We start from the raw sequence: 121,896 nt of genomic DNA on the forward strand, positions 1-121,896 counted from the left end.
TTTGTTTGAGGGCTTGAGTGGTGTACTGAACAAGTCAAAACATATTTTAAAGCAATTGTTCATAGCCAGTGCTTGTATTAGAAATTTCCAGGGAAAAATAAAGCATTTTAGGGAGGCGGAAAGAATTAAAAGCATAGGCATGACTTTAAATCTCTGTCAAGAAAATAAAGTGAACTTCTAAAGAGTGTCATACCTGACATAATTCCATCCTTTCATGAAAACTAACTCCTAAATAATTTTGGTTACCCCAGTCTCCAGAAATGGACAAGAAAGAAAGAAAGAACTTTAATTCTCAAAATAAAATTATGCTTTCTAATCAGCCTACAAAGATTGCAGACCCAAATGTTTTTATACTTTCACTTTAGTGTTTCTAAAACACCTCATAATTTGACTTGATTGTCCTGAAAGACTATTTCTTCAGACAGCTTCAACAAACAAGGGCCTTCTAAAACTATTCCTATTCTTCTGTTGACTCTGGCAAGGTATTCCTGAAACTGCTGCCATCTCCACTGAGTTTGTCCAGTTGTCACTGTGGGGCCCTGTCCAGTGAATGGCAAAGGAATAGAAGCCCCCACACATCCTATGTCTACAGGCACAGCTGTGGATGGAGCACACAGCAGGGAGAGGCAGGCTCTCACTTGATTTCATACATTTTTATGGGCAGAAAAATATTCTCATGTAAAAATGCCTTTGGCAGAACCTCACCCTGCAATGCCAGTCCTTTTTTCCATCCCCTCGCATCTCAAACAGCTGTGGTACTTGCTCTAGTGTTACCCTAATGCCAAAAATGTTTGTTCATATCAGAGAGATTTTAGGGATACAAGCAAGTGTGCATGTGTTCATAAATGATTTTGAAATATCTTTCCACTGTCCGTGAAAAGGGACCCAAAGAAAAGATCCAGAATGTCTGCAACAACTGGGGAACTACTCAACTTTAAGGAAAAATTAAGTGCCAGGAATTTTCTTCAACACTCCACAGACCTCTCCTTCCCATCCCGTGTCCCCAAAATATGCTTAAAGGATCACACTAAAATTTTACAGGATAGTAGGTGCTCTTTTTACAGATTTAATAAAGAAAAAGGCAGATCCAATGGACTGTGGGTCTGCTGTCAGATGCGAATTTCTCCAAATGCACATGATAGATCTGGGCTGTTCTGTGATCATTGCTTTCCCAGAACACAGGCCGAGAACTCAAGTTAAATGGCCAACCATGGCAGTAGTAAAACAGGAGTTTGTCAAAATCAGTAGAGATTGAGCTGAGCTCAATAAAATACATTTTATGGCTTCAAGCAATAGCCCAGGTTAGGAAAAAAAAAAAAAAAGGTCTGCATTTATTCAACAAAGGACTTGTAGTTGTATTACTGCTAGTGGATTTGGAGAAAATAAGCAACACAGAACTGCCTGAGTCTCTGGTTGCCCACTGTTGAACTGGGTTCTTAGTCGTATAAGTCAAGGTGAAGTATTAATGACCTTGATCTAAGGCAGCACTCAATCACATTCCTAACTTTTGGTTTTATAACTAGCCACATTGGAATCTATTGTACCAATCCAATACTTAAAGGCAGACATAAGTCTAAGTATTTTCCCACCTAAATCTTTCAAATGAGGAGCTAATATTTATAAACAGGAGACAATATTAATAAGAGCATAAAGTGATTCAGACCAGGCAAACTGGAGACCAATAAGTGCAATAGCAAAATGTTTCTAATTATGAGAGGAAGTACAGAGGCACTAAAGTAATGCAACTCAAAATTCTAGATACAGACATTAGATATTGTACATGAACTGCAATACTGACTAACAATGTAGCCAAAGGACAACTTTCCCCAAAAGCTTGGACACAATATTGCCACTGAGGAAATTAATTTAACTAGATTTATAAGAATATGAAAGTCCCCTTGCAAACATGGCTGCTCACATATACACAAATGCAATTATTTTGTGTTTAACTGACAGGGGAAATTTGTGTGTGAAACTAGCAAGGAGAAGAACTATTGCAAAACAAACAACATGGGAAAGAGCTAACTGCACAGTCAATGCAGCAAAGATCCTGTGTTCTGTATATGACTCAAGGAATTAAATAGAAAAGTTAAGAGCTCACACCATGAGCTTCCAGCAGTGTGACTGTTTATGTGCAACAAAAGGACTAAATAAATACAAGGAAATGGGGAGAAAAAAGTTCCATCAGCAATTTTCAACCATACGTTTTTTAAAGAAATAAACTCTCATGGAGCTTTAGCTCCACTTACTGGCTGTAAATTAAAAAGTCCTCATATATACTCAAATGACAGCCCCCCAAAAAACTGCCTTCAGTGTGATCTCCTTTTTCTTCCATCTGAGCTCCCCTGACTGGCCTTGGTGCAGCTTAAATCTGAGACACAGCAGTCAGAAGAAGTCGGTGAATTCTGCATTCATCACATTCCAGGTGCTCTGAACTCCCCTAGGCTGCCCAGCTGCTTCCGAGTGGGTCTGCTCCTGGCAAGGCTAAAAGGGATACCAGGATCTGGAACATGGCAGAGTCATGGCAGAGTGAATGTAATTGTGATTCTGGAAGGAGAGAGATCAGGTACAAGCCTTTGTAGAGTTGCAAGATATGACTATTTATCTGCATGAAGCTGTGGCCCTACCACCTCACTGCCAATGTATTTTTAAACCTACTACAAAGGGTGTCTGCTTCATATCACAGAGCCATTGAGACTGCTATGCTTATCTGCCTTGGCTCTTCCTCAGCATCACAACTGGATTTGCAGATTGAGTTACTTTAATCCTCCTCAGTCTTATCACAGAGTGCCTGTGGAGCGTGTGAGCACATACACTTAGGAAGAACAAGAAATGCCAAACATAAGATGAGCTGCAGTGTCCAAATGTGGGTATGGAAATAGCTGGAATTCACAGAGTTACCCATGCATTAAGGCAAATGGTGGACTCTGTAGGAACAGGTACAACAGTACCTATAGATGGCTGATCAGAGAAGAGTAGGGCAGCCTGAACTTATATCAGCACTATTCAGGGGATCTCAGCAGTTTCCCATTCAGGCATGGGGAAGCGCACATGATCCACAGAGTTACAGAGGACCTCACTAGCAGAAGGAAGAAAAATTCCTTCCAGACTAGGGAAACATGGCATGCTGTGAGTAGTCCATTTAAGGGCATTGCATTACCCTAATTAAATCCAAACAGCAAATGTCAAAAATTCCTTAGAGAGACAGAAAGCAATCAAAGGTAGATTCAAAAAGCCATGAGAAAACTCTCTGCCAAAAATATATTCATGTTACCAGTAATATCAGATCATCATCAAGAAGGGAAACAATGTTCTCAGCCAGTCTCCTGTTCTTCAGTACTGTAGATTTTGGACATATGAATAGCTTCACAGCTGCCAATGTACACAAACTTTTTGACCATCAGCAGGGTAAAACAGACTAGGGGGTTTCCCTACGTATTTTCTAGCCATGCCCCAATTCTTCTGGGAAGAATCTCAGGAGTGTGTATTAACCACCTGCTGTTGTTCTTGCTCACAGTCATGTATTTCACCCAAATGCCTGATGCCTGTCACAATGGACAGATTGCAGTGGTATGTGCAGGCAGTGGGTAAGGCAGAAGCACAGGTGGTAGAAAATGCTGTTTCTGTGATCACTCTGAGTCTGCAAGGAGTCAAGGCTACCCCTTGACCTGCTCATTTGAGACATAAAATATTGCAGCTCAACTATACTAGCAAAGCAGTCATCTTTAGGTCAGAGTTAACTGAACCCTATGTGACCTTACTTCAGCTTATTTTTCTAGTGTAGAAAAGCCCAAAGGCATAATGCAAAGTAACACACATTAACTTAGAAAGGTTACCTCTTCATTTAATCATACATTTCATTTATTGCTCAATTAACATACCTCAGGCATTTTCATCCCTTTATTACAGCTGCAGAATCTTAGACCTGGACCTGTACAGCTCAGCTCTCTGCGAGGCATTTACTGTTATCTACTCAGATAGGTAAATCATTTTCTTTAGTACGGGCTGTCAGCTTCTATCCTTTCAAAAGAGAGGATAACGTATATAATATTTTATGTATGCCACTTATGTACCACAGCAAAAGCACCCTTTTTTGTCTCTCAGCTCCCTACCTGCACTAGAATTGAAGATCTGCCAGGCTGTGTGCAGATTCAGGACCCAAGATGACAGCACAGATCCTCATCTCTACAGTCTCCTGCTCATCAGGCTCTTTGGTCTCTATACAATACATAGTACCTAACTTATCATGTCCATGAGTAAGAAATGCAATATAGCAGTTTAGAAATTCAAAAGGAATGATCAGGAACATCATAAGCAGACTGTGTCTCTAATAGATCAAATTTTCTCTGAGCACAGGGTGAAAACTTTGTTCATTCCTACAAGAGCTTTCCATCATGATTGTATTACACCATAAATCAGAGACACTCATGCAAAGAGCTCCCCAGGCACTTCAGTCCAGCACAGATACAGAGACAATTACCTACCTTGTACAGTGCTTCTTGCTAAGCTGATCACACTGCTCTCAGGACAAAAATACAGTATCACCAGGCAGAGTTACTGCCCTACCTATGTGTAACAGCCTACTTAGTGGGCATGCAGAGACCTCAGTTCCATGCTCCAGTGTCACGTAGGTGAGATTTCTGTTGCTCAGGACCTCCATGAAAAGCATTTGTAAGGCAAGTGAGTCACAGCTTTTGTGCAAGGCGAACTCTGTAACTTAGACTGGCTTTAGTGCAGCTCTCTTTTGCCTCTCCAAATGATGCCCACCCAACACTTCACATTCTTTACTAGTTCATACACAGAACAATTGGTGCCATCACATTTTGTCACTGTAAGTGACTGAATCTTAAAAGCAGTGCTGCAGAAAAGATGAACTGGTTTCAAAACACAAATACTGTGTTTCCATCCTTTTGGGACATGACTTTCCATATCTACATATCTTCCACAACTGTCTTGTGTTGTAACTAGGCATCCCCAAAAGGGTAATAATTAGCACTGACTTTATGCTTTTCAGAAGGCTTATCAATCACTTATCAATACTATACTTATTAAGAAACTTATTGCTCTTATAGATAGTCACCATACAGGTGAACTTAATTGGTTCTTGAATCTAAACACTACCACCATTGGCTAATTAAGAAACTACCCTTTCGTAAAGAAATCTCTATAACACATTCCACATGTTCACAACAACAGGTGTAGCAATGAAGATAAGAACTGTTTATCATTCTTTTCTCTACTCTTCTCACAGCCTTCCCCAGGACAATGCCTGGGAAAGGTGTGCATTGTTCTCTGTGGCCAGAGAGCTGCTGCCAGTCTTCCATATCTAAGAAACCACATATTAGGCAATGAATGTACACTGGTGTAAAGCTATTTTGCACAAGTAACTGCAATGTTCAGTTGACTCAGTTGATAAAGTTGAGATGTTCCTGGTTTTGTGAACGGCAGAGCAAGTTTAAGATCCCTCTACCTCCGTACATGGAGTTCAAGTTCTTATGTTCTTTTCCAGTATGGGGCAGAGAGGATTTGTGCTGTTACCTCCATAGGGAAAATCATTCATAACAAAAGACAAAAGAAAAAAAAACAGAATCATAAGTACTCTTTTAATTGAAACACATTGCCATAAAGAACAGGGAGAAAAAACTTTGGAACTGGAGAAGAGTTTGCTTGCCCAGAAATATTTATCCATTTAATATACAGCCTGAAGAAGGAAATACAATAATCTACAATATCATCAAAAACTGCTGAATTATCTAAAATATACATTAAAAAGTCACCCTGCCACATGAAAAAATATCAGTATTTTCCTGAACTTTAGACCAGCCAATTTCTTCAAGGGACATGTAATATTTAAGCATACCATACTTTCTTACAGCTAAAATGACTCTGTACAAAATTTGAAAAATGAAAAAAAAACCAAACCAAAACCAACCCACAAAAAACCCACCAAGGTCTTTTATTAATCATGAAAGCTGAACACTACAACTGATTTTTTTTCTGTTTCCAAACTCCTGAAATGGAATAATTACACAGTAAGAGAACAACGTCATCAAGAAATTGACTGAAATCTGTCAGTTTTAAGATGGAATGGGATTTTTGGTTTTGCTTTTCTCCTCTTCTATGTACATCCTTCCTTATAAATCCATTCAAATAAAGTTAATGAAAGAGAACTAAACAGAGAACCCTCAAAAGTAAATGGATACCCATATCCATTTATCACTAGGTGAAAATGAGTAGAATAGATTGAAGGATAGTTCCCAACCTCTGTGTAATTATTTATAGTGGGTTTCTTCCTGTTCAGAAATTGAACTCAATGTCTCTTTATTGCTTAAGTCCTACAAAGAGTATCCAAATGGTGGAGCTGTATTAAAAGAGTATTAAAAGAGGCCTTGAGCTGACCAAGTGTACAGTTGTTCATTCCAAGTAGTGAGCCTTGTCTAAGACCAAATGATCCATTCAACCTATGGCAAATTCAGATGAGATTGGTAAAGACTAGAGGATTAAAAATCAATTTAATCCTTAATTGTAGATTTGAAAATAATTCTTACTGGGTCCTGACTTTGACATGTTTGAAAGACAGTGGGAGCATAGGAGATAGACTGTCAAGGATCACAATCCATTTCTACTTGCTGAGCATAGAAAGAAAAATGCATCTGTCAATGCCTAGTGGCAGCAGTATTGGAATATCTCTTCAAGAAGAGGTGAAGATCAAAAGATCATGGAAAAACACCTAAATTTCATCTTTTGTCCAAAAGATGCATTCTCCTGCAGTGAAGGGGATAGATTTTTGATTCTACTTTCTTTCCATGGGATATATTGCCTTTTCCCCTACATCACAGACAGCACCCCTACTTTTCCAGCACACCCACTTCTTCCATGAAGATTGATCAAAGCCATGATGATTGGAAAGGATGCTGGATTTTTTTTTATTATTGCTAATGTAGAAAAGAAAGTGGGATGTAGAGAAAATATCCAAGAATAGGGAAAGAAAGCTGGGCATTCATCTACACTATTCCTTTAAAAAAGGTCTTTAAAAACTCCAAGTGTATAGATAAATTAAACTTCTGAAAAATTAAATGCCAGTATAAGGTGCAGTTTTACACTGGCCCATTTTAAGCTCTAAGTACCCTTAAATATCTCTTTGTTTAGCAAGTTTAACTAACAAAATATTTAGACACCTAAGAAGTCTATAAATCACAAGTGCATTAAATAATCCCATAGCATGAATGCCAGACGGCCCATGTTAGGAATTGACTGAAACTTTAGATCTAATTTGCAAGTATACTGTTTTCTTGAAGTTTTCCTCCCCAGCATGACATTAGGTGATATTCATTAAAATTGGTGATGCAGTTGAAGTAAAGGGAATAATGCAGAGGTGGTTCAAAAGGAGGTTTCAGATAGCTCAGAAGTTGGCAGCAAGCATGAAGGGACCATCCTCATATCCCACTTGACATTGCAGGCAGCAGTCTTGTCACAGCCATGCAGCAGCACCAGGAGTGCTGTCAACTACATGTGAAAGCTCTTTTCTTTCTCACTTCTTAGTCATACTTAGGAGTTACTGTAGCTCTCCCTCCTCCAGGCTGAGATCTGACAGCCAAAGTAGGGCTATTGAATGAATCTCACTTTTTTTCTCTGCTTAAGTCTCAGTGAATTCTTCTGCCATGACAATGGGACTTGAGTGGTACCTAAAGCTTGGGGTGGCTCTCTGATAGAGAAAAAATTCACGTTGGTATAAACGACATGTGAATGGAAATGAGGGTATATGAAAGCACCAGAAAAATAATGTCAGAGCAAGTGCCAAAGAACTGGTGAGCATTAACTGCCCCAGAATGCTATATCTGTGATTTCATGCAAATGACCAAAGAAAGGAAGAAAAAACTTAAACATAAGGTGATGGTGGAGAACAGTGCTGGAGCCATAAAATACTCAGATAAGAAAAAAGTGAAATTCACGAGTGTCATCTAAAACATATATGAGGGCAAGAAAAATATAAGGCAACGGGTACAAATACCTGGAACTCTTCATAGAGGCATGTGTATTTCTCACAATCCTTATTTTTAACTGCAATAAGATACTACTGCAGAAATATTCCAGAATGAGTCTGTAAATCTTTTCTCCCTCTTTTATAATAAGTCATTTTCTTCATCTCTTTATTATCTGATCTCATTCTAGCTTACTGGCATCGTTTCTTTCTGGTACATCAAACAGAAAGAGCAATATTTCCAGAGATCCTTTTGTGCACATTCTCTTCAAAAACGACCTTCTGATCCACTTGCATAGTTGCTTTTTGTTGCGTGACTCTTATAACAAGTACATAAGCAGTTTGCAGCATACAGAGCAGACTTTGCTGGTTGTAGCAGGACACTCTGCCCTGGAATGGGGTCCAAAATCTCAGACAATACCCCACTTGCAAGGCTATCAGTGGTGTACTGAAAGGAGGTGTCAGGCTGGGTTTGGTGTTGAATTCTACTAAAACCAATCTGATGCATCAGCTCCCAATAACAAATAGTTTATTGTTTATTGTATAGTGAAACAAAGATTTGGCAGATAAACAGCCAGGCTGACTTGGAGACAAACTGTCACCACAACTGCGGGATAAACAAAATCCATATGACTGGCAGTCATAAAAGTCCAGTCCGCTTTTATATGATAGGTTATTCTGACATACTCCTTCCTGGAAAGGGTGTATGAAGTTTTCTCTCTTAAAGTGAGGCCAGCCCTTCAAGGATACTCCTCGAGGCTGAGTGAAAGAGATCTGCACAAAAGCATTGTTATAGTGATATATACATCAGTCTTTGCTTAATAATTGTTTCTTCTTGATAGCTTTAATATTATTGCTTTGATATAGTGCATTATACTATACTAAACACTACAAGTAGTTCTAGCTTTTACACTGTGCAGTAATTAATTTGGATCAATATTTTGGTCTAATAATTTGTCATAATAAATAATTAATTTTATATAAATATATCTGATTTACCATCTTTAATCCTGCATGACAAGGTTGACACGCTGGGGCTAAGACTGGGTTCAGCTATCAAAAGACTTCTCTCTGAGAAGAACTTTACAATGCAGGGGGTCCTCTCTGCACCTCATGGCTCAGCAACAGAGCTTCTCTAATAAGCTTTGTCTGAAGCCCCCACTATCACCCATAAGACAGGTCTGACATTTCTTTCCTAAAACAGTGTCAAAAGAGTGAATAGGTCCTTGAAGTTGCTTAAAGCATATTGTATGGCCTCTGGAATGATGGGCATTTCTTCATTAGGAATACTTCAACACCTGAGACAGATCTAGTGCCACTACAGCTCTTTGCAGCATTGCTGGAACAGCAGGAGACTTTTCCTCCTGTTCTGGGAGCATTTATGGATCCATCCCCAGCCCTGCCACAACTCATTGTGAGCTTTTAGGGGAGATGTTGACACAATCATAGCATGGAGTAGACACCTGTCCTGAGAATTGACTCTGATAACCAGACTGCACTGCCTGCAATAACCTTGCCAGAATAAATGTGCAATGTACAACTTCTACCTGAGGCAAGTTTGGAATAACTACTGTTGGTCCAAGAGTGAGTCTTTCTTTCATACGCACAGCAGAACATACTGCCCATATTCAAGTTACAGCTGAGTGAAAGACAAAGAACTACACACAATAGGTGAGTGATGCTGAGCAGCTAGCAGGAACAGTTTGTTATCATGCCTCTTGTGGTATAACAACAAGATAACAACCGTTAATGAACATCAACTCCAAACATCAGTCCAGCATGGAAACACCTGGAAAATATAGATAAGAGAATGAAGAATGAGAACCTAATCTACTTCAAAGGTGAAGGAGTCAACTATTAATAGGAAACCAAGTTCCAAGACCTGTGTAACTTGAGACCAATGAACATGGAACCACTTAATTTCTCTTGGTTTTGACTGAATAAGTATGTGAAAAATCTAGTAAAGACCATGTGTGATGGAATTACTTTCTCTGCACAACCCAGGCAATGTGTAGATTAAGTGATTTCTATTGCATGTTCTGGTCAAAACATCCTATCCAGAATAAAGTAATGTCTTAATTCTCTAACACTAAAAAAATGTTGTTGGAGAGTTTTTGTTTTTCTGCAGTTTTGGTGGCAATGTCTCCAACAGACAAAGCTGCCAGCAGCCAAGAATACGGAGGCAGGAGAAGCTCTGTACTCTACTTTGTGTGGCAAGTGGCTGAGCTGCAGGAGGCAGTGAGAGAGCTGCTTAGCATCAGGAAAGCTGAGAAGGAACTGGACAGCTGGTTCCAAGCACAGACTGCAGTGGACTCACAGCCCACAACCAAAGACTCCTTCACAGGCGTACACAGAAGGAAGGGCAGCCAGTAATGCCCAAGAATGGAAGCTTGCAACAGCAAGGACCTGCAGGAGGAAAAGACTTCCCCTGAAGCCTGAGGTGCCTTTGCAGCATCATTTGATGGCTCTGCAGATGGAGAAGGAAAGACCCATGACGCCAGAAGAGACTGGAGCTTGAGTAAGGCAGCACGATCTTCTCCTCATGTAACAACCAGCACAACTAAGAAAAGACAATGGGTGGAAGAAGTAGGCCACTTCCTCTGAGATCTATGTAGGCACCCATTTGCTCTAGAAACGTGTGATGCAGAGACTCCTGTCATGGTTGTCACTGAGAAACTACTGAGCCTTGTACAGTCCAGACTATTACCCACTGCTTTTGCTTCTTGTGGGTGCCAGTGATACAGCCAGGAGCAGTCTGAGGTGTGTAGAGCTCTGAGAGTGATGGTAAGGGACTCTAAAGCACAAGCAGTTTTTTCATCAATCCTGCCAATCAAAGGTTTGAAAGGGTCAGTCAGGTCTGGAAATTCAACATAGGGTTACAGGACTGATGCAACAGCCAACTGAGATGTTTGCTTACTGACACCATGGGAATTGCTCTGGGAAACCTGGTCCACTGAGGGGACTGATGTGGTCCACCCGTTACCACATCAGAAAGGGAAGAGCATCTTGCCAAGATGGTGAAGAGGGCTTTTAAAGAGTTGATGTGAGACAGGAATCTCAATTAATCTCTCTCCTACCAGCCTGGGGAGGGTAGACAGGTCAGTGGTAGAGCACCTGAAGAGCAGCACTGGGCAATTTCACTATCTGCATCTACTGCAGTTTATCATGTTTGAGCACATGGTGTTTTTTCCTTTTTGTTCTGCCCCAGACTAAACCAATACAGAGACTGGATGTTCCTGGATAGCAGCAGGGGCCATAGAAGCAGATGGGGACAGGCCTGTTCCCCACTAATCCTCACAACTCTATTTCCTGTGCTTTGCCTCCCTGTGCTCCCCCTCCCCTGCAGGCAAGGGGGAAAGGATTGCTTGTAACATAAGCACAGCATGTGAGTTGTGACTTCTGTCTTTATTTCTAGTCCAGGTCTTTGATTCATAGAATATATGTTGATTCCCAAGGCAAGAAGATATTCCTCAACTGCTTCAACAGTCACACTTTTAAAAAATTATTCTTCTCTTTCCCCTGCCAGCTCACAAAACCATTCTTTCTTTAGATTGTTATATATTATTCTTATTATTGTTAAAATCAAGCCAGCAGATTTACTGGCACCATAAACTGGAAGACTGACAGAGAGACTCACACAGTGTATTCATTTCTTATGTCCTGCCATGCCTGGGCTAGACTGACTGCATCCTCCCAGAAGTAAGAGCTGTTTTCCTTGCTTTTGTCAGGACTTTTTCAATATAAGGTTATACAGAGTTATACACTTCACCCCAGTGAAGCAGCTCTCATGAGGAAAGTCCATACTGAGCACCATGGTATGCTTTCTGCAGGATTGTCCAGCCAATGCTCTTTCCACATTTCTGCAGATTTTTATTGACCATAACAGAATGGTAAATCTATCAGAACTCCTCTCATTTCTTATGCATTAGGAGCATGGTCATTGTGCAGCCTAAGCTCCTTCTGTTTTGTACACTTGAAGACAGCCCCTTCAATTTTATTCCAAGAAATGCAACAGAAGGGAGAACACCAGATGAATTGCCAAATGGAGAGGAATTCAACTCTGCCAAATGCTAACTGGAGTTTACTCACAGCCACATACACCCATTTCACAAACTGTCTTGCTGCATTATTTTTCTTCTAGAGTTAAAAGTGGTGCAAGGGGCATTATTAGGCATCTCTTCATGGATCACAAGTTTCCTATCTACCCCAATGTGCCCAGCTGTTTCTGAAGCACCTTGGTACATCCCAGCCTGTCTGCTCTGTCAGCAGTGCAAGTGTTAATGCATCAGACACAATAACATTTCATAAAAAAAGTATCCCACCAACCGAGATTTATTCCTTGGGAGGCAGGTAACACTTTTCTTACTGCTTTGACCAAACTCCTCTGAGTTCTCTTGAAGTGCTGCTGGTTTTTTACACCACACCCCAGCCCCACCATGTAGTGGACATCCCTGTGTCCTGCAAATGAAAAGCATTTGCAGGTCTGTAAGTGTATTAGAAATAGCTGGGATTTCAAAGCTGGCCTTGTTCGAATACATAGTCCATCTTGTAATTGACTGTCAGCTTGATTTACAATGGCAGTTGTGATGTGCTTGGAGATTTCAATCCAAAAGGCTCTCCGAAATAAATGAGGACAAAAGTCAATCCAGTGAGGCAGCTCGATTTGTTAATATCATCAAAGAACAAGAATGGTTTAGGCAACACAGCAAGCCAGAACAAAATGCACTCAAGACAGAAGCAGCCCAGACAAAGGCAGTTCATAAAACAAATCACAACTCCTCTAAAAATTATAGAAGCAGATAGAGGAATGAAGGTCAGCAAGGGTAAATTTAAAAAATCATTCTATTCAGAAGAGTTGCAAGGAACAAGCAAGAATATTTAAGTTCTGAAGATTTTGACCCACCAGATGCTTTATATAATTTGTTGAAAAAAGCTTAATAAGAATCTAAATTATATATTTTGGGCCTGAGTTTGTGGCATTATGAATCTTTCAGTCAGTTTGCTTCAGAAATATCATGCTTGATTATTAATTTTTTTTTAAAGCCTGAACCTCTGGGTAAACATTAGGAAGACAGGTAAAGGGAAGAAAATACTGAAAGAGCAATCCATGTTCCTGGGTTGCTCTCTGGAACAACAGACCTTAGCTTCAATCCCCAGGCTCTGAACACCTTGGATTTTGCAGATATTGCCTCTCCATTTTTAAAGTGAATAGAGACACTCCAGACAAACTGAGGTTAATCAGGACTGAGGGGACTGAGGGAAAATCTATTTTTCACCTATGGCAAGAGCTTGTCAGCAGGTGGACAGTGTTAACGCCTTGTTTTCCAGCCACAATTTTATTAAGTTTTACTCCTGTGTTAGGCTAAAATTCTTTGTTTAGGCTGACACACCTGAGATTTTCACTGAACTAGAAACAGAAATATCTTGTTCAGATATAATAAATGGCAATGAAAAGCAAAGCAAAGCTGACTTCAAAATGTATCATGTATTTCATACAGAAACTTATATATTAAAATAGAGCCATTTTTGAAGGAGACACAACAAGTTAAAATATTATTTATGATCTTGACTCTTCACGTAGACTCAACTGACTGATTTGGATAAATTATTACTTTGCCACTGGGATCCTTCCATCTCTTCTGATTTCTATGCTTTGCTGTTGGCAAACAATTTGTTAGTCAGACAATTAGCCACATCAGCAAGCAGCTGCCTGGTAATAATACTTTATGCATGCCAGTATTAAACTTGACATTGCAAACCACAAGTGCTGTGGTCTGTCCTTAGGTGAATCAATCCACTGGTCAGGCAGATTAACCCCTTTGTAATTGAAGAATGCTCAGACAGGCTTTTGGTTCAAAACCAAAACTTCTCCCAAGTGAACCATAGATAAGTCTCCAGTAATTAGGAAGGCAACAAAGTCACCTCTGTCCTCTTGCTGCAGAAGAAAAAAGACTTTTGAATGCTTGGTTGCAGTCAGCAAGTGAACCATATACCTACAGCCAACATCCAGACCAAGGTCCTACTCCTAGTGCTCAATTTATTTCTTCCCTTTTATAGCTAAGGCACTCTTCTTCACTCCCTGAGAAGGTTTAATTGTTTCTGGATTTCAAAACAATTTTTTTCTGTTGGGAAATTATATTCATACTGTTTTCAGTGACAATATTTACAGAAACTTTCTCCTTTTTTCAGATAAAAAAGGAGTATATTTTAAAAAATATATAATTCTGTTCCAATTTCTGTTGAAAAATATTTTACCTTGGAAAAGCTGAGGAAAACATAAACCAGTATATAAGTGAAAATACGTGTTTCAAATAAACTAACATACAAAAGGACAGATGGTACTTTTCATCAACCTTAATTCTCCTTCCAATACTTCACATCTTCTTGATCTCACCACTGGCAACTCCCTTACCTTTCCATTCACATGCACCTCCTAAATTCAGCTTGATACCTCTTTCCTGTTTCCCTACTACTGTCTGAGTGGCTTTCAATCCTGTACAAAGCAGTGTTCTATCTTTAAGTCTCTTTTACAGTTTCTTCACATATAACATATGGCTTCCCTATTACACTAAATCAGATCGATTAACCAGACATTTTCTTATGATTCCCTTGACTTAATCTGGTGAATTTTCCCTCTGGATATTATCACTTACCTGGAAAAGAACCTACGGGAGCTCACTAAAATTGTGCTTTTTTGCCCTTCTATCAGAAGAGAAAGTAGGACAACGATACTAATTAAAATACAGATATATCTCAAAATCTCAAAAACATTCCCTACAAGTATTTTGCTCACAAAATTCCATCCATTCACATTCCCCAGAATGTGGATTTATATTTTGGCTGTCAGAGGGCTGGAGTTGGGATTGTTGGCTTAAGACTCTGTCTGGAGAAAAAGAGGAAGTGCTGCAGCTGTATAATTCTCCTGAGATAAATCATTTAGCACATTTTAATATGTAGATGGCTTTATTAAAGTCATTTAATTAGGGCCAGAAAGGTTGAAGTTCAAAATCTCCAGAGAGTTTAAAAATAAACTGAAAATGAATATGGGATTTGACAACAGCAGTTGTCAGGGCACTATTAGAGAAAGGGACAATGCAAGAGATTTAAATATGGCATTTTTGTATGCTGGAGAACTAATGGAAATAAGCTATGAAGAAAAAGAATAGGAAAGAAGATATGGCTGAAACAGAAGATTCACAAAATATTGGAAGTCTTTGAAAACAACTGGCAATGAGCATACACTAAATATTGTATCATTGGTATGTTGTGATCAAGGAATTGACTTAAACTAGATCAAAACATAAAGAAACAAGTGCTTCCTCCAAAGTAGCTGTTCATTGAAATGACAAAAAATCAATTGAGAAAGGATAAAACATGGAATAGTTGGAGTTCCCTGGAAGATGAGATGCAGCAAGAGAAAGTCTCTCTGGGAAAGCTTTCTTTCCAGATTTCTGAAGAGTCACTGCTTTTCAACACATAACTCTGCTCCACAGGAAACTTCACTGCTCAGGACTGTCAAACCCACAGTCTGGGTAGCAAATGCAGTTGCTTGGAAAGTAAGTTTCACTTTGGTACCAAAAGAAGAAGCAGCAGCTGTTTCTACTTTGTCCTCTATTCAAAGATGCAAAGACAATGTCTTAGACTGAGAAAAGCTCCTGTGAAACAGTGAAGTATTTCAAAGGATCACAATTGAATACAGTGTAAGAAGGAAGGGATGACCAAAGCCAGCTTTCCTCAGAGTACTGGAAGCCTTTGAAATAAACTTGGAAAAAATATTCTCCAGGTTCACTAACACTTATATCCTGAGATCTGTATCGACAAAATCATCCTTTGAGTTCTACATCTTCTTTGGATCCATCTCTTTCTTGACTACTACTTCCAAATTCTACTTTGAGTCTGGGATTTTACATGCTGAAAGAAAGATGAAAAGAGAGGTACAAACTAATGCATACTCCCAGTAGAAAGTTCCTGTGAACATAAAGGAGGGAAGACTGAGGGCTGGAGATTTGCTCAGTGTTCAGGAAAAAATCCAAAATTATGTCACTGGCATCAGAACTCCTATTCCGTTTTTGCTGCTGTAACTGAGAGCAAAATCCAACTTTGTTTAGCTCTGGCCAAAATTCCTTCATTATAAATGTGTGTGCCTGTTTTGTGTGGTCTAGCAACTTCAGAGAGAGACTCTACCTGCACTATGGGGTTCCTGTCCATGAGATGGAAAATTAAAAATAATCTGAGGTTCTGTGGCATCAACATTCATATGCTATCCTGCTACAGGAGTCATTGTTCTCCAGCTGAGGTCAGACTCCTTCTTTTCACGAATAAGTGTGAGCCAGCATCCTGTTTTCTCACCTTCTGCTCAATCTTCCCTCTGTTAATCTGTGTAAAGTACAGTAGAAAATCCAAAATGAGAGGGCAATGCTAGAAACATACTAACAAAGCAAAGTTCTCCTGTGGAGGCTTTGAAAGTGAGCACCAGGAAACTGAGCAAGTAATAAATGTTACAATGTTCTGTCTCTAACATCAGAAGAAACACAGCCACAATGGATTCCTCGCTGCAGAACATAATTGTCTCTTAAATGCCTGTGAGAATTTGCAGTTGCACAGCAGCCAAATGTCCTGTAGCACAGCCCTTCTTTGGTCAGTGTGTGCATGCTGTTTTGCCTACCGAGGCAGCATTCCTGTAATATTTGGGAGTTGCACAGCTTGAGCATCCTTGGGATGAAGCTGGTGGAGACAGCAGGGGAAAGACACTTGTATCTGTCACTCAGAAACAACATACCACATGTGAGCTTGATTTCAGACCTATCATATATTTTTTTTCCTAGCTGCTGAAAACATTCTTACTCTTCTTACAAAAGAGAGTGGAATTTATTCAGCTCTTGTGAAAATCCATTTACTCATGTTAGAGATAAATTTGCCCCTCAGGACTCTAAAGAAAGCAGTCAGAGTATTCTGGAATGCAAAGAATCACTCCTGCTCCCAAAATCCATCCTGAGGCATAATGTATTCTCACCCACGCAATGAGCAAACTCTACTGGCTGGTACTGAGTAGGAAGCAGAACAAGATCTCTGCAGCTTCTCCCTTTCACTTTGCTTTTTTCCAGTCACCATCCCACCTGACTGTATGGGAGCTGCCTATCAAGTGCTGCTCAGCCCTTACCAGACATGGAATGGAGGAAGACAATCTCCTGGTTTTTCCCACCATGCTTCTCTTGCCTGAACAACACCAGACTCAAGCTTACCACCAGACTGTAAAACTGCAAAGGTTCTCTCAGCTGGCAGAGTCAGTGGAAACATAACATCAATCTTAATGGCCTCCTATTGGCAGTGCCTGGGATCATCCCTGCTTGCCTGCAAGCATTTATTGAGGTCAGTAAAACCACTCTGACATTTATGTGTTGTTTGCAAAAGGAAAGGAGTGGCTAAAGACTTACATTGGAGGCTGAGTCTTCATTTTATCAGGAGCTATTTGAAGAATGCTATTTGAAGAGTCAAACTAGATTTAGTGAGACAGTTCAGGAGGGATCAATGGAGCTTTATTTCATATAGTCCTAACCTGAGAGCCAGGATTCCTTTGCCTGAAATTGCTGTCAAGCTGCTTCTCAGTAGAAATGTGAGGTTTATGCAGCTTGCCACCATCTTCTCTCCTTAAAATGCTTTATCTGACATATCAGAATTTCAGCCTTTGAGGACGCAGTATTTGATTTTTACATAGCAACCACTTTGATTCATCAGGATGCAGAGGGAAGCCTGATAGTTACACAAAAGCCCAAATCAACAGTACAAAGTAAACTCAAAAGACGGGGTTTTCTTTGACATATCAATAAATTCTACAAAATTTCCAGGGAGAAATTCCCATCTTTATTTACCTCCCAAGCAATGACAGCCTTTATCAAGATGTCAATACCAAGAATAGTACTCTGTCATTTTGGGCTATCACTGCAGAGTATCACAATCAGGCCAGCAGACAAGAACATCTGGTTTCATCACCATATGCTGAGCTTCTCTGCAGCTCACTGAGGCCAAAGCACTTTGCAGAGTAAGCCCCCTTCAGACTTTTTTGTTTGTCCTTTTGAACACCTCAGAGTGGCTATGCCAGGCCAGCTCAGCCTTCTCACTGCATTGGTGAGGTTAGTAGTTTTTCTTTGCCCAAAACAAGGAATAGGAGACAAACCGGGTCATCACAGATCAATAAAATTTTCTTCATCCTTCCTCCCCAGAGTCTCAGAGTGCAGAAACTGGGATCTAAGAGCTCTCTTCTGGCTCACTATTTCAGAAAATAACAGCTGGGTTTTTATCAAGGAGCTGTAAAATTCTTTAACTAACATAAGGCTTGAAATATTAATTCATTGCTGAGACCAGACTGGGATTCTCCTGATTCAGCAGTACTCACTCAATCTGTCTGAAAATGAGTATAGATTTTATCACTAAGAGCCTGTGTGGATGACAGATGGAGATAGACAAAGTGGTGATGACAGGGGTGGAGGGTTGAGTATTTCCTTTCCCTATTTGTTGCTTAGTCAAATAAATAGCAGCCAAATAACACTCTCCAAACTCCCCCATCTCTGTAAGGTAAGGGCAGCTACAGGATGTAACAATGGTATGTAACTCAAGGCTCAGCTGGTACTTTTCATGTGGAATGAGGAACAAAAATATAATTGGAAAGCTTGATGGCTGCATGATGCCTATTTCTTATTTCCCTGATTGCACCTGAGAGTTAATTGTGAAATTTTGCACTTTAAAAACATGTATATATGTATATAAAAAAAAAAAAAAACCTGACTATAGAACTTTTGAATCGAAAGCAATGAACCTTTAGTACTCACCTGCAGGAGTATTTCAGGTAGTCCTTTCATCTATCTATTATTCTTGGCAATTTTTTCCTATAATTTTATTTTTGCACCAGAACAAGAACCTTGGAATTCAAAGTCCTCTAAACAAAGAATAACTGTAGCACATGAAGCAGTAACACAGTCTCTCTATGTTTCAATAATATTGCCAGCCTTTTCTCTTGTAGCCAAAGAAGAAGCAAAGCAGCCTATCTTTTTTTGGGCTATATATATATTCATCCAGGTCTTTTGGTGTGGAACTAGAAATGACAAGTTTGTTCTTGGGTTAGCATTCTTTAAAGCACTGGTTTTACTCCATGGTCCAGCTTTGCTGGTCTGTTGTCTATCCTCTTTATTCTCTTTGTCCAAAACACTTACTATAGGGGCCCAAAAAAGCTCCATATGCTTCTTGCTATTCTTTGTTGTTACATTCTTCCAGCTAGATTTATTGTTATTGACCCTGTCATCTTCTACACTTCATTCACTGCAAACACATCCATCATACAGTTATGGCAATTTTGTCTCTTCATAACCAACAGCTGCATCTCACCCCAACAATGTCTGCATTTTGCAATCTGTGTCTATGAAAATTCAGTAGTAATGGACTATAGTAAAAATTCTGTGGCTGCCCATAGTCATCCTAATTTTCTGTCCTTCAACTGGTTTTCTTCTCCTAAAGAAATTATTTCTTTGCCAAGTTGGAAGCTAAAACTTTGCTGGTTTTTACAGTGTTTTTTTGCTTAGCTCAGGAATGGCGTGTTGTTATTGTCCAGACGGGAGCCCCAGGTGGGATCCAGGCCTGAGACATCAGCTGTTTAAACAAGTGGAAAGGCTGTCATTAATCTCTGCTTCTGGAGCTCATAACAGGAAAATGGAGCAAGCAGGGAATTGGTTCTCAATAAAAGAAGTGTCCTTCAGCCTTGCACAGTTTCATGTCCAGCCACCAGTCAATATATATTGTTCCCATAGATCACAGCAGCGGCAGGTGAGAAATTGCTTGGACTAGAGGCTTGTGCAGAGTGGACATGTGAGGATTTCCCAGGCACACTACAGACAAATCAATCTTCTAGAATAAGACTTGAAAGAAGGATCAAGAAAAGGCACGAAATGATACCAAGGATGTTTGGGAACAGATCCTTTGTGGGGAATATTTAAGACAGGAAAAAAGCCTGGTACTTGTCAAAAGGGTTTTCTTGTACTTCAAAGATCAATACTAACATTTTAGAGGTATGTCTTTGCAAAAATACTGATAGCTGAGAGCTAACCTGCCTACACACCAGGCTTTAACTTGCTTTTCAGTACCAAAAAGGAAGCCTAAAGAAAGCCAGAGGCACTTTTTGAGTGCCACTATAAGGTCATGTAGTGATAGGGCAAGGGGAGATGGCTTTGAACTAAAAGAGAGCATGTTTAGATTGGTTCTAAGGAAGAAGTTCTTTACTGTGAGGCTGATGAGACATTGGAGCAGGTTGCCCAGAGCAGCTGCAAATGCCCCATTCCTCAAAGTGTTCAAGGGCAGGCTGGATAGGGCCTGATCTAGTAGAAGGTGTCCCTTACAATGTCCAGGAGGTTGGAACTAGGTAATCTTTAAGATCCCATCCCAATTTAAACCTTTCTGTAGTTCTATGTTTCTAATGCCTCATTCTCAATATCTACATCAAAAATCTCCAGCTTCAGAATGATGTTTCTTATTAAAGTCTTTAGCTACAAGAAAATCAGTTTTTCTTCAGAAACAGAGAAAAACATCAGCAATATTTAAGTGCTGTGGTGTTCAAACCCTGTGTAAAGGCTACTATTTCTTGGTCTATCACAATCTTCTCTTTTCACTGCTGGACAGTAGGGTATGCACTTGACTGGGCATCTCTGAAGGAATGCTTTATTGAGCTCAACAGCTGTCTCTTCTGTTCAGAGCAGAGGGTACCTGAAAGTGGGCCACAATGGAGAATAGAAAGGTTTTAATGGCTTGGACTTTGCTCTAGGTAATAGAGCCCCAATGTTTTCAGATGCCAGGCAGGTTAGAGCAAGAGGCATTTCAATTCCCACAGGGAAGAAAACACTTCTGGTTATATTACAAAGATAAATAGTGCAGTGAAATCAGTTTTGAGATTCAAAAATGGGCCCCAAAAGATTGACTGAGTAAGATTTCAGTACAATTCAATTCATATGCTCCTTTGATACTTTCTACTTTTTCCTCATAAGCAGGTGGTAGGCAGTGCAGAATGTGGCAACCTCTTTTATATGATTGATGGTTTAAACTTTTCAATTAAAAGAATGTTTGCAGGTTTGAGGAAATCTTTGGGATTAAGGAGAAGGGAGAGCTCTGTGTGAAGAAGAAAACCTTATTTTGTCTGCCTATTAGCATCTCCATTCCTGTTTAAATTCACTCATTTTTTGACCAAGGGGACAAGACACCACAGCACATTGTTGTTGGGTAGAGGTGTGACACCCAGTTCCTCTCCAGAACAGTGTCCACAGCACCCTGCCAAGGACATGGGGAAATGGAGCGTGAACTGGAAGTATTGCCATTGTTGAGTTGTTCTTGGTCCTTTCTGTCACCCATCTCATCATTCTCTAAGGGTCTGCCTAGGGAGGAATAAACTCAGGGAAGCTGTGTGTCACTACAGGTCTAAGCATTTTCAAAAAGTATAAAAAAAGTATTTCTGCTCTAGAGTATTATTATCCAGTTCCCTTTTCCTCTTTGAGAACACTGGAAATGCCACCACTGGTGTACCTCCTCTTTCAAGCTGAGGAATGCCCTGCTTTGGTTTGGCAGTTCAGGGATCATAACCCCCCCACTGTGTCCCTGCTGACTGCCAGGGCTGGGCATGGACAGAGTAGATGCTGATGTGCTGCTTCTGTGTGCTCCCACACACTGGCTTATTTTACAGACTTTCTAATAAACACTGAGACCAGACACCTTGGATTGCTCTGCTGCCTGGCTCCTGACAGTTGTTTCAAAAAAGACATTTTCACCTTTTTTTTGCTGAATTGAAATGATTCAGTGAGGATGGTATGCAATGAATATTCAGATTCCCCATGATTCTTGAGATAATTAAACTTTCTTATTCTTGTAAGTGGTAGTCTGTAACGTGTCCTTAGCACATGTTTTTTTTTGGTGGGATTTAGTATCCTTGATACTCAGACATTTATTTTGCCATCTAAGAAACAAGATTTTGATTGACTTGTCTTATAAAAGACATTTTATTATGGTCACGATTGCTGAGAGTCATAAAAAACAAGTTTTTTCTTTTGTTTTCACTAATTTATTGCAAATTACATGACAGAGCAGCCCATCAAATGGTTGATAACTTCACTGCCTAAACAGTCATGGGATGAAAAATGCCTGTTGTTGGCTAGCAGAGAGAAAAGCAGACTTTTGTAGCCATGTTGCCGTTAGCTGTATTTTGAGCTGGGAGTTCGCTGACAGTTATTTTTAAGGTACTGAAAAAACATTGTAAACTGGCTTGGCTCCAGCTGTACTTTGGAAGAAGTACATGAACATTATACATCATTCAAACCCACCACATTTCAGAGATGTGCTTTTGTTGTAAATTTGGGATGCAGAGCAACTATACAGCAACTATAAGGTTTCCAGACTACAGGTGTTACTTCAGTTAGTTGTCATGTTCTGTTAATCTAAGGGATGTTGCTACAAAACAACCTCTCACAAGCTATACCTGAGTAATCATCTAGAGGTGCATCACTTTCTTTTCCTTGATTACAGATATCTTTATACCTTGATCCCCTGTGAAGGGCTTGACTTAAACATCCCAGACTAAATGGAATTAAACCAGTCTGTGCATCCCCACTGAAAGTCATAAAAAATTATCTAATCCTGACATAAATATAAAGACTGTGAGATTTTTAGCACGATTGTTAAAGCAGGCAGCATGCATAAGGATGGATCCACAATTTGTGATGCTGAAAATATTCCCATTGGAATAAGCATTGTAGTCAGGTAGAAGTGGCATGGCCTGCCTATGTTAACTGTAAATATCTTTAAAGAGCAAATTGGGTGAGAAAGTCCTTTGCATGGACTTTCTGTGGTACTTGGAGCAGGAAGGTGTTTTAATTAACAGAAGCTATCAGGGAGTATAAGACACATTATTCTACCATGTCCACCAACTCCCAGTCCCTTGCAGCTTGACATTCTTCTCAGAAAGGTTTCTTTTGACCACAGACTGTGTTGTGGGATAACAAGCCTGGCGTTCCCCCCTTCTACTGTCTGCACTGACTTAGGTCTGAAATATATATGCACAAGCCTTACCTGAGTTTCCCTCTATGGCAGCAAAGATAAACCCTAAGAAGTGCAGCAAAGACGTAGCATTAAATAATTTTGACAGAGCTAGGATCATGTTCCCAGAGAGAGTCAGAAGAAAGCAAGAAGACAGCATGAGATGTACACTGATAAGGCAGCCAAGACTGGAGTCCAGAGAAGGGTCTTTTGAGGTGAAAAGTCAGTAGACTGGGCTTAGAGCATTATAGAAGAGGCAGACCTGGTAGAGCTGCAACACTATGCTTTGCATCCTGCAAGACTCGGAAAGCCCCTGTCATTTGAATGTCTATGGCTGTTGAAGATAAGCCAGGCATGAGCAATGGTAATTAGCATCTGCCTATCTTTTGTGTGCAGTAACTCGGTTCCCAGTGCCATGGTACAAACACCTGAAAATATTGCTGTTTAAGAATGACTAAATCAACTTTTATCTGAATTTCCATATGTTTCTTATAAATATTCATGTATTTATTTTTACAACGAACTTATTGCTCCTTCAAAGCAAGGATTTAAGCAACTGAACAACATAAACTGCCAGCAAAAAGGGGACAGGCTGTGACCCTCTGAAGGTATAGGCTAATGCCCCAAAAACTTACTCTATGTGAAGGTCTACATCAACTCAGAAATGTGCAGTATGGAAAAGGGGCTTTCATGATCTTCACTATTTGTAATGGTTTTTAGCCAGAAACCCATTACACAGAAAGCATTCCTTCCTGTGTATTGTCCTAGTGTAAACTGTGAGAGTGTATCTTACTTTGTTTAAATGAAAACAAGTCTTAGACGAGTGTAGTAAAGCAGAAAGTGTAAAAGTTCTACCTATGCATGTCTTGAGCTCTACCTGCATAAATTCATTAAATCTTCTCCAGAAAAGGGGATGTGGGACAGATATTTGGGGATTTATTCAATTAACCTCACTAAGGAGATAATCTTAACTGCAGCCAGTGAAATTATTAGCTGCTTACAAAACTCATCATAACTTCAAGCACAGCATCTTAGCCATGACTTTGACTGTTCACTTGTAAAATCTATGTTAAGCCTTCAGTGCCTTGATAATCCAGTTTCTTTGTCCTCTGGATGGATGAGGGTGTGAAACTAAGGGACTACGAATATTTTTCACCTATTCCTAAAGTTAGAATTCCAGTTCATAGCACTGCCACTAGAATAATTACTTATTAGATTTGTCATTAATTCAAGTTATTTTTAATGCAATAGCATAGAGGCTGTAAGAACCAAGGGAAGAGAAACATTGGAAGCTACTTCTCACACATCAGTAAAATAATAAAACACTATGAACTCAAAGTGGAACATGATCTTAAAAGAACAAAATTGCATTTGGAAAATTTATTTATGTATCAAAACTAATTATTGCAAGTTCCACCTCAGTAGTACTTGAGGATTTCATTACAAGATCTAATTGGACTTATATGTGCTGTAAAATTTTTTTATCTTTTAATTGGTAGCAGAGATCAAAGTAAAGAGAATGAAAGACAAACTTGGTATTTGTTTCATAAACTCATCTTCTAACTTCATTTGTATTTGCATGGTTGCTTGGAGCTGCTCATAGCAGAGGTTTGTATTAGCATGCCAAAAGAGAATCTGCTCCTGTTTTTTCAGTTCAGTGCTTTAGAGATTCGTCAAAGTCATTCAGCCAGTCAGATCTTAATTACCAAAGGATGCTACTTCAAGTCAGTCCTGTGTATACAGCCTCTCCTTATGCCTTTCTACAACAGGTTTGGAAGAAAAGACAAGTAGGAGCTCTTGTGCCATTTTAGGCAACTTTCCATGGTGTAGCCGCAAGCCTGTTTTCCAAAGGGTGAGCGATTCCCTGCAATAACTCATCTGAATTAAATTTCTGGGGCTGGACCATAGCCCTTTTAAACTTCACCCAACCAGGTAACATGAACATTTTTGTCTTAAATGCAGCCAAACTGAATCAACTCCTAAAGAGCTCATGGATGTAAGAATGAGAATGACTGAATTCTGTCTGAACTGCCCAATGCTCTCATGTGCATTGACCTCCACTAATGCCAACCTGGCACCAAATCCAGAAGCAGTATAGCTGTTCTGTCGTAATGGCATAAGTTTAAAATGAAACATATACAAAAATTAAATACCACTTTTTGCAGTACCATCCAACAGTTACTGGAGCTGAACCACTGTGAATGATGGTAAGCAAAATACCTCTTGAACCAAGGGGGATACCTTCTGGAGTCAGGGATGAAGAAGGGACCTTAACACACTTGAGAGGTGGGCTGAGCCAAATGTCATGAAGTTCAACAAAGCAAAGTGCAAGGAACTACACCTGGATAGCAGTAACCCTAGAAACATCTACAGGCTGAGTGGAAAAGTGCTTGAGAGCAGCCCTGCAAAGCACTGGGAGGCAATGGTTGATGAAAAACCCACCATGAGCCAGTCACAGCTCAGAAAGCCAAACCAATTGTGGGCTGCATCCAAAGGAGCATGATTAGAAGGTTGAAGGAGTGTCCCTCTACCATGCTCTTGTGAGACTCCACCTGGAGTGCTGCATCCAGTTCTAATGTCCCTAGCATAATAAGGAAATGGAACTGTTGGAGCAATTCCAGAAAACACCATGAAGTTGGTAAGAGGACTAGAGCACCTCCCCTATGAAGACAGGCTGAGAAAGTCAGAGCTATTCAGCCTGGAAAAGAAAAGGTGATGTGGAGACCTCATAGCAACCTTCCTCTATCTGAAGGGAGCCTACAGGGAAGCTGAGGAGGGACTATTCATCAGGAAGTCTAATGCTAGGACAAGGAGTAATGGGTACAAACTGAAAGAGGGGAAATTAGGTTAAATGTTGGGATGAAATTCTTACTGTGAGACTGGTGAGACACTGGAACTGGTTACCAAGGGAGGTTGTGGATGCCTCAACCCTGGCAGTGTTCAAAGCCACATTGGATAAGGCCTTGAGCAATCTGGTCTGGCAGGAGATGTCCCTGCCCATGGGATCAGGGGTGGAAATTGATAATCATTAAGGTCCTTTCCAGCCTTTAACATTCTATGATTCTAAATGGATTCTTCCAGTCCAGTGAAAAAATGGGTCTCTTAAATGTTAAATATTTAAGCTAGTTTCAGTTTGCAAGTTAGGAGGCAGAATGAGCAAAAGCTGCCAAAGAGACTGTAGAGTTCATTTTCTACATACCACTCACATGTTCTTGACATTCTTTCAAGAATACAACATGATTTGTTGTATTTTGCCAAATACTAGTTTTGTTCTGTCTTTTGTTACACTTTTATTTTAAATGCAAATTCACTATTTATGAGAGATGTCAAAGCTTCTACTTTCTACAAAGTTTATTGCCTGTCAAAGTTTCTACTGGGAGGTATTTAATCTTCCCAATTTTTTGTGTGTTTGAGCTGTGTGGGTTACATCTGTAACACATTCCAGTCCTGGCCACCAAGACTGGGAGAACAGCTTTAAGTGTCAGAAGCGTACTCCCTCCCAGTGTCTTCACTTGAAACTCTGAAAGTTGCCAGTCCAACCTTCTGGTTGTCCAGCAAGAAAATGGCAGGCTTTTTTCCTAAATTTGAAAATACAAATAACAGGCAAAACTGCACACACACCACAGACAGAAGGGGAGAGGGTAGAGGATTGCTGCTTTCAAAGGCTCTTGACCTCCTTACTGTGTACCTTGCTCTGTCATTTTCCAGTGCTGCACTTTGCCAGGGAGAAAAAGGAAACTACAACCTTTACACATAGATTTCCAGAGGGCAGAAGGCCAAACTGTCATTGCTCAGTTGTTTTCGGAACCTTCAGAGAAAGTGACTCAGAAAAGATAAAATGTGATGCTGACCCAAATGACACCATGATTTACTCTCTGTGATGGTCCTGGAATGTCTCCTCCACTAAAAAAATTCCTGTTTCCCATGATATTTGGACATAAAGTGAGTATCAAGGAGGATTCTTTTCAGAAAGCTGCTTTATTTCTTTTTCTCCAGCTAATTCTAACTCTTGCCCTCTCCTTGAGCTGGCCCAAGGGCTTCAGTAGTAGATCCTTCCCTTTCTTTTCCAGATATTAATTAAAGAGCTCAATCCTCAATGCATTTATTATAATAAAAGAGCTATGCAGTGCAAAGCAATCTAATTTTCCCTACCTCACAGAGGCCAACAAAATGCCCACTTTGGGGCCTTAATAAAATAAAAGAGCTGCAGAGTTATTTAGAGCCAAGTTGAAGATTCACGTATTTGAGTGGGTCATGGGTGGTTTATTATATGCTTGTCATTACAAAAAATGCTTATTCTGTAATGAGTTCCAGGGTGACAGAAAGCAGGCAGAGGCTCTTGTAGGAGCAGCCAACATCTCACAGAAAGTACGTGCAGCCCTGCCTCTGAATTATTAGGTTCTCACAGCTAAACAGCTGCAGAACTGGATGTGGCCCATGACACAGATGGGCTGCAGAGCAGCACATTTCTTCCTGAATCTACCACTAGTGCGCTGTACCAGGTCATATAAATGGACAGATGGGAGGAAAAGCTCCGGCTTCTTTGGCTAGTATGCCTTTATGATAAAAAATATCAGGTAAGTGTCTTGCACTTACCTGATATTTTTTATGCCTGAGATAATGAAGATTTTTGAGATATGATCATCTTGACTCAGCATTAGAGTTCTGATAAAGAAACTTGTCTGAAATGCCTCACCTGCAGTGTGTACATTACAGGATACTGGGAAATCCAACCACAATATACAAACTCATGGGAAATCAGGACTCATTTGGTCTCAGAACTACATGTTTATATATGATAGTAATTCTCTTGCAAAGAAACCTTTCATTGCATGAAAGTTCTCCTGCATTCATAACCCTCTGCCTGGAACATCCTAATCCTTTGTTTGCACAGGCATGTCTGTACTTTGAAGTGTTAAATCATTGAAAAAGTTCACAGACCAACAGTACAAGAATGACTTTGGAGTTTTGGTATATCAAAATATACATGGGGGGGTGATCTCCCCCAGCCTAGGTAATCATTTTACATCTGCGTAAAATGAACTTCAAGCCTTTCCAGTCTGATTCAGACAAGTTCTGACATCCTTTATGGGTTAGTTTAAATGACAGCATAAGCATCTAGACAACAGAAAATCAAGCACTGTGATTTGAATATACTAGCTCAAAATGGATAAAGCAATAATAAAAAAGATTAGCATTGTGGCTCTCATGCCAGCAGCCCTAATATCATTTACGTCGTCTACAGGAAAATAGGGACATAGGATTGGCAGATTCTGCCTGGGTCATTGAGTCTGGTCCTCTGCTATCACAGCCAACAATATCATCTAATCCCTTTCATAACTCCTGTGACTTGTCAATAAAACACAGGAAACACATGGGAGAACACTGCAGTTGTTCAGAAGAGCACAGAAAAACCCACAGCTTGTTTACAATTAAAAATGCAATTGAAGTTATATAGGCTTTTAAAAGCCTATATAACTTCAATGAAGTTGAAGTTGATGAATCAAAAAGTTTGGGTTAGTTCAGCTCTACTCCAACATTTTCTGGTGTGCAAGTGGGAAAGGGTCATATGTGAATATCTCGTTCAAGAGATTCACATACCTCTTTCATATTTAAAGAGGTACTTTGAGATCTGAGTTTTGATTTGAGCACCAGCATCATCAGAAAGTGCCTATGGATCTTGAATAATCAAGACTGGTTCAAAATTCCAGTTTATCTATCACTTGACATATATTCAAGATGACATTTGAGTGGGTTGCCTGTTGACTCCAGGAACGGAGAAATAAATCCAGAAGAGAGAACAGCCCAACCTAATTACCCTTTTGCATGGGGTATCAGAGTCACCCATCTATGACATGGAGGGTTCTGAGAAAACAATTGGTGTTTCCAAGAAACTTGTCTCTGTTCCATTTGTGATTCAGACATTTAATTTTGTCCTGCTCCTTGGTAAGTTTCATATAAATAATCAATTGCTAGTTCACTTAGCTGCCCAAAGAGACAAATTCAACAGCAAGAGAAAGAGAGTAGTTGGAATGCCTCACTGGGACCAATAGAGCTAATGAGGAAACAGTTCATATTGTAAACTTCTAAAGAGTGCATGTCCCGAAGGTTAACCTTTTGCTGTTTCCTTGACAGTGGCTGATATTTCTGTCTGTATCTTAATAGGAGAATCATAGGTCTCTCTTTCAGAGCTCTTCATGCTGCAGACTGTATTATTAGCCAAACTATAAGGACTAAATAATCTAGGAATTTAAACCCATGCCAGAAGAAAAGGTCCAGATTGTCTCTTAAGCTAAAGAGAAACAGGCTGTTCTCTACTTGTCCCCTACAGGAGACAGTTCCCAGTACTGTATCAAACAAAGCAGGAAGGAATATATATTTGCAGAGGACCTTCTTACAAAGTTTGTTCAGTTTGGACTGAAAAATAGATGGTTTGGGCAATACTAAGTCAAAGTTGAGACAGTGTTTCAGCGGTCTCCTGTTGTCAAAATTCAGAATGGAAAGAGAAGTGAGTTGGTAAGGGAGAAAGTTTAGCCAGTCCACAAACTGCCGCAAACTCTGCTGACCCTCACATGTCTTCACTAGTCAGTTTCACACCATTTTAGAAAATACAAATTGAGGCCAAGCCTATGCCTCTTCCAAACTGTCATGAGATTATATGATGTCTGCAACATCATTCTAGAGTGAATTTGTTTTTCACTCTTACTATATATTATACTCAGCTTTCCATAGTGTGTGTAAGATTGTATTACAACTGCAGATTTCCATCATGAAAGGATATAGTTATACCAGATAACCCTTTGCTTGGGATTGAACGATGCAGAGATAAAAGAGGCACTGAATCAAGGCGTTGGTCCTCATTCAGAATATATTACAGATGAGATGTTGGGAGAGAGGAAAATGGCCAATTTATAGAGTTGAGGGACAATTTGTCAGAGAATAACAAGAAGATGTACATAATAAACATGTCTGGCTTCAGAGCCTGTGAAAAGAGATGAGAGAAACAAAGAATTCTGTGGTTTAACCACAGAGAGAATTTCTGTAGTTTAACCACAGCTAGCAACCAAGCCCCACACACCTGCTCGCTCACTGCCCACCATGGGGTAGGGGACAAAATCGGAAGGGTAAAAGTGAGGAAACCCTTTATGGGTTGAGATAAAGACAGCTTAAAAGGTAAAGCAAGACCCATGCACATAAGCCAGAAACAGCAAGGAATTCATTCACTGCTTCCCATGGGCAGGTAGGTGTTCAGCCATCCCCAGGAGAGCAGGACACCATCATACCCTGGTTACTTGGGTAAAAAAAACACCATAACTCTTAACATCCCTCTCCTTCTTTCATCTTCTTCCCCCAGGTTTATAAGCTGAGCATGTTGCCATAAGGTATGGAATGTCCCTTTGGTCCCTTGGGGCCAGGTGTGCTGGCTAAATCCCTGCCCAACTCCTTGTGCACCCCCAGCTTCCCCACTGGTAGGGAGGAGGAAAGGCCTTGAGCACTGCTCAACAGAGCACTGTTGATAACTCCCCATTATCAACACTCTTCCCAACACAAACCCAAAACACAACCACATGCTAGCTTTAGTTCTAAAATGTTAAAAGTACTTTCTTAGAAGTTGTTTTATTATAAGGTTCTTTTGTTCTCACTGCTACTATTAGAAATTAAGACATCCCCTTGTCTTCACTGAAGTCTATTCATCACATACCCCCAAAAAATACTTTCACTCCCTGACAAACATGATATGCATATTCTATGTCACTTGCTTAGGTGCATGTTTTAATTTTTTCTTTGTCTTTGAAAAAGCAGGGAAACTCAGCTAGGTACAGTATTCATAACAGTGTGACAAAATCTTCACACTTTCAGCACAGCAGGTGCAACTAGTGAAATGAGTGTCCCAGAACTTCCATGTCTTGACAGAAAACCCCTGAAAATAACAGATGCTACTGGCCTTCACTTTGATAAAGGAATTTTTAGACTCTTCTTTCCAGTAGGTGCTGTACTGATTCTTCTGACCATTACAAATACCATCAGTCTCTGCCACCAAAACAGAAAATGAAGGTGAAAAAGTAAGTGCTATGGACCTGAGGCAGCACTGCTCATCCAGGGTCTGTTCTGAGCAGGTGATGAGCTGGGAGGCACTGGTCTGAGGAGTTCCTGTGGTCCCAGGGATATGCAGACAGATGTGAAAGAACATCTCTATCATAGGGCTTGAAATGCTAGAGAGAGGCAGGTAATCTACACAGCACATACAAAGGAGCACAGGGATGGGCCACTCTATACATTGGGCAAAATAACATGGCATAGCCATGCCAAGACATGGCAGGGCTGATATTTCCTGAGATCAGAGGAAGAAAATTCTATTTCCTAACAAGAGCAAAAACAAGAAACAAAAAAAAGTGAGAATGAACAGAAAAAATTAGATAAGGCAAGGAGGTCATCTAAAGAAGGTCCAAGCCAATGTAAGCAAACCAAAGCAGGAAGGACCAGGTACACTCACCCTTATGCAAAAAACAAGGAAAAATGGTCGATGCTGCCATGTTTTGGAGGGTAGGGAGAATAAATTAATAAATTAATAAAGGGCAAAAGAAATAGTAGCTAATTATGGTTTATTTCATGCCTCTTTTATAGTAGTTAGCAGCAAAAAACTTTCTATTCTTCCTCTGTTAGGAGAGAGAAATACTGTCAAAATGCACTCAGGTATTGAAGGGTCCCCAGTGCATTTCCTGCAGACTAGCACTCTCTATCCATGTAAAAACACCTCCCACATCAGTGCTACCAAAGACACATTGAGTTGCTTCTGAGGGAGTGAGATGTCACTTTGGCCTCTGGCCATTCAGTTATCCACTTCCCTGTTCAGTGCTCTCCTATATGAACTGGGAGATAGTAATAGGTAGGGACTGAGGAAAGAAAATACTTGTTCCTTCCCCAACTTTGAGCCTGTGCAGCAACACTCAGCTCTCCACAAAATGCATAAACACAGCAGACTGGTGGTTGTCTCAAGTCTACCTCCTGCTGGGCAGAGTTCATTTCTATCTGAAGTACAAGAGCAGAGAGACTATGGAAATGTCACCAAATTACAGCAAGGTATTCACAAGGGAAAAAAAGACATGCTAGCCAGCAAGTGTTTTCAAGGCACATTAACAAATCCAGTTTATCTCACATGCCAGCTCTCCCCCACCTCATTCCCATTCCCACTGAATAGATACTAATTGAAAATTATGTTTTCAATGTAAAGGCTCTTTCTAATTTGGTCTTGTTCAAAAGCATTTAGGGATCTTATTGTTTGTTGTATTTCAAAGTGATTTGCATGAACTCCCCAGGGAAGCCAGCAAAGGGCACTACCAACATTGTGCTGGCAGACAGCAAGGGTTTCTACTCAGCACAGAATATTCATGTGCTCCAAGAAACACAGATTCTTGAGGTAGAGGAGACAGCTGAAGAGCTCCAGAGCAAAATATCTAGGAAATTGTTGTAATATCTATTCCTCTTCAGCATTTTTAGCAATCATGGTAGACACAGAGCTCAATTGAAAATATAAATAATTTTAAAATATTTTTCATGGAAAAGGTAGAATTGCTTATGCAATACAAACATGCTCAAAAAGGTGCTTTCCAGGCTTAAAGTCTCATGTATGCATCACACTGCACACTCTAAAATCTCTTCATTGAATTCTATAGACTCCCACACATTTATGACAAATGAGTATACAAAGTGTAAAACAGTTTGTATTTACCCAGTAAAACATGTAATCATGCACTCAGGCATGCACTACACACACGCCTATATATTTGACACATGCATGATGCCAGACATTGTGCATATGCACATATTTGTGCATATGAGTGTCTTTCCAGCTCCTACAGAGCACAGGAACAGCCTGCACCTTACAACACACCTGCAGGACCTGCACACAGCCAGACATGCCAGTAAAGTTCAGATTACTTATATCTGTGCGCATTAACAAAACCTGTGTTTATGACATCTTCCAATTTGTATGTATGCAATACACGTCCATCCATTCATTTCCTTAATGAAGTATGGTATTGAGGAGAAGAAAAAACCATTAAGGAATACTGTAAAGTCTTCAGAAGAGACTTTGTTATATAGAAAGCCCAGTTCCTATTATTACGAGTTTTCAGATTGGTGTAAGACCTGGTCTGCATGCAAAAGCTTAGTTGGCACAGCTAGGTTAAGAACATAAAAAACAGCCCCATTAATTGACATCCCCATGACAACAGAAGTCTTAGAGCTATGCCAGAAAAAAACCTCTTTGGCAATCTAATTTCTCTAGTGCAAGAAATGGGAGAAGGAAAAAGAATATTTTGCTTTTTTTTTTTCAGAGTAATTAGAGATTCAACTTGCCATCAATTTCTTTCCATTATAACAAAGGCCTGCATCTATTTAGGATGATTTTTCACATTAGAGTGGTTTAAAGTGCCAGAGGAATACTATTTCATTCTAATCTAGTCAAGTTCCAAGTTGAAAACAATCATCTGTTTAGAGATCCTATTTCAACTATGACTTGGACTACAGCAAGTGCTGCAGACTGTGATTTCCATAGCCATGTTTACACAGCTTGCTACAGCCCACAGTGTGTCATCCAGGTGGCACGGACCATAATTAAGTGCTACTTGAGCATATATTCCAGGTATTCCAAGTATTTCATCCACACTGCTGGGATTTTTCTGAAGTATGTCTGGATAACATTGCCAGAACCAAAAATCTCAGTCCTCAAAATTCTTCTGTCTCTTTTGTCACCATCTAGCTCCTTCTGTGTAGCCACTGTCATTTTCATACTCATATCAGCCAGCACAGATGAAAACAGTGCTCCATGCCATTGCAAATGCCACTGCAAATACACAGAAGCTGTGGAAAAGTTTTCACAGCTTGCTGCCATGTGGCTTTAGCACTTCCAATCTGTCACTGTGCTGCAGAGCAGCTCTCACGTGTTTTCAGAAGCAATGGCAACAGCTGTCTCACCAGCAGCAGCCTCAGGAGCAGTGGAAGGTACAGGATGTCAAGCTGCTCAGTGTGGGAGCTGGGTCAGCATCCGTGGCTGAATTCATCAAGCAGGAGGCAAGTGGTGGGGAATTTCATAGAGTCATAGAATGGGTTGGGTGACCTTGAAGATCATCCAGTTCCAACCCCCCTGCCATGGCAGGGACAGAAGAGCCCCATCCAACCTGCCTTGAACACCTCCAGGGATGGGGATCAACATCCCTGAGCAACCTGTTCCAGTACCTGACCACCCTCACAGTTAAGGATTTTTTTCCTAATATCTAATCTAAACTTACACTCTTTCAATTTGAACTCTGTTCACCCTTGTCTTGTCATTACACACTCTTGTGAACTCTTGCCCCATCTTTCCTGTAAGTTCCCTTCAAGTACTCTAAGGTTGCAATTATCTCACCCCAAAGCCTTTTCTTTTCCATGCTAAACGATCACAGTTCTCTCAGTCTTCCTTCACAAGAGACAAAATTCTGATCAACTTGGTAATTCCCCTCTGGACTCACTCCAATAGGTCAATGTCATTTCTGTGTTGAGGACCCCAAAGCTCCAGGTAAGGTCTCACCAGAGCAGAGGAGCAGAATCCCCTCCCTCTCCCTGTTGACCACACTGCTTTGGATGCAGCCCAGCACACGTTTGACTTTCTGGGCTGCAAGTGCACATGAGTGGGTCGTGTCCATCTTCCTATCCCCCAACACCCCCAAGGCCTTCTCAGCAGGGCTGCCCTCGATCTGTTCATCCCCAGCCTGTGTTGATACTGTGGATTGCCCCAGCCTAGGTGCAGCACCATGATATTCCTCATGATAGACCTCATGATATTCCCCTGAGCCCATCTCAAGTTTGTCCGGCTCCCTTTGGATGGCATCCTGCCCTTCATGTGTGTCAACTACACCACTCAGCTTGATGTTATCTGCTGAGGGTGCTCTTGATCCCATCTTCTATGTCATTAATGAAGATAATAAATAACACTCATCCTCATACAGACCCCTAAGGAACACCACTCATCACTGATGCCCATTGGGACTGAGCCATTGACCACTATCCTCTGGAGGCAATCATCTAAGCAACTCCTAATCCTTCTAACAGTCCACCCATCAAATCCATCACTCTCCAGTTTGAAGAGAAGGATGTTGTGGGGGACCGTCAACCGGCAGTGTGAAAATGCAAAAGCTTGGAGGCAAAATTCAGAGATGAAACTTGTTCTGAGCGAGCCCAGAGAAGCAACAGACTCACACTGAAATGTCCCAGGAGGTAGGAATCATGGCATGGCAAGTCAATTATGACCGTCATAGCAGATGGGCACAATGTATCCAAACTTCAGCCTTTATAAAAGTAACATCCCAATCATTTTATGTCTTTTCAATGAAGGATGGAGTACCCATTATCTGTCTCATTAATTTGTCCGAGCCAGCATTGTACACATTGTGGATCTTTTCAACAAAAGTAGCATAAACTCAGTACAAACCATTTATCTGTCCCTCTTTCACAGATGCTCTTTGAGTTAAACAATTTGTGGATGCTATGTCTGCTTTTAAGTCTTCTTGCCAAATATCATATTTGACAGTCCCATTTTCTTACTCTTCAAGATATTTTGTCTCTAATATTGCTGAATGAATGTTCCACACAAACAAGACAATCAAAGACTCTGAGGAGGGCTGTGTTTTCAATATTTAGCCAGCCTTGTTCGTGTGCAAAGACATGCATTTTGGTCTGCAAATGAGAGCGCTGATTGAGCGCAGTCAACGAGCACCGCACACACTTTGTGGGGCTTGTGGGAGCTTCTGGATTGTAGAAGAGAGGAGCATTACTAACACATTCACAAACCATTTAAAAGGATGTTCTGCATTTCCTACACACTGCCGAAGGGTAAGCAGTAAGAGGGGTACAAGCAGACTGTGGTACAAAGGCAGCAACCTGGAAAAAAAAATACAGGGAGAAAGAAAAAGCCGGCTCTATTTCTCTAATCCCTTTTTTCGGCTGAATTTGGAGATGTGACTCGGAACAGACTAGGCGTTTTTCCAGAGCGGTTCCGAGCGCTGCAGGGAAGTACTGCCACAGGGGCCGGCGCCGTCCTGCGGCCGTGAGCGGCTCCCGCCGGGACGCGCACCGGCTCCTCCGCGGGGGCCGAGCGCCGCCTGCTGGCACCGCCTGGGAGCGCGTCTGTGCAGCAGGCGCAGCGATTGCCGCTCCTATGGCGAAAATTTCTCGCCTTGCCAGGGAGAAATTTTGCAAGAAAACCCGATGACACTCGAAGGAATTCGTGGAAAAATCTGCGCTTGTCTGAAGACAGCAGCTAGGTGCTTATAGCTACGCAGGATACCTTTAGTGTGTGCCAATAAAAGGCATTACATCTGCAAACATAATTATGCACTCATTGGATTTCCCTGTGATATCTGGACACCCTTTTCTGAAAAACTCTCCACAGTTTTTCAAGATGGATGGAGGGTAATTGCTGTACCTCTTCACATGTAAAACCTCTGTTAGTGACTCAAGCCCAATTCAAAAAAGTGAGATTAGAAGAATTCAGGAGCAATTGTTCATGCAGCATAAGCCAACAAATGGACTCTCTATTCCTGTCACTTTATTATTCACAGAAACCTTCCAGGTTTGGTTCATGGGATTAGACCACTGTTCCAGTGTGAAGTTTTCATTAAGCATGTCTTCTCCTTATGTCACAATAGAAGCCTTTTCATGCCCCATCTATGGTTTTGTCTGAGGCTGGTCCTCCACCAAAAACCAGACAACTTGTGGGATAGGAATAATAATTTTTTTCCTCTGAGAAAAACAAAAAACTTAATTAATTTCACAAGTAAATTATTTTCCTCTGGAGAACCTGCAGTGATTCCAGAGTACTTGTTTATGGGCAGTGCACAGGAATGGGAGTCAAATGTATAATGACACCACTTCATTATCAAATTGGGTTTCCAGAGATTGAGAAGAAAAAAAAATAGAGAAAAATCCTGACTGATGGCCAGACTGACCCTGTTTTGTGAACTGCAAAGTCTAAAAAAGCTGTATGTGGTTCTCAAATGTGCATTTCAAACTTCTGAGTTCCTAAAAATGCATTTTCAAAAATATCACAACTTTAATAAAGAGATCCATTACTAACTTTGAAAAATAATTTCAAACAATTTCTTCAAAATGTGTAACACCATCAGCTCTTCATTTATTTTCCTTTCATATAAAAGCTAAAGACTAAAGGTGACTAATTTTAAAGAGGTTAATTATAAAAAATTATACATATATTTCATAAATAGGTAAAAACTAAAGACTAGAAAATGGAAATTGTTGTCAGGAGAGAAAAAATGAAATGAATGATGTAAAGAAACATGGAAGTAATTGAGGGAATAAAATTCAAGGATTGAAGGATGGAAACAGAACAAACAGCAGAGAAAACAATTTTTTAATGTGGCTCTGAATATCCCTTTTTATATTGTGTGTTCTCTGTTAGAAAGACAATGAGAACAGCTGATTGTATCACTGCTACAGAAGGCAGAAAAGTATAATTCCAAGGCCTATAATAGATGTTATAAAAATGTGATTAAAATGGTTAGTTCTAACAAAATACATAGTGCTATCATAGTATTTTGAAGTTGCTTACCATCCCACCCTAGCAGTTAATCTCCCTGCCACGCAGCCAAAGTCCATTGGAGCTCATCTCCCATCACTCTCCAGTTCTGAAGCACCCCTTCTGCTCTGCTACAGAATGCAGGTACACAGCTCCTCTCACAACCATTTTCATTCACGCTTACTTCTTTTTTTCTCCACAACTGTCATACATACAACAATGCATAAATGCTACATATTTATTCATGCTTGCTATAGAATGTAATCACAGTTTGATGGAGCGTTCTTGACAAAAAAAAAGCAAGAAAATGAGGTAACAAGGCAGCTCCATCTATATAAACACTTCAGCAGGGGAGAGTAAAAGGCAGTTTAATGAGATGTTCATCTTTCCTCCCTCATGGCCAAGTTTTAAAAGTTTGCCATTGTAGTGCTGATAAAGATGATTATAGTGAATTTTAAAATCTGCATTCAGATGCAATGCTGCCTGCTGGAAGACAAGAGATTGACATCTCTTAATATCCGCCAGGCTGCCCAAGGAAGCTCTCCCTTCCTAGAAAATGAGAGGTTCTTCTAAGCATGCAGCTCTTTTGTTATATTAAAAATATTTCTTCTCTCGTATTACATTTTGTTCCCACTACTAAGATTACCCAGCATATTCTTTTTAGATTACTTAGGGTAAATGTGATGGCCACAAGCACACCGAGGGACAGGATGTGGTTAGAGCTCTCAGGGATCTGACAGCAGCCACAAGCTTCTACACTCTCAGACCCCAATAGAGTGTGCAGGAATGACAGGAATCCACTGGTGGAGGAATGCCCAGGTAAAGGCACTGGGTCTCAATTCAAGGAAGGGGAGAAAGGTGGCTGATGCCTCCAACAGCATCCTTCATGCTGCTGGGAAGGATATTCAAGAAAGGCCCAGTGCTTTGTGTAGCTCAGCCTCAGATTCACATAAGGGGAACCCTCTTTCATTTTAAGTGCCTGTGAAATTTGCAGGAGGCTGAAGCATATTTATACATGAAGACACTGCTACAGCCTTAAAACCTTTGCCACAATTTCTATTTGGCGATTAGAGCTTGATGAATACATGCTGCCTTCATTGGCATGAGTTGCAGATACTTCAGTTTCTGCAATTAGGGAGCATCTTCCTCTGCAGGAAAAGATGCAAGTCACCAAATCACAGGAAAGCAGTCTCCGTCTCGTACTAGGAGCGCAGCGTGCAACAGGCACTTCCCAAGCATCTTCCAATGTAGTTGTACAGAACATATAAAAATGGATACAGAAACGAAGCGCTGGGGAAAAGCATCAATGAACGGAAGGAGAAGGAGTGTGAACAAAGACCCGGGGGGAGGTAGGGGGGAACAAAAAAACTGCAAGAGGCGAAGGCCACGGCTCATCTGTGAGCGCAAGAAGGCACCCGGTAGCGCGGCCCCGGCCCGAGCCTGCGGCGGCGCGGATACCGCACGTCTCGTTGAGCAGCCGCAAAGGCCGGGCGCTCCGGAAGGGCGGCGCGGATACCGCAGGTCTCGGTGAGCAGCCGCAAAGCCCTGGTGCTGTGGAAGGGCGGCGCTTGGGGGCTCCGCGCTCCCGGTCCTGGTCCCGGTCCCGCCCCGCTCCGCCCTTGGCGCCCGCAGGTCCCGGCCCTGCAGTGCCACCGCCCACCGCCAGAGGGCGGCGCGCAGGCGGCGGCGCGCGGCCGCTCCGGGACTGGCGCCTCGCTGGTGCTGACGACGCGGCCCGTGCGGGAGCGGCGGCCGGAGCGGCGGCGGCGGCTGCGTTAGTGGCGGCGTTCGGTGTTTCGGCGGCTCTGCCCCTTCCCCGCCGCGCCATGCCCACCGTGGAGGAGCTCTACCGCAACTATGGCATCCTGGCGGACGCCACGGAGACTGCGGGCCAGGTGCGGTGTGGCTGCGGCCTGCAAGGCCTCGCTAGGCCTCGGGCTTGCGTAGCGCCACGGCGAGGAGTTCCGGGCCCAGGGGGTGCGGGCGGGCGGGCCAAGGTGCTGTCAGAGGGGCTCCTCGCCTCGCCGCACAGCCGGCGAGCCCCCGGGGCTGTGCTCGGGATGGGTTTCCTCAGGCCGGCGGCGGCGCAGAGCGGGTAGAAATGAGCAGCGTGCCCGAGGATCTGCAAGGAGCGCAGGAGCTCCCGTCGCTTTTGCAGCATTCGCGTCGTGTCTGCGGCTCTCTTTTAATGCAGCGTCTCGGATATTAACCGGTTCTTAGCTAGAGTCAGACTGTTTTTTCCAAGGGGGCGGGGAGTTTCGCCTGGCGAATTCAGGCCTTGAAGTCTTTGACGCCGTACTTGCAGATCCAGCGCACTTGCAGGTCTGGAGGGCGTCTGGAAGGCTGTCTTGCTACAAGGCTTGCTGAGGGAAGGTGAAGTCTGTTATGGTTTGAAAGCTGCCCGTAGCCGTTTGTTTATTTCTTCCTTGAGGCAAGAACATAAGGTTGACCCTCAAAACTGAAAAATATTTTTTTCTGTAAAATTTTGGCAAGATCTGCCATTTGTTTACACTATCACTGAATTATTCAAGAAAACGGGATTACTTGGAATGTTACCAATAGAAAACATTATGGTTAGTTACAACTAGTTTTGGAATTGCATTAGTTCCTCATTTTCCCAAATGGCCCCCTGAAAAAGCAGAAGATACTTTTTTTTTCTTTTTGGTCATAAAGTCAATAAGTAGGAAATTAGTTTTGCCATATCTGTATCTAACAGTGGATTTTAAACTAAATGAGAACACTGCTATACAATGTCACTTTAAAAGTTCTTTAAGAGAAGAAATATTTTGGTGGTTGGTTGGGGGCAAGGAGATGTTGAAGGTTTTTTTTTTTTTTGTATTAATTCCGGTCCGTTCACTTTGCTTGAGTGGTTATGCTGTAGTGAAACAAAGCATCCTTGCAGACAGTCCAACCAAAACATCACCTCAGAGCCAAAATCAAAGTGTAGATAAAATGTAGGCAACTGTGGGGAAAGGTGCAGAGTAAAATATGCTGTTACCTTGCCACTTCAGAAATGCACAGTTCATCTCACTTTGATTCTTGTGACTAGATTTTGTGAGGAAGTCTTAGGTAGAGCAAACTCCAGCATGGTTAAGAAATGCAGCCTGTGACAGGGTGGGTGTGTAAGAACCTCTGAGGGTAAGTATAGAATGGGGATTCCTAAAACACTCCCCCAGCTTTGCCCCTCTCTAGCTTTTGGGTTCCCAGAGCCAGAGGAAGTGTCTCTGTAACAAGCATAGCTTATGAGGTTATTCTTCAGTGAACTTTTCTGATGCTCTGTTGAACTGAGTGTGTTTCTGGCATATAAAGGTTCTGTGCTAAAACATTTCATTGTTTTGTTAACCTTTGTGGTGGAGTTACCTCTTTGAATTTGTCATTTCATAATCTTACCTGGTGGCTCCAGTTTCTGCATTCTGAGAAGCCATGAGTAATTGTTCCTTGTTCATTAGTTTTATCCCACTTAGTGCTTTATTATCTCTTAACATCATGAATGTGATCTCATCATGAATGTGATCTGCAAAACGTCATAGTCACCCTGTTTCAAGCAAAGAACCATTGAGCATGGGCAGGGGGACTACCAGAAGTTATGGCATCAAGAGAAGTACTGAGCTTGTAAAAGAGTGTCTCACTTGAGAAAGGTGCTCAGATATGAGGTGTCCACAAGAAGGTGAGAAGCTGAAAAAAACTATTAGGAAGCCAGCTGAAAATAAAGAGGAAGACAAACATTTCTTCGTAACATATTATGAAACTTGGCACAGGGCACTGCAGGGCAGGAATTAACTCAAGAACTAACCTAGAGAAGTTAATGGATGATTGGTCAATTAACAGTAATTGAAAACAAAGGTCTGGACACTATCTCCAGCTTAGGGCATTCCTTTGTTGCACATGGGAAGGGAATGCACAAAACAGAAGGATCACACTGCTTCTGTAGTTGCCTGTGGTTTTTCATTCCATGCTGCTAGGTACAGATAAAACCAACTCCTGCCTGAACTGTATTTTGCCTACATGGGAGAACTAATTAGCATACAGGAACACAAATGCAGGAACGCAGGCACTCTGCTCCAGTGCTGCATGAATGCTTTTTCATATGTATTAAGTTTTATGTTATGTGTTCTACAACAGAACTTGTTCTTAACATGCAGCCTGAGAGCCCATGCTGGTAATGTTGTGTGTTTTCATTGCTAGTTTCTGCTGGCTAATTCTTGCCTTTCCTGCTGAGTGCACTGCATTGGCCCAGCTACAGAGGGAGCTGGGTGGTGATGTGGTTCAGCTGAAAGACAACTGACTCTTTCACTGCTTGTTTTTCATCCAGATGTGTATCCCACTCCAGATTCTGGCAACACAGCTATCAACAAGCTGTAGGGAGTGCTTCAGGAGCATGGGCACTAAGTTTTAAGATGCAGCTTGCTTTAGAGGGCATAAAGGCTTTGTAAATTAGTATCTGTATTTGCTATGGGACAACTTCCTTGTGGAGTAGTGGTGATGACGTATATGGCTCTGGGAAATTTAATGTAAATAAAGCAAAGAAAGTGTCCTATGCTGTCAGGGTTGCTGTTCAGAGTAGAATAAGCTGTTTTAAGCATTTTTTTTCACAACCATGAGGAAAATTAATCTTAGAAGGTCCTGATTTCCACTGCTATCCTAATAATGCTGACTTCTATTTCACCAAAACACAGCTAACCACAAAAACTTCAATTAATTTAAAGTTTCGGTCCTGCAGGCAGAGAATTAGAAGCACCTAGTTGGAGCAGCTAGAGAAAAATTTACTGTTGTTGAAGTGTTTATTGCTATATTTGGAATATATATTTCTGTATTTAAAATTGGAGGTTTCTGGGCTTTTTTTAAAAACTAGTTTCCCTTAACAGTTCTTCTGAGCACTGTTTCATCCCAGATTAGCTACCTGAATACATACCAGAGATTCCAGGTGAAGTTAATTACCTGGATAGATGCTGAAGATACTTTAACACCATATATGTTAATAAGAATTTATGATCCACTGCAATGGCAGAGTTACTGGGAAAGGTAATCTCTGCTTCAAAGACATGAAGAAGAGAATCCATGAGCATACAAAAGGCAGAAACTCCTTGAAAAACTGGCCAAGTTCAGTGGCAGGGATCATAGAATTTCTTGCACTCATCTAATCACAGTGTGCAAGAGGGGTTACCCTTAGGGCTGGCAGCTGGAGCAGTACACTCTTCAACAGGTAGGAGCCAGAATAACAGTAAAAACCACGCAGCAGAGGCAAGTATTATGAAATTGGAATGGTTATATCAGTCTAAGAGAAAAATGTATTCCTCCGTAAGAAGCTTGTATAATATGGTTCACTTTAATAGTTTCAGAGAATGGGAGAAAAAAGTCCTTCCTTGTCTTGAGAATAAGCCAGGATTTTTCCATTTATGTGTTCTGGTTTTGTTTTTTTAGCATAAGGATGCCTACCAGGTGATCTTGGACGGTGTGAAAGGAGGTGCCAAGGAGAAGAGACTTGCAGCCCAGTTTATTCCTAAGTTCTTCAAGCATTTTCCTGAGCTAGCTGACTCAGCTATCAATGCCCAGTTGGACCTCTGTGAGGATGAAGATGTTTCTGTAAGAATAAGAACCTTGTAGCAAGTTGATTTGAATTTATATTTTGCTATTGTTTTCTCTTTTTGTTTAATGAGCTGTGTCTTTTGGGAGGGCAGGGTTGGCCTTTGGAAAACATAAATTTAATTGTATTCTTGCATTTAATTCATTGTGTGATGGTTTGGGAAGTTGCATCAGTTTTCATTTATTTATTTTAGCTCTCACCACTGATCAAAGGAATAGCTCTATAAAAAGAAATTTACAGTTTATTTGAATAGCATTTGTATGGCTTTCTAACAAAAGGCACTTTGTGGTAATTGATTCTGATAAATAGTGCTGGGAGACAGAATCTTGTTTGCACCTGAGAACCACGGGGATGTGATTCTGACTGTTGTGCTTCTTGAGATGCTTCATGCTGCTTCTGTGGTGCTGGTAGAAGCTGTACCTTTGAAGCATCTCTGTTTATCAGGTCTTAAGGGATTTGGATCATTCAAGGATTTTTTCAGTGCTGGAAACAAACCCTAGAGTTTATCCCTGCCATGTGCTCAACTGTAGAACTGTCCTCCCTGTCAGCAAATAAAACTCCTTAATAACACACATTCTAGCCTCTATTTTGTTGATCATATGAATGATTTTGTTAACAGAAGTGCTGTTTGAATTTGATTTTTCTCCAGTGCTCCCAGCTCTAAGAGCTCCCAGCCCTTATTTCTTCATAAATATGTCAAAATAGGGGGATTTGGGGTGTTATGTAATTCCTGAAATTTTTAATATTTTTTAATTTCTATGTTACTGACGATTTCAACAGATCCGGCGACAAGCAATCAAGGAATTGCCTCAGTTTGCCACTGGAGATAATCTTCCTCGGGTAGCTGACATACTGACCCAGCTTCTGCAGTCAGGTAGGAGACACATCCTGACTGATCTCATGGCACACCTAAATATGTATACAATTTTGCTTCTGTAGAACATTTTTCATTGATTCATAATTTATCCCAGTGCTGTTCATGTCCTTCCTGTGTTTTCTCCTGTTTTATATTTGCTGTACAGTTAGGCTAAAAGGGCACTAATTATTCTAATCAAAACCAAAAGTCTTTCTTTTAAATAAAACAGGTTTTTTTCATTTAAATTCTCTGAAAGCATCTGTAGAAAAAGGCATGGGGGTGGAAACCTTCCAGTTATGGACTGCAGCAAACTGCTTTCTGAAAAAGAGTTACTGAATTTCTGATCCAGTTTCTAGAACCTGAAAAGGCCTGAGGGCATTTTGTTCCATACAGTTGTATTTCTGGTGCAAAATAAATATTTTGGGGGTAAATTCGGAATTTAATATATGTTTAATCTCGGTAAGTTATAAAGTACTAAATATTAGGTGTTCAAACTTCTGTTAAAACTGCATGGTTAAGACTCTGGCCTTCTCAAGAATACAGGTTTTGGTTTGGGATTTTTGAGATTTATGCATTTCTTCATTTACTTTAGAGCGAAATAGTTCCTGCCACATAGAAATACTGTCGGTTTATTAGGAGTTTAAAAATAAATAACTATGTATTTTACATCATTATTAAGTGAAAGTTAGCTTGTTTATTAAAATGTCTAAATATATAGAATAATAACTTCCCTTCAAGTTTTCAGTCCTATCAAGTTTGTTTTGTTTTTTTTTTTTTTGCTTCCAGCTTCCATAATCATGGCTTTGAACTTCCTCAGTCTGATAGTTTTTAAAAATACAGGTTATGTTGTTTATAAGTAAATGCTGAGGACAGAATACTTCTTGTGCAGTATTAGCCATTTTGGTTTTATGCCCTTACCTTTCCATTTCAAGTGTATGTATATGACTTTTTTTTCTCTCTCCAGATGATTCTGCAGAATTCAATTTGGTCAACAATGCCTTGCTCAGTATATTTAAGATGGATGCTAAAGGTAAAGGACAGGTTTTCCTATACATGGCTTTTATTAATACTTTCCAGTCTGTAGTAGGATGAGAACAGGACTCAATTTTGAATCTTCTTAACACAGTGCGAAAGTGAGACTCACACTAATTGTTTGGTTTTGCAAACAGTACTGAACTTAATAACTGTGGATCTGAATTATGCAGACTGATAAAATAGTGTGAAATCTTATGTCAAGATATATGAAAATTGTATTTTTTTAAAAAGTTGGTATAGCAGTTATTTTAAAATGTGTAATGGAATATTAAAAGAGGGAACTTCTTCCTTCTGTGTAAATGGTCCAAGTCATAACTTCAAAAATAATTTGTGTTACCCAATTAATTCTCTATTCAGGGACTTTGGGAGGTTTATTCAGTCAGATTCTTCAGGGAGAGGATATTGTGAGAGAGAGAGCCATTAAGTTCCTTTCTACAAAACTGAAAACCTTACCAGAGGAAGTGATGACAAAGGAGGTGGAGGAGTTCATATTGACTGAATCAAAGAAGGTGAGCATCTGATTTCAGTTCAAATTCAAGTATTGTTCAACCATCCTTTGTAATTGGTGTGGTTTGGAGGTCTGTTTGAGCATTGTACAGATGTGATCTTGTACTTACCTATTCTGATACACTCCAAAGTTTGCAGCGTTTTTTGTGGTAATGGTAAAATCATGGCTCTTCTAATTTTGTAAGAGTGACTTTGATTAGAATTGGACCAAATCATTCACATTGGAAGGGGTCTTTGAGAGATTGTTCAGCTCAGTGAATCATACTCAGCTGAATTCTGATCAGACTTCCTGGTTTTTTTCCAGTTGGGTTTTGAAAACCTCCTACGAAGGAGAGTTCCTATACTCTCTGGGCAACCAGCTTCAATGTTCATTTGTCCTCAAGAGATCTTTTTTTCCCCTCTATGCAGTTGAAACCTCCTGTTTTAGTTTTGTGTCATTGTTTCATTCTGACCTTGTCCACCTCATCAAAGAACCTGGCTGCTATGGGCAGTGTCCTGCTCTGAAGTGTTGGAAGATTAGTTAGTTTGCTCCACCCACATAGAGCTCTCTTCCTTTAGGCTGGAAAAGCCTGATTGCTTTAGGTTCTCCTCATAGCTCATGTGCTCTAGACACAGATCAATCACCTTGTTGATTTATCTTCCTAAAGCTTATCAAGCACTTCCTCACACAGGGGAGCCCAATACTAGGTGTAGTATTGGTCAGATGAAGGCCCAGCTAAGGGCCTGTCAATCCTCTGTCCCTTTGTTTCCCTTAGTCTGTGCTCTTGTCCTTAGCCCAGAACACTACTTGTCAGCCAGGGTATGGTGCTGTCGCTTGTATTTAGCCTGCTGTCCCCCAGAACCCTCACTCTTCTCAGCAGAGCAGTTCCCCAGACAGTCAGTCCCCTACATGTCAGGGAAGTTGCTTCATCTCAGGTGCAGGACTTGGCATTTGTCTTTGTAGAATCTTCAGAGATTTCTGTGCATTCCCTAAGCTGAGAAAGTTGCAAGAAGCTTTAAAACAACCAGTAATGAGTAGATACTTGTTTAACATTTATTCTGCCTGAAGCATTCAAGTTTTGTTAGAAAGGAGTTTGTTCTCAACAAATACTTGTTTTAGAGTTAAAAAAACTGTTTCCTATGCGCAACTTGATGACAATTGCTTTGATTTGTAGGTGCATTCAATTATACTGAGTGTTTTTATGTGTTCCTTCAAACTTGTGTTTTTAAATTACTAAATGTTAAATTTAAATGCTAAATATTTGCATACTTTACCTTTTCAAATCCAGTAGGCTTGACTTGGAGGCTTGCAAACTGCCACTACAAAAATATGTTTTCTGTTTTTCTGTTAAGGTTCTGGAAGATGTGACAGGCGAGGAATTTGTTCTGTTCATGAAAATATTGTCTGGATTAAAAAGCTTACAGACAGTCAGTGGGAGGCAGCAACTGGTGGAGCTGGTAGCTGAACAGGCTGACCTGGAACAAACATTCAATCCATCGGATACGGACTGCGTGGACAGACTTCTGCAGTGCACTCGGCAGGCAGTGCCATTGTTCTCAGTATGTATTTGTTTGCTTTGCATGAGGACTATTGAGGAAGGTAATGACTGGAGCTTGGCTTTAGTGTTCCCAAGGATTATGTTTGAAAGACCACAAATCAGTACTTCTCCACCTTTAACCTCTAATGTATCCAAATGTTGGAAAACATCCTTAAAGCCTCCAAGCACAAAGATGCCTTGTGTTTTTCTCTTGTCTTTTCAAATTTAACTTACAGTGAATTATGTCAAGATTCTCACATTATTTTGTAATAATTTGATTATTTCAAGTCTAGTGCCAGGCAATTGCATAGCTTAAGGGCCTATTCTTGGGTTGCAAGCAATCTTTTCAGCTGCTGTTGTGATCATCCTCTGAATTTAGGATACCTGCAAGGAGGTCTCTGTCTTAGGAATAAGAGGGAAGTTTCATAAAGCTTTAAGGTACAGCTGTGAGGCAGGCATTTATAAGGGTGGAGGGGTGATAGCCCCTTCAGACTCAAGACTAACATGAATTAAGTGTGATGATTTATTTATGGGTTTGTTGTTTGGTTTGTTTTTTTTTTTTTTCAGAAAAATGTTCATTCCACAAAATTTGTTACTTATTTCTGTGAGCATGTTCTGCCAAACCTGAGCTCTTTGACTACTCTAGTGGAGGGTCTTGATATCCAGTTAGAGGTAAGCCAAAGCTAAAAGGTCTTTCAAATAGTGAAAAATAACCATCCTAGATAAAGATAGCTATTTGAAAAATCACAAGCTCTTTCCTCAAGTAGTTTTCATTTCTTGGCTTGTAGGAAAAGTAGCTGCACTAGAAAAAACATTTGCTCTTTTGAGGCATGACTGAGCATTGCCTTTTAAAGCGTGTGTCATCTGTCCCAAGCTTTTGAAGCAAGGTAGAATAAGTAGATCAGTGTAATCATTTTTATATTACTCTCAATTTTTTTTTAAGCACATAGCATTTACTGAAATGATGGTTGCATAGTTTGGGCTAATTTAGCCTCCTAAGGGAGTGGCTTAATGTCTGTAATTTTGTTTACATTAATCAGTGCTACAGCTTCAGTTAGATCTCTGTGGCTCTCACTTGAACGTGAGCTATGCTGCAGATGTGAGAGATTTAGTTTTGTTTACTTGTTGACTAATGCTTGTTGGGATTAGACACACAAACCTGTGTTTCTCTTTACAGTCAGGAAAAACAAATTAGGCATGTTCTTCCTTAAATTGCTTCCTGCTGTTTTGGGAGGGGTTTAGTTGTAATAGCTGGCCTCTACTGTGACAGCCATTACTGTGATGTGATAATTGATTTTAGGTTGAATGTTAAGCTTGTGTGCTTTCAGTTAACACATAAAAACCTGGCTATCCTTATGTGTAGGTTTTGAAGCTTCTTGCTGAAATGAGTTCATTTTGTGGTGATATGGAAAAGCTTGAATCAAATTTGAAGAAGCTGTTTGATAAATTGCTGGTAAGACTAATTCAGTTTTTATTCATGTAAAGCACTAAGAAATTAAGTTTTCATCAAAACAAGTTATTTTTATGTATTCATCTCTTTATCCTTTTTCTGAAGTGGCTATTTCAGAGATAGTCCTGTCCACGTATAGAAGGTTGAACATAATTTTGCCATTTAAAGCCTTTGTAGATAAAGAGCTGTTACCTGAGTAATTTTTTTAATCCAGTAAACTCATGTGTGTTTCTTCTTTTTAAATTTCATAGTCACGAGAGACTCATGTTGATGTCATTAAAAACTATCTGCACTGACAATTCTAAGCAAATTCAGCACTATTTCAGAAGCATTGGTGCAGTACATTATTGCTTCCTGTGGTAGTTGTGCCACCATAGTATTTCCTCTGACTCAAGTTACAGAAGTGTAGGTAAACCACCTGCACCAGGACTTTATTCAGTACTTCATCCATTAGTATGGAAATGGTGGATACTTCTTAAATTGTCAGCACAGATAAACCATCCAATTCAAACACTGTGAAAGAGCAGTCACTCAGCATAAGTGTGTCTCATGCATTTGTTTTCCTTTCTGTTCTTCAGGAGTATATGCCCCTTCCACCAGAGGAAGCAGAAAATGGGGAGAATGCTGGCAATGAAGAACCCAAGTTACAATTCAGTTATGTGGAGTGTTTATTGTATAGCTTCCATCAGCTAGGTCGCAAACTTCCAGACTTCCTCACAGCCAAGCTGAATGCAGAGAAATTGAAAGACTTCAAAATCAGGTAATGATTTAGAGGCAAGTGTTCATGCATGTTCTATTACAAGGTATTTGTTAAAAAATGTTAGTGGAGTTCCCTGGGACTCAGTACTGGGGCCCGCCCTATTCAGCATCTTTATCAATTACTTGAGTGAGGCTGCATCCTCAGTAAGTTTGTGGGCAACACCAAGTTGAGTGGGAGTGTTGATCAGCTGAAAGGTAGGAAGGCTCTGCAGAGGGTTTTGGACGGGCTGAGTCGATGGGCTGAGGACAACTGCATGTGATTTAGCAAGGTGGCATGCTGGGCCCTGCAGCTGGGTCACAACAACCCCATGTAACACTGCAGCCTTGAGCCAGAGTGGCTTGAGAGCTGATCAGCAGAAAGGGGCTTGGAGGTGCTGGTTGACAGCCAGCTGGGTAGGAGCCAGCAGCATGCCCAGGTGGCTAAGAAGGCCAGTGACATCCAGTGCTGTATCAAGAATAACATGGCCAGCAGAACCAGGACAGTGATTGTCCCCCTGTACTTGACACTGGTGATGCCTCACCTTGAATGCAATATCCAGTTTTGGGACTATCACTTCAAAAAGGACATAGAGGTGCTGGAGTATGTCCAGAGAAGGGCAGTGGAGCTGGGGAAAGGGTCTGGAGCACAAGTCTCATGAGGAGTGGCTGAGGGAGTAGGTGTTGTTTAGTCTAGAGAAAAGGAGGCTCAGAGCGAACCTCATTGCCTTCTACAGCTGCCTGATTGCAGGTTGTAGTGAGGTAGGAGTTGGTCTCTTCTGCCATGTCTCAAGTGAAAGGACAAGGAAATGGCCTTATGTTGCACCAGGAAAGGGTCAGATTAGATACTAGAGAAAAAAAAATTACTGGAAGAATGGTTGGGCTCTGGAATAAGTTGCCCTGGGAGGTAGTGGAATCACTGTCTCAGGAAGTGTTCAAGAGGCATCTGGATGTGGCACTTGGGGGTATGGTTTAGGTGTTACAGTTGGATTAGCTGATCCTGTAGGTCTCATCCAACCTTTATAATTCTCTGACTCTACAAAAGTGTCAATCATTGTCTGGATGCTAAAGTAGCACAAATCAGATTGATGGAAAACTTACTTTGAGCATTTTTCCTAAAGGGGAAGAAACAAGATTACAGCTTCCCTTTGCTTATGCTTTTGTTCTTACAGGAATATGTAAATTTTACTAAGGGATTGCTTTTAAATGTTTTAGGCTACAGTATTTTGCTCGAGGGTTGCAGGTGTATATTCGACAGCTTCGTCTGGCACTTCAAGGAAAAACAGGAGAAGCTTTGAAAACAGAGGAGGTAAGAATTGTTTAGGAATTCACATTTTTCTAATTGAGCGTACTGAAAGAACCATTGGCACATATTAATAGGCTGCAGTCAGTTTTAAGTAAAAATATATTAAAATAGATTAAGGAAATAATAGTGCTAACATTATTGCAACTGCATGTTACCTTATGTTACATTTTGCATATGAAGATGATCTGGTTTTGACTTTTAGCTGCTTGCTGCAGCCACATGTATTTGGTTTAATTGTGCTTCGTGCTTTGTTTTGAAGGGGAGATTTTCATATGTTGAGCAAAAAACACAGTGGGAACTACACTGGAACATTAAATGCAACTAGTTAGTGTGAAACTGCAAGAATCTTGAAAGCAGCTGTGATAAAAACTTGGAAGTATACACACCTTTCACTATCACTGTTACTATAGCAATTCACTAGGAAGAGCAGTGAGTTTAATGTTATGGCTTCGTGTAATGAGGTTGGCGTAAAGCTACTCGATGCTCACTGGTGTCTGTTTTTTTTTTTTTTCAGAACAAGATTAAAGTGGTTGCCTTGAAAATAACCAATAACATTAATGTTTTAATCAAGGTAAGTCTTCACATTATGAAGGACTAAATTCCCACTGCAGATTAACCTATGCAGAAGAAAGGAATAGATTTGACCCAAGTTGTTTTGTGTTATTGTGTATTGTGTTAGTTGGTGGCAGCTTAGCTTTTGCTGCTAATTTTCTTGGGATAGGGTGTGGACACACTTTCTTACATCACTAGTTGTCCCCAGGAAAAGACCACCTTGCTTCTTTAGGGGGTCTCTGGATTTTCTTGTTATTTCCCTTTCCTACAGTGTCAGTGAGAAGTACAGAATATTTCAAAAAGTTGCAAGGAGATATAAAGGAGGGAGGAGGCAAAGCTCCAAAACGCCTAGAAGAGATGGGCTGCAAGAAAGAGATTTTCATCTGGAGCCCATGAAACCATTCTGATTTCTTCTAACCCCCTTTTCCTCTCTTTCTTCACTCTCACTTCCCACAATAAACCAAAAACATGGCCCGCGATATTGAAAAGCCTATCTTGTACCACCACAGGGATATCAGATGTCTTCCAGCAGGAGCCCCTGTAATTCATTGTAAGATGCTTGATGTCCACAGGGAAGGAGAGAAAGCCTGGGCTTTCTCTGTAGATGCCCCATTCCTTGGAACATTCAAGGCTGGATTAGATGGGGGTCTGAGCAACCTGATCTAGTGGAAGATGTCCCAACTCATTGCAGGGTCATTGAAGTAGATGGTATTTAAACATCCCTTCCAACCCAAGCTAGTCTATGATTCTGCATTTGGTCAGTGTAAGACACTATTCTGCTAAGATAAATCCTACTTGAATTTCCTAGTAAAGGCAGCCAGATAAGGCAGTGTTCTACTGCCTTCTCTCTCTGCCGTGGGACTAAAGGGTTTTAAATTATTTGAAAGTTGTGGTTATTCTGGAGTCTAGTAAGTAGCTAAAATTTTGAAGTGCAATCAACATAAATTTAACTGTAGAATAAACTGTCCAATTCTGCATCCATAGGATCTCTTCCACATTCCTCCTTCTTACAAAAGTACAGTTACATTGTCCTGGAAACCAGTACAGAAGGCAGATGCAAGGTAAGAGTTCCTCATACAATAAAAGAAAACAGCAGGGTTTATTTTGTAAACAGTAAGGATTAACCTTCCAAGCTCTTGTCTGTACAATACAGACAGTATGTGAGCTAAAAGTTTTGCATCAAAAATAACACCCATCCTGTGGCTGTGGAGAGATGCTGTTAGTCTTGCTTTAGAGATACTAAAGACAATCAACTGGAGGCTCTTGTGAGATACTGTCATTCAAGGCATCATCGTTGGCTGCTGCTGGCTTCCAGTGGTTAATGTTTGTGGCTGAGCTGCTATTACTGTACTTGTCACCACAGGGGTGTAATGATATGTTTTTGTTTTCTTCTGTCAGTCAAAAAAGAGCAAGTGAAGATACAACCTCAAGTTCACCCCCAAAGAAAGCTTCTGCAGGACCAAAAAGGGATGCCAGGCAAATATATAATCCTCCCAGTGGAAAATACAGCAGTAACCTGGGTAGTTTTTCTTACGGTAAGTTAGGCAGCTTGGAAAAACTTCGTCTAGTGACAAAAGTTGTGTCTTAGAGTGGGGCGAATAAATATCACATTCATGGAAGATCAAATTGAACTATTGTGAATTTTCGTTTGTGCTGGTCTCTTCCTACTGTTGATGTATTGCAGTGTTTGAATGTTACCAGCCTATGACTTAGGTCATTTGCAAGTTAGTTTTAGTAGTGTTTTAATACCTAGAGTTAGTAATTGAACTGTTGTGTTCTCTGTTACGACACACAGTGCACCAGTTTCCCATTGAACAGGCCAGTTGCAGCAAATGGCAGAGCTGGGTCACCTCCTGTCATATGACTGGACCTGTGCTGCATTCCTATTACAGCCACTGCTGATGTTGCAGACCTGATCCAGAAGTTCTGAGAATTGCCAGGTCCACTGTGCATGCGCACAGTTATATCCTCGTGCTCCCAGTCACACTAAATCTGCCTTTCTGCAAGTCGTATTTTTGGGTGAAGCGCAAGAGCAGTTGCAGACTGAATGAGTAGGACCAGCAGTGGCAGCAGCCCATTCCTGTCTTTCCTGTAGGCCCATTTGTCCTACCTCTGGAAAGTAAAGAGTCTGCTGTGACAAATTGTCACCCACACCCACATGTTGAAAAACTACTCTAAAGTTTTGGCAGATACATAAAGCAAAGAGAAAACACCATCTGAAAATTTCTTATTCTAGACTTCAGGTGACACACCTGTGTCTTTCAAGATAAGCTTGTAATCCTGCAGGTCTAAAGATTGAGAAGTTTTCAACCAGAAAAGTTTTATTGCTTGCTACTGTTTCTTGTTAGTGAGATGATTCAGCCTTATCAATCAGCTTCTGATTTCTATAGCCTTTAAAACCAGCATGCAGTTCTCTCTGTAGATGAATATAAACTGTATTTTAAGACTGTACATGAAGAAAAATCTTGAAAGGGGAATGAGGGTTTGGTACATCTTCAAACAACTCCAAAGAAACTATATAAATTTACTAAGGTTTGTGTTGTTGGGAATTTTTTTGCTGTGATCAAGTATGTTCTTGACAAAGAGAAAGGAAAAACTTTCCTACAGTATGCAAATAGTTTGTGTGGTATCCATCTCTAGCTAGGATTTGTAACTGAATGACGATATCAACCCCAGGAAAAGGAATAATATGCTGGTGATATTGTTAAGGATAGGAAAGGACAGATAGAAAGACAAAGTTCTGGTTTTCCATAGTTTTAAAAAATCACTAGTAGCAAGTCAGACTGACACCCCAAGGTTAATATTGTGTTATTGAACAGCCAGTTTTCAATTCTGTGGTGATGGATTGCCCCAGATATAGTCCTAAATTACAGGGGCAGTTATGTATCATAGTATTAGTATGCAGAAAGGCTGCACTTAATTTGGATGGGCTCATTCTCCTGACCTCCTTTTAAAATTAGTGGGGTCCATTTTCCATCAGAAAATAACTCAGCAATCTCATGGTCCATAAGGAAGCATAGCCTCAGAAACTGAAGTTATCCTTCAGTACCTCCAGACCCTACTATTCAGATTGGGTCTGTATACAGCATAAAACCTTCCTGAAAAGTTTTGACTCTTTATTTCAGAGCAAAGAGGTGGTTTCCGAGGTGGACGAGGAAGAGGCTGGGGAGGACGTGGCAATCGCAGCCGAGGAAGAATCTACTGAGAAGACTGCTAAATCTTCCATGCCCCTGTAGGGCTAAAGTGAAAGTGCTACTCAGCAAGTTTGCTTGGAGCATTGTTTTCTTCAAGGACTGCCTTCCATTGAGACTGACTTAAATGTTCTTTATACCTTTGTATGTATGATCTACTTTTCTAACGGACTACAACTTGTCCATAGTGAAACTACAACTGTATTTTTGGATGCTTACAGTCAGCAGTTTTGGGTTCTTACTTTTGAAGTGTCTTCAAGATTCAAAATTGGAAAAGAGCATAGATGTTTCATCAAAAGCTGCATCTTGACAGTTTGTATATTAACCTAAAAGTCAGCTACTGCATAACTGAAATGTATAATTGAGTTTATGTATTAAGTAATAGGCAGGAAAGGCATGACAACAGAGATATGTGTTAGATAAGCTTAGCAGCTGAAGTAATCCTTTCCTCATCTGTAACCATATTTTGCAATATGTGGAGAAGAGTACCATTGTTAAATTTGCTTTGATTTACTTTCTTTAATTGAATTTAATTAAACACATGCTGTTTTTTTAAAGTTTGCAACGTGGCTGGAAATCTGTCCTGCTTGTAGCATGAAGCAGTCTTCTTACTTAGAGATGTGGAGAATGTGGCATTTTTTGGTTTGCACATCTTACTCTTCTCCGTGCATTGTAATACAAAAGTGATGTTTTGAAAATTAATTTTAATGTTTAATATGAATATGTGCATATAGTTATGCCGTGAAATCTCAGTAAATGAATAGCATAAAAAACCAAAACAATAAATGACGAATTATTTAAGGAATCGGTTAAGACTGATGCAGTGATTAAGCTTCATAGACTGGAGCTGGACCATAGGTGTTTCTGGCTCTTTTCTGTTTTATGGAGATTTCTGGATTAGTTGGCACTTGAAGGTGGGCTGGTTGGTTGGTTTTTCTTGTTTTGTGATTTTTGTGTGTGTGTGTTTTGGTTCTTTTTTTAACCAATAGTTGCATTTAAATATATATAAATAAAATTGTATTTTGGGTAACATTGAAAAATTCCAGCTACATAGTTCAATTCAGCTGGAAAAGTTAACAATTCCGTGGTATTTTTTTTCCATAGCAATTTGAGATTTTTATTTACTGATGTGCACTCAGAAAATGCAATGTAAGAGCACAATGCTTTTTTTTTTTTTTACTCTCACCACTCAAATTTTTAACTTCTCAGGTCATTCAACATTGTAAAGGAATTAGTATATAGTAAAAAGAAGTCAAAGCAGGAAAAGAATTAAGTTTCCAGAGCATGTTGATGTAAAATACCTTAGGCCTTTAGAAGAGTGAATAATACTTCTTATCCTCCTTTTTTTTTGCCCAGTGCTATCCACAGAAGGTGATGTCTCCCTACCCTAGTTCCATTTGTATTTGCTTGTGAATCTCATTCAGGTGTTTTCATTAACACTCTTTGATATTTATCACTACAATCAGAAGGCCAGAATACCAAAATTATGTCAAAGTTAGAAACATTGTTGAGGATGCTAAATTCAAAGTCTGTTTTTGCTTAACTCTGGAACAGTAGGTAGGAAACTTTGGATATTCCAGGACATGTGAGCTGACTTTGTATTTCTCATTACATGCCAGCTGCTAAACTCTGATTTGGCATTAAAACCATGAAACTTGGCTAAATGCTTTGAAGAAATTTGTGAGGTCAAAATGTCGCTCTGAAAATAGGCACTCGATATGTAATAAGCTTCTACTGGGAGGAAAAGAAAGGAAAAAGAAAAGACATTTTGCACTTGTGGGTATAATTGGTATTTTGAGGGGATTTTATAATGTAATCCCAAAGCCTAAACATAGCTTGTATTTAGACTAGGAACTAGGTACTAGCAGCTTCTTTTCTCACTGAATTTTGGATGAGTTTTCTTTGTGTGACTCCTATATTTCAGAGGTGATGTGCAAAGCTCTTTTGGCCTCAGAAGTAGTTAGATTCTTTTTCCCCAGTTTCCTATCTAATTTTAACATAGTGAGTTATTGTGGAAACACCTGTTTGCCATCTTGAATTGTAAATGCTCCCTTACAGCTTTGGAATAAATTCATTTTGTAATTTTGTTTGGCTCATTGTTTCACAGTTATTCTGTCACCTTAGTAAAAGAAGTTCTGTGGTACCTTTTTGTTGTAGTTCAGTTACTCCTTAAGTTGCTGTAGATGCAGAAAGCTGTTTACCACTACGAAATCATAATAAGATTGAATTAACTGCTTCGAGTTTTAAGTAATTCAACTTTCAAATGCAGAATTTTGAGGGGGAATTTAAATATTTGGCAAAAGCTGCATGTTTACATCTTATTTGGAAATTCAGTGAAAAGGAGTCAGTCATTGTCTTACTCAAGCTCCTCGATGCTGACAGGTATTACAGCGGTTTTCTGAGGTCCCAGGATGAGGGAAGAGACGAGACAGTTGACTCCATGCATCAGAAGGCTTGATTTATTACTATATGATATATAAGATATAAAAACTATACTAAAAGAATAAAGAGAAGGATTTCACTACAAAGCTAAGCTAAGAATCGCATAGAATGTGTAAACTGAAGTCTTCTCAGCCTGAGATGGGCCGAACAGGTGAATTGTGATAGGCTCTTAATTGCAAAAAGTCTGACGGGGCCAATCACAGATTTCTCCCCGTTGCATTCCACAGCAGCAGATAAGAATTGTTTAGTTTGTTCCAAGGCTTCTCAGCTCTCAGGAAAGGAAAATTCCTAAGTAAAGGATTTTTCATAAACTATGTCGGTGACAGACAGGGTGATACAGTTTGTTAGTACCTTATGAGAGGAAAGCTAAAACAATTTGATGGATGAAGGTGTGGGTGTTAAGGTCTTTGAAATGGGTCCCAGTGTCTCTCCTAACTTTGGGCAGCAGGTTTGTTGCAGAGCCTGGACAACTTGGCTCCTGAAACAGACAGTCTGCACTTTGGTGTAAAATGGGAGGTTCAAGGGAGGAATATGTGGAAGGCGGTTCAGGAAGGCTGACCTTCCTGGTACCTCAGCCAGTGGGGAAAGGAAGAGGGCAACATGTGGCCAGTTAAGGATAAATGGAGGCTTGCACCCTCCAAAACCCCTAGAAAGAAAACCCCACGGCTGTGTCCCTCAGTGGACTCCTTTCTTTTACTGGAATAAAGTTGCAGGACTCCTGTCTCCTTTTTGGACATCAACCTCTGGCGTTTGTGGATTTTCCTAACACTTATAATAGAGCAAGAGCCACTTGGAAGGGCAGCCTAGGGGTTTTTGTGGAATGTAATGCGCCGTCAGAGTTTTCTGATTTGAAAACTCTGTCAGCAGTAAGGAGCTATCATACTTGGGCGGTATTTTCTCTAGGTTAATAGAAAACAAATCCTTTGAACCACTGACACCACTTTGTAAACTTGTTCTTGTTTCTACTTAATGAGTTTGAGTTGTGAATGAATGTTGCTGTTAATGCGCTAGGAAGTTTGATGTTCCCAAGAAGCTGGACTGCAGAAAGATCGAACAGAAACATTTGAACGTGGCAGCTTTTAGATTTCTCTCGGTACTGAGGAAACAAGCTTCCGCTGCTTGGTTGGTATTTACTGTCACATAGAACAGGAAAAGAAAAGTTCAGGTTTTGCTGTGTAACTGAAAAGCATTAGAAGGGATGTGGCGTTCAGAGCCCTCTTCACCCAGCTCCTGGGAAGGCTGGCATTAACTGTGTGTGTGGCTGCAGGGACGGCTTGGTTTGCGCTGGGTACAAAGTCGCTCCCTCGACCCGTCGTGGCAAATGTTCCAGTGCCCCGGACAAAAATAACTTCTTTTAAATTGAAATTCAGAGTGTCGCCACACGGCGCTTGTTGGCATTTAACGCCGGCTTTGTGCCGTTACCGGCGGCTGCCAGGGCTGCGGGAAGGCGCCGTTGGCCGGACCCGGCTCCTCGCGCGGGGCAGTCGGTGCGCGGTACTGTAACGGTGCTCCAGGGCCGCGCCCCCGCTGCTGTGCGGCCCATCAACCCGGGGCTGCTCCAAGACTGACAACGTTCCAGCCGCAGGCTCCCGGCGCCACCGCGGGCACCGACCCGGGCCCGGGCCCGCCCCCGCCCCCGCCCCGCCCCGCCCCCCGGCGCGGCCACACCGGGCCGAGCGCGCGGCACCGCCCGCTCCCAAAATGGCGGCAGCCGCCGTTCCGCTTCCGGGGGGTGCGAGCAGGCCGGGACTGGGGAAGATGGCGGCGGCTGGAGCGTCCGGGCGGGGCGGGTTGGGACGGGTATGGGTCTTCTCCGGCTGGGCCCTGGGCCTGTGCTCGCTACTGGCCTCGGGGACGCGGCCTGCCGCTGCCACCACCCACTGGGTGGTCACCGAGGACGGGAAGATCCAGCAGCAGGTGAGGGGCCCGATGGACGCGGGGCGCTTCCCAGCCGGCTGCGGAGGCACGGAGAGCCCCTGTCCGCGCCGTCACTCACCCATAGCCCTGGTCTGCCCCGAGCTGTGCGGCGCTGGGCACGGGGCTGCTCGGCCGGCTGCGAAGCCCTGCCTGTTCCCGCAGCCGCTGCAGCAGCCGAGCGCCGGTGCCGGTGGCTCCCGCGGCACAGGGGTCTCCCGCAGCGAGCTGGCCTCGCTTGTGAAACGTGGCTTGAATCCGCCGGAGCCGAGGCAACGGGGAGGGGCGGTCGGTGGGTTGGGGTGAATCGAGGATGGAATTCGGCTGGAACTCTGGAGCAGCGGCGGTTCCTGCCTAGGGAGCGCTCCCGGGGAGCCCCGGCACGAGGCCGGGTCCCGCTTTGCTGGCGAAGGCAGCGGTAACGCGGCCCCGGCTCGCAACCGGGACCCGAGCGGGGCTGGTCCCGGGCAGTCCCGGGCTCCTCGCCGGGGCGAGGAGATGTCAGTGAGTTTGCGATTTTTCACATCCAGCCGCACCCGACCCGGCCGCTTTTCCTTCCTGCTGGAAGTAGGAAAGAGAAACCGTGGCGTGTGTGCTGGATGCAGGAGCACACGCACGCCCTGTGGGTTTAGTCAAAATGTCTTATTTTAGTGGGCTGTGCCTCATGTTCACTAAGCGGCTTGAAAGAGTCGATCTGTATCTCATATTTAGGCTTTTTCTTAGTTGCTTGCCTTCCTCTTTGTTGTTAAGGGAGCAGTACTAGAAATTTACTTTGCTGTCAGATCTGTCCGTTTCTCTCTGGAGTGGAAGAGTTGATCTCTGCAGCAAGCAATGTGGCCTTCCCCCTGTACAAAAGAGTGGAGACATGAATGTCTATTATCAGCTTCCATCTGTGAGGATTTTTAGCCGGGTTTTCCTGTTAGAATGCAGTGAGGTCCGCAGGTGGAGCAGACTTTTCTCTGCAGGAAACTCCTGTTGTCTTTGTGGTTCTCGGGCACTTTGGCTGTCTGGGTGGATCCAGGCACTCTAACACCCTCATTAATAATAAATTAATTAATGACACCACTTCCAGTGCTATCTCATCTCTTTTCCCCACTTAACATAAGGGGGAAGTGGTGCAAGTATATGATATTGGTCTGGAAGCATCTGTGTGTGTATCCTGAGTGTATATTATGAAATTTGGGCCAATTGTTGACTTTGATTATTGCAAGAAAAGCAGCTGTGACTTAGAAAAAATCCAATTAGATAAACAGGCTTGAAAATCTTATTAGCTAAATTCATTACTTATTTTAAGGAATGGCTTTTCATGATGTCACTTAACTGATGGTACAGGTAGAAGCTTCCACCATACCATTGCTATGTGTTAGTCTTTTCTTTTACTGTTCCAAATGCTTTGTAAGCAGGGGCATTCACATGTTCCCTCTGTCAAGTTCTCAAAGCCTGTAAGTGAGGTGAGAAAACAGTATCTGTGGACTAACTTCTCTTACTTGCATGGTCAAAATCAATTCACCCATTTCCAGCAAGGAAATTCCAATTATAAGTATGTTCTTATTTGTACAATGAGAAGCTGGATTCTTCGGTACCTGGAATGTAGTGCCCCAAATTGTCCAGTGAGCTTTTTGTAATTAGATGCATTTTGGCATCTGTTACTGTCATGTCCCTGGCTTTTGTGAAAATTGTATTTAAATTTGTGGTTATTGCTATTGCCAACTCCACATGGCACCTCTGAATTTGATTTTTTCACTTACTTATGTTTTGGGGAATCACTGGACAAGTTTTTTAGTGAACTTCAATGTTGTTTTAAGTGCCGAAATGTAGCAGTAGTTCGGTAGTTAGCAGCAAATGTCCCGCAACAGGCAGGAATAGTTTTTGTCCCACTCTGCATTGCACAGGTGCAGTCACTGCTTGAGTGCTGCATACAGTTTTGGGTGCCTCAGGATAAATACATTTACACTCCTAGACTCTGTGCCCTCCAAGAGGAGAGCAAGCAGGAGGATGGAAGCTCTCAAGGGTAAAAATTACAAGAAGCAGCTGAGGTCACTCAGCTCATTCAGCCTAGTTCTGGAGAGACCTTGTCCAAGCCTACAACTTCCTCAAGCAAGGCAGTGGAAGGGCAGGTGCTGATCTCTCTCTGGTGACTGGTGAGAGGACATGAGGAAATGGAGTGAAGCTGTGCCAGGGCAAGTCCAGACTGGACATTAGGAAAAGGTTCTTCACAGACAGGGTGATCAGTCACTGGAACAGCCTCCCCAGGGAAGTGGTCACAGCACCAAATGTGTCCAAGTAGTATCTTAGCAGCACTTGGAGGATTCATAAGGGATTTATCTGTTAATTGGTAGAACCACAACATTCCAAAATATAATACCAGCAACTTATTGACAGGATAAAAGCCTCCAACTTCACTGCAGAGCATTCCTTTGCTTAAATTTTTCAGAATATTCATCATTAAGTTATGTATCATGAGAACTCATGGGTCCATTCCAAATTGAGATACTCTCTGATTCATTGGCAGTGGAAACCTCTGCATGTTATGTGCATCAGGGTCCTCACCCCTCAAATGGGCTTTGCTGGCCCTCAAAGTGAGGACAGAGAGCTGAAGCAGGTGCCTTCACGTGGTGCCTGGTGGAGGGGCACGATCACGCCCCTTGCCCAGTGGGCTCCAGCCTTGCTGCTGCAGCCCAGGGTGCAGTTGGCTGCTTCAGCTGCAAGGGCTCGCAGCTGCCTCGCCACCGGAGGCTCTCCCCACCGGAGCCCAAATGCCACTTCTGGAAAGTTGTTTTTCATTCAGCCCCAGCCTTTACTGCTGTATGGGGCTATTTCATCCCATGGGCTTGTGGCTGCTGTTGATGACTTCATGAGACAGGTCCCTGTTAGCCCATTATCCATCACCTTGTCTTGCTGCAGCCCTGCAATGGCCACACTTCCCCACATCTGCAGAGGACACCAAGCTTGTGCTTCTTTTTTACTGCTGTCAGTAGTAAAGAGTTGTGTTAGTAACGATTGGTATTGATCCCTGAGCAATGTTGCTGGTGGTCAGCCGTTGTTGGACCTTGCCCTGCTCATTGCAGTGCTTCCAGCACAGCAGTCTCTGACTGGAAGTGGTTGCTGGTGGCCAAGAGTGGTGATACTAATCAGCATTTATATGATTTAATTTTGGAAATACTAGCATTCTTAAAGTCTGAAATACCTCTTCAGAAATTACCAGCTTTTTAGAGAGGCACAGGCTTGATCTTCACTTGGACTACTTCAGTTTATCTGAATGAAGCCTCTATAATTAGGAGGTAGGCAAAACTTAATTGATAGTAAGACCCCAGACATTCCCACTGCTAAATGAGCCACGATCAGTGGAAATGCAGATGTGCACCAGTGACAAGTGACTTCCTTGTAGCTTTGCATTTGCTACTGTGAGCTTTGTTTTCCTTGTTACCAAAGTGTGGAACCTGTGGATGAGGAGCAGACAGCAGATGGATCCTGACCTAAATGCAAAATATAGTTGCTGGAATGTGTTTGAGGGAAGAAAGGTGAGATTATTATACATTATTGACCTAAAATCTCTCTTAGCTGTTTCTCATTACAGCGCAGCAAGGGTGCAAGGATTTATTATGAGACTCTATTCAAGCATTTAAGTGAGATTGACTTTTCTGTGACACAAGACCACAGGAATACCTTGGCTCAGCCTTGATTTCCTAGTGGTACAAAAACCTGGCAGCTGTGGCAAAATTAACACAAACTGAACAATTTTCCATATATCATCAAGATCTCATCTAGTAAACAGGAGTACTTGCTAAGTAGGCACTGTTCAAGTTTCTAGTGAGCATTTCTAAATGACAAAACAAATTACTAGCAGTTCATATAATATTTCAGAGTCTCAGTCATCAAGAAAAAAGCTGTCAAGCTGTATCTGTTGCTATAGTAGCTGGTTTTCAGATCAAAGACATCATTCTCTGGATCAGTTCATGTTCTTGTTTTAGTCTGAATCTACCTTCAAATGTGTTCTCATGCAAAGCCAGAGACTGACTAATCGTCTCTCTTTAATGAGATTATATCTGCTCAGTGCTCATGTTTATAAGCCATTTCACAACTCACAGTATAAAGTTCAGGCTAATATATAACTGATTTTAGACAGTGCTTGTCTGCCAGTAGGGAAGCTAGTCACTCTACAGAAATACTAGTGTGCTTACAGAGAAGAGAGAAACTTGGTGTAAAGAGGGGACAGACAGTTGTCAGATGAAATGCAGTGCAGAGTACAGTCATTCATGGCTTTAATGGTGGGGACCAGCTGCTACCACGGCTCAGAGACCTGACATACGAGAGCAGAGGTGGGGTCTTTGTAGAGATGCCTTGATGGAGGTGATTAAAACTGAGCAAGCTAGTGGGGACTCAAAGGGCTGCCTTTTTGTGGACTGCTGTAAACTCTAAGGAAGTTAGGTCACAATAATTAAGCGAAGCAGAGAAACTTTCCAGGCAGATGATCCAAAGCAGGATTGGGAAAGGAGCAAAGAGCCCCTGGCAAGAAATCTGAGTTGGCAAAAAGTTGTTTTAGTTTTAATGTGTTGTCATGTGTTTTGAGGTTCATGAGAGATGATCTGGAGAGGAGAGTCAAAGAGCAATGCTGGCTAACTTATTTGGAACTAAGACAACCAGCTGCTCAGTGAATGTGACATCTGAATTTCCTGCAGTGCTGTAGTGTGCTTCACTATGGCTTAGTCCAGTAGAGAGGAGAGACAGTAGATACCAGTTGTTCATTTGGTTGCAGATTTGAGTGCAAGTGCACCTCACAAGCAGCCAAGCAGGTTGATACATGGATGGCTTTAGAGTTAGTTTATGCATTACTCTGGTGTCTGAGTGTACATGTGTGCTAACAGGTTGAGATGAGAGCAGTGATCCATGTGCTCAAGAATACAGGAAAAGCAGCCATCCAAACCCAAGGAAAGCTGAGATTCTAGTGCAGCCAAATAAAAAGCTATTTGCTGCTTACAAAAGCATTTCTGTGATATGTTAAGTAGTCACTCAGTCCTATCTTTAAAATGACAGGTGAATGTTTGCTTTGCTCTTACTCTAAAGATTAGTTTGCTTGGTTGTATGAAATCCTGGTTGACTGAATTTCTTATCTTTCCAAGTCTATTGTGTGCTAAACAAAAAAAAAAATCAAAGAAACAAAAAAACCCCCACACACATACACAAAAAAATTTGTTCATTTTTACTGAAGTGTGTAAGGTGGAGCTATGCCTTCCCCAAAACAGTTGTCAGTCCCTCCTTATGAGAGTGTGCAAAGACACCTGGGCTGGTTGGTTTGAATGTTCTGTAGTTTATTAGATGTTATCCTATCCCTAGGATGATCTGAAGTAGAATGTTTCTGAGGTAAGGTTTTCTTTAAGAAAAGGAAAACTTCTTCTTCTGGTTTAGAACTTCTCTCTTGATCACCAGAGGACCATAGGCCTTCATGTGCTATGAAAATAGTAGTTTTAAAAATATACATCTTTAAATTTTCTGCCTTTACATAAGGGTATAAAAAGTTTTTTAACCTGAATGTTTTGTGAATGACTGAGTTGCTTAATGCCCTTGTCCTAGGTAGGCATTTAGAACTGCACTTCACCAGCACTGCCTGCTCCCAGGGGAGCACAGCCTATGTATGTCTGTGTCACTGTGAACATCACAACTAGATCCAAATTTATAAAAATAGGCCTTGTGGTAGCCTGTATGTTGCATCAGAAATGCAAATGTTTCATTCAGTGGAGCCATGGTAGACAAGTAGTTTCCACTGCTCTCAACTCAGCAGAGATTTGCATCTGAGGTGGATGAGCTAAGAGGCAGATCCCAAGGACTGCTGAGCTGCAGCTGTTGGGGGCTGTGCCCCTCACAGCTGCCACAGTCTAGCAGGTAATCTTATGGCAGGTTTTGACTGCTGACAGAAAAGCTTTAGTGCAGAGATATCTGGATTTAGCTGAGCATGGTAATACACACCAAGGCAGTTCATGCTGTAAGTCCAGGATGCTGTAGCAGTGACTCTGACCATGTGTAGCCATGTCCTGCTCATTCCTGGTTTTCATACAGCCTTTGTCCTCTGGGCACTCTGTGTTCCCAGGTCCCATTTCTCTTAGGATCCTCACACTTTGATTTCCTGTTTTCTGTCACCTTTGAAATACGGGTTGGACAGTCTGAAAAGATGATATGAATCAACTGTTTGAAACTGGCTGTTCTGTGGTGGGAGTTATGCTTGGTGCCTGCAATGCCTTCCCTGTATTATGAGCTTCACAGCTGAAGGGCAGCCTTGGAATTGGCCCAGGCATATGTTTGCATGAAGATCCCACCAAAGCCCAAAAGAGCAAAGTCAGCAAGACTCTGAAATCCACTGTTATTACATGTACCTGCCTGCTTTAAAAATACACTGCTGGATAATTTCCCTCAAAGTTTAACAGAAAAAAATAATGGGTTTTCTGTTGTTCATTTGCTGAAGAAGTTACTGCTCAGGGTTATTCTTTTTTAGATATCTTGTCTAATAATTAGTCTTCCTGTCTGTATTTTCAATATTGGAACACTTGAAATTTTTAGGATTTGGCAGTGAGCAGACATCAAGAACCATTTTATGAAAAAAAAAAAAGTACTTGCTCATTACAGATGTAATCTCTTGTTTTGATTATCTCTTGATATGACTAGCAGCACATTGGACACATGGCGTTCCAAGTAAAGTCTTGTTTCCCTTTGATGCATTTAGATCTGTTACCTAGGATATTCATAGCTTGTGTGATCTCAGGTGAGCTGAGCTATTCAGTAATACTGCAGCTTTGTTAGATTATATTTCTGAACTGCTACAAGTGTTTAAAATTTGTGTTTTCTCTGTAGCACAGCTAGTATTAATAATATCAACATATTATTTTGATATTATTAATACTAGCTGTGCTGTTTGCTAACAGGTTCTGCAGCAGTAAACTTTTAAATGGCTCAATACTTAGAAAAACCCATTTCAACATCATTTTTCTGTGTGAATTTTTCAGTGACAATCTTGGAACAAGTATCTTCTGACACTGCCTACTCATCATTTGGACTAGTCAAAGAATATATTTTCGAATTTTGTAGTTTGTCTTGCACTGAAACCTGTACAGATTTTTTCATGGCTTCCTCAGAAATGCCATGTAGCATCATGTTGGAGTGTAAAGTATCTCAAGACAGCAAGAATATGCCAAAATACAGGCACCAGTTTTCAGATCCATGGCTCCCCTCAAGACTGCAAGAAGTTCCAGCCTGTTGGAGGGGGAGTTGCCTTTGTTTTGTACAGTGACAAAACATCCTCTGCCTATAAAACAAATATGGGGAGCCCATTTTTGTGTATCCCATCATTTGATGCAGTGTATTTTCAGTTTCTTTCTCCGATAATCTGCCTTCTGCATGTAGTATAATGCTTTTAGGATGTGCAGAGGCACTAACAGCACTTCTGATTTTGATGTGCCTGTGCCTCAGTTAACCATGGGGTTTCCACAGTACTTGAAATAAAAGCCTTACTTAAAAATAGATGACTGAGGCATTCATCGACCCTCATTAAAAAAAATTTAAAATCTTCCTGGTGCAATGTAACTGGATTGTTGGGGAAAATATGCTGGAAGTTTTGGCAAAACTTGCAAGTCTAATTGCTGAGAGACTTTGATATATGGAGGTAACATAGGAGACTCTAAAACTTCAGGGTTTGATCCAACTTGATGTCTTTTTTCATTACACAAATTCTGTGTGTTTCTTGCTGAATCAGGTTCTTGGTGTACTTTGTGACAGTGAATAAATTTGAACTGTGCTTTATAAAGAAACTTTCACCTTTGGGCAAAGTTGAACAGAGAACACTTATTCTAAAAGTGTTTTACTGGCAGGCTTTCTGCAGTGTAACTACAGTAGCTGTCAAAGGTTCAAAGAAAGCTTTTCAGCACAACTTTTTTTTTCCCTGTTTACTGTGTTGGAATTGAAGTCAAATTCTTGCATTTCAAGTACTTCATCTTGCATGTCACAGTTTCAGCACTTTGGAGGAAGAGTAAATGAAAGTGGTGCATTGCTGTCAGCCAAACACTTAGAGTTAAAAATGAGTAAGTTGGACAGAACTCTGTTCAGGTGCAGGAGTCTCCACTGTCCACACCATGAGGCTGTGTTTGTTGTGTTGGTTGACATCTGTTCTGTTTCATCCCAGAGAAGTCTTATGGAGAGTTGCTTACATTTTGAAAAACACGATCCAAGTCACAATATCTGAGTACTTTTCACTCATCTGACTCCCAAATCAGGTGTCAAGGCACAACAGCTTTTGCATGAAGGGGTGAAGGTGGCAAGTGTTTGTAAGAGCACTGACATGAGTCTGAGTGAAACCAGTATCCTCTGAAATCTACCTAGAGTCTTGTTGTGGGAAAGAAGGGGCATAATCCAGAACAGTCTCTAGGTATCCATCAAATATCTTTTATTTGGACTATTGTATTTTGACTAAAGAATTGTTTTGACAGGTGAGTGAAGCTCTGAGAGCTTTTCCAAATCTTTGGGGTATGTTGCCTTCTCTTTGAATTTTAATAAGCAGCAGCTCACAAGAAAGTGCTGATTATTTTGTGGTTTTGTTCAGGGTATAATTTTCCTGGTTTGGGGATGTGGCTGCACAGGAAAGCAGGAAGATGCCAGGTGGAACTTGAGCACAAGCAGCATGAGGGAAGTGTGAGCATGTAACAAGCCCTGTCGGGCTCCAAGTGTGCCTGCCTGATTTCAGCATATCCTGCTTCCTACTTACCTTTATCACTGCTGCTACTCACATCTGTGCTGGGCAAGTTATGCAGATGCAAACCTTAGTTTGCAACTTACTCACTGTATTCTTCATGAGGTGTCACTACTGCCCTCAGTGGCAAACACAGTATTGGTGCTCTTCACAGCTCAGTACGTCAGCTTTGTCTTTTTCCTACTGTAGAAACGGCTGGCACTGTGAAGAAAATGTGTTTGATGTAGGGATGGGTGTTGTAAAAAGCTGGATAATGAACTGCAAGTCTTCACTGTGTTGCTGACTGGATCTGAGATTAATAAGTTTCAGTTCAAAAGCCATCTGTCTGTCACTACAGAGAAAGGGGTAATGAAGAGCTTACCAGGTGCCCACCAAAGCTGTTTTATCACTCCTCTCCTCAGCTGCCCAGGGGAGAGAAAATACAAGAGAAAGCTCAAAAGTTTGGATAAGGACAGGGAGAGATCACTCACCAGTTACCATCACAGGCAGAACAGACTCAGCTTGAGGAAATTAGTTAATTTATTACAAATCAGACCAGAGTAGGATAATGAGAAATACAAGCAAATCTTAAAAATGCCTTCCCCCAACCCATCTTTTTCTTTCTGAACTTAACTTCTGATTCCCTACCTCCTCCCCACTGGGTGGTACATGAGGATGAAGAATGGGCACTGTGGTCAGTTCATCACAGAGTGGTTTTACCACAGCTTCCTCCAAGTAGAGCTCCTTCTCTTCCAAGGAAGAACTCTTTCCCGTGCTCCAATGTCATGTCCCTTCCACAGGAGAAAGTCCTGCATGAACACCTCCAGTGTGGTTCCTTCTCATGGACTGTCACAAACTGTTCCAGCTCAGGGTCCCTCCCACAAGATGCCATCTTTCAGGAACAGGCTGCTCCAGTGTGGGCTTCCCACAGGTTCACAACCTCCTTTGGGTATCCACCTGCTGTGGTGTGAGGTCCCCCCTCGGCTGCACATGGATCTCTGCTCCCTGATGGGCTTAGGGGACAGCCTGACTCATGGTGGTCTTCACAACAGGCTGATAGGAATCTCTGCTCTGGCACCTGGAGCACCTTCTCCACTCCTTCTCCACTGACCCTGGTATCTACAGAACTGTTTCTCTTGCATATTCTTAGTTTTTTGTGGCCACAGTGACTTTCTTTTCCCTTCTTAAATGTGTTATCACAGCAGCACTGCCACAGTCACTGATGGGCTTGGCCTTGGCCAGCAGTGAATCTATCTCAGAGCCAGCTGAAGTCTTCTCTGTCACACTTAGGGCAAGCTTCTGGCAGCTTCTCACAGAAGGCACCCCTTGCCATGCAATCTCAATGCAACTACTAAAATTCTGTGTTAGGAGCTTTGTATTTACACACTGGTAAGGTTAACTTTCTGCTAGGCTGAAGGATTCTGCTGTTATTAAAAAGTACTTATTTGCTGTTGACCGAGTCAGATGTTCTGAAAGGGAAAATCTCAAGACTAAAGAAAAATATCCTTAACTGGGATGATTTCCTGGTGGATCACCGTAACTTTATGAATTAATTCAGTGATGTTGGTTGTTTGGTTGTTGAAACTTTGGTTTCTGCTGCCAGATAATAGTTGATGGGAGTGTAGTACTTAATGCATTGCTTTCCTGTCAACCCACACACACTGGGTTGGTAATGTACCACTCCAAATTCTCCAATACTAAATTCAGACTTCTCATTGGAGTGTCTTACCAAAAGCTAAAAACAGAAGGTGACCCTGAATATCATTTGGTTTCTGAATGAATGCTAATCCAAGATCCTTCCTCTTTCAGAATAAGGTTTTCTAATTGGTGACATCTGCATAACTTTCTCCAAAAACGCCCAGATGCTGTTTGTCACTGGAAGCTGATAGTTGACTTTTCCCTCAGTGATTGTGTAGAATCATGCAAGCAGCCTTTAGATGTCAGATGAGCAGTGCTATTTTGGAATGGGTAATGAAGTGCTTTAAACACAGTGAAACTTATTTTCTTTGCAAATTAATCTCTCATTCATTTGCACATACCGTGGTAGTTTCTTTAGCAAGTGAGGCATAAACCAGTGCTATATTAAGTGCATAACTCCGTCTTAGTGTGCAGCCAGTTTAGAGTGAGGTGGGGCCCACAGGAGGAAATAGGAAATGTGACCATGAATAAAATGCTGTAGACTTTAATACTTCAACTAACAAAATCATGAGATTTTTTGGAAATGATATTTTTTGTGCTTCTCTGCATCATGGTGGATGATTGGTCATCCTTTATTTGCAACAGCTGAATCCGGAATCTCCAAATTCAGTGTAAAAATGGATTAGTGTCAGTAGCACCCATTATTTTATATTTGTCTGGTGATATAAGAGCATTAATTTGCTAAGGAAGAAACTGAGTTTTTTATATAACTGTTTGGACTATATAGGTAGCCACCCATCAAAATGGCTCTATACTAAAAGAAGCACTGCAGCTTTTGCTTTAGAAAGGAATACTTAGCCAAATTTAGCCAAAACCACACTTAGGGTTTAGTAAAAGGAACAAGTGTTTATATCTCAGAGGACAAGGTCAGTCAAGAATCTTGACTCAGTCAAGAATCTTACAACAAATGTAGGCTTCACAGTCAGTAGTCCAGAGAAAGTAGATTTGAGCTTCTTATCTGACTTACAATCAAGAGAGTACAGCCTAAGGTTTAAGCTGTTGACAGGACATGTTAGGATAACCAGAAAATATGCTGGAGATGCAGTTCTCTGCAGTAAGAGAGTGTAACAGAAATTTGTCCAAGCTATTTGGAAAGGTGACGAAAAAGGAAGAACTGTAGTTTAGGATGTTCTCCTGCACCTGTATATATGGCAAACTTTTCCATTAAATGGTAATGTCATCAAGTTTGCATAGATGTCATGGGTGTGGACAGCTCATTTAGAGGTATCCATGCTAACAGGTAAGTGCTCACATCTTCATGCAGCAACTGGTTCTGTATCCTGAAAGCTTGAACAGAAACGGACCAGATCCAGGAAAAACATCTTGATGTAGACCATCTAACAGTCATGTTAAAAGTGTGAGATGTTGCTGTCCTTGTCACCTTGTCTTTTCATCCTGTCATCACATTTCCTATTTCATTGTTTCTGTTCTCATGCTCATTGAATCCTTCGTGAACTAATTTAGTTTACTAGTTCAGACAAAACAACCAGGAGGGAGTTATGTTCTGTTCAACTCCTGAGTTTGGGTTGGCTTCCGAGAGATCACGGAGGTTACCACAGCTGGTGTGCAGCCAAGTGTACTGCTCTCACACCAACACATGGGAGGAAACAGGGCTGCAAGCCTGGAAGTGAGCCTTTGCATCAGCTCAGCTGCTGCTACACCACCTTCTCCACTGTAGGGACTTTCCCCCACCCAGTGACACTGCAGAGTTTGGCGTGAGGACACAGCTGGGGTGTTCCGGCCATGGGGTGAAGTGCTGCAGTTAACTGAGCCCAGCCAGGGGCTGAGGTGTAACTGCTCTGCCTGTGACTTGCCTCTAATGTCCCTCTTCATGGAGCTGTGAACTCCTCTGCATAGCTATGGAAGCTGTAGCATGGTCTTCTGTAACAGAGTTTTCAGTGCTCCCCTGCTTCCCTCTTGATTTTGTCCCTTTACTTATTAATCTTGAAGGCAGTAGATCCTAATGGTAGGCCAGTGTGTTAAATTAGTTGCAGAGAGGAGTTGAAGCTGAACTCCTTTATGTGTTTTGAGGGATGTGGTGGAGGAATTTTAAAGTTACAAAACAGTTTCTGTGATTGCAGTTTAAGATATCTAGTATTTCAGCAGTAAGTACTCTTAGTAATGTTTGTTGTGGAAATTTATTTGCCTCTTACGCTTTGAACTTGTGTGCCTGATTTAATTAAAATAGGTTTAAAGTTAAAGCATGGGTTGAATTGGATTCTCAAATGACAATGTTGTTTGAAGTATGGATTTTCATAATGGACGTATTATGAATGTTGACTGGACAGAAGACCTCTGAACGGCCAATCTGTGATTGAATGAACAAAATTCCCTTCTTTTGAAATCACTCAAATTAGGTGAATGTCTTACATGTTGGACTGTTAAAATGTCTTGCAGGTGGATTCACCAATGAACTTGAGAAACCCACATGATTTGGTAATACTAATGAGACAAGAAACAACAGTTAACTACCTCAAAGAACTGGAGGTAAAGCTTAACATTTAAGTACTAACTAATTCTGAAAATAAAGATTGGTTTTTTTCCATAGACTTTATAGTGATAGTTTTAGATGACGAAAATAATTTTTTATTGGAAAAGTTCTCCTTCAGTGGGAGGATGAAAAATTTTTCAGATCTCAAGAATTTTTTTTCCTCAGGTTTGCCTAGCTGGTCTCCAGTTGTATCATTCCTTGTTGTTAGCCATAAATCTTAACATTTTTAGATCAAGTCACTAGATTTTGTTGTACTGTATTTTGGAAGAACACAGAGCAAATCATCTCTGTTTTTCTTCAAGCTCATTTATTATTGAAAAGGGTCTGAGACCACCCTTTTGGAAAGGGCTTTAATGAACTGCGAACTGATAAGCTGAAGTTTAAATATAATAGGGGTTAGGTGAGCAAACAGCTCACAGCCCTTCTGGCCATGCACCCCTTTCTTTTGCCAGCTTTGGTTTTATCAGATTGGGATAATTGACTAAGTAGAGAGCTAGATGAACACCAGAGGTAGCTCTAGGTGAATGGGTGAAGTAGGAGAAAGGAAAATAAGCAGGACTGCCCCTGGTGTGTCTGTATTCAGCCAGTCTTTCTCATCAGAGTACAATCTTTTTTGTGGTGATGGGCATTTTAGCTGTGGATAGAATAATACTTGCAAGCTTTTGGGGGCATGGGTTGTGGGTGTGGAAATCACTGATGTCCAATTTCTGGTACACAAATGACTTTCAGCAGCAGTTACTTATTGTAACTTGTAAAATTCTTGTACAAATTGCTACTAGTGTATGTATCTCTATTGTTTCACAGTAGCATGTAATCAAACCTGTATGGCTTTAACTAAAAATGCATGTTTTCTCATTTCACAGGTATTCATGTACAGTACTATTCACATGTACTCGTGTCCAGTTGTATTTAGCACGCTGAATGGTTAATATAATGATGCTGATTTGTTGCAATGCCTCATACTATTTCCACAAGGTCTTCCACAAGTGTAAAAAAGGGGGTCAAATGTGAAAAAACTTGATGTACTTGGTAGCAACCATTTCTTCTTTTCCTAAATGGCCTACCATGGATTTGGATCACTTTTTAGGCAAACAGGAGAAATAAGAGCTCATTCAAGTTGTATTATCTCTAAAGAAAGCATTTATGTGCTATCCAAATCCAAAAAAGTACTGCAGATGTTATAAAAGATAAGGGAGTATCCCCAAAATTTAATGAGAATTTTTTAGATTTTTTTCAGATGAACTTTGTTTTAAGGAAAAAGTTGGACTATTGAATTGTATCAACTGTAGTGTTTGCTTTCATCGGTATTAAATGCTTCTGTTTCCTTTTTTTTCCTACAGAAACAGTTAGTTGCTCAAAAGATTCATATAGAGGAAAATGAGGACAGAGACACAGGGCTGGAACAAAGGCATAATAAAGAAGATCCAGACTGCATTAAAGCAAAGGTGCCCCTGGGAGACCTAGATCTGTATGATGGCACATACATCACCTTAGAGAGCAAAGATATCCGGTAATAAGATGCTTTAATAAAGTACTTTATATTCTGAGATTTTTACTGAATAAAAAAAAATCAACAGTGCCTCTAAACACAAGTGAAAAATGACCAGCACTGACTTTCTTTAGATGGCAGTTTTTGTTTTGTGCTACTGTGGAATAAAATTGAAACAACATCTGCCATTAGTTGTGAGCAGGTGAAACGTTCAAAAACTGTTTCCCCCAAATTATCTATGCTAGCCCTGCCCTGAAACTTTTTCTTTCTTCCCAGTTCTACCACTGTTACTTTGTACTGATACTACCAGATGTGTGAGTTAAAGTGAAATATGTCACATAGAAGGGAGTTGAATTTGCTTGGGTGTGCTTTCAGTGTTTTGAGCTAGATATTTATTTTAGTGGAAACCGTCTTGACTCAAATTTGAATGAAATTCCATTGATTACCAAGCTGTTGAACTTTCTGGTCATATTTCATCTCGTGTTTACAAAGTGAAGGATGAGCAACCCCTGTACTTGACATTTAGCTTCATTGGTAATTCATCTTCAGGAATGACTGTTTCGTTTTAGTTGGTTTTTTTTATCATAATCACATGAGTACTTGAAGTGGGAAAAGATCAATTTTATCGTCATGCACTTTCATTTGGACTTCTCATCACCTGTACTTGGAATTGGTTTGTTTGTTTCAGTTGAAGAGCCTGCAAGCATTGCCATTCGCCTGGCAGATATGTCATTAATCTTAGCAGTGATACTCGAGGTTGACCCTGATACATTTTAGAGGCTATCCAAATGTTGATATTTTCTGTAAAGCAGACAAATTTATTGACTTTATCCTATAGTCATGACATCCCAATACAACTGAAATCTGGGAATATAACAGAAATGGGCTAATGAGCCCGAACAGGGGATTTCTGTAATGATTAAATCAGAGTAGTCTCTGTATCTGCTACCATACTGTCTCTTAGGAGCTTCAGCAGCATTTTAATCTGCAGTCTGCTGTGTTATGTTATTATGTCCTCAGCCCTGAAGACTATATAGACACAAAGTCCCCAGTGCCTCCAGACCTGCAGCAGCCAGACTGTACAAAAGTTCTAGATCTTCCATACAGTATTCATGCTTTTCAGCACTTACGGGTGAGTGAGCAAATGCAAGTAAGTATTTTCCCCATTAGGAAGAGGAATAGAGAACTGCTACTGGCAGCTCTCGCTCAAGGTTGAAAAGTATTGTAATCTTCCAAGACTGCTTCATACTTTTTTAAAAGTACAGTTGGGACCTGATTAAAGTACCTGTGTATCAGAGGTTATACCTGTTCCATCAGGTATACAGTTTCTCTTTTGTTATTTTTTTGCCTTATTTTAGAGGACATTTTTAGGAAAATTGAGTCTTTTCTTTTCATAACACATTTCATTAGCAAGTTGGTAGTTTTCAGTGGGACTACTACTAGTTTGTGAATTGTCCCAGTGGAAATTTGGAGAGTACTGAACAGGGTCATTAAAATGTATGAAGATTCAGAATAAAAAAAATTGATTGCAGTTTTGTTGGTAGCTCCCAACAAACCTGAATGTCTGTTTGGTATCTGAATGCCAAGCCCTAACCCAGAGGAGATAATTGTTCCCTTCTAGTACAAAGTTCAGCTGCTTCAGAAAAGTTTCAGTGGAAGAATGGTAGGAAAACTGGTTTTGTCAACAGCATTATATGAGCAGATTTTCTAATGCAGAAACAGCTTTAATGCTTTTATCTTGATATTTATTTTATTGCAAGTCTTTTCATCAACAAATAAGGATTTTCTTACAGCTAAACACTATGTAGAGGTTTTTAGCTCTGTTCCTGGGTCTGGATGTATTTTTGAAGGAAGAATGTTTGTGTTTGGAAAGGAAGAAAGAGAAGAGGTGTAGGGATGCTTCCGCTGTGGGACTGTAACCCTACAACCCTGACTTTAGTGCTTCAGTAGTCATTAGTGAAATCAGTAGCTGCCAGGTATACAGTGCTACCAGAATTGAATATCTCCCCTGTAGAACTCGCAAGCAGTCTGCTTTTGGCTGCTTCTACTGTTTTCCCATCTGCAATAATATATGTTATTATCTGTCAGAGATGAAATTGTTCTGTCAGTTCCCAGAGATCTTGGAATCTTGAAAGGAAGATAAGATTGTAAAATAACCAAGCCACGTGTTTTCTTGGAGTATTGTATTTCGTTTGTATTTCTCTACTCTTAAGTGTCAGCAAATACCTGTATTCAATTTTTATTTCAGGGTGTCCAAGAAAGAGTTAATCTTTCTGCACCCCTGTTACCTAAAGAAGATCCAATCTTCACATACTTATCACGGAGACTGGGAAGAAGTATAGAGGAAATAGGTCACCGTATTTATGATGGGCTTATGAAGGTATGAAACTGTAATCTTGCTGGGCGCGCAAAATGGAGTGCTGGAAAGCTCTCACATGTTTAGATACACCTCGTACAAGCAGTCAGATCCACTTTTCCACATGTATTTTTGGTTTACAGTTCAGTTTCAAAAGGCAAACTGAGAACATTTTCTGATAGGCATGTAAAAGCAGGAGAAGCATCAGCAAAGCTGGTGAATAGATAGTTCTGTCATCTTTAAGGACTTATGTAGTTATGTTGTCTAGCAAGCCACATTCATTGGCTTGCTAGACAACATAACTACATAAATCCTTAAATTTGTCAAGGTAATTAGAATTTTAAAACAAAAAATACAGGTACTTGAAGAGCAAAGAAGAAACCGCAGTACTGAAGGGTGTATGTTTTTGTTAAATGCCTTCCTGCAAAATCTAGGAACCCTCATTGAACTCCAGCTAAGATGCTGATGCTTAAACTACTGTCACCTCTTTTCACCTCATTTTTGTATTTTTAACTGCCTGAAATGCAGAAATTCTGTTTCTTTAATACATTAGTATGCTAGTTCAGTGTTCCTAAACATTGACAACTGTTGCCAAATGGCAGCTTTCCAGTGTAGGAGGATTGCGTAGAGCAGCTGAGCACCAACTTTGGTGCTCACCTTTTCATCCTGTAGTAATTAAAACCCTGATTAACCTTTTAGTTCATGTGTTAGTAGTTGGTCCAGGTCATGTGTTTCTCTTTACTGCAGAACTCTTCTTCCTGGGTACTCTATAACATGGCTTCTTTTTACTGGCGAATAAAGAATGAGCCATACCAAGTAGTAGAATGTGCCATGCGTGCTCTTCATTTTTCTTCAAGGTAAGAATTGCTAATAAGGATTTCTTCTCAGATTGCTTTTCTGGTTATCCTGGTTAGTAAAAAGGTTTTCGTTTCTAAGACAGTATGCTAAGGAATAATCTGTGTTACTTTTTCTTGGTCTCTGTGTGCTATACTAGACATATAAATAGTTGGGACATTTTTCTAGCAAGTGATATGTTTTAATGTGTGTCTGGCAAATTAATGTATCCTTGTTCATGATTCTTACACAGTCTTACCTTCCTTTAATGTTAGTTTTTAATTTTTTTTCTATTTATTTTCTTTTATTCTTTTAGGCAAAATAAAGACATTGCACTGGTAAATTTGGCAAATATTTTGCACCGGGCTCACTTCTCTGCAGATGCAGCTATTGTGGTTCATGCAGCTCTGGATTACAGTGACTTCTTTACCAGCTATTACACTTTAGGAAATATATACGCAGTAAATACAATCTTTATTTTCCAAGACTTGAAGAAAATGAAATGTTATTTCATCTTTTGGGGTTGACTTGTAATGGTTTACTCTTATACAGTGTGTCTTGTGCTCCATGTGCATCTCATGCTTAATGCTTAAGATGCTGTCAAGATACTTTTATTCAGAAGTCTGTCTATTAGCAAAGGCTTTTATCTGCACTTGGAAATAAATTACGGTAAAATTCTTCTGCAGCCTTTCTTTAATAGATGTAGTGGCTTGAGTGTCAGAAAGGACAGGCTATTTGTTACCATAAATTAAAATTTCATTAATGGCTTCTTTAAAAACTGAGTATTGTTTATTAAATATTACTGCACAATGGCTTATTCTCTCTCTCGGTCATTCTTCAGATGCTTGGAGAGTACAACCACTCAGTCCTGTGTTATGATCATGCTCTGCAGGCCAAACCAGGGTTTGAGCAAGCTGTAAAAAGGAAGCATGCTGTCCTGTGTCAGCAAAAACTTGAGCAAAAATTGGAAGCCCAGCATAGGTAACTAAAATATCCCAGTGGCAATGCATACAGTCTAACTTCTGTAGTTCTGTTGCAGCAATTGTTTACACTTCATGAAGAATTGTTTTTAAATTTTTGTATTTCTTTGATTATGCTATAGAATTAAGCATAAGAATACTTAAAGAAACCTAGAGTTTAAAATGTGCAAGAGTGTAGGAAGAGGTGATATTCTAGAAAGCATTTAAAGTAAATCTTCTTTGTTTGATTTCCAAGATCACTTCAGCGAACATTAAATGAATTAAAGGAATATCAAAAGCAGCATGACCATTACCTTAGGCAACAAGATGTTTTAGACAAGTACAAGCTCATCCAGGAGGAACAAATCTTGAGGAACATCATTCATGAGACACAGATGGCAAAAGAAGCTCAATTAGGTACAACTTTTTAGTGTTCATGCTCATTAAAGCAATGAAATATGGCACATATTCAGATAAGTGTCAGGATATAACTTCTTCGTAGATTAAGATGGTCCTGAGTGGCTCTTGTGTTTTGCTTATTAAAACAAGAGATTGCAGTATGTTCTTGAACAGGGATTTTCTTTTGAGTCTTTGGAGGTTGGAGTTTCCTCTGGGCTGATGGAGTAAATAAAAAGGATTGACCAAACTGGGGGCAGAGAGATTGACTGTGTGCTGTCTTCTGTCTTCTCAGAAACCACACTTCTCTAGTATAAAAAAATATTTTGTGCTCTGCAGGGAACCATCAGATTTGCAGATTGGGCAACCAGCAGCATAGCTTGCACTGTCAGTGGGATCAGCCTGTTCGTTATCACCGCGGAGACATTTTTGAAAATGTGGAATATGTTCAGGTTTGTCTGTGAATTGATACCACTGCTTCAAGTTGGATCCCATCTGCTTTATTAGCAAAAAGTTACAGTTTTTTCAGGGTTTTCAAAAGGGTTACATTTTGGGTGTGGTAATTATAGTGAGAAGTCTTAGTCTTTCTTTTCCAGAGTGCAAAGTATTCTAATGCATATTTCTTTTGATCCTAATACAAGCTGAGAGACTGTGAACTATAGAAATAGAGAGGGTTTCTTGTAAAAAGCTTTGTTTTACCTAGAAAAGAGAATTACTTGGAATCAAAAACTTGATTTTAGTCCAAAGCCTCAGTTCCCTATGATTGCACCAAGGAAATTTGTTCAAGAGTACTAAGAAGTTCTGGAAGCAAGGTGTGTACCAATACTGAAAATCCAGAATGACAGGCACCTAAGCAACACCTCTGCTGTGTTAGAACTGCAGATAAGGATTATGATTTCAGTTATTTTGCAATGTGGAGTATATTCTGAAGTTTCCCCTTAACTGCTTTAAGAAATAGGAATAATTATTTTTAACTTTGCTGTTGTCTTCTTGTTGTCTTTGATTGTTTTTCCTATTATAGTAATTATAAATTCAGATTACTGAGATAATTCTGAAAGCCATGAGTCTTAGCAATTCTGACTTGATTTCAAGCTGTGAATCCAGATAAGGAGATTTTATTTGTGGCCTATTACAAGTGTCTGCTTGGTACCTTTTAGCATTTTTTCCTTGATTTGCACTTGTGTTTTCATTGTTGGCTTATTTACAGTATGAATATTACTTTTTCATGGTCTGAGTGGATCAAGAGGCTTAAATTCCTTTTTTTCTCCTGCTACCCACAGTTCATCTTATCAGTAAGGCTTAACTACATAAGTGGGGAGGGGAAATAACGTGGAGAAATTCAACAAGGAATGTACCACCCCATTTATCAAAAATTTGTCTTTGTGTTGTTTCTAGTTTGGTGAAGACTCTTCAACTTCTAGTATGACATCCATGAATTTGGATCTTCATGCAAACCAAAGTGTTCACAGCCAGTCCTTGCAGTCCTCCCCTGTGGCTCGTTCTGTTGTTTCAGTGTGGAGTGTGGAACCCAGCAGAGTGAGTAAAGAGGATGAGCTTTGCCCTTTCACAGAGGAGGGGTGAAAGTGAATCCTCTCCTTGTTTATGTGAAACTTCTTAGCTTCTGGGCCGCAGTTTTGATGTGTGACAGCATTGGAGAATGTAGCATTCCAAATTTCTTCAACCTACAAGCATCTGTCTAGTTTCTCTGTACTGGTTTCCCATCCTTTGAAATTACTGGAGCGCTGAGGGAGTTGATCTGTAAACATCTGCTGCAAGTAAAGCGGTACAGCTAAGTAAAGACAGAAATTTCAATTGCTGTTGTTGAAAAAAAGATGGAAAAATAACAGCTATAAAGATCATAGTTTTGTTTTGGTTTTTTTCTTCAGACTGTCTTTTAATATCCCTTTTATTACCTTGTTCATTAGAATATTAAAAATGTTGAGAAAATATTAACAAATAATTCCTTTTCCCCTTAGGACAAACAGCATATTCTTTGGCCTCAGAGGTCAGAATGCATGAAATCTTTGCCCAGAATTCCTGACCCAGAAGAACTGCCAACTTACTTCTTGCCTCCAGAAAACAGGGGATTCAGGCAAGTGATGATTATTAAAAGCTGAATTTGTAAATCTTTACCTTATGAGTGAAGAGTATTTTCTTTCTGGAGAGGATGGATGCAATTAGTAATCAACAGCACAGAGGTGTTGAAACCTCTTTCTCTGGCCTTTCCACAGAAGAAAGGCATTTTGCTTGATTGTTGTCTTTGCTGCAAGTATAACAGCCAGCTCCAGTTTCATGGTGATTCTTCCCTGACTGTTAGTCTGGGGTGAACACATTAAACACAGACAGAATGAGAATTTAAGCACGAGTCTGAATGTCTTGTGAACTATATTAACACAAAAAATACCTTGAGAGAGAGAATGAGGTGAGCATCTATTTAATAACTACAGTTAACTCTTGTCCATGGCATACGTCCTATTAGCTTTAGTTATGATGACAGAAAATTATGAAGACCAGAAACAGTAAAAAAGGATTAGGAGTGGAAAACTCTAGCTCATTCCTTTGGGACAGAGGTAGAATATCAGCTTAGTCACGAAAGAGTCAGTAATGTTTGTTATTATATAGGATAAAATAAATGTGTCTGTACTGCAATAGGTAACTTACATGGATCAATGCAGTGTTGTTATACCCTAGTCACTTAAATTATGGCAGTGGTAGTAAAAAGCTGGTTTGTTCTACCTGGTCATTATAATACTAGTATTGAGCTTGTGTTAAAGGTTCCCATCTAAAAACATCCAGCAACTTCCTTTGGAAAAAAACTGTTTTCATCTTAGAATGTTCTTTATACGTAATTGGCTACCTCTTAATGCTTTTGAAATCAAGTTCTAGTGTAAAAAATTCAACTTTTTTTTAATCACATATCTGTTTAGTCCTAAACTTCATAGAATCCTTATTAGCATAAAATGAGAACTTTCTATTATCTTTACTGCACTGTTCATTGTTCTTGTTATTCTGTGCTTAAAAATGGAAAGTAAAGACCTTATAAATTACTTTTCAAGGGAAGGGTGGTCCTTGAGTTCTTCATGTTTGCAGCTCATGTCTCATAGGAGTCTGCAGTACAAGGCTTAGCAGATTCTTGTATTTCTACATGATGACATGCAGCACAGGCTGTTAATTTGCCTTGGTTCTCCTTATTGCTAGAATCCAGCCATTACTGAATATTCCAGGAGATACTCTTGGGCATGGAGAAGCACAGGCACCAGATTGTTCTTCCATTACTGATGCTCGTAATAATGAATCTCTAAACATACTGGTCAAGGAACTAGACACTAATCTAGATTTGAAATTCAGGATGCCAGACAATCAAGCAAGAGAGGTAAGAGATGTTTTCTTGTTGCTTCTCTTCTGGTTTAAAATCCTCCATTTTATTGCCTTAAAAATGTTATTCAGATAGTGAAAGATTTTGATATTTCAAGGTAATCATCACTTCGGAAAAATGTGGGCAAATTCTTTCTAATAGTATTGGAGAAAGGGTTAACTTGTCTGACTTCTTTCAGATGCTGACCAAAAGCACACAAAATGGGAAATCTAATTTACTCTTTGAAATCACATCTTCCTTTTAAATCTAACACTCACTTGATACGATTCATTTCCCAAGAGCTACTGCATGCTAGTAAGCTGGTGCATTCCGGAGATTGGTTGCTTTAAGTTTTAGTTGTTCACATCCTCTTCTTAGTACAATATATTTGCACTTTGCTAAAGAGAAGATTTAAGGAAGCAAGTGTTGAATGGCCCTTGTAGATCTTGACTGTAAAATTTATTCAATAGTTTGGGGTAAAAGAAATCTTTGTCTTCCAGGTTTTGCATTCTCGTATCAACAATGAAACTATTACACTGGCGAAGATAGGAGTGTTTCTAGATCGTGCCATGAAAAAGGTATGTCCATCTGTCGCATGAGATGAATTCAGAATTCTTACTTGAGATTTGTTTTTATACTTCTAGTCAGTGACACACTAGAAAGGAGTTTATTTGCTGCCTGTATCTGAGATGAAACTAACTTTAAAAGCCATTTTTACAAGTAAAGCGGCAATACATAGAGAAGTATCTAATTTAGCTCAAAGTGGACCAAACAGCTCTGTAGTTGCTTGTTCTTGTTGTTAGGATATGGAGCAGCAATATATTAGCTAATTCTGGCAGCCATTTGCTTCACTGGGAGTAGTAGCTTGAAGCTACTCCTCCGTCTGCCCCCCCTTCCTGCATGCCTGCCTTGTGCTCTTCCTCCTCCTTCCCACTACCCTGCTTTTCCCCCTACTCTCCCTCCAAGGAAACCAACCCTCTGTCAATCTTCTGTCAAGATAATTAGCACTCTGGGGCAAAGAATGTACCTCTGTATAGAACCCTGTGGAATGCCACCTCCATCTTGCGTGGGGGCCTTGGAGAGTCAAATGACAGGAAGCATTGAGAGAGACGTTGACTCTTTTTGACATGTCAAGCTGATATTTCTCAGTTTAATTTTCTTGTAGAAGTTGTGTCAAAGTATTATATGTAGATACTTTTTTAGTCTAAAATCAGTACCATTTACTATGTGCATCTGTCTTAACCAGGAGAAGAAATGAGCAGTAGGAGTTGATTCCTATTATTGTGTTGTTCAGAACAGTCCTGTACATGTCTAATGTCTTACTGTGCAGTGCGTGAATATTTTGGTTTTAACTGTAGTATTCTGTTTCTGTCATGCTAAAAGCCTAAACTTTTCTGCCTGCTGATGTAAGAACAGCCTAGTGTTTTACCTGTTCTGCTAATGATAAACTACTTAGAGCAGGAATGCCACAGTTGATATCTTTGTATTGGGAAAGACAAAATGCTAATAAGTTGCTGAGGATTTAGTTAGGAGGTCACTGAGACTGGTGAATGGAGAGTAATTCAGTGAGGAGTTTGGAATGAAGAACATGCAAGTAATGTTATGTATGTGCATTGCAAAACAGGGATCATTAATAATCTTGAAATCACAGATTATGTAAGGTACTCCAAAGGAAGAATATTGTATCATATTGATATCTTTGAGTTCATCTAGAGCCCTTCTGTGGGAGGGGTTTTCTAAAACCTGGGAAAAAAATGTTCTTACTAACTCAACATAGTATCACTGTTTTGCTTCTTTAATCCTAGCTGCATGTTTGCTACTCAGGCATGCATTTGGGCTTCAGACATGTAGGTAGAACTGAACATCCATTTCAGGTGTTGGTTTTATGCTGTAAAGGTTTTATAGAATTGGCTAATACAGAATAATGAAAATATTAAAAACTAGAACATGCTTCTAAATAGTTTCAAAGTGCATCTGAAAGTGGATGTTTTACCTACCTCTGTCAACCTGTCAGTATTTTTAAATTCTGTTATTTCTCCTCTAAGTTGAGTGCTTCTTTTTGCTGTTACAGGTTAAAGAGGAGGAAGGAACATTCAGGGTGTATTTGACACTTCCTCCATTCTTTCACCTGCTCTCACATTGCTTACTATTTTATAATCTTTAAACAGTATCTAATGCATGCCAGTTGTCAACTTTCATAAGACAAATCGATAACTAAATGTAAGAAAAAACAACTCTGAAACCTTAAATTGACAGGGAAAGGTAATGTTAGAGGACCTGGAAGCACATCTAACTGTAATTTAATAGCTGCCTGACTTTCAAATTCTAGCATTTTACACTAATCTGTGCTTGTATAATTTTAAGACTCTGAAGTGGCCCTCAAGCATTGCTTCCTGTAGTGAACTAACCATTATTGCTTGTACATTTTAAGGGATTTTTTGGTCATGATACAAAGCATTCATATGAGTAGAGTGTGAGCAACAGCTGCTACTAAATTGCAGTTCAGCCTGTAAATCATGTCCATTTGAGTAGAATGGAGCAGATTGAATAATCTGCTAATAGTTACAGCAAAGTCTAATGTGTATCCATTTAACAATGTAGTATGCAAGAGTGAGTTCTGTTTGCTTCTTATTAAAGAGCAGGCATTTCTGTCTTCCTGAGACACCTCTTTGTGGGTGTTTTTATCCTTTTCCCTGACTCTCCTGTAGCCAGAAGATCCTCTATGGCTTGTGCTTAATGAAGCTGGATTGTACTGGCGTGCAGTTGGAAATAGCACCTTTGCTATCACCTGTTTGCAAAAAGCATATAATTTGGCTCCACATGAGTATCAGGACATCCCTCTGGTCAACCTTGCTAACCTCTTGTTTCATTATGGTCTTCATTTGGATGCCAGCCGGCTCTTGCTGAAGGCTTTGGCCATCAATGCTTCTGAGGTAAGATGATGGGGCTTTGTGTTTGCCCAGCACTGGGTGTGTTTTCCCTCATTATTTTGTAAGTACCTGTTACTTGTGTTTACCTGCACATGCAGTTCATCTTCCAGCTGGTGATTTGCAGTGGATATTAATTTCCATATAAATTCCTGACTGCACCGGGGGAGATGCTGATTGTTGAGGGTATAAACATTTAGAGAAGTTCTTGTAAATCAATGACAGACTTCTAGCCTCCCAAAACCTGTATTATCAGCAGTGCCTCCAGAGGATTTAATCCTGGTGTTTGGCAAGATTTTAACCTAAAACAGAGATCTGTCAAGCTGTCAGCATTGTATCTTGATTCTATGCCACCAAGATCTTTATAGACATCTTTCTGTGACGCTTCATTTTTATCTGTACAGTTGTATAGCTTTTGTCTATCTGCATAAAGGAAAATGTGTTCTAGTTGTTTGGTGGCTTTACTTCCAACCATAGATTCAAACCAGATTTTTGTATTTCTGAACAGTAACATGATAAACATTCTGTAGGTTGTCACCTGTGTCATATAGGCAGTTTCTGTATAAGCTGTTTGAACTACTGGACAGACCAGAACAGTTGTGAAAAGAAAGGGGGAGGGAATGGCATAGCAGGAAACACAGGTTTTCTAGCAGATACTTTTGGTCTCGCATCATGGACACTTCATGAGAAGTTCAAGTGACTTCTTTCCTGTGCTTCTAGCACTCTAGTTAGATTAACAGCATTTAATCCTGCCAGGCCATCAGTCACCTAGTACATAAAAAAGCTAAAAACAGAGTAAGTTTGTTTAAGAGCAGTATTCAGAAACAAATTTTCAAGTGTTTGAAAGGAATGTAGTCCATTTGAGTGACAGGTAAGAGTGCAAAAAGGAACTACAGAAAGAACTATGCTTGAGTGGTGTGCCTTAAGAAGAATATATGAAAACACAGCCTTGGAGGGGAGGAACCTAGGAATCCTTGGGACCATGCTGTGTGAGTAGGGCTTTCCTTGAAAAATACTGGTAAATGCTACCTCGTTACAGTAATGCCTGCTCATGTTTTTTTCAGGTGTACTCAGTCCTGTAATACCTATTGTACCAGAAAAACTAGCAGGAGGCATTGCACTTGAATGGTATTTCCTGGAATATAATGGAAAGTAAATACAAGTTAAAATTAATTACAGCTACTGGGAATAAAAGATGTGCTCCACCAACAAAAGCTCTTAAAAAGAAAAAAAAAACCCGGTTGCTCAGCTTGCACAGTTTTCTGAATGCTGTTTAGTTATGCAAGCTGAGTTGGAAAAATCTTCAGCTACTGCTCAGTCTTCACATTTTTAGATAATGAATGTGAAAACTGTTTCAGTAGGAAAAATGACTGCTTAAATTACAATACTCTAGTCTTTATTCTAGCAGTGAATTGTTAATTGCAGCAAATTACTTTGTCCAAGTGAAAGGCTTTTCAGTCAACCAGTAAACGTAATGCTTTACTGTGTGCCTGTATGAAAGTGTTGAGTTCTACCCAGTGAAAAAGGTGTTTATAATCTTTTCAAAAAAAAAAATACTTATTTTAGGGATAGTAGCCAAAAGCAGTAGACAAAAATACTGTTTTACAAAGAATTGAAAGGCATAAATGTGTACCCCTAGACTAGTGTGACATTGGTATTTTCAGTAATCTAGCTTTTCTGAGGTAAACCTGAGCACTCTTGGCAAATGCAATGCATCTGTCCTGCTAGAACACTAGTGATATTCTAATTGTTTGGTGGACTTTTAATTATTCTAAATTGCCTTTGTGCATTTCACTTTAGTCCTGTGGCATTCTCTGCAGTAAGCTTTATGTTTCTGATGGTTGTAAGTAAGTACTTAATGCTTCATTTCAGTCTGTGTGTATTTAACAGCTGTGTTTTTATTGTAGAAAGATCTAACTCCTAACACAACCCTATGGCAAAACAGCTTTTGGTTACCACCAATGCATCAAGCTGTTAGTTTTTCATTGTAAGAACAGGCGCAGTGCCTGTTTAGGAGGTTTTCTAAATTCTTTTCTCAACAAATTTATGAGGATGTGACTTGACAAGGGTATTTCCTAGTTGGCTCCAATCTTAAAACAGTGAACATACTTATGCTGCAGTGTGTTGCTTTTGTGTTCACAGCCCCTGACTTTTCTGAGCCTAGGAAATGCGTACCTAGCTCAGAACAACATCAGTGGAGCACTGCAGGCCTTCAGACATGCCCTGGACTTGACAGCCAAGTGCTTGGAGTGTGAGAGCAGCCTGAAGATGATCCGCTGTTTGCAGTTTTATCCTTTCCTCTACAACATCACCTCTTCTGTCTGCAGTGGTAAGCAACTGCTGAAAGATGGACCACAAGTGAAATAATGTCTGTTTGCCTTGGGTGTTGGAGATTTTTTTTTCCAAGTTTCCACCCTTCTGCCTCACAATGCTTTTCTACCTTTAAGGATAAAGCTTGAGGCGTTGCTTTTAATGGAAAAGTTACAGTCCATTAAATATTTGCTTGAGGATGACTTCTTGAATATCTGGAGGGCTTCCACTGAGTGCAGATTACTTCCTGACTGTCAGTAATACCTTAACAGCACCACCAATATCTCTTCCTGCTTAACAAGGAATGCTGGGTTCAGTATTTATGAAAGCGCACATCTACTGCTAGGCTGCTCAACAGTGCCTTTGTACATCCCTTTAGGTTTTACAGTCAGCTGGATTTGTTTCCTTAAAGCTGAAGAATTTGATGAAGAGTAGTTTATTTTAATTCATATCCTTTCAGTGTGTTCAGTACTTTGGTTGTCATTTTCTAGAGTTCAGTCTTCAAGGAATAGACTGTCTTCTGTCAGCATTATATTATTTGTATGGGACCTTCAATCATTGCTGTTAACACTCCAAAAATCTGTAAGAATGACTTAGAATCCAGTCTCTCCCCCAAAAAAACCTTGTAAATATTTTCAACAGAACGATTTATTGTCATTAATGGCTACTTATATTTTTTAAAAAATAATAGTTTTTGGAGGTGGATTCTTACATTTTATTCAGTCCTACTGAATGTTTTCAGTACTTTGTCTGTACTTGAATATGATACTCATGAGCAATCTTGAAGACGATTTATTAATATATTTTTAAATCCCTTCTGTCTCAAATTGAAACTAAGGTAACTTTCCATCTAATATTTTCTTTATTTTCAAGTGTAAACCTCACCAGAGAAATGCTTGTGATTTTTAGCATTGCTAGGACTTACTCTGAGGGTTTTTTAAAATTCCCTCTCCAGTGAAGAGACCTGGAGAAACCTCCTCTGATTTAGCATCTAGAATTGTGCTTTTTAAACACAGACAAGAGGCAATCCTATCTCCTGGTACAATACAGATGATGCCATCATAGGTGGAATTCCAGGACTGTGCCATTAAAATAACAGTACTTTGTATGGCCCTGTGCATTTTGCTGGGATTGAGAGCCCATCAGCTGTGCAGAGAAATGAATGCTGTTTGGCTGAGTGGGCTGTAGTGAATGGTGTAGCAGCCCAGCTGATGGTTCTCGTGCTGATACCCATAGTGTCAACTCCTATGCTGGTACCTGACAATGAATCTCTTAACTTCAGAATGCCCTTAAAAAAATCCTAGGAGATTCTGTTAGCAGTAATGGAACTTGCACATTTCATCACAAGAGACACATTCTTCTAAAAAGAAGAACAAAGCAGTGTTTGTTTACTGTTAATTAAGGTCTTTTAAAAGCCTGTAACTCACAAGGTTAAAGTTATTCCAGTCAAACCTTAGTCATAGCTACTCTATTTTGCAGTTAAGCAGAAAGCAATTTAAAAGTATATTCACAGAACTTAAACAGTAACAAGCAGTGGTTGTATCTGAACTCCAAAGTTATTTTTGACATCTTTTCTTTTATATGCTTTTCTACCTTCAATTTGTCATAATGTAGTTTGGTTGATTCTTGGCTTCTGCTTGCATTGGTTCCTGATCCAGGATGTTCATTCTGAGGTCAGCTGTTACAGCATGTACTGTTTAGGAAGTTTGTGTTTCTTGAATGTATAATCTTGAGGGAAAGCCCAGCTCAGAAGGGCTTAAGAGAAAAGTGTTATCTTGCCTTTTTTTGCCAGCTTGGCCCCTGGTTAGCAAAGTGAGCATGCATATATTCATCTGGTACGTTAGAGCTGGGATTAGGTCAATAAGGAATTTGTGAAGCTGCTAGATCAAGACAGACCAGAATATGCCTTAGCATGTTAATGTGCTGATTAAATTTCAGTATTCCATTATTTAAGTATTTTACTTTGTATTTTTATTATTTGCTTTTTTCTAGGATTTTTCTTAATATTTATTTTTTATTTTTATTTATTATATTCTTTAGGTCGTGTTTTGGTTTAGTGCAAGGAACCTGAAAATTTAAAGCTGACAAATAATGTAAATATTCTTTGTGCATTCTTGAGCAGAGTGTAAGATAAACATATTGGTTAATTCAGCCTTGATGATGATTTGTGGTTTAAGTCCAAACTCAAAATTTAAAAATTGAAAAGTAGATTTACCTATCTTATTTGCATATGGTTTGGGTAAATATTTTTCTCCCACTGTAAACTTCAACTGACTCGAGAGCACCCTTGACAGGCTATATGAAAGTGAGGTAAAGTCTCCAAAACCAGAATCATTTCAAGAATGTGTACTCAGAAATCATATTTTGCCCTTAAAAGTGTCCTGAAACTTTGGGAATCTTCTGTGGCTCCTTCAGTCCAAGGAAAACAATTGAAAAGAGATTGTTATCATTCACTTGATGGCCTGTCATAAAGTATTGTATCCTTAGAGATCGATATCTTATGCTGAAAAATTTACTAAGAATTTGGAATGTCAGATGTTTCTCTGGTGTAATATCATGTTTTGATGAGCATTCCTTCAGCATTGCTGAAAGTAACAGCAGTAGGCTTCCTGTGCTTTGGGTTGTAGGCCCATGTGATAGCTGTTTTTGCTTCGCCTGTCAAAAGCCTCTGTTCATGAGAACTGAACTGAGTAGCGAGCCATGGAATTCCTTGCTCTGCTGCCGTGAGCCTTTGGCAGAATCCAGCAAATGGTCAGTGGGAATTATATGCTAGCATGAGATGGAATATGGGATCAAAAATCTGAATTCATGGCCTGATTTTTGATTACAGTATGTGCTTGGTGTTTATTTCAAATAAGTGAAATAGGCATTTTCTCAAGCATGTTGGGACGTTTGCTGTTAGCACAGGACGTTGGAAGTGTGACAGACTAACACTGACTTTTTGGATGCTTGCTTATATTTTCCTGTCTGTACTGCTGCCTGGTACTGTTTTTTAGTAACTTACTTCTGGTACAGATAATTTATATTTCAAACCCAATTCTTTTCATGCACATGAGAATGAGAATTAAAAATCTCGGACCAACGCTTTTCTATTTAACTTTTGCCTCCTGTATTCAAGTTTATATAAATGGTTTTTGCCATTGTAGAAGAATTTCTGAAACTACAGAGGTTTTTGGTTGGGATTTTTTTAAGAAGGATGTGTGTGAAGTGTCCATTGTTATTCCAACCCTATCACCTGTGGCATGTATTTTAGACAGCTGCAGGGGTTCAGGCAGTTGCATCTAATATAGATGTTATATATACAGCAAGAGCCCACACAGTGCCTTATTCCCAAATAACCGAAAAAACAGTTGGAAGACTTCATTTTCCAGCATTATCCTCTGGTGATCCTTCTAGAGGTGACTTGGCAGTGTTAAGGGTGTTGCTACATCAGCTGTTGGGTTACCAGTGAGTCAGTTCCTGAAGCAGGTTAAGAAACTTCGTGTTGCTTGACAGATAACTTCAGCACCCATGTCTGACACACGTATAACAGGACCAAGAGATGTGTGTTAACAAGTGTAAAAAGCTTAATGTGAAAAACAGGGACATTCTCAAACATACAAAAATGAAATATTTGGGCTGCTTATTAAGCCAGCAGAGAAAACCAGGATCTTTTTTGTCTGATACTAAAGGGTGCATTGCTGAGATTTGTCTTGTACACTTTATGGCTAGAAATATTGCAAGTAGCTTTTACCAGGTATTAAGGTCTGTAGAGGACTATCCAGCTGTGGGATTGTTCCTGTGGTACTTCACTGGTTAATGTAAACATTCAGATGTTGCCAAGCCTTACTACAAAAGTTACAGAATATGAGAACCATATTTTTACTGTGATGGTCAGCTGGCCATTGAAACATCCTGATTTGTTAGTTGCTGTTGAATAAGACTTTTCTTTCTGTGTGTAAACAGAATTGTTGCCTGGGCAAACAGAAGTCAGTTGTACCCAAAATATTTTTATCAGACTAAGCATCTATCTCTGACTCACAGTTCCATTTGGTTATGAGCTCATGCACTTCACATTCTTTCAGACAAGACCAAAATTCAAATTCTTATTAATAGACTATGATGCTATTCAAAACATGAAACATGTCTTGTTTCAAGCTTTCAAGTCTCACTGTCTTTCATCCTTGGCAGGATAGTGCTTTTACAAAAGGCTTTGTGCTGCTCTGTGCAAAGTCGAGGGAGTGTGAGTTCATTATGAATGTGTGTGTACGCTACCGAGAAACCTGAATCCTTGTATGGAGAGGGAGTGTTTGTGGGAGCAGTTCATCCTCCTTCCTCAGACTGCTCGGTAGTGGGGATCCGCTTTAGGCGTGGCTTTAGTGCCCTCTTGTGGTACCAATACTCCGTGCCACGTGAAATCAAAACTCCTGCTTTATTCAGTCTATTTCCCCTTAAAATAAAACATGGAAAAGGTGCTTCAGCTTATATGTATGTAGATTTCCCTTTATCCCTCAGCACTTAGGTTCTTACAAGTTGAAGTTAATAAGCTTATCCCTTTAAGTAAATTGACCTGAAGGGGAGAGGTTGACCTGAAAGGAGAATCTCTACTTGAAACTTTAATAGTAAGCTTATGACAGATTAAATAACTTCCTTAAATCAACATCCCAGTTGAAGCAAGCATCTGACACTAGTTTGACAGCTGCAATCACCTCAAGTCCCTTTAGTGATTTGAGATACACAAACATTAAGCAAAAGCATAACATCATTTTCTTTTCAATAGTATGTTAAGACACAGGGATGTGAAATACTTTGCATTTTAAAATGCACCTTTCACTTAAACTGGTTTTCCCTACTAGTTATGACTGACTTGATAGTCCCAGCATCAGACAGCTATATTTGTGTTCCATTTCCTATAGAATGAGGTCCTCTTAGACATTTTTATCGTAAAAGTAGTTTCCTCCTTCTCCAGCTGCTGTATCTTGTTTGTCCAAGGAATGCTTATCACTTACAGTGTTAATGGTGTTACATTAATGTTAACGGAGTAAACATCCCCTAAGGTGTTTACTCTTGGAGCACTTCTGTATGTTTAAAATTCAGCTTTTTCTCACCTTGATTTGCATATGAGGAGGCAAAATTCATGAGTGCTCCTGAACCTTATTGAGAATACTGTATGTATTAGTACTCTTATTTATCTTAGAGTTTGCACAAGGGGTGGGATCTGTCACCATTTGTTTCTCTTGCTTTTACTCGCTCTCACCTTATGGTAAAGTTCATCTGTATGAACAGAAGAGTCAACACCAGTAGGGTTTTCTAACAATAAGCAGAATTCTATGAAGCACACGAACAGCTTGTCAGAGCTCTCAGAAACACATCAGGGCAATAATTTGCCTTGGTCATGTAGCAGTAGCATGGACAAAGTGGGTTCTGTGTGAAATAGTGGCAGTTCTGAGACCATTGTTATCCATTCAAGTTAAATATTCAGTTGTTTATTGGTGCCCCATACATGCATAGGAGTGCCCACATTTGCCTGTTGTTCACCCTGCAAGTTCCACCTGGAATCTGAAAATCAAGCTGGATTCTTGTTCCCTCTGGCAGCCAAGCATCTCTGTCATTGAAGATCGTACAGTAACCGTCCATCTGAAAGATCTGGTGGGTGCCACACAGGTGGATCTAGGTCATGTTTGAGCTCTTTAGTGCTAAAGGAGTAAGAGGAGGTAAAATTGTACTTGTGAAGAGTGAAAACATCTTGCAGAATACAGGCAGGTGGGTGACATGGAGAATGACGTCTGCTTTTTGTCCTGGTGGAATCCATCATCCCTGGGGAGTGAGGGTGTCAGGAAATGTCAGATGTGCTTCTGAATGGAAGATCTTGGAGAAATCCATGTGAGAATGTACTCTGTGTGAATAATGTTACCTGGTTATTTTGGGGTTTTGCTACTGTTTCTGCACCACTAGCCTGGTAAGGGAAGAAGCAGTTCCCACAGTCCACTTTTGCTGCAGTATCTTAGAATATTAAGAATATTGGTATGATCTTGAAGATGGTTGACCCAGATGCAGGCTTCTTGGTACTTTTCACTCCTTGGAGCCTGATTTATAAATCATACTTTTCCCTGAAAAGTCTTCATTTAGTGTCTCTTGAGTGGCTGAAGGAAGTTGAAGGTGAATGACCTTGCCCTAATACTGCTGTGCCAAGCTCATTGAAACCTGTCTTCTCTTTCCATGTATTTTTCTTGTCAAAACTATATAAAGGATGTATAGATAGAGATTCTTGAATTGAAAAATGAAAGAATGTGGTACTGTGTTAAACATGGCATTTTTAGCTACACCAGTATCCAAAGGCTTTGCAGCCACTGCCTATGCACGTTGCTTCCGAGCTGCTGCTTGCTGGAAAGCCATTGAGTATCTTAAATGTTTCTGTAAACAATGCATGATTCCTTAAGTATATCTGTGCTGCTCAAATGTCATTCTCTCTTGCATGCATTAAATGCTAATGAGTGAGTTTGTTCTACAACTTCTTTCATCATGCAGAGTATGCCTTGCTATCCTACACACATGGCCTGCTTATTTCCTGCATGGCAGTGTACCTGACAGCTTCTCCCAACAGTCATCAGTCTTACTTTGCATCATGCTCTCTGATAAGAATGGTATACCTGCAATATTTAGTGTTCGGTATCCATTCTATCTTTTCCCAAGATCAGAAGGTCGTTGGCTAGCAGAAGAGAGAGGAGAAAATCATGGCCTCAGGTGCTGTAGTATCTGAGGAAATGAGAATTGCACTCTGGAAGTGAATTTAGAACCATAGGAGAATTAAGTGAGAGTTTACTGATGCAAAACTGTTCAGTATGAAGAAAAAGCAGTACAGTATTAAACTAAATATAATATTTCCCATTTTTGTCTGCCTTTGCAGTGCAAAAGACTATTCTTCATATGTCACCTGGATCTTTCCTTTTCTTGAGCAGTAGCTGCACGTTCATGTAGGAGAAACATCAGGCATTGCTCAAAGGGAAAAGATTCCCTGTCCAACTAAGTTTTCAAAAGTTGATGCCTTCAGTTTTCAGATATATTATATTTCTCTGCAGTGTGTGTTGTGCTTTTCTATGACAACAATGTAGAGAAAATGAGACATTTGTGACTGTCTTCCTCTCTGAGAGGCTTTCTTTGCCAGTGGCAGTTACTTATGTGTAGCTGCTTAAATTTCTTCCTGAACCTTAACTGGATGCACCACCTAGAGCTGGATTTATTTAAAGAGTTCCAACAACAGCATATTTTCAGCAGCCTTTTTAGGAGGAACAGTGATTCCTCAGCTACATCTGCAGGGAGATGTGGTTTCACAAGCGTGTTTATAGTTGAGCTGTACACACTGAATTAGTGAGTTGGTTAAAGCATGTTTGGAAGGGAAAAGAACCACTTATGGGAAAGTGACAATGTGTAGTTTAGTGTCATTAGCAGCTGGCCGAGACCTTGAAGGCTGTATTCACTTGGCCTAAATCTGAGAACTTGTAAAGTGGTGATGTGTGGCCTCAGCCTGTAATGAGTCATGTGGAGGTTGTCTGGAAGCAGCATGCAATGCCATGTGCTCAGATTCAGTGAGCACTGCACGCTGAGCCATGGAGTGCCAGGCACTTAACTACCCCTGATCTGTCTGCTTTATTGATTTGTTTTTTCCTTTTAAGGTTGGTTGCCTGGTTCATGTGAGTTTGTGTTGTGCTCTGACTGTCCTCAAAGCTCTAAATCTATCATCTGTTCTGGCTACTAGAGACTGAAACTAGGACAGTTCAGCATTTCCCTAGAGGAAGAAATTGAACCTTCTTGAATGTAACCATTTTGGGAAGAAGGGACATCCTTGCAAAAATGTTTAGTCTTTCTGCAGAAAGACTTTGGCTTTGTACTGTTCAGGTAGTGTGAAGAGAGTGTTCTCTTGTTGAATTCTAATCTAGAGTGGTTGGCAGTATTCTTGTCAAACATAACCTTCTGCAGGTATTCCTTACTTAAGGCTAATCTTGATCATCACGACCATCAACACCAGGAATTTTTTTTATCCTGTTTACAGAACAGTTCTGCTTTTTAATGGATTCGTATAGAATGTGCCCTGTCACGCAAACCTGCCAAGCACTTAAAAGCTCTCTTAGATTAGTAAGGGAGGGACAGGCCTACCTGACCAGTTAACACTGGTATGCTGTTTGGGTGTGTCAGTACCTCTGCTTTTGTGTCCAGTTAGGAGGAGCAGTTGCATGGATATCTATTCCAAACAAATCTATAAATTGTCATGGATCAAGTCTGACTATGAATCTGCTCTTGCTGAGCAGTATAACCTAGTGAAGAGATATACTGATAAACAGAAATACAGCCTATCAGAATAGTTTCTCAGAATAAAAACATGTAGCTAGGTCCCTGTGGTATGTTGTTAAATTCCAGTATGTGGTGCAAATCTTACAGACCAAGTGGTTATCAAGTCATACGCATTCAGAGAAGTGGGAAGCTAACAGTAACCTGTGGTGGAGTTACTAACTCTCATAGAGTTCAACTATATGATGCCATTTCTCAGTAGAAGGTTACTTCTACTGAGAAATGGTTGTACTTAAAGTCCTTTTTAGACTTGAGTTCGTAGATACTTAGGATCTACAAAATATGTGGTGCCTAGTGTAACAGATGTGTGGAAAAGAAGAAAGTCTAGAAAGCTCAAAAAAAGCAGGCCACTGTAGGCTTTCCTTATGCTAGTGATACTTAAACTAAGAATTGTCTTTTGCTTAATCATAAACTGATTTCAGATTTGTATTATGTACAGGGATGTAAATATTAGTCATTTAATATTCACAGCAAGCCTTATATTGGGATCTACTGCAGGTGAGTATTTATTGTTAACAAATTAATAATAATAAGTGTTTTCTTAACTACAGTAAAAAAATCTGGCCCAGGGAGAAGTCACTGAGGACAAGCCCTTGCCTTCAGAACTTTTATGTGCTTATTTCTCTTGGGTTTCCTCAAAACAAACAAGCAGAAAAAATAATTACCCTTGAGGCACAGACTGAAATTCAGACTGGATGGAGGGCTACTTACCTTTCTGCTGTGTACATAGAAACAGGGTCTCCTGAAAGAGACATTTTTCACACTTCTTTTATTCACTGACAGGATTAAGAGTGGGGGGTCTACATATAGATGTTTAGATGTTTCTATGTTTTATGCCTTATTCCTAACATCATAGAGTAAGTTTTTGCTTCTAGATGTGCATCCTGAAAAAATAAGTTTTACTGGGTGGAAAGTGAAGGCTTTAGGTAATCAGGATTTTTTCCCTCTGTGGTGCTGGGAGAAAGATTGATATTTTCTACTCTGTTATAGAGTAGCCTACTGAATTCTTCAGGATGTTTTGCATGCATGTCCCTTATTAAACTGCATTATGTTCTATTTTAAACAGGTTTGTCTTTCTCTTTAATTCTCTCCCATGTTTTATTTATCACTTCTTTATATTTCATGAGGAAATTTTTTGTATCTGTTCATCAGGGACTGTTCTGTTACACAGTGGTGAGATACTTCTCTCAATATGATCAAGAAATCTGGTTATGTATTGTTGGCATTTGTATGTTTTGAAAGGTTTAATCAGAACTGCTGTGATGAGACAAATAGATAACCAATTTAGAAGCAGCTATTTTGCTACAGGTCAGATTTTAAAACTTCCTACAAGTGAGAACAGTTTTACCATATAAACCTCTTAACTGGAAAACTGTTGTTGGAATAAATAATAAAAAAGCAAAAACTTCTCTGTGCTTCATTTAGTGTGCTTTGGTCTAAATTTTGATGGCATAAATGATCATCCTGCTTTTTGCTATGCGTCAAATGAAAAGCGATTTATGTAGTATTTTCTTTGACTATTCGTTTGTGAGTACACTTCTCATCATCTTTGAAGAAGGCCCACTGGCTATCAAAGGGAAGAATTTATGAAAGTCAACTTTTAAAATACTTCATTGTGCTTTTCATTGTTTGTTTTCGATACTTCACTTTTTCAATCAGCAGTTTGTCCTGTCCTTTGAAAATGTTTATTTTTGTCCTGTAAATTCTAGCTTTTCAAAGGAGGATTTATATTAAAGGGAAAAGCTAAAAATTAACAAATAATGTTTGCACGTAGGGAGAAAACACATTAAAAGCTTAGTTCAGAATTTGGGCATTACACTCCTTGTTCTTTTCCAGTACCCATATGGATACTTAAATTCATCAGTGTAGGAACTTACTGCCATCTGTCCTTTGTTAACCAGAATAGAATCTGTGATGTTATGTGGGTAGTAGATATATCTTTTTAGTGGTTTATCCAGCGTGTTACAACTGTAAAAGGCACTGGAGGTCCCCTGGTGTTACTGTTCTGGAGCTGAGTCGTGCATGGCTGAAATCACAGTGATTGTGTGGTAGGTCTGGTGTATTTCTCTTGAACTAAATACAGATCTAGCAAACATTCACAGGTCAATATTGCACAGCCAGCTAATTCTAGTTGAAACTAGTTTTCTTCTCCTTTTACTTAACCTGCTCTTATCATTTGGTGATCATTTTTCACTAAAAATTAAGTGGATATTTTTTTAGTTGTATTTTTTATGCTTGTGTGTGTGGAAAGCAACAAATTCCTTTGGTTTTGCTTCTGGAGTTTTATTGCAGCACTGTTGTGCAGTTCAGCAGTTATGGCCTGTGACCTTTGTGTAACATTTTTTATGGCAATCCTGTCTAGTCCTAAGTGTTCTGCAGTTTCTGCTTTCTGAGCTCAATCACGGGATTCATTTTGAACCACAAACATGTGCTTTTCTCATTAAAACAGTAAGAAAGGGACTGCGGTAATTTTAGAGCAAAATCTAAATAAAACCATGTTAATTTATTATTAAGTTGAGCAGAGCAGCAAGAGCTGCTAAAGATAGATCTCTTCTGTAGTTACTGCTCATCCTACTGTTGTAAAACTCATGTCAAAATAAGTAGCTTGGATTTTTTCCCTTAGCAAACGCTTTGCAATCAAATATATGTTTATATGTGATTGGAATAACATGGTTGTTGTTAATGTCTCAGAAGATCTTTAGGAAATTACCATGTTCACCTTGAAAGATCAGGGTAATTAGAGTATGCAGTATGTTAATCACCAGTGTTAACGTTGCCATGAAAGTCAAAGTTCATGTTTTCATGTTGTCTAGAGGATGGTCTCCCAAAGAGCACTTCCCTGTGACACTGCCTAGCTTGTTGATATCAGATTGCAACAAAGTCACTGTGGTGCAGAAAGTAAGTTGTTAAGGTGCTCATTTTAGCCCAAATGTTGATGAATGAGATCCCCGTAGTTCTAGATCCACAAAAGGTTCTGGTAGGTGAATTCTCTCATTCTAGGTTATTTTTGTAAATCCTGGGAAGTTATATTGCCTGTGACGCAAAGCACTGAACAAGACTGCTTGCATAAAAGTGATGGGTGACAATGGGCTGAGTTTAATTTCTGTAATGAATATATTTTAGCCTAATTGCAAATATACATCACTCAGGTAGTGAACACACCCAGAGTGACCTCTGAGCAGCATCATTGCCCATTCTCATATGTAAAGTGGTAATACACCACCCCCTTTTACTTATGTGTCTCTGCATCTGCATAAGCAGTGCAAAAGTAAAGAGCAGACTCCTTATTGATGCCCTGCTGCTGAGATTTCTGTAGATGAGTCTGTTCATCTGCATGTAGGGATTGAAACTTATTTCCATTGAGCTCAGTGATATGTCATTCCTGCTGTAGAAGAAAAAAAAAAGACCTATCTTTACTGAATTTCACTGTGTGGAATACTAGTTTTAAACATTCATAAAAAATAAGTATGGCGTTAATAACTTCTGTTAGCAGCTTGGTTTCAGTTTGTTCTCTACTCTGACAACTCAAGTATTAGGCTGACTTACATCTGTATTAAGTACAGTTCTCTCTTGGCTGTGATTACCCATAAAGAGGCAAATTATTTAAGTGACACATATCTCCAGATAACGTGCATTTTGCCTTACCTAATGCAAGTCACTGACTACAGCAGCAGTCCTTGACTCTTGTAATAATTCAGGTGATAATGCAGCTCTGTTTATTCCAAACAGTAGGGGAAAAAAAAATCAGTACCTAAATTTAAAATGACTTAACTTTTAGTTCTGAGGCATTATTCTGCCACTGTAATTTCTAAATATGTACTGAAAAAAATTTAAGGGAACTAGTCTGTATAACTTTAGAAGTTAGGACCCAATAATTTTCATAAACCTAGGATGTTGGAACATAGCTGGTGGAGTTAGGAATGCCTTTTTTTTTTTTTCCCCCAGGTTCTGCCCTGACAAAGAGCTAAATGTCAGTAAAAATTGTGTGCTGACCAAAGACACTTGGAGATAATTTTACTTTTTATTCCTAATTTTATTGATGACATTAAATAATGTATCTTTAGTTGATATATAGGAATCAAACAGTGAAAATATTTAATGAGGCCTCATTCTCTCTGCCACATGTACCGCAAGAAACAAACAGCTACAGTGGCAGTTAATTTACATTTTTAGAACAAACAGTGCCTAATTTAATGGTGAGGGTTGATTACTTTGAAGACCTTACTCAAGGTGCACCACTTCCATGTGATACTCTGGGGGTGTTGTTTGTTCATCTTTCCTCTTTTCCGTACTTCCCACGTTTCTTTCCTTGCCTTAGGTGAGTGGCTTTCAATCTGAGCTTCTGGGATCACCTAAATTGACAGAAATTTGCTCTTAGACAAAAAAATCCCCACCCAACACGTAGCACCAGAAAAGTTCATATGTAATGAGGAAAGTTCATAATGGATTCCAGGTGTGACTTTTCTGAGAAATGTGGCAACATTAAATATGGTTTAGAATAAGTATTTGTTTCCCATTCATAAATGGAGCAACTCTTAAACTTCAGTTACTGCATTGCCTCTCCTTCCTAATATTTCTCCTTCCCTGTGACAGATGTCAACACTCTGGGTGCTTCCCTCCTTATGCTAAGTAGATTTCAGCTTAAGAGTTCACTCCATTCCTAAAGAACTTGAGTCTGACTTCCTGTCTAGAGCTTTTTCTGCCCTATCAACTGCAGTAGTTACTACAACTTCAGTGAACATTTGAGAGGAGTCCTGAAAATCATGAAGGTTGATATTAAATGGGATGGATAATCTAGCAAATCTTTCCTGTATTTAAAGTTTGGTTTGTGGCAATGCTGCACAAGTGTGTTCACGTTGGCCAGAAAAATTACAAGTTATAACAATATGGGAATAGAGTCCCCTAATAAGCAATACTGTGTTCTGCTTTTAATGTCCAAGGTCTCAAGGCTTCAGTCTCAAATACAGAGTTTGTATTTGCTTTCTTTCCAAAGGATTTCCTTCGTAAATTAGGAACCACTGTGTGGGCTTTTTCTGCCAATTTCTACATTAACCTGGTACAGATTGTTTGTGTTATTTGCATCACTTAAATAAAGGCCCAGACACTTTTTTGTATCATCAGTATGATTTTTGTTTCACTGTCTGGAATTTAGTAACCAGGTCTCATAATACATAAGGTAAGGCAGACTCTGATCCACTTCCCTCTGAGCTTTCTTAGCTCTACAGAATCAATGGGAAGAGTGACAACAGCTGCTCTCAGAAAATAAATGAGCAAGAAAGTGATCCTTCTCTAGTAAATTTTCAAGGTGAAGTAAGCTGAACTTACCAAGTACAATATAGAAGTTTTAGACTTCCAAGTTTTGTAATATCACTGTGTTAGGAGTTTACACCTAAAACTCACATGTGCAGATTAAGACAGCCAGAATATATGTGAAATATTAAGAATAAATAGCTGGTCATTTTTAGGTCAGTGGTCACTTTTGTCCTTCGTGTAACAGAGGTGCTGTAAGTATTGCAGTGATACAGCCAAAGTTCTATAGACAGAGATTGTGCCTGGAGCTTGGGGCTATGTTGTTCCCTTGGTGGTCTCACACTCTTCCCCTCTGGACTTCCTGGTGGACTTCAGGCATCTGGCTGACAGGAGCTGCGAAGTTCTGACCTGCAGTGTTTCAGTACCACCATTGTCATGGTTCGCTCACTAGAGATCTTCAACTTCCATTGGTTTTTCAAGTCGCATTTTTGTCTCCAGCAATATCAGACCACTGAAAGCAGCAGTTTGAAAAAATTAGGTCATTCAGGTTTCTATATATAGCAGCTCTCAGATCCCAAGAAAGCCAGCACAGTCATCTAGCCTGTTTTTAGCTGTCAGTGTTTGTAAATTAATATTAACAGAGTTGGTGTTAAGTAGAATTTTAATTTTAATTTTTTTTTCCTTCTGCTTGCACTTTCCGGCTTTTTTAATTCTTCGTGGTGTTTTTATTTCAATTGACAATAGTTGTCTAGGTTTGTGCCCCTCTGCTTCTCTCTTTATACTAATTATGAGTGGATCTTCAGCAAAGGGAATTGTGGCCATCACATTTCTGAGAAGCACCTGACTTGCATTGAAATCAGGTGGGGTTGATGTCAGGTGGGGACAGCTAAATTTTCTGTGTGCGCCATTTCTCATAACTAAATGTGAGGCTTTCCATTTATTGAAGTGATTGTTTTATCTTTTTCTTTTTTTTCTTTTTTTCTTTTTTTTCTTTTTTTTTCTTTTTTTTCTTTTTTTTCTTTTTTTTTTTTAATGAAACCAATTATTTTTTATTGGCCAAATGTGAGAGGTGGGCAGGGGATTGAAGAAAGAATCAATGAGTGATAGAGTAGAAAAGGCTGAGTATAACTGGATGGTAGATATTAGAAGAGTGTATAAAGTTAACTACTTCTGTTTTATGTATTTACTCATAACATTGTTTGTCTTCTTAGAGCAGAAGAGGTAGGACAAGAAATAGTTTTTCCAACTAAAAATAAATCTATAAATCCAAAAGATTTATAAATCTAGTTTAATTTGTTTGATTTTGGTCACTCACAGAGTAAATACTGGTCTGTTTCTCCTCCAGATATGACACCTGAGTGTTCCCAGATGGAGAAGTAGAGAGCTAAAGGCTGTAGTTCACTTTGCAGAGAAGCAGTGGAACAGGTTACCCTTACATGAGAGTTAGAACCATCCTCTCATCCCACTGGCCTGATAAAGTTGTAAAACCCAGAATTATCCTTTGTACTATAGGATCATTGTGTGAAGTAGAAAGGGGTCACTGATCTACTTTATTCACATTCTTGTTATTTAATGCTTCTTGGTTGAAAAAAATAATGATCTGTAAAGATCTGTAGTTAAAATGTTCTTAGTATGGAAAGTGTTGTTACAAAGGTGCAGGTGGCCACCCTTTAAAGTATCTAAATGCTTATGTGGCACTAAAGGATGCTCAAAGGCTACTGTTTGCAAGTGTGCGCTTTTTTTTTTAATTTCTGCTTATTACTGACTCTACCTTTGGATTCTTTCTGATGCTATTCCTGGATCTTTGCATTTGGTGGAATGTGAACTTTTAACCTGGGCACAAAATTACAGATGTTTAATTTTCAGCTGTATAAACTTCTGATTTTTTGCATAGATTAATGCTCTTAGCTTTTGTCTTTCTGTTTCATGAGCTAGTTATACCAACATGCTGTCTGTTGCTGGCATAGGTCAGTTTGGCATTCCCAGATCAGTCTGCCTTGGCCCTTCTCTCAAGCATGGTGACCACTGTGGTGTCTTAAGTGAAAATTCACGTGGCAGGCAAACACCTCATACGGAGCATTGTCACTAAAGCATGTCTTGGCAGTGTTCATTGGAGTGGGTACCCTCACACAGCAATTTCTCATCTCCTGTGCAACCTTCCCTTGAAAAGTAGCTGATTTTTTCTTGCATTAGTAGTTCACAGTATATACCTAACAGCATAGTTTCCTGTAACTCTTTTACATTATTTCACTTGTCAGTGGACAGATCAGTTTTTAATCACTGAATGAAGTCTTTCATACTTTGTAGAATTATTCTTTTAATCCATAGATTAAAAATATAGAAAACTCACAGAAAACTAGAAGATGGTAGCTTCCACAATACAGCTTCTGCACTTGTATCCAGGAGGAGCTTTATCTCATGGTATGTAATTACATTTCTCTCTTTTAGGCCACTGTCATGAGAAAAATACAGATGCCAGTTATGGCAAGGAGAAATACTTTGGTGACCACTATGAGTCAGTTACAGCAGTGACAGAAGGACACTCTGAGGGAGGTACAGAAGATCCGGAAGTCCTTACTCAGAGTTCAGCAAGGGATCCCTCCTTCTTGAGACTGGAAAGTAAGTCAACCTTACAAAATCAGTTCTGGCAAATAAAATTGTTTCTAGATTTTTCGGAAGACCTCTCTGTTTTCCACTGAGAGGCTGTGTTTTCCCCTCTCTGTCCATAAAGTAACAAGTAACCATAAACTAGTTTCACTCTCTTCACCATTCTTCTCCAAGCCCAACAGGGATGCTTATTTGTGATGAAGAAGTGTGCATTGACTAGTTCTCTCTTTGTGCAGTGAGTTGTCAATGATACTTGGGTTGTGCAAGTGGAAAAGTCGGGTCACAGAAAAAAAGATTCTTTTGCACAATTTGTGAAAGCACAGGGAAAATAATTTTTGAAGGTTTTTATGGTATTCCCTCTTAGACACAGTCACTGCAGAAAGCAATGGTTCAGAAGGAGTGGAGGGTTTAGAAGATGATCAGATGTCTGAAGAGATGCTGGCTTTGGTGGATGAATTTGAAAATTCTTGGCCTCAGGAAGCTTTTGAAGGGGCACTGGAGGTAAAAGGTCGTCGGATGGACTTGCAGGGAATCCGGGTCCTGAAGAAGGGATCTCAGGACGGACTAGCTAGCTCCTGTTTTGGGGACTGTGGTGATGATGATGAAGCTGAATGGGTAAGTTTGAGTTAGTTTAAGTCTTGCACTAAGTGTTGTGGACAAGGGAAAGATGAGAACAGTTGAAGGGGCTTAGCACTGGGAGATACAGATCTATGTACTCCTCCTATGAGCCTAAAAGATGTAGTTGTTGATGGCTGGTATGAAATGAACAAGTAGTTTCAATCCATCACCAACTTTTTTCTTACAGTTAAAAATAGAAAAATATTTTAACCAAAAGTTCTAGTTAGCCTGAAAACACAGGAATCCCTCTTGTCATCCTGTTACCAGTAAAATACATTATGAAAAATGTCTTTCAGTTCTCCAGCAGTTAAATTGATTTTCTCTTGTGTCAGAAGTTGTATACTTGGTTTGCATGGTGTGATCCTTTGAAAGAGAGCAGGCTTTGAGAATGGGGAGTTGAGATGGGGAGGAAAAAAGAGACAAAGATCTCATTTGTAACATCTTTGGGCTAAAATAAGTAGTGCATTGGGCTAAAACAAGTAGTGCAAAACAGTCATGGTGTTTCTTACTGTTAACCTTGCTAATACTGTTCTTTTGGTAGATCACTTTTCAGGTCAAACGTTTAAAGAAACCAAAAGTTGAAAGCTCGGATCTTCAGGAACCAGCTGGGAGAAATGTGGAAGAAGGGACTAATGCGGAAAATGAAAACTTTTACCAAACTGCTCTAGAGATCAGTGGACCAAAGATACCTTCTCCTGGACCAATAGGTAACCTGCAACTTCTAGAGAAAGCAAATCATTTATAGCTTTTGTATTACAATGGTTTCTTTCCTTTGCAGCCTTTATGTTACACTGGTTTATTACTGAAAATAAGCATCACAAAAACTACATAGCGAAATGTCCCTTCTAGATAAGTACATGGAAAAGAAAGAAATCTCTTCCAGCAGCACCTTGATAATGTGCAACCTAACTTTATGTTTTGAATGAAAACTTCCTAGTTAATTTCCAAAACTTCTGGGGCTGCGGTGGTGAGAGTGGAGAATGAAAGAGGTAGATATTGTGAATAGAAGTTGTAAAAGAAAGAGGGGACTTTGATCTCTTTTGATAAACTTAATGGGCAGAGGAGTTAGTTTAGCAGGATGCAGAATAAGACTTCTGACTTCTGGTTAAGCAGAAGACATACAACTCAAAGAGAAAGAGCTGAAAGCTTAGTCTAATAAAAATGAAGTAAATAAATAAAAATCAAGTGTTCTGCTATAATTGTTCAGTGATATTATAAGAGAAAACTTAGAGACTGTCTTCTGAAACAGTGTAGGTATGGAGGAGTAGAGTTCTGCACCAACACAGACAAGATTTTGAGAGGCAGCTGGAGTTCTTGCTAGTTGAATAAGAGGAGTTGGAGGATAATCTGTTAATATAGTGCCAAAGAATAAAACCCAAGTAATTGACCCCTATGCTTCTTGTCTTAGCTTTCAATGGAGCTAAAATCTTATTGTTGTGGGGCTGATATGTAAGCAGAGTTCTACAGTGCATCTTAGTTCTTGACAATTTGATGACCTGGAAAGTGATTTCACATTTTGAAGGCTTTTACATTAAATCTTTAACAACCACCTTTTTTAGCAACAGACAAATGTAGGTTATTGAATTAAATATTTAAATGGGGGGGGGGAATACATGAGAACAGACTGTCATTTGTGAACACACACCTGTCCTTTCCTCAATGTATGTCTTCTTTCCCTCTGAGTTACTTTTGTGGCTTTATTACATAGCATCCCTCAATTGCAAAGTAATATTCCCAACATTCCTGTGAGACAGGATCTGCTGGCATCCTCTTTGCAAGAGCTAAATCATCAAAATTTAAGTACAAATTGAAGATCACCTGGGGAGTTCTTGGTAGAACAGAGGAATGATGGTCTTGTGTTTCTCTCCTTCCCAGACTACTGAACTGTGTCTGTAGCTTTTCCATACCTCTTTATGTCCTTTGCTGTTCATGCCAGTAGGAACTTGCAATCAAATAGTTCACAGTGGTGGTGATGAGAACTGATCATTTCCCTTTGAAATTTCTCTTTCTATCTTGAAATTAATTTTCATTTTATCACAATATTTTACAAAATTCATGGTATTGTAGTCTTCTTCATTATTTGCAAAATATGATGAAGAGGTTTACTGTAACTTAGATGAGAAATAGGCATTGCATCCAAATGGGCAAAATTTCATGTAACTAGAAATAAATACTGAAATATTGTCTAGGTAGCTGGTTTGATAGACTGGCATGTTGTTAAACTTGGCAAATCTGCTGCTATAGTGAATTTCTCTGACGTTCAAAATAGTTTGGATGTTTCTGATACCAGAGGAAAATGTTTCCTAGCATTTAACACAGGCTAGTTTCCTAGGACTTGATACAGTATCCACCAAATTTGAGGGAAAGATTTCAGTAGGCTTTAGTTCAGATTTGAAGATCAGGTTCACATTTCTCTCAGTATTCTGTTAGTTGACATAAAGCAAGTTATTTAACCTTTCCCTGCCTTGCTTTGCTCCTCTGCAAAATGAGAGAGAGCTAAAGTGTAATTGTTAAATAGTTTCAGGAACGTTTCTATCTTGAGTGTAAGAACACAGTACAAGCCACTGACTTAGACTCGTTGAACAGTATTGGCAGTATTTGTTGCCTGGAATTGTCAACAGATAGACCAGTCAACTTTTATTAGTTTCTAACTGTAGCTGTAGAACATTAATGATGATTCACAAATTTGGTTTAGGGACATTTAAGTAGAAACATTAGCCGTAAACAAGATTGGCAATTGTTCTTAATCTGTAGTTTCAGAAAAGGTGCAATGAAACAGGTTTGAAACTTTATCTCCTAATCAGTCTTGTGCACAGTCTGGTTCTGTCTGTGCATGCTACCAGTCCCATTCAGTTCATTTAGATTCAGGAACGTTCTTAAAGAAATGTCTCTGCAAGACAGTAACTTTTATAATGTAGGAGATGTATCCACTGGCAAAGAGTATTTTAAGTCATTTTACTGAAGTGGAATGTCTTTCTCCTTCCAAAAAGTTTCTTCTATTTTTCTTTTATTTTCTCAAGGCAAAAGGCGTGACTACCGTAGCCTTGGCTGGCCAAGTCCTGATGAATGCCTGAAACTCCGCAGGGTAGAGCTTACAACTGTAGCCAGCACATGGCTTGCTGTTTCTGCTAAAAACATTGAGTGAGTATCTTGGATATGAGCCCTAAGTTACTTACACAAAGCAGGACAGTTATGTGGTCTTCAGTGTGTGTAAACTGAAAATTTTATGTTAGTAAGAAAGAACTTCCAGGATTTCTAACAAGTTTGAAAGCATCATGTGGAATTTCATCAATTAGACTTGAAAAGTGCAAGTGCAGATGAAAGATCCAGTTTCTCTTGCTTCTTGAGCTACTCAGATGGGATTCTGCCAGGTTCTGGGCAGTTTACTTTCACTAGAGAGCTTTCTAATGACTATTCTGTTCTCTTAACTAATTTGACTTGTTTTATGACATTTGTAGCATTACAGAACACATTGATTTTGCCACACAGCTGCAGGAACCAGCCATGGAGCCCCTTTGTAACCCAAACCTCCCAGCCAGTATGCATACTTTGGACCACCTGCAAGGTGTCTCTAGTCGGGCCAGCTTGCATTACACTGGAGAAAGTCAGCTGAAAGAGGTATGCCAGAGCTGAAGGTCGTCACACAAAAGTGGCCATACCGTGGCAGATTCAAGGTGCATTTAGCTCAGTGCCTTGTTTCCAGAGGTGGCTTTCAGTGAGTGAATGTCTGGATAAAACTGTAAGAACAGTGCAGCATGAAATTTTACCAGAATGCTTTCCCAGCCATCTACAGTCTGCCCTGAGGGAAATCCTAAAACACCATTAGTGTCTCTGTATTTATAGCTCTTTGTGGATGAATTAGTGAAGGTAAAGTCCAACTCGGCATACTCAGAATTTCTAGTGTTCTTAGTATTCAGTGCCATGGAGTTATAGCACTGTGTTATACAGATAGTATCAACTCAAGATAGACAGTTATGTTTAGGTTGAAGCAGGGTACAGCATTTGTAAAACGCCAGGCAAAAAAGCAACCAACAAGCAAGAGGACATCTCTTACCAGGTTCCAGCATCTAAGCACTTTTACTTCCTCTTCCTCAGGTCCTACAGAATCTTGGCAAAGACCACTACTCACCACAGTCGCTAGAACAAGTTGGTACTCGAATAGCCAAAGCTTTGGAAAAGGTATGTGTAAAGGAGAAGATAAGAAGTTTGGGCTCACTGCTCATGACTGGCATAGTGGTCAATCCGGTCTCCAATCGTTTGTCTGAAATCCTGCTCAAGGAACGTATTAGTACTTGGACTAGGGATTTGTGTCTATTTAGCATCTGTAATGCCCTCATAGGTATTTTGTGGAGGTATATCCTATGCTTATACCATCAAGTGTCTTCTGTATCTCTCTGCTGAAACCTAAGCTTGTCAAATGTCTCAGTGTTTCCCGCCCTTTAGTGAGCAGCATTGCTGATTATTGATTTATTAAACTAGTTTAACAGTTCTCAGCCCTCTTCTTTCTCTTTATGCTACATTGACTTGGAGCTTATGGAAAGTGGAGTTAAGCCATGTCTCCCCTCTGCAGTAACACTCCTGGCATGCTGCTGTCAGACAGCTCAAAGGGGCTTCCTGTTTCAGCCTGCTGCTTCTACCTGGTGCAGTGCTGGCCTGAAGTGCCAGATGTGTTCAGGCAGAGGTGTGGTACCATGTGCAAGCCTGCACTTCCTGTTCTCCCCAGAGAAATCCAAGCTTCCTAGCTGAAGGACCTCAGCTGTGAGCCATAGGGTGAGAGGATTAGGGACATAATTTTCACAGTATCCATGAAGCAGACAGGAATGTCAGGGATTGCTATTCTGAATTTACAACCAGTAGGGACAATATCCCAAACTCCTATAGAAAAGAGGGCTCAATGAAAACAGTTTGGTGCCCCTAGCCTATTGGACCGAAAGCTGTCTGAGATACTTGCTGTGCTTTGAAATTATTACCAATATAGCTTTGTCCACCCCCTGAAAGTAAAGACATTACTCTTACCCTCGTGTCACAAGAGTTAGTTTCTTTTCGCTTTAGAGGCATACTAGCATTTTTGCTTACATGCTCATTTCCCCTGCAGACACCAAGATTTATCCAAATAAGCTGAATATTTAGTGCAGGGATTAGAAACAGAATTCTCAGTATTTTCCTTTGTAACACAGGGCATGGGAGTCAGCCAGATAGAGGCTGGGCTTTGGCAGGCTTCTGGACTGACCTGCATCCCAGGGCATCCTTTCTCTTTCCAGTGACTGCAGGAAGCCTACAGGTCCAATCAGCTAATTTAGCTAAGTTTTATTCCTTCATGTTGGGTAATGTGTGTGCACATATAGATGCTCAGCATCAGAGAGCTGGTTAGAAGCTATTGTGGCTGCTGAAACTGTTGTTGCTGTTGAAAGCTATTAACTGCTCTTCTGTTCTTAAGGATATGATGTTGCACTTGGAATTTGTTTCATTTGGCAGTCTCATATACCTTGTTATTGCATATATGCTGTCAGAAACTTTTTGCTGCTTTGAAATACTTTAATGCTCTTTTAAAATGTAACATCCTCTACCTAAGTATATCAAATAAATTGGAAGAGTGAAAGGTAGGAAGAGTATTCACTCCAGTCTTTACATGACAGTTTTTTTGTGTTCTTCTTTTGCCAGAATCAGACTTCATGGGTCCTCTCTAGCATGGCAGCTCTTTACTGGAGGGTGAAAGGCCAAGGAAAGAAGGCAATTGACTGTTTACGGCAAGCATTGCACTATGCACCCCATCACATGAAGGTGTGTACACGTGTGTGCCCACTTCTCATGTGAAAGAATGTTTTGCTTGTCACAGCAGAGCTTTCACAGACTGTTGATAAGGCAAACACAATATCAGGTGACTGTAATGTATTAGATACTAGCTAGTTGAGGTGAAACCAAGATTTTCAGTATTTGTTTAGTATGGACTGTCTCTTAAAAAAAGAGATAACTGCAGAAAAGGTTCTGTAGAATTTCCTGCAGTTCAGTGGGTGTGACGCCTCCTCTGGGCATCCCAGACTTGATTCCTCCTGTTAGTTAAGACTTAGAGTCTTCATCAGTCTTTGTCTGGACAAGTCTTCTAACCTAAGATGTGGGTGTATGTTTCCTGGTTATGCTTTTAGAGAGGGGAGTATGTCTTCTGGTTGTTCTTTTAGAGGGGGTGGGAGGCGATTATCTAAAGAAATTAATAAGTGCTTGAATCTTAAGTATTTGGATTGTGAATCTCAGTTGTACACTAGTCCTTGACTTTGTGCAGCAATTCCTTGCTCCAAAAGAAAAAGGCAGTACTTGGACACAGTCTTCTCTTCAGTGTTTCAGTTGGCTGAAGTGCTCTGTACCCTTCACCTTGCCAGGTGGTGTGCTGGGCATTGTAATGTCTGCTCGTAAATACCAAGCTCCCCCTTGCAAACTGATAAATGCAATATAGGCTCCTTACTCAGCATAGCAGACTTTTCTTTTTGACCTGGGCAACAAATTGTACAGCCTGGAAAAATGTAAATTCCACTGGAATCTTGGTCTTCAACTTTTCTCTGAAAATTGCGAGACGAAGTAATTCACATTTTCAGGACATTATTAGGAAGATTTAGCCATTAACAGCAGAAATGCCTCAACTAAGAACACATCCCCACTGCACATCCTTTGTATGTTTCCTATAATTCTATTTATTTGCATTATCCATTTAAAACAAGGTTGGAACCAAGACCTAACACATCCAGCTTTTGCTTATTTTCCTGTCTTTCCGTGTAATTGGTTCCTTAGGAAAGGAGTCCTTAGCTGTGTGATTTGTAAGGGTCAAACTATGGGTTGGAAACTACAGTTTATCAAGATTATGGTGAAGTAGTGCTTTTTTCTAGAAGCATGATATAATGCTGCTCGAGATGGTGTGACTCGCCAAATTTGTGCTATGTTTATGTCCTCCATATTGAAGCTGCCCCCAGAGAAAACTCTGGATCTTGTTTGTAAAGATAGAGCTGCAACTTTTACTCTGAGTTAGTCCTGAATTAAAAGCTATTTTGTGTATTTTGGTTTATCCTCCTCTTTGCTTTTATGCACTTTGGTTACTTTGTCTTGACTTTTCTCATGCAAATAAAAGGTAATTGATTTTCCTGTGAACTTCTCTTGTGATTCTGACTTCCATAATATCTCCTTTGCAAACATGAATAACTTGTCCAGCACAGGTATTCCTTGACATGTGAAGGTCAAGGAATTGGGGATCACATGCATCCAGAACTTTGTATTGTCCTGTTGAAGGCACCTAAGCCTTGGTACTAAGTGGTATTTTTTGCTTTGAACGTTTGAGACCCAGCTCCCAGAGAGTTTGGTCTGGCTGCCAGGGCTCTACAGTTTTTTCAGTCAGACAAGGTCACAGTCTGGAAATCCAGGAAATAAAAAACATACCATCAGTGCCTAGCTGAGAAAATTTTATTTATAGCTATTACTCAGCATCAAAATAACAATTCTGTGGCAGAGGCAGGACAAAAAATGATGCATCTGTTGCACTAATGGTTAGACCATGTTTTCTTCCGTGCTGTCCCCTTTGTTCATATTCCCTTTCCTTTTATGCAAGAGCTGAAGGAGGGTATTCAAACAAAACAGCTTCTCTTGTCTCTAAAGAGTGTGCCTCATCTTTGGACATAAAATAGTCTAAGAGCTTCTAAAAACTAAATGTACATTCACTTAAGTGAGTTAATTGTTGAGTTTTTTCTGTCCAAGAGTAATGTTTGTCACTGTTGTGAGTGGATGTGAGGTTTTTTTGTTTGTTACTCAGGCTCAAATGCAGTTTTGTATTAAAATAGGTCTGGATCATTATTCTCAACATCAAAAGAGAGGGAAGTGGGTAGGAACCAGATGAGTGTGGTTTGGTGGTGGATTCTTCTGTTTGTCTTACTGATCCTGAGACAATTGCAATGGAAAGAAACTGTTGCTTGCTCTTCTCCTCCAGGATGTACCACTAATAAGCCTAGCAAACATCTTCCACAACGCCAGACTCTGGAATGATGCCATCATTGTGGCTACCATGGCAGTGGAAATAGCGCCACACTTCGTGGTGAATCATTTCACACTGGCAAATGTCTATGTAGCAATGGTGAGTGTGCTGTTGCCCAGGTATGGCTGTCTTTGGGGCACTATTTACGTGTATGTAAAAGTCTTAGTCTCACAAATAATTTTGAAGGAGAAACGTTCAAGAAATTTGGTATGACCATCAAGAAGTAGTATCTATAGAAAGACAAAACTGTTATTACTTATTTTATCCCTATTTGTCGTTTAGTATTTTAAGGCCAACATTTTAATAAGCTGGGTTAAGAATGCTGTGTGCAAAGCTTTGTAAAGACAGTAGCAAACAAATGGTAATTTGGGTTGTCCACTCATTTAAATACAGGATATTTTTATAATACTGGAAAATTAATGATGAATTTGGTCTCTATCTTGAAGAGCTAAGCTTGGAATAAGTAAAACCCAACTCTCAGTTGTGGTGAACAAACACAAGGGAGGTTCATTTTCAAAATCTGGATTATTAATGCACAATACAATTTGCAGATTGAACTCAAATCTTTTACACTCTATGTATACTATTAAAATACACCTTTTTAAAAAAATCAAGATTTAAAACTCACCTCAATCTAGTTAGTCTTTATGATATGGCCAGAATTCATATTATCTCTACTTCATAACTAAAGTTACTGAGAAAAAGAACTTAAGAGAAAAAAATAAGTGATGAAACTGACTGAAAGCCCCAGAATGTTTTGGGTCTTTTCTCCTCTTATTTTTCATCTAATACACTATTGGATGTTGGCATGCTTTCCTAGTTAATAAAAAAGCAGGGTGGCATAGGTAATGAGATTTCAGCTATACAAAAATAGATGCTATTTCCACATGAATGCTTCTAACTACCAGCCCGGAGTCCAGCTTATCAATTGAAATTGTCTAGCGGTTTTATGCTCTTTAAGTTTTGGGGGTTTTTTTGTTCAGGTTTACTCTTTTTATTGAGTAATCTTTTAAAAATAATTTGACATTGTTTCTAAAAATGTTAGCTTTTCAGAAAATTTGATGGTTTTGCATTGTCCATAATTTTAAAGCTTTGATCTACTCAAATTCTGACTGAAATCTGTTTTTAGAAGTTACTTTCACAGCAAGAATACAGAGGTGTTCTATTAAAGAGAAAACGCGAGAACATTGGTCAATAATTCTCAGCAATAACTCAGCTCCTTTCCATGGATTATGCAGAATTGAGTTATTAGCCCAAGAAAATATCAGTTAATTGTGGGAGAAGGAAAAAAATCCTAAATGACAAGGATTGGTTTTGTTACTTCTGTGCCTATCATGCTGCACAACTGGTTGGGATGGGAAAGGCATAGAAAATGTGTTCACTCTTTTTAGAATCTGACTCTTTGCACTCTGGTTTCTTTCTTCACAGGAGGAGTTTGAAAAGGCTATGAAATGGTATGAGTCAACACTAAAGCTTCAGCCGGAGTTTGCCCCAGCAAAGAACCGAATCCGCACCATTCAGTGTCATTTACTTCTGAAAAAAGAGCGACGGTCTCCTTAGAGATCAGCATCTTTCTCTTTTTTAAAAATGTCATTATTCTCTATTCTGCTCTTAAGTGTGCTAAGATAAATTGATGAATTGAAATTTTTAACAAGACTGTTAAAAAGAGATGGGATTTGGATCAAGGGTTCTTTTATTATTTTTTTGTCAAATAGAGAAGCATCTTTGGAAAATATATTTCACAGACCATAATTTTAAAACATCCGTGTAAATATTAAACCAAGAAACTTCCATGAGTCCATGACCACCTATAACAGGACCTAGGCACTGTTAGTTTTTCCGTAATGCTCAGATTGGCATCAGCATCCAAAATAACTTGCTTCATGTCTTATATTCTAAGCCACTGGAAATGCAAAGCGCACAACCATACCAAATAGTAAGAGATAATCAGCAGTTCATCCATGTGAAACTCATGCTTTGTCCAGTCTTGTTCACTCCATACCACATTACCTGCTTTTTTGGAAGGAGAGGAACAGACTTTTAAATATTTATTAAAATACATGAGAAACATGAAGCATTTTTGGAATTCTTCATTTCAGTTGGGGAATGAGGAGGAGGTAACAGCAGGACCCTAAAGTCAAAGTAGTTTTTAATCATACTTGCAGGAAAAAAAAATTGGTAAAAATCCCAATAAGATATTTTATATTTGTCTGTATATTCATAGCCCTCTGCCTCCCTGAGTGGTTGATTTACTAATTCTTTGTTCACTGTATTTCTAGCCGTTTTGGAATAAGGTGCAAGTTTATGTTCACCCTGAGCCATACTTTCAGCTGCCAAGGAGGAGGAGGGGACATGGTGTCAAGGTATCAACAGCAAAAAAGTCAGATGGAAGATTTCCAAATCAGTTCTGTCTTTGGTTGGTGGAGGACATGATTCTCCAGAATCAAAAAGGGCACATACTTGAAATAAAATAAATTGTTTATGAACAACTCACAGCTTCTCCTGTGCTGTGTATGTCATGCGCCACTCGTAAGAGTCCAGGTTAGTCTGGAGGAGCTACAGCCTTTCATGGGGAGCAGACTGAGCTGGGAGCCAGGAAAGCCTTGGACAATCCTGATCAGCCAATGATTTCCTGCATACCCTTGGAAAATTCTTTGTGCCTCTGTGTCTGACTCTGTGGCAAAAGGAAGTAAGGAAAAGTTAACTCACTCAGCTGTCATGTAAGCCACTCTGCAGCTTCTAGCGTTAAACATGCTTCTTTGTGATTCTTTTTAAAGAACTAACATTGCTTATGAACTTACTTGGTGTTTTTTCTCCCCCAGTATTTTTCCTGTCTCGTTGATGCAAATTAAGAGTAAGTATGGCAGTGGTAGAAACTGTGACATCAGTGTAATTTTTATGATACTGGAACTTACTACTTCATAAAAGGATCCTTGAATATTTTCATATATGACTGAAGATGAGCAGTTCTAATGCAAATTTTACCTCTGTTTTATTACAAGTAATTTCCATTTATCTAAGAATCCTGACAGAGGTATGAGAAAGTACTACTGTTGGGTAGATTTTTATTAAAAGTGTGTGAACCTGTCAAATTTTTGTCAAGAGAGTCAACAGCATGTCAGATTTTATGCTCTTCCCAAGGTTACTGGAAAGCTGAATGTTGTTGGCCAGAGACAGGCATAGCTGTAATTCTGTGTAAACTCCAAGAGGAAGATCACTTCATGAAAGGTCTAATACCACCACTAGGATCATGGACTGGAATAATGAATTACAGAGATTTCTGACACAGAGCTGTGGGAGGGGAAAATAGCAAGGCAGGTGCAATTAAATTGAAAGAATTTCCATTTGATGTAGGAAAAAAGAACAAAAGCTTTTCCTTGAATTAATGTGCAGAGCAGCTGCTTTTATTCAGTTTTGTTAACTGGTTTGCTTCACTTCTATTTACTGGTTTTCTTTTTGTTAACTGGTTTACTTCACTTCTAAGTATTGGGAGCCACCTAAATACATTTGGTAAATCTTCCATTTCATATACTAGTTTTAAAATGTAATATGCAAAGCCTCAGCTTGGTACAGAGCATGTACCTTACAACTTGGTTTCCTAGTGTATCACATTATTAAATCAAGTGGTTGCCATGTGCTGAGCTCTTTTCTACTGCATCTGTCTCACTGCTGCTGGGAGATGCTGAGATTTAAGTGTAGAGTAAGGCTGGTCCTTAAGAACCTAAAGCACCAATATGTGGAGCACTGGTGGTCGTCCACGGCTTTGACAAAAGATGGAATTAAAATAGACCTTTTCTGGATCAGCAAGGATTATGCTCATAGAGAATATTGCTGGATACTTGAAATTGGTAATTAATACTCACACCAGCTTACATCTTGCTTACTGCAGTGTTTATTAATTTATTTAAGAAATCCAGCAAGATGCACTGTATACAGACATCAAGCAAAGTGTAGGATGACTAAGTTTGTGTGCGGCCATACTGTAAATTGGCAGCAAGGAGGTAGCAGGACATTGCTGTTCTTGCTATCTTTGCATTCTCAGAGAATGTGCCCATTTGAAATGCTCCTTGAAAACTTCAGTAGCCTGATAATGGGGTTTTTCTTCTGAATCTTGGGTAAGTACTTAAATGTGTACTACCTTAGTCCCATAAAATTTGTGTGTGCAGATGTTCGCTTGTTCTTGGCTGCTGTGTGCTCTCTCTGCCATACAGCCAATTTTAAAATAGCCTGTGCTTCTCTCTTAACTGTATTTCCTGAAATTTTAGGTAATTCCTGGATGTGTAGTGCACAAGCAGTACATCCAGCTGAAGCAGGGAAGTAGAAAGATCTACTTGGGAGCATAACTTGGCCTAATGCTAGCAACAGGGTGTGTATCTCACCCACTGATGATCTGCTGGGGAGTGCTGGCTTCTGCCCTTGAAGAAGGCTAATGGAACACTGTCATCTCCATGCCTTCAACCCTTCTGTATAAATGCCAAGAAGCGGTGGGTTTCAGTGGTTTGATTGTGTTCAAAAAGTCAATTGAAATTAATTATGCTGATCCTATGAACAGAAAACAAGTTGGGCAGGCATGCTGAAATGGAGGCTGCTGAATTTTTAGGAGCAAAGGTGTGGTTCTCTGCGGGGTAAGTTACTTATTCAGAGAGTACATGCATCTCCTTTAACTTATTTCAAAATAAGCTCAGGTAGTTGTCTAGGCTCTGTCTTTCATGAATGGGAAAGATGATTACCTTGAGAGGGTGATCTACACTCCCTGTTGTAGAGTGTGACAAATTGCCTGTTCCTTTCCATTGACTGTTTGGATACCTTTGACAAACTGAACTTCAGTATGGTTTCAAATAATGAGGCTTGGTAACTCATTTCACACTGACTGCTCTGCTTAACATATCACCAAAGCAGTCTGATTTAGGGATGACATAACCACATAGGTAAATGGCAAAATCCTCTCTTCTCCAAAAAGATGGGGTTTCTCAATTGTTTTCAGAGCATATCCAGGAAGGAAGTACAAATGGGAAAAGAAGTCTCCCTCCGTTTGTTCACAGATAGCATCCTTAAAATCCTCAGCATCCTCACAGATAGCCTCTAAAACTCCTGACATTCAGGGGTTTTTGAGGGAAAATGGTACAGGAAAAGAATCAGACACTTCTGTCTATAAAGTGGTTGGATTTGATTCACTGTTGATGCCTTAGTTGTACTGGTCAGGACTACACTGATGCCATACAAAAAAAGGAAACACTGAAATACCATATTGGCATCCAGTGTGACCATAGGATCATATTCAAGCAAGAGGTTTTAAAAAATGCAGTTGAGACTGAGATCACCTGTGGACACCTTGCATCACCTATGACAGAAAATGGCCATCAGAAAAGTTTTCTGATGCAGCTTACAACCTTCCTTCCCTACTCTATAACCCTTGCTCTTTCCCCCTCACAGGAAAAAGGTCAAAAAAAACCAAAATCTCACAACCTCTCCCTAAGAATAGTATGGTATAGCTGAAGATGCTAATTAGTTCTGTTGCTGTATTGTGATGCTTTTGCTTCCTACAATTTGCAGTAGCTGCCATTAACTTTTCTGGGTACCAATTTAGGAACCCCCAGATTTGGACCCAAGTCAGTAACATTCCTACCCTGTTGCTGTCTTCCTGTATGACTTTAGGCAACGTTTCCCTGCTTTCTGTACCACTCCCTCCCACACATTGTCTCATGTCTTTTTAGAGCATATGGGGGAGGGGGGGAGTGTTGGGACTGAAATTATTGCTGTTCATGAATTCGGGTGAGAAACTGTTGTAATATCAGAGGTTACGAATAGTAGCAACCCAAATTAAAAACAACCTATGAAACAGGGAATAGGCCAAGTTTAAGACTGTATCAGCAATGAAAGAATGAAAATGCTTTAGAAGGACTTGCCTGGCTATTCAGAAAAACACAAACTCCTCTTCTCCAGAGCTACTGGATGTTGTGTGGCAGGTTCAGCTGATCCTCCCATCTCAAGCATTACTTAGATGTGTCCTGGAGTGCTGCAGATTGTCTTGATTCTTAGAGGACCTGCTGGCCATGTTTGAGTCAATGAGACTCTCTTAAAAGAAACATCCCCCAAGAGAAGGCTTTGTCATGTGTGGGATTGGTTTTTTGATTTTATTTTTACTCTTGATTTGCTGAATGTACTCAAGTGTGCCAGTATTTATTCAAACAAAACAATTTGAGTCTGTGCACACTGAGGCGCATGAAGCTTTCCTATCAATTTGTGGTCCTCTTGCTGAAGTTCAATGGCTGGTGATGTGTGAGAGCCAACAGAAAGTTGTGCAAATGACTACTAGAAAAGAACAAGCAGTAAGGTAAAGGCAAATTGTTTTCACTACCATTTTTAGGGAATCTGCACAAGAGTGGTACAACCTATATTCCACACAAAGGAATTTTAAAAAGTGACAATCTGCATTAAGAGCGAGGGTTCTTGTACTTGAAGCTTTTTTCATTTCTAAGTATTGAAAAGCTCAAGATTGATTAGAAGTGGTGTTTTGATAAGGCTGACTGCTTAAAACAGCATTCCCTCAAACTTTTGTAAGTAGCTGTTTTTTTAAACTTTTAAACCTAATGATCTACTTTTGGATTCCAGAGCAAAAATAATAGTATTCAGGTTCAGTAGTCCCAGAGGAGGTGCAATGACAGTGCCATAGAAGGAATGCTTTTGACTGCAGGTGAGCAGGAGTTAGCTTTGTGATATTTATGATCTAGGGGTATCTTCTTAATGCAGATGTTTTGAATTGTTGAGTTTTCTCTTTAATCTGGTTTCAGGCTTCTCCTTCCATTTCTAGTCCTTCAGAATCAGGTTATTACTAGTCCAACAGCGTATTGCTGTGCATGTTTATATGTGCCAATGGCATGCCAGGTACTTCACAGAAGAGCCAGTCTCTGCTCTGAAGGGTGTACAGCCCCAGACACTGGCCCACAGAAGAATTTCTGTGGTTACTGGTGCCTTAGCCAGGGATCAGACAGCTGTTGAGTCAAATCTTCTGGCCATAGTCCCTCCATGGTGACACCACTGGTGGTTTTGAAATCCAACCCATCCCTATGTCTCTAAGAATAATACTCTGACAAATCAATGATCATCATTCTACTACAATTCAATGGAAAATGTTTGTCTGTTTTGCTTTTACCTAAATCCAATCATGTCCTCTCTCTCTAATAGTCTAATTCTACTGTTGGTTTGGTTTTTTTTTTCTTTTTTTAAAGAAATTATTTCCCAGAGCGGCAGCTGTTACAGATTACAGTATGGTAGCATGAGTTACCACGTCTTTGGAGTGCCTTTTGCTGTGCCCTTCTTGTGATCCATATGCTGAGGAGCAAAAAATTGGTATATAGAAGTTGTTAAGGGACACCAACTTGTGGGCAGATGCAATCCAAACAAACTAAATGGATGGAGGAGCCATCCCAGCCTCCCAGTATTATTCTATGGTAGAAGCTAATGTAGGAAAATGTTTTCTCTGTGAAAATAGAAAAGAAACCAGGCTTTAGTCGTGAGACTCTTGAAGAAGAGAAAGGAAGTTCCAGGTAGAAGAAGCAAGGAAGACAAGATTTCTGGTTTTTTGTAGCATCAGAGAATTTCTGGTGGCAGAACTAGACAAGGTAAAAAGGACAAAGCAGTGGCCCAAGTGGATGGTTCCTTCTGGTCATCTGGAGGCATGAGAAAACAAGGAGAAGGGCATCTGAGAAGCTGTGAGTCGATGTTGCAAAGCCACTCCAGACAGTGGGGCTCCTAGCATTGACGTGCTTTCCTGCACCATCGGTGTGCCAGTGGAGTTTGGAGGGACACAGCTGCTCAGCCTCCCTGGCCCAGGGACAAGTATAAGTGCACAAACATCCTGTGAGCATGGGAACGAAGGCTCCCCTGGTCATCAATAGTTGGGAGTCCCAGAGGTCACTTTCCAGGGAAGAAGTATCTCTTCTTTTTGAGCCTGCTACCTCTGTGTTTAAAAAGATGTGATTCCAGTAACTGAGGTGTTAACACCAGGGAAACCAATCTATACCTCACACACAGGGAGGCATCTTCTAGCCCACTTACTCTTGCCCTCTTTCTTGGGGACCTGCAAATAGTGAGTTCTGTGTCTTGTGTGACACACGGACCTGTCACCCTGTGGGCAGTCTGCTCTGCAAGTGGTGGCATGATGGCAGGGTGTGTATGTCCCTAAGCATGGCTGGATGCACACATTTGCACAACAAAAAGTACATGGTGTACCCTACCTCAGTCACTGAACCAGTTCTATTAACTATTAGACTGCCATAATGAGAATTGGGTCTAAAATGTATTTAATCTCTATGTTATCTCTTGAATACAGTAGTGCTTTACAGTCTTTTTCAATGATCTGAGAGAGGTGAATTGAATGGTTTTCCAAACCCTACTTAATTAATTCCTGACTGTCATCATAGGGCAATTTTAATTATTTGGAGCAGCTTAGTCAGCACATCAGGTTGCAAGAGCTCTACAAGAGTTCTTATCCTTGTCACTGTGGGTTTACATGGGCCTTCCTTTGAACATCTATAGCAACACCCCCTACACCTGCATGCAATAACCCACCTTAGCAGGAGCATCACTAAAAGCTCTTAGAAAAATTGGGTGGCTGCACAGTGACAGCATTTCCTCAGGAGCAGATCAGATCAGTGCAGCACTGCCTCTGGTACCCTGACAAAGAACCCTCTGTCCCTTTTCATAGACAGGATATTTTGTGCCTTTAGATGCCTAGAGTGTTTCTTATGAAACACTTTCTCCTAAAATGTTTCAAAGACATTTTGACCAGAAGAACAAACAATTTGGTGTATTTTAGTGTAGGCAAGGCTTGCTTTCTTCAGTTGGAGGACCTGTAAGAGACAAAAATAAGGAAAAAAACCCAAATGGGTGGAAGTTTCTAAAGAAACTTCTCAGAAGAGAAGCCAAGACAAACCCCTTCTATTTGCCTGTAGTTTCAACTTTCTTCAGTGCTGGGCAGAGGCATAGAGCCTGTCCATTTCATTACCTGTGTGAATTCAGGGACAGAGCTTTTATTTTCTTTCTTTTTTTTTTTTTTATGTATTGGCTTAGCCCTGAGCTTTTTTTTTTTTTTTTAAATCTTTTTGACTGACTGCATGGCAGTTGTAGTTCTTTCAGTCTGGATAGCATGTCCTAGCATATCAGGTTACTGTGATTTCTTTGTTCAGCACACAACCCTTCAAGTGGGTGAAAAAGAAGAACAAGACCTTCTAGTATTGTCAGCGTGACTCTAGGAAGTTTGAGAGGGGAATGCGAAGTGTGAATGAATTCACAATATTCATTTAAAAGTTGGTATTACTAGAACGAACAGCAAGGTCACAGCAGATAAAATGTAAATTAATTCATCCCTGTGACTCTTTCACTTCAAAGTACCACCAGCAACCCTTGATTACCATCTCAGAGCCTTGCTTGCACACTACTCATGAGATCTCCAGCAAAATGGATCCTGGATGGCATGGCTTGGTTTTTGGGGGGAGAACACATGAGCTTTACTCTTTTTTGTTTACATTAATCCTCCCTTACTTGCAGCAAAGTGGCTTCTTCCCAGAGCTTCAATAACCAGCTTTAGTTTGCAGGCACCCACATTTCTCTGAGCCCTATTTCATCAACATCCTGCAGTTCGGCCTCCTCTGTGAGTACTGCTGCCAACTTGGAGCAAATGCAGGAGACAGTGAAGGTCGAAGGAAGATGGGGCTCTGGAAAGAAACCAGGCAGTGGCATCTGTCAGCTTGTAAGTGCTTCCCCTGTTCCTTACTGTCTCCTCCAGCCTCTTAGAGCTGCTGTGTGGGAGGAAAAGAGCAGCACCAGCAGCTGGAGGAAAGTGGGAGGAGTGGGAGGAAGAAGAGGGAAGAGCACCTGGGGGCTGAGAGCCAGCCTCACTGTCTGCTCCCTTTCGCAGCCCCCTCCAGCTGTGTTTCTGTTCCTCACCTCGAGGTAACGCCAGAGGGGCTGAGGAGCAGGTAGTGGTGTAAGCAGTGGCTGTGGGGCAATGTCCGCCACCTCCCTCCCCCTTGCCGTGCTTGTCTTCATGCCGGGAAAAGTGCTGCCACTGACACTGAAGCACTCCAGCACTGTCACGCCTTATTCTCTCTACCTCCAAGTTAAAGAACGGGCAGCTGAAGCAAAGACGCGAAGTGGCCAAGGACAAAATTAGTATTGCCTCCTCTTGGGACGTATTTGGACTTGGATGGATGGTCTATCCTACTAGGAGCAGGTAAGATTGTACTATCTCAGTACACCTCGGCTCCGGCTCCTATCCTATCCCACGGACTGTCCCAGCATCTTCCCGGGGGGAGTCACTGTGATGTGAGGGTCTTGCAACTCTTGGTCAGTCTGGGCACATCAGGTTTGTTGAGCTGTGTGCCCTGTCACAGTCACGCTACCTGTTCTCCTCCTCTGCAACCGCAGTCTTGGTTTCCATTGACAGAACCACTTTTGCAGGGCCCAGTTTTTGCTCTGCCTTTCTCTGTGTGTCAGCTTTGGCCCTGTGACTCCCTGGTAGTGCAGTTTTGTGCCTACACACCTGCAGCGCTGGAGCCTCCTAGGTACACCGAGGGCCCCCTTCCTGCCCTCCAAAGGGCCCCACACTGCTGATTCACGGCAGCTCTCTATCTGTCCCCTGTATTCCCTTCCGGGCAGGCTTTGCCAATGCGACAAGTGTTGGCGATGGACACTGAGGAACGCGCCTAGGCAGACGCTAATTCCCCAGTACCCGCAGCTTCGGGCTGAACTAACACCCTGGGCAGGAGTTGCTCATGCTGGAAGGGGATGTCCGTGCCGCAGATATCCCGGTCTGTCCCCGTCCGGGGAGGGGGGGATCCGGCCCCTTCGCCGCCAGGGA

At 40.3% G+C, this 121,896-nt stretch overlaps 2 protein-coding genes across 2 annotated transcripts; both read left to right on the plus strand.

Moving 5' to 3' along the window:
• Positions 1-39,294: 39,294 nt before the first annotated feature.
• API5 (apoptosis inhibitor 5) lies at positions 39,295-56,432 on the plus strand. The gene is made up of 14 exons (XM_009102145.4): positions 39,295-39,508; positions 43,035-43,196; positions 43,978-44,071; positions 45,018-45,083; positions 45,446-45,597; positions 46,928-47,134; positions 47,680-47,784; positions 48,476-48,565; positions 49,141-49,322; positions 50,513-50,606; positions 51,118-51,174; positions 52,140-52,216; positions 52,554-52,690; positions 54,281-56,432. Exons 1-14 carry the CDS (start codon positions 39,440-39,442, stop codon positions 54,358-54,360), a joined length of 1,572 nt encoding a protein of 523 aa, XP_009100393.1. The 5' UTR covers positions 39,295-39,439; the 3' UTR covers positions 54,361-56,432.
• A 2,019-nt stretch (positions 56,433-58,451) lies between these two features.
• Positions 58,452-113,528, plus strand: TTC17 (tetratricopeptide repeat domain 17). Its single transcript, XM_009102144.3, has 25 exons — positions 58,452-58,705; positions 71,508-71,597; positions 72,942-73,111; positions 74,111-74,222; positions 75,339-75,470; positions 76,194-76,303; positions 76,597-76,741; positions 77,122-77,261; positions 77,496-77,656; positions 77,975-78,087; positions 79,031-79,171; positions 79,612-79,727; positions 80,834-81,008; positions 81,491-81,568; positions 83,699-83,923; positions 86,060-86,246; positions 102,251-102,421; positions 102,774-103,024; positions 103,569-103,734; positions 106,048-106,168; positions 106,486-106,645; positions 107,123-107,206; positions 108,689-108,808; positions 110,991-111,134; positions 112,464-113,528. Exons 1-25 carry the CDS (start codon positions 58,490-58,492, stop codon positions 112,593-112,595), a joined length of 3,660 nt encoding a protein of 1,219 aa, XP_009100392.3. The 5' UTR covers positions 58,452-58,489; the 3' UTR covers positions 112,596-113,528.
• Positions 113,529-121,896: the final 8,368 nt, after the last annotated feature.

This window comes from Serinus canaria, chromosome 5, assembly GCF_022539315.1.
Source record: "Serinus canaria isolate serCan28SL12 chromosome 5, serCan2020, whole genome shotgun sequence".
Taxonomy (NCBI): domain Eukaryota; kingdom Metazoa; phylum Chordata; class Aves; order Passeriformes; family Fringillidae; genus Serinus; species Serinus canaria.

Coding starts and splice junctions, on each gene's coding strand:
- API5 (XM_009102145.4), top strand. CDS start 39,440: ATGCCCACCGTGGAGGAGCTCTACCGCAACTATGGCATCCTGGCGGAC. Junction 48,566..49,140: donor AGCTGTTTGATAAATTGCTG/GTAAGACTAATT, acceptor TCTGTTCTTCAG/GAGTATATGCCCCTTCCACC. Junction 52,691..54,280: donor CCTGGGTAGTTTTTCTTACG/GTAAGTTAGGCA, acceptor TCTTTATTTCAG/AGCAAAGAGGTGGTTTCCGA.
- TTC17 (XM_009102144.3), top strand. CDS start 58,490: ATGGCGGCAGCCGCCGTTCCGCTTCCGGGGGGTGCGAGCAGGCCGGGA. Junction 73,112..74,110: donor TTAGAGAGCAAAGATATCCG/GTAATAAGATGC, acceptor TTATGTCCTCAG/CCCTGAAGACTATATAGACA. Junction 103,735..106,047: donor ACCTTCTCCTGGACCAATAG/GTAACCTGCAAC, acceptor TATTTTCTCAAG/GCAAAAGGCGTGACTACCGT.